At 41.2% G+C, this 144,179-nt stretch overlaps 2 protein-coding genes across 7 annotated transcripts in view; one reads left to right on the forward strand and one right to left on the reverse strand.

Moving 5' to 3' along the window:
- Positions 1–46,647: 46,647 nt before the first annotated feature.
- Positions 46,648–97,054, forward strand: KL (klotho). Its single transcript, XM_050765919.1, has 5 exons — positions 46,648–47,490; positions 85,755–86,265; positions 87,030–87,298; positions 92,726–93,827; positions 94,790–97,054. The coding sequence occupies exons 1-5, from the start codon at positions 46,666–46,668 to the stop codon at positions 95,125–95,127; spliced, it is 3,045 nt and encodes a 1,014-aa protein (XP_050621876.1). The 5' UTR covers positions 46,648–46,665; the 3' UTR covers positions 95,128–97,054.
- A 38,109-nt stretch (positions 97,055–135,163) lies between these two features.
- STARD13 (StAR related lipid transfer domain containing 13) overlaps positions 135,164–144,179 on the reverse strand; it is a 556,563-nt gene continuing 547,547 nt past the window's right edge. For 5 of the 6 annotated variants that reach the window (XM_050766579.1, XM_050766578.1, XM_050766576.1 and 2 more), the window contains 5 exons: positions 143,774–143,888; positions 142,672–142,893; positions 141,861–142,078; positions 138,751–138,927; positions 135,164–137,718 (listed from right to left, as the gene is read on the reverse strand). In XM_050766579.1, the coding sequence (XP_050622536.1) occupies positions 137,601–137,718; positions 138,751–138,927; positions 141,861–142,078; positions 142,672–142,893; positions 143,774–143,888 (850 nt within the window). In that variant the 3' untranslated portion in view covers positions 135,164–137,600. The remainder of the gene's footprint in view (positions 137,719–138,750; positions 138,928–141,860; positions 142,079–142,671; positions 142,894–143,773; positions 143,889–144,179) is intronic. The other variant, XM_050766580.1, reaches the window with a different exon arrangement.

The following is a 144,179-nucleotide window of genomic DNA, read 5'->3' on the forward strand; positions in this document are numbered from 1 at the left end:
ATTTGAAGTATATAGGTACACACACATGCCTTGCTGTACATTTCTACACATAAATCTTATTCAAAGGAGGTTTTGATATTTCAAATTATGGAACAAAAATGCTGATTCTTCTGATAGGAATCCCAGAATATAGAATGAGTGAATGGAATATGTGGAGTGAAAGAAATGACAGGTTACTGATTCTTAGAAGAAAAATACATTGCTCAGCACTCATTAGGATATTTTAATTATATAGGATTACGGATGAAGGATATGATATATCTTCTGCAACTTAACAAAACTGTAAAAAGGAAAGGGCCTTGTTTATTGTTTTTTAAAGAATTAATCCTTAAGCACATCTTTTGTCCTTGGCCTGAGGGCAGTGTCTCTCACAGGTCTGAGGACCATGTTGGCTTTTGCTCTCCATAAACCCTCACGGCCTCATCCAGTGCCTGGTGCCCAAAAAGTAACCAATATCCATCTGTGGATGTAAAATACTCAGGAGTGTAGAAGTTACTTTGAAATACGGCATTCTGTAGCTCAAATTCTCTAAATAGAATTCTTGACCAAATGATAAAATAAAAAGTCAAAAGAACACATAGATAGCAAACCAGAACATGCATTAAGACATAACTTCCCAAATGAGATTTTAAACCATTAATATGAATGACAATAGTATATTTTGGTTTTAAGTAATAATTGTTTGAGGAATTCAGAATTGACAGGGTGACACTCCTAGGGGCTCAGGGCTGGCTGCTATTATGATGATCTAGAACAAGCTCATCCAACTCATGGTCCGTGAGCTGCCTGCAGCCCAGGATGGCTTCCAATGCGATCCAACACAAATTCATAACTGTTTTTAAACATTATGAGATTTTTTTTTTGTTTGTTTGAGACGGAATCTCACTCTGTTGCCTAGGCTGGAGTGCAGTGGCATGATCTCAGCTTACTGCAACCTCCGCCTCCCAGGTTCAGGCGATCCTCCTGCCTCAGCCTCCCAAGTAGCTGGGACTACAGGCGTGCACCACCACGCTCAGCTAATTTTTGTATTTTTAGTAGAGATGGGGTTTTCCACATTAGCCAGGCTAGTCTTGAAATCCTGACCTCAGGTGATCCACCTGCCTCAGCCTCCCAAAGTGCTGAGATTACAGGCATGAGCCACCATGCCCAGCCAGCATTATGAGATTTTCTTATGATTTCTTTTTTTTAGCTCATCTGCTATCATTAGTGTTAGTGTATTTTATGTATGGCCCAACAAAATTCTTCTTCCAATGTGGCCCAGGGATGCCAAAAGATTGGACACCCCTGGTCTAGACATTCACTGTAATAAGTGGATTCGGCCTTTTGACTGGGAAATTGGAAAAAATAATTTGTAAGGGAGCTATGAGAAAAACAAAATAAAACAATATAAACCCTGACTTCGGCTTACTGAGAACAATTTTCTAGTCTTAGCATCAGCAAATTAAATTATCATACTCAAGCCATTTGAGTAATCCCTGGATATATGGAATCCAAATAGGTGAACTCAGCAGCGTTAGTTTACGAAGGAACTCGAATCACTATCTAGGTCTGATTGATTAGATGACAATCAAATCTTAAATCAGATCAAATTATGCATGAATGAAAAAGAAGTTGATTGAATAGCTCACCTAAAGGCATAGTCACATTCTAGGGACCAGAAATAAATTTAATTAAGCCTAAAGGAAATCAGAATATGAAAAAATTTTCTTTTGAATTTTTTTTTTTTTTTTTTTTTTTGAGCCAGAGTCTCACTCTATTGCCCAGGCTGGAGTGCAGTGGCATGATCTCGGCTCACTGCAACCTCTGTCTCCCAAGTTCAAGCAATTCTCCTGCCTCAACCTCCTGAGTAGCTGGGACTACAGGCACCCACCACCATGCTCAACTAATTTTTGTATTTTTAGTAAAGACAAGGTTTCACCATGTCGGCCAGGCTGGTCTCGAACTCCTGACCTTAGCTGAAATGGAAAATAAAAATCTCGGTCAGTGATTTATTGGATTCCATCCATAAACTGTTGATAAAAGCTAACATGAATTTTGTCTGATTGGGTTTTCTTTCTACCTACTACATAGCATTTTTCATAATATTATGCTATAATATTATTTTTCATAATATTATGCTATTAATAGAGGATTCCTAACCAGTAGTTTCTTGTGTTGAGGATCCTGACTTCAGATAGCAGGGAAGTTTGTCTTAGGGAACTGCTCTGTAAACCATTAATATGAATGACAATAGCATATTTTGGTTTTAGGTAATAATCATTTGGGGAATTCAGGGAAGTGTATCTGTAGGCAGGCGGCTGAATTAGACACAACTGAAAGATGTGGTTCTCGAATTTGCTATGGCTAATTACAATAGTTTTTGGAACACAAGGACAATTATTTCTTGGCGTCTGGTGCTTGCATCGTTGTATAAACAGGCCACCTAGAGACCAACCAAATCTTTTCTTTGTATCTATTGAAGCATGCATGCATGCACATGGCTATTGTCTCTGGTGCCAGTGGACCCAAACACAAGAATATTCCTCCTGAATCTTGCCAAGATTTTTAATGGAACTACAGTACTTACAAAATAAGACTATATAAGGCAGCTGTGCCTTATGTAGTGTTAACTTTTAAAAATTTAGTGTCAATCTCTAGTGTTTTCCTTTGGGGCTAGTTACTGTTGAAATGTATAGTACTCATGGACAGAGGTAAATGTGTCCAGGGCATCTTTCTCTAGAGGGTACAACTCTGGACTGTCAAACTTGAGTCCAGAGTCTTGAGTGCAACAGTCATCACGATTGACCTGTCCTCGTCTCTTCCCCTAACCGTGCTGGGAGAGTCTCTGCTTGAGATTTCACGAGGACAACAATAGAATTCATTGAGGATCATTAAAATCATGTTATAGATTAGAATGAACACTATACGGTTGTTTTACAGATAACCCTAGTATGCTTATGTGAAATATAGTCCCTCAATGTGGGGGCCTTATAGAGCCCAGTTTCAAAATTTTTAGATTTTTAACTTTTGGGGGATAATAGAGCTAGCAGCTTCTCTGTGTGGGCAAGAATGGGGGTTCCCTTGGAGAGTATCTTTTTTAAAAATTCTACTAAAATAGACATAAAATAAAAGTTATCATTTTAACCATTGTTGAATGCACAATTTAGTGGCGTTAAGTGCATTCATCATGTTGTGCCACCATCACCACCATCCATTCCCAGAACTTTCATCATTCCAAATCAAAGCTCTGTACTTATTAAATGCTAATGTCCCATTTCCTATCCTCTGCCCCCAGGCCCTGGTAACCACCATTCTATTTTCTGCCTTTATGAATTTGACTACTCTAGGTACTTCATGTAATAGAATTATATAATATTTACCCTTTTGTGTCTCATTTATTTCACATAGCATAATGTCCTCAAGGTTCAGCTTCATCCATGTTACAACATGTGTCAAAATTCCCTTCTCTTTAAGGCAGGAATAACAGTTGCATAGTAAGTATATGCCAAATCCTGTGTTCCATTAATCCATTGATGGACACTTGGATCGCTTCTGCCTCTTGGCTATTGTGAATATAATGCTGCTGGAAACATGGGTGGACAAGTATCTCTTTGAGACCCTGCTTTCAATTCCTTTGTGTATATACCTAGAAGTGGAATGACTGGATCATAGGTAATTCTATGTTTAATTTTTTGAGGATGTGCCGTACTGTTTCTACAGTGCCTGTGGCATTGTATATTTGGAGCATATCTTTTTTTTTTTTTTTTTTTTTTTTTGAGATGGAGCTTTGCTCTGTCACCCAGGCTGGCGTGCAGTGGCACAGTCTCAGCTCACTGCAACCTCCTCCTCCTGGGTTCAAGTGATTCTCGTGCCTCAGCCTCCCAAGTAACTGGGATTATAGGAGTGCGCCACCACACCCGGTTAATTTTTTGTATTTTTAAGACGGGGTTTCACCCTGTTGATCAGGCTGCTCTTGAACTCCTGACCTCAGATGATCCACCTGCCTTGGCCTCCCAAAGTGCTGGGATTATAGGCATGAGTGACTGCGCCCAGCCTGTAGTATATCTTTTGTGATGCAACCTCTTTTTTGTTATAAAACTGTGAGGCAAGCAGGCCTTCTGCCCTGGGGAAAAGTCACTGGACATTTCATTGATCTCAGCAGTGCCTTTTCTCTGGTTTTCAGTCCAGGGATGAATTGCCATGGGAAGTTCAGGCTTCGTCAACGTGAAGGGGTCTATATCTCAGTCCCTGTCAAGTTGGTAACACATCAGTGCATTGCTATTTGTGTTATCCATTGGTGTTTTCACAAACAGTTAGTCGCCCCACTGGAGAGAAGGGGGAACATCACGACACTGCCTGCTCTACCCCATGAAACCCCCTCTGTGGCCATGGAGCCCCGGAGAGTAACTGTTAGATGTTCCTGCCTCTCTTCCTGTGGGTATAAAAGAGCTGGCATAATAAACATAAACATAATAAACAATTTCTTAATAGAAAATAGTACGCCAACATCAATTCCATTTCAGCGGAAGAAATGCTTTGCCACTCATGACGGCAATGCTTTGGCTATGGAAAATAATAGGATGCCTCACACTGTATTCAGAATCCTGTTAAAACAAAGGATGCCACTGTGGAGAAAACATTAGGGAAGGGATTTCTATTCATATGTAGATCTTCTTTTAAAATTGAGAGCCATTTTATCTCTCTTAAATGAAGTTTCCCATCACCCACCAACCCTTGCACAGCCCCTGGAGTCCCATAATGTAGTTTTCTACATGAGTGATTAGTTTCTTTGTCTATGCAGATTTTGGGGAATTGTCATTTTCTGCCTAAGAAATAAAAGAAAATTTGACTCAGAAGATTAAAAACACACTCTTGCCTCTTTAATTACAAAGATTAAAAGCACTGGGCCTCATCCGAACAATAAACTTAGAGTATAAAATACATGTTTGTTCTGATGGTTAGTGAGGTTGAGAGAGCACATTTCATCTGCCCCAAACCTCACTGAAGAGAGCCTTGCAGGGGCTGGGCACTGACACCCACACATGCCACATGCCCTGTGTTGTCTACTGCGTGTGCAGGGACAATGACGCTTAACTCCAGAGCCAGCCACTCATAAACGTCAAGAGGCACTTGGCTTGAGCTATTTAAGGGATACAAATATAGAACAGTAAACCTATTTTTTGGTGTTTGTGTTTGTGTTTCATTGTCCTCAGATGAACAAGAAAACACTTCTTTTCCACAGGTCTTGGCAAATGAAATGATCAAGAAGGAAAATGTGTCCCCCATGTGATCAAAAGCAGAGGAAACTGCTAGCTAAATTTAAGATGCTATATAGCGTAACAACACTAAAAATAGTTCTTTATCAGTCCAATTGCCCTGAATCATTGAGGATCTCTGTATAGTTATTGAATTATCTAGGTTCTGGAGACGGTTAATTTTATGTGTCGCCTTAGAGGGTACTTTTGAATGAGATTATCATTTAATTCAGTGAACTTTAGGTCCAGCAGATTGCCCTCCATAGTGGGGGTGGGCCTCATTCAACCAGCTACAGTCCTGAATAGAACAAGACCTGCCTCTCCCAGAGAGAGGGACTTCTCCAGCAGGCTGCCTTTGGACTCCATGTGCACCGCAGCTCTCCTGGGTCTCCAGTGCTGCTGCCCACACTGCAGATGGTGGGCTTGTCAGCTCCCACAATTACATGAGCCAGTTCCTTGTAATAAATTTCTCTCTCTCTGGCTTACTCTGTGTGTGTGTGTGTGTGTGTGTGTGTGTGTGGTGTGTTTCTGTTAATGTGTGTGTTATGTGTGTGTGCATGTGTGTGTGTGTTTCTGTGTGTGTTTTTGTGTGTTGTGAGGTGTGTCTGTGTGTGTGTACGTGTGTTTGTGTGTGGTGTGTGTGTATCTGTGTGTTGTGTGTGTATGTGTGTGTCTGTGTGTGTTGTGTGTGTATGTGTGTGTTTGTGTGTGTTGTATATGTGTGTACGGTGTATCTGTGTGTTGTGTGTGTGTATATGTGTGTCTGTGTGTTTGTGTGTACGGTGTGTGTATCTGTATGTGTTATGTGTGTTTCTGTGAGTGTGTGTTGTGTGTGTGCATATGTGTGTGTCTGTGTGCGTTTCTGTGTGTGTGTGTGCTGTGTGTGTATGGGTGTGTATGCACACACATATACATCCTCTTGGTTCTGTTTCTCTGGAGACTTGTGACTAATAGAGCTCCTTTCCTAGATTTACATTTCCTTTCTTCGCTGAATTCATACATTTTGTAAGGTGAACTCAGATTACTGTTTTGCTTTCTTTTTTCTTTAGTGGGAAATTAAGACAATTTATTCTATATAGCTATTAAAAAATAGATGTCATCTTCTATTTCAGTTGGGCTTCCAGCAAGAAAGGGAATTCTACTCAAAAGAGTTTAACCCAAAAGTGACTATTTACAGAAGTGTAGGCAGAGTGAAGGGAATTCACCAGGCAAGATCCTCAAGGAACTAGCACCAACAGGAAGCTGTTACCACCTGGAGGCCTGAAGCAGCGAGGAGAAAAAAACCATTTGATCAGCGCCCAGGAGGGCTGGAGTCCTGGAGGGACCACCCGGCAGGGGCTGTCACTGAAGAAGGAGGTAACCATAGTCAGCATATGCCTGAAACAAGGAGCAGTGGGAGAAACAGCCTGATCGTGTTCTCATCCCATGCTCTGACCTCCCATTGGCTGAACCCAACCAGATGTCATGGCCAAGAGCGGGAAGTTGCCGGGCAGAGAGGCCAGCCTCCTGGGCACACAGTAGGCCAGAAGGACTGGATCTGTGTATGATAACACAATAGCCGGTACTCATGAGAGAAGCCCCAGAGATTTTGCTAGGCACTAAGAATAGTCACCCTTCACCTCCAATGAACCTCCCCAGCTTTGAAGACTGTGTGGACACAGAGCCTGGATGACACTTGCTGCCCTGCCCATGTGACTGACACGGCTTCCTCTTGCTCCATCCCCACTGCCAAGCAGCAGACGAACAGCGCCAGACTGACCACGACCTCTTAGGCCATCACAGCCCTGTGACTACTGGACATCTTTTTATCTGTCATTTTATTTCAAGGTGGTGACACATATAGCCATGTGGAAGCTGAATGAAAACCTCTCTGAAGTGATTTTGAAGGATGCAAAAACTGATAAAAATCAGTCAACTTTTCGTAAAGCTTTTAGGAAGAATGCATGTAAGTAAAAATTCCAGTATTCTAGTCAAACAATGAAGCTCACTTTATTTGTCAAAAGAGTCTCCCACAGTAGCCATCTAGTGTTTTTAGAATGATTTGTATCAGGGTGGCCCACTAGGTCTACAACTGGATGACCTGGAAAACCAGTTTTACAAGAACAGAACAGATACAAGAGGCAGGAAGAAGAAAAGGTGGTGAGGCCACAGGGTGAGGGAAGTGAGGGGCCTTGGCCCACATTTAAGGAGGCGCTCGCTTTCAGGGTTGTGCAAGTGTAGAGCTGACACTGAGAGTCCGTGCCTCCTTAAATTTTGCACCCTAGGTGCGGATACCTCCCCTGCCTCTCCCTGATCCTGCCCCTGCTGATTTGTACTCTTTTAAAGAAAGCACCACCCAGCACTGTGCACCAGTGCATCCTTTCTCAATCCTGGAAGGTTGCCCTTTTAGAGCGGCTTCGATGTGATTTCACTCACCGATGTAAAATAAACTCTTAAAAAGAAATGAGTTTTCTAGAACAGCCATGGGTGATGAGATGGGATAGACAGGCATCCGGCCTGTTGGCAGAGCATGGGGGAAGAGCTAGAAAAGGCGTCCAAAACTTGAGTCTGATCCTGAGGCACCAGGCATTTAACTGCGAACAAAGCAAGCAGCCAGGGCGAGCAAGTGCAAAGGAGCGAAATCCTGATTCTTTACAAAGAAACACCACTATTAGAAATGCTTCCATTCACGCATTCTTTTGGGTAAAAGCATCTCATTTTCTAAAAAAAGACACTCCTTACGTTGCAGAAGGGTGGATGGCACAGTTAAACTGTTAACTTTATCTGATGAGTTAGTTGTTGAGGTCATCTTCTGTAAAAGAGGAGGTGGGAACTGATGAAGCTACACTTCATGGTCTTCACAATATTTTTTCCCTAAGTCAAGCCCTGAATTCCAATGGCCCCAACTATGAGCTTGTGGACTGAGGGCGAGATAGATCCGGTTGGCCTAGCTCATTGCTTAACGTAGGATTCCATTTGTAGAGCTCAGAGAGCCTGAAGAAACCGTGAAGGAATATTGAGATGAAACAATGCTGAATGTATCTATTCAGTCTCATGGTCATTCCCAGTCACATAGTACAAATAATGTACTGGAAAGATGTTTGCAAAGACATTCTAAGACAGTTGCTAAATGTTGGCTTTCTGACTTCAGTCTTTTGATCCATTCTTACAGATTTTTAAGTAGTTGGTCTTGCACACGTGATGGTTAGATGGATTGCTCCTTCACTTACACAGAAATACGTGGTCCTCACAGTTGGGCAACAGATGGCTGAAGTTGACAAAACCACTAAGAAAATATAATCAATGTGTTAAAACAAAGTTCACTGCTAACGTTGAACGCTTTCTTTCATGTTTTGATTCATAAGGTAACAGTGCTCTAATCTGGAAAAAGAAAACACTGAAAATCATTTAAAAAGCACTAATGCCCCATTTAGCTGTTCAGAGCAGTTTCTGTTTTTGGATTAAAAGGAGGTAAGTCATGCTTACTTCTGAGGAAGTGGTTACACGTGCAACCTTGAGGAAAAAAAGTCACCAATGTGAATGGCATCGCACCACATCACTGTGAAGAAAATATAATTGTTTTAATAAAGTCTTGTGGTTAAAAATTTGTTAGACAAAATGGTATTAATGAAGAGTGTGGAAAAGAATTGAGAAGTAACTATGTTTTACATGAAAATTATTCAGTTACTTAGGCAAGCAAATCTCTCAACTTCCATATGACATTCTCCAAATGTAAAGGGAAAATTTACATTCGTATGTCTGCTGACATTATATATGTGTGCGTGTGTGTGTGTGTCTGTGTCTGTCTGTGTATATAAGGAAGCAGCATGGAGAAGAAAACAGTTCTGGGTAAATGAAATGATTAATACAAAATTATATATATATATATATATACACATATCAGATACCACTTCCCTGCTGAATTACAGTGTCTCAGGAATTATAGAAATAGGAAATCTAGGTAGAAAATCTAGGTACAAAATAATTTCCTGACATTGACATCACTGCCAATTCATTTGCTTATTTACATTTAATTAACTGAAGTAAGTCTTTGAAAAAAGTTTTTTAAAAAGCCCTTTGCTCTGTGCCCACATCCATTTGAGTCTGCAGTGGGATGGTCAGAAGGCCCCGGGTGAGATGACCCTGCTGCGGTTCACAGAAGCACACACGCGTGTCTGTCATCATCTCTGTTCGACAGCTTCCCCGGCTCCCGTATGACTGCAAGTGTTTCTATCATGATAGAGAAGGTGCAGAGCAGGGCATGTTACGACCTGGGAGTCCTGACTGGGAGGCACGGGGCAGCACTAGCAATGCCTGCGGGAAGAGCTGCCTCTAGGTACCTCAGGCCTGCGTGGCGGGCTGTGTTTTCAGAAATTGAATTGTGACAGCATTTACCTGGGAATTCCAAGGGAGGAAAGGATCACGTCACCTCTGAGTTCCTTAACATGAAAGTGACTCTCACCGTCCAGAGTAAGGAAATAGAAGGCCACCATAAAGTGACACAGAAGTGTGACAATGAGGGAGAGGAAAGCAATGAAAATAATTCCAGAGAAACCGAAATTCTTCCGTACGGCATCCAGTCTTTCTAAAAGTGTAAAGATCCTGTAATTTCAGTGTCATCTGTAAATAACCCTCAGGTTCTTAAAGATCATACACGAGTCAGTGTCGTGAACCGTGGTCCATGTTTCTCTTATTTTTGCTTGTCTTCTAATAATAGTATTAAGTAACTCTGAAACATCTTTACTGAGAAGGAGAGCACAGTGACCTTAATTTGAATCATTTAGGTATATCATAAGGCAGCTATGCTATTTAGGTCATATGAGATAATTTCCTATGATACAGCAATGATAACAGTGACATGCATTGAATGCTTAATCTATGTCAGACAGTCTTATGTGCACCAATTATGTTAACTAGTTTAATTAAAGAGAAGGAACAAGCATCACAGAAAATACAAGTTTTACTGTTGGCAAAGTTTATGTTTATCTTATTAGATTTAATAATTCCAGAGGCCGGGCATGGTGGCTTACACCTGTAATCCCAGCACTTTGGGAGGCGAAGGTGGGCGGATCACGAGGTCAGAAGTTTGAGATCATCCTGGTTAACATGGTAAAACCCCGTCTCTACCAAAAATACAAAAATTAGCCTGGCGTGGTGGCCGGTGCCTGTAGTCCCAGCTACTCGGGAGGCTGAGACAGGAAAATGGCGTGAACCCGGGAGGCGGAGCTTGCAGTGAGCCAAGATTGCGCCGCTGCACTCCAGCCTGGGTGACAGAGTGAGACTCCATTTCAAAAAAAAAAAAAAAAATTCCAGATAAAATAATAAAGTAAACATAAACTATTTGTAGTCCCATAGATCACAGGTGACACAAAGGAGTAAGATATTTGTAATGTCTAAACCTGACCAGAGATTAATATCTGGAATATACTAAGAAGCTTGCTGTCGCATATCAACAACAACTAGATACCCCACCAGAAAAATGGTCAATGTAAAGGAGAGGCAGTTTACAGAAAACACTCTGTGTGAATAAACATATGAAGAGATGCTCAAAAGCATTATTAATAAGAGCAGTGCAATTCAGTGATGAAATATCCCTTCGTACCCATTAACTTGGTCATAGTCAGAGAGCTGGCTGATGCCTCCTGTTGGAAAGGGTGTGAGGTTTGGCACCCTTTTGCCTGCTGGTGAGAGAGTAGACTGGGACAGACAGCTGGGAGGTAGTGACACCACTCAGTCCAGCTAAGTGGAGCCATTCCACCCTAGGGTGCTCCTTGGGATATTCTCACTATAGGCTTATAAGGGAACATGTGCAAGGGTGTTGGCTGCAAGCTGTCGGTGGCAACAGGTTGTGGAGGCAATCTGATGTCCACCATCGGGTTGGGTAGAAGGTGAGGGGTGAGCAACCATGGAAAACCAAGCCATGGTTAGAAGTAATAGATTCAATTTCCATATAGCAACATGGATCGACCTTAAAATTATAGTGCTGCCTCAAAAGCAGTAAGAAGCAGTTTGAGATATGTATCGTATTTCCATTTATATAAATTAAAAATAAATCTACACAAAACAACAAATGCACATTTCAAAGGAATTCATGCCCAGAATTTTTTAAAGCACACTGGAATGTGTGATGAGGGGAGGGGAAAGGGACTGGTTGCAAGGATAAAAAGGAATAAACAAGTAGGTAAAACAAAAGGGAAAAATACCTGTGGCGTCTCAACTCAATTCCATTCAATAAACATTTCTTAAGGCTCCACTATTTCCAGACACTTTATTTGAATATGTTCTTTCTGGTGGTATATGAGTCCAATTTGATTTATAAACACAAGATAATGACACTTTATAACTTTAGATAGAAAATTGCATGTGCCACAAGAACAGAGAGAAAAATAAAAATTAATTGCTGGAGAAAAGTATTTTCTAAGTGCTTAGATGATAGGATAAACTGATATATAATAAATGAGATTCTATCTTCAATGTAGCTTTTATCTCATGGGATGCTGGAAACCATTAAAAACCAAGAAATATAATTAAAAATAAGCTGTAACATAAAATAATGTGATGGATTTGGAGAAGATTAAATGTTATTTATTTGTACAGTTAACCTTCTATGGAAAATAAAACTTTAGAGGTATCCTTAGATATTTCTGTTTATTAGTCCCTAGTTACTATGAACTCCACATGTTCTAATAAAACTAATTATTAGGCCCTCCCCTGCCCAAATCACTCATTAAACAAATACTTATTAAACCCCTACCATGTGCCAGATACTGGGCCTTAATGACGATTTTACACCATAGCTTCCAAATTCATATCTTTACCTGGGACTTCTTTGAATTCCAAACTCATAGCACAGTTATTACTGTTTGACTGTCTCAAAGGTATCACAAACCCAACACCTTCAAAACCAAATTCATGATTCATCCCCTATAACTACTGTTCTTCTTTCCGTTGTTTTCTCTGACAATGCCCCACTATTCATTCATCTACTTGGCACAAGTCAGACACTAAGTGGTCATGTTTGGCGTCTCTCTCTGCCACTTCTATTAGCCAGTCACTTCCCAAACTCTTGTTGGTTTTTTTTTTTAATATATATATTTCTTACATTTATCACTTTCTCCTATCTTCAGCCACCATCCCACTTGGAGCTACTGTCATTATCTCTTCTTTCTTTCTCTCTTTTTTTTTTTTTTTTTTTGAGACAGTCTTGCTCTGTTGCCCAGACTGGAGTGCAGTGGCATGATCTCGGCTCACTGCAACCTCCACCTCCCAGGCTCAAGTGAGCCTCATGCCTCAGCCTCCTAAGTAGCTGGGATTACAGGTGCGTGCCACCATGCCTGGCTGATTCTTTTGTATTTTTAGTAGAGATGGAGTTTCACCATGATGGTCAGGCCGGTATTGAACTTCTGACCTCAAGCAATTCACCTGCCTCGGGCTCTGAAAGTGCTGGAATAATAGGCATGAGCCACTGTGCCCCGCCATCTCTTTCTTTTTTTTTTTTTTTTTTTTTTGAGACAGAATCTCGCTCTGTCGCCCAGGCTGGGGTGCAGTGGCCGGATCTCAGCTCACTGCAAGCTCCGCCTCCCGGGTTTAGGCCATTCTCCTGCCTCAGCCTCCCAAGTAGCTGGGACTACAGGCGCCCACCACCTCGCCCGGCTAGTTTTTTGTATTTTTTTAGTAGAGACGGGGTTTCACCGTGTTAGCTAGGATGGTCTCGATCTCCTGACCTCGTGATCCGCCCGTCTCGGCCTCCCAAAGTGCTGGGATTACAGGCTTGAGCCACCGCGCCCGGCCATTCTTGACAGGACTGTCTGGTTTGCCCAGCTCTCCTCCTCATTCTCTACACTGAAATAAACTCTGTTCATGCCATTCCTTGTTCCTCTTCCCCCCTTTAAAAATCAATGTCTCTTAAGTTGAAGAAAAATATCTTTAAGGTGACCAGTGATGCATCCATGGTGTGCTCCTCCCCATCTTCCTAGCATAATCTCGTGCCACTCTCTCTCTTATTCTCTTTGCCCTTCCACACTGGCCTGTGAGTCTCCTGTATGTATCATACTGCCTCCTGCCACATGATCTTTGCATATGCTATTTTCCTAGCATCATCAGGATGCTCTCTCTCTCTCTCTCCTGCCTTTTTTCCTCTCTCTTTTTTTTTTTTTTTGTATTGTTAATCCATTTGCTCATAAATATTTACTGAGGACCTACTACATGCCAGGCACTGATGTAGGTGCTAGAGATTCAGTGATGAAATAAACTCTCTTCATTCTTGAAGGTTTCACTTTGGTGGTGTGATCTTAGACTCTGGTGGATTAACTCGGAATCAGCTCAACATTCCAGTTTCGGGGGAGTTCGATCCCCCAAACTAGATCAGATGTCCTTGTTCCAAGTTCTCAGACCCCATGTGCTCCTTCCTAGTACTTATCACAGCTTGAACTTACTCATTTACTTGAGGGTTGATCTGAATGTCTGACTCACCCTTGGTTGGTAGGATTCGCTAGGGCACAGGCACTTCTGGGTTTCCTCATCACAGTATCCTCGGGCCTGTCACGGTGCCAGGTGCATAGATGTTTGATACAGTAAATATTTACGGATTGAATGAAATGTAAATAGAAAAATGGCCACTGCCCTGAGGCTATCCAGGGAAGATGACGGATGGATACACAAATGGCACGTCAGAGGAATGATGCTCAGAAGTGCTGTGTGCACGAAAGCTGGAACAACACGTAAGGTCCCTGGTTTCTTTCTTCGTTTTTTGAAACAGGAAGACAAGTACATTTATATGCCGAGAGTGAACAACCAGTGGAGAGACAAAACAGATACAAGAGGGAAAGACGGTGCTGGGGGCAGCTTCCCTGGAGAGAGGGCGAGGAAGAGGTCTAGGGCCCTGTGGAGGGACAGCTGTGTGGCTGGCAATGGGCAAGGAGCTCTGCCTGGTGGCTTTGATGCCTTTGTGGAGTCTCAGGCTAGATCTTTACTGCCCAGTATGGTAGCTGCTCACCATATGTGACTACTGAGCACAAATGTGGCCAGTTGGCAGGAGACGTGCTCCAGGTGCAAAATGCACATCATGTTTTAAAGACTTGTACAAAAATGTCATATGTCGCATTAATAATTGTATGTATTAGTTACTTGTTGAAGTGATGATGCAATCTATTTTCATTTTTCCAGGCAGTGAATTATGTTCTATCAAGTTACCATGAACACTGAATTAGTGAATACTTACCCATCACTCCAAGAGGAAATACAAGGCTAGGTTCCTACAGCAAGCCTCTGTCACAACATTTTCATCAACTGATCAATATGTAACCTTGTTTTTCATGTTTCTGTTTAAAGACCCTTATTTAATCTATCTTGTTGATTTATTAACATTGAACTTACAACCAACAGTACTATAACTCATGCCAGAATGAAGCTTCTCCAAGCTTCACAAAATACATGTGTTTTCTCCACAAGGTACATCACAGCCTTCTTGTGCTTACGAACCTTCACAGCTTAGGAATCCCGGACAGCACTTCAGCACTATGCTCAGAGACTAAAAAGGAGCACAAACATGTGGAAAACATGGCACTACCTAGACTCTAAAAAGGACGCTTGCTTACAGCATGAGAGTTGAAACAAGAAGCAGAGTGCCGCCTTGCTGGACCTCGGCTGGGAGCATGCACGTTGGGTGACTCAAGCTTTTCACCACTCTGCATGTCAGCAAATGAACACAAAAATGATGCAGATATTGATTTTGGGGTTACAAATTCATTGAGTGGATGAATTTGCAAATACAGAATCAGTGGACAATGAATATTGACTGTACCTTGGGTTAAATAGAACATATTATAAGAAGTAATTTCATCTGTTTCTTTTTACATTTTAAAAATTAAGTTACTAGTAAATTTAAAGTTATATATGTGGCTCACTTTCTACTCCTACTGGACTGCCCTGGTCTAGATTATTATTGAGAGAGAGAATCAGAAATGGGTCAGACAGTCTTAAAGGGAATGAGGAGGGTAGTACTCCCTTAGACCGGAACACGCAAGTGCTTGCTTGGACCTGGCAACACTTCAATGCCCTTTGAAGCAACTTCCTAAAAAATGTCTAAGGCCACCCTTCTGGTGCCTGGGAACAGCCGAGGCTGCAGTGTTCTCTGGGTGGGGCTCGTTGAGACCTGATTGGACTCTTGCAGGTTCCATGGTTCTCCCCTTTGGGGCACTCTCCAAAACTCAATCCCATTCCGCACACAAGGGATTCGCCAGATGACCAAGGAACTCGGAGACTCACACCCGTGGGGCTATACTGGGGTACTACAGGAGAGCAGCCCCTCAGGTGAATCTCCTCTGCTGTCTGCCATGATATTTTTTTCTTGTATCATGTGGGATTGGGCCACCAGAATGATGCTAATTTGAGGTGACTCACTCACATTGGACCCAGGATCATGACTCTTCACAAGTACTGATTGGACGAGAAATGAGTACAAATAAATAAGTGCCTTTTCTCTACCCATTGTTCTAAGTCTTCACTGATAAATCACTATACCTCACGTGAGCCCATGCATTTTATAATACATGAAAAATCACATTGTTTATATAGACAGGCTCCCTGAAAAAAAAGTAGTTGTCTGCTAGGCAGCCTTGGGGGAAGATGTGGAACAGCCATGGTGGGGGATAGAGGTGACTGGTCTGATAAGCACAAAAGGGCTGCAAGCAAGGTGGATGGGTTAGAGACAGAAACTGGGGCTCTGGCTGGATGTACAGAACTTTAGAACATTCAAGAATTAGGGAAGTCAGGGAAAACGTATTCTTATCCTACAAACTATCCTCTAAACTTCAAGTCAATTAATAACTGACTCCCAAGTCTAGCTCATTGACCTGGGCCAAGGTCATTCCAGCTTTGTTCCTAGAATCCTTCTGGATACTTCTGGAGTGAGAAGAGGCTGGGGTCTGTGCTCTGCCCATTCCTTCAGGTGTATTTCAGTGGTTCAGGAATTAATAGATAAGGTTCCTTTTGAGAAAAAAGAGTCTTTACCTAAAATCAAGTCTGAAAGGCATTGCCCTTGATCCCGTAAATAAAAATTGAGGAGGCTGAGGAGAGAAGGATTCCCAGGAGGGCTAGGGCTGGAGGTAGCAGTGGAGTTGTGTTGAGCTGAGCAAGATGCCTCTTCTGGGGCATGCTGGCCCAGATTTAGAATGATCTCTGAATTAGGTGACTATCTCAAGTGTTTCCTACATGGGAAAGCACTTTAGGTTTAAAGTGTTCTAGATTCTCACTCACATTAAATTCTTGGAGATTCCCTCTTAATGTTGCTACATGAATATTTTGTAGAGGTGAGACTGCTGTATGCAGGAGATGGTATTTATATCAGATTTGATGAGCAAAAAAGAAAATTAAAATATGAAATTATCTGTTTTCCTTAGATGGCTACTTTAAAATGCAGATCAATATGTTCTTCCAATTTCTCGAGATTATTTCTTCTCTTGGACACATCTGTTCTTTCTTACCTCATTCCTTTTTTGTTTTGCAATATAACACAATTTAAGGCAATGCACTTGGAATCGAAGCTGCTAGAATTTTTGTACATAAAGAGTAATCATCTTCATAGTTTTTATTCTATTTTTGGGTGTTTGTAGAAAAATATTTTTATTAAAATGAGTTTTAAATTTCTTTATATTTTTATTTCAGTAAGTGGCTTTCCATAACAATTGCCCAAATAGTGAATGTGACAGAGTATATACTGTAAAAAATGTTTTATTTCTTATCAGGTTTAAAGTAAGTATCTCTATTGTCTTATCAGGTACAATTATGTTCTTTCTTATACTACAGGAAATTCCTCTCTCTACTGCACATAATTTTATGTACATGCATCTTTGGAAACTGTCATTCTATACCTTTTAAAGCAAACTCACTTATCCTTGCTGAATTATTATTATTTAATATATACATCACAGCCTTGATTTCTTGGTGCCTGTTTTCTAGGGAGACATAAAACAAATGTGACTCATACTCACCTTATTTGAACACATTATCTTTAAAAGTCACATTAAAATTAGTTTTGCCCCTTTTTTCATGAACTATGATTATTCTAAAATTCAACTTGCCTCCTCTTGCCTTTGATGCTTCAGCCACTCCTGTTGATAGAATGCTCCCACCAAATGCAGTAAGAATAAGTTGCTCATTAATGCACACAACACTATCAGTTTTTTTCCATACTGATACTCTATATTCTCTTTGTAACACGGTCTGATGTCTGATTAAGTTTCTGGTCAACTTTCTCTATTCAGCAGACGTTTTCATTAGGCTGCCTGTGATGATTCCTATGGCTTTCCCTAAGAGGTTTTGGTTAATTCCAAAGCTATTGGTATACATAAATGGCTTACATTTTTTTTTTTTTACCCTGAAATAAACTTTCTTGACTTTGTGAATCTTGAATCTCATCAGGCAACATGCCAGTCAAGAGTCAGTTTCAATTTGTGTTCTCCACTCTTAATGATCTAAAACAACGATGCGGCTCTGGCAGATTCTGGTACTTCCTAGAACTTACCTGAGATGTCTGGCAGCATTTTATGTGTATCAACTTTGCAGTGCAATGACTACCACCTTCACCCTGTGATTTTTTTCATTCTGTTCTCTGACTTCTTCTGCAGCTGTTCACAACAGCAGCTTCTTGGCTATCTTGCAGATGTTTTCACTTCCTTGTTGTGAAATGTTGCAGATGTTTTCACTTCCTTTTTTTTTTTGAGATGATAAAACAAATAATCTAGAAAATTTGGAAAATATCAAAAGAACGAAGAAAAAATTAAAATAACTAATAATCTTACCACACGGAGAAAAGTACTTTGGTTTCAGGGATGGAGCCCACTGAGGGCAGACATTGGCATCTCCCTGCTGGGCATTACCAGTCCTTTACATGCCTTCACCAGCAGTGGGCAAGGTCTGGGAAGCAGGAACAGGGGAACATGCCTGGAACACTGGAAGCCGTGCAGTGACTACACCCAAGAGATGTGAGCACATGTGCAGATCCCTTTTGGAAGGACTCTTAAAGGGGAGTCGCAGATTCTGCATCTGCAGGTTGGAAGCAAGAACAGAAACTTTGGCATAGAAATGCCAGTGTGACAGCACAACTGTAGACTGGTAACATCTGCAATGTTCCAGTTACATATTTCTTCATCTCTTTCATATGTTCTTTATTAAAATTTGGATGTATTTTATGTATGCTACTTTGTAACCTTCTCTTTTTCAATTAATAGTAATATTCTCCCATACTACTTGGTACCTTATTTTAAAAGGCTTAAGTTTATAAAGAAATTTTCAGAAAAAGGGAGTCCATCCTGTCAGTAGCCTCTCTGGACATAAATGACTTTGCATCACTAAAATTTGGTATACAGGGAAGATAAAACAGGAAGAGGAGAGGATATCTGCATACCTCTTTATCTGAAAGTAATTGACATTCATAATGAATGAACACACAGCGACTGAGTTCCCATTCCTTAGACAGTGATGTAGGAAATGCAAAACATTTAACAACAGATTTTGCCTTAAGAAACTACAAATCTAGTTTGGGATACAAGATTAGAATTTATAAAAAATTAAATAATGCAAGGGTTAAGTTGTACTAAATAGTAGCATAAAAATATTTCCATGGAAAATGCATGCTAATGAGTACTGCAGGCAGGAGTGAGTCACGAAATAATCACTGCTGGAAAGAACCTTTGGAATCATGTTGCCCAAACTTCTCATTTGCACCCCTAGGTTGGCACACATGACATTTGATTATTGTTTGCTGTCTCTCCTCCCCCATCCATGACCACCAGTACCCCCAACCCCTTGAGGGTAAGGGCTTGGCCTGGGCATTGCCGCAGGTCAGGGAAAAACTCATTTTAAGCACTCAGTAAAGTGTGTGGAAGTCACTATTTATCAATTCAACTAATGTCGTCAGGAAAGTCCTATGATACTTTGAAGGTGTTTTCAGCTTGGATAACTGTGGGGATAGAAGTCACAAGAATGGACCTAGGGAAGCCAGAGGATAAACTGGTTTTGGAGTAAAATCATGACTGGCATCTTTGTTAGTTCCCAGGGCCACCATAACAAAGTACCACAAATCGGGTGGCTGAAACAACAGAAGTTTATGCTCTCACAGTTCTAGAGGCTGGAATTCTGAAATCAAGGTGTCAGCAGGGCCTGCTCCCTCTGAGGTTCTGGGTAGACTCCTTTGTTGCCTTTGCCTGGCATCCGATGGCTCTTGGAAATCATTGGCGGTCCTCGGCTTGCAGCTGCACGGCTCCAATCTCTGCTTCCATCATCACATGGTCTTTTTCTCTGTGTGTCTGTCTCTTCTTCTCTCCTTATAAGGACAGCAGTCATATTGGATGAAGGGCCTAACTACTCCAGTATGACCTCATCTTAACAAATTACAACTGCAATGATCCTGTTTCCAAATAATGGTCACATTCTGAGGTACTAAGGGTTAGGACTTCAACCTATCGTTTGGAGAACAAAATCCGATCCATTACTATATTTTATCTTTCATTGTCTTTAAATCTCCCAACAATAGAGTATCCTGTTGAATTTTCCCTTCAGCCCTGTAAGGTTGCTATTACTATCTCCATTTTGCAGTTGAGACTCAGAGAGGTTGAGTAACTTTCTAGGGTTACACAGGTAGTTAAGTGATCGAGCCAGGAAGCAAAGCAGTCCACCAAGCACACGAGATCCTCATAACACACACTGGTCCATTTATTCAGTAGCTACCATGTCTCAGGCACCCTACAAGGGGTAGGAAAGGAAACAGAAAAATTCCTGCCTTCATGGAATATACATTCCCGTGAGGAAGACCATCACTAAACAAGATGAGTCGATTTGTGGCATGTGGACATTGATAAGTGCAATGGATAAAAATAAGGCAGGAAAGAGCAACAGAAAGTATTGGAGTGAGAGATTGCAATTTTAGGTTGGGAATGCCGCTCCCTCTCCCCTGAGAAGGTTAGGAACAGATTGCCTGAGGGCAAAGGCAGAGCGGGAAGACCAGTGAGGAGGGACAGCACTGCAGTGACCAGCAGAGAGGGCGTGGTGGCTTGGACCAGGGTATTGGCAGGGGAGGTGGTGATAAGTGCTTGGATTCTGGATATTTTTTGAATGTAGAGTCAAAAAGATTTCATGAGTGATTGCATATGTGGTCTGAGAAGTAAAAAGGCAAGGATGACTGGGAGACTTTTGGCCTAAGCTACTGGAAGAAGGGAATGGCTACCATCTGGGTTAGAGATAAAATGGGTTTTGAAGGAACTCTCAGGAGCTCAGTTGGGGACATGTAAAAATGAAGATGGGAGAGAGGAATCAAGCACATCCATCCATGTGGCCAGGCTGCGTTCTGTTACTTCAGAGAGGCTCATAGAGGTGAAACTATCGGCAGTGGAGAAGGTTGCCTAGCTGCCCTTGGGAGGCTAAATTGGTGTTGAAGAAGAAGATGGGGTTGTCATTTGCGTCACTGGTAGAGCTTATACTTTGGGCTTCACTTTATTTGTCTCCGTCTAACACCTTTCTCAGTTGTCAGACACATAACAGGTATTTCATAAATATTTGCTGAATGAATGATGGGTTTTACAGAAAGAGAACTAAAAGATGTAACGTAGGGAGACCGCATTTCCACAAAAATGAAAACAAAAATAAAATGCAAAAAATTAGCCTGGTGTGGTGGCATACACCTGTAGTTCCAGCTACCCAGGAGGCTGTGGCAGGAGAATGTCTTGAGCTGAGGAATTCAAGGTTATAGTGAACTAGGACTGGGCTGCTGCATTCCAGCCTGGGCAACTAAGCAAGACCGAGTCTCTAAAAATAATAATAATGATAATGATAATTGGCCAGGTGTGGTGGCAAGTTCCTGTGGTCCCAGTTACTCCATACCACTACACTCCAGCCCAGGTGACAGCTTTGGCTGCATTTAGAACTGCTCACATAGTTGTGTTAACAGTCAGTAGCAAACTTTATAATTTTAAATCATCATATAGTTTTTCATGCTGGGCACACCTCACACTCATCCAATTTAGCAAATATTTATTAAGACTAATTAGTTTCTTTTTTCATATACATTATATTTCTGCTATGTTCATTTAGGTATTTAAAGTCACTTTCAAAAACCTGTTAATTTACTAATTAGATTCCAAGTGGGATCCATATCAGAGACTAGAAAATCTAGGCTAAAAAATTCTGGCAATAAGTGTGAGTCATCTGGATTTGACATAGTGGAGAAAATGTAGGTATATGGAAATGTCATGTTGGAAAATGAGCATGTTGGGTAGTTTCTTTTAAAGCAAAGTTGCCAAACACAGGGGTGGTAATTATATAGTAACAAACACCTGGAAAAAAAGTTGAGCCAAATATGAAAATTTTACAAATAACCGGTTTTAATATAAGGTAGGCAAAATCAATTAAAAGACTCTGAGGGCCGTTTGGAATCAAATTGTGAAACAGTGATGGCGAATCTAAGTGGAGGTGTTTATAGAAAACCTTTGTCATCAAAATCCAGGCCATTAACTAACTTTTTATATTTTTTGGGTAAATTTTTGAGGGCTTTTAGTAATTATTAAGTGCATCTTAAAATAAATTATTTAGCTTTTTAAAAGTGTGCACTCAATTCTCTAATCAATCCACTTTGTTCCCTCAGTTCTGATTTGATTTCCTTATAACCAGGCAGAGTGAATGACTAGCCTGTGTGGTCACTATGACCCTCAGCGAGGGCAGGTAGACACTCTGGCCTGTAATCCTGAACATGACCCTCTCTTACTTTTGTTTCCACAATTTTCCTTTCCCCACCACTTTCTTCTGGGGGAAATTCTGCATCTAGACACTTTCCCTGGGTCATAAACTTACGTACTTTCAGGACTGGCTTCTCACAAGTGAAGTTTCTGGAACAGGGCCATCCCGTTCTTCTATTGCCCACTCGCTTTTCATTCCCTCTGTCTCTGTTGCAGTGCATGTTATATTAGTACAGGCTCGCTTGTGTTTTGTTCTTGTCTTTCTTTAGAGAGAGGGTCTTGCTCTGTCGCCTGGGATGGAGGGTAGTGGCGTGGAGTACCTGGGACCACAAATGCCGTCACGCCTGGCCAATTATTATTATTATTATCATCATTTTAGAGACAGGGTCTTGCTTTGTTGCCCAGGCTGGAGTGTAGCAGCCCAATTATAGCTCACTGTAACATCAAACTCCTGGGCTCAAACATTTCTCCTACCTCAGCCTCCCGGGTAGCTGAGACTACAGGTGCATGCCATCGTGCCAGGCTAATTTTTAAATATTATTTTGGTTTTTATTGTTGTTAGAAATGGGGTCTCCCTTTGTTACTCAGGCTGGTCTCGAACTCCTGGCTTCATGTGATCTTCCCACCCTGGCCTCCCAAAGTGTTGGGATTCCAGGTGTGAGCCACCATGCATGGCCTGCTTGTGTTTTCTGTCTTGCTGAGGACATACTTTGTTCCCTCAATCAGATGATAAGCTGTCCATGCTTTTGATTTGTGAACATCTTTTCTAGTCCTCACAGAGCACAGTGGAGCACTGTAAGGAGCTCCCTTGCTGGACAATATGGGATGTTACCACCAGCTTGGCCGTCCCTGTGGCAAATGGAGAGAAAGGAGAAGCCCATCATGGTCTATTGGCCAAGCTTTGTCTGAGGGGGCTTTTGTAGCTAAAGCAACAGTTCAGCTAATGGAAGCGGTCCCCCTTCCTCATGTTGTACGTGACCCAGGAAAGGCTGCAGCTGACAAAAAGACCAAGAACAATAGGATCTAGTAGCTGCTGTGGAGAAAGTCTGCTCAGCAATGCAGTGGAGAAAGTCTGCTCAGTGCAATGCCCTGCTCTCAATTCCCGCCAGTATTCAACTCTGGAGGAAATACAATATTAAGTTTCTTGAGATATTCCTCATTTTTATCAAGTTTCTGAAAAATAATTTTAAGAAGCCGTTGGAATCTTTTTTTGTTTTGTTTTAAGATTTTACACTCTTGAAAATGAACAGAACTTTTAAGGAAGGAAGGGTTTAGTGTGCCCTATCTTCCAGGTTCCTCTCAGAGGGGGCCCAGCAGCTTATCGGTGTAGGTCTAGCACCAACCCTTGGCCCCAGCATGGGCACAGCTGGCACGTTTGGTCAGCGGTGGACTGATGCTCAGCAGTCCATTCATTGCCTTGCAACTCTTCTCCAATCACTGCCCTAACTTCATAAGAAAGTTGTGAACCCTGGGAGAGACAAAACTCAGACCCAGAATGAAAGGCCATTGCTTTGCCCCAGACCCCACACTTAACTGAATTTTTTAGTGGATGCATAATAAATGCACATAATTGCAGGGTATGTGTGATAATTGAATACATTCATATAATTTGTAAAGATCAAATTAGTGTACTTGGGATATTTGTCTGTCCTTCCTTCCTTCCTTCCTTCCTTCCTTCCTTCCTTCCTTCCTTCCCTCCCTCCCTCCCTCCCTCCCTCCTTCCCTCCTTCCCTCCTTCCCTCCTTCCCTCCTTCCCTCCTTCCCTCCCTTCCTCCCTTCCTCCCTTCCTCTCTTTCTTTTCTTTTCTTTCCTTTCCTTTCCTTCCGTTCCTTTCTCCCTTCCTCTCTTTCTTTTCTTTCTTTTCTTTCCTTTCCTTCCTTTCCTTCCTTTTCTTCCCTTTCTTTCTTTCTCTCTCTCTCTCTCTTCCTTCCTTCCTTCCTTCCTTCCTTCCTTCCTTCCTTCCTTCCTTCCTTCCTTCCTTCCTTCCTTCCTTCCTTCCTTCTTTCTTTCTTTCATGGAATTTCGCTCCTGTCGCCTAAGCTGGTGTGCAATGGCGCAATCTCGGCTCACTGCAACCTCCGCCTCCTGGGTTCAAGAAATTCTCCTGCCTCAGCCTCCTGAGTAGCTGGGATTACAGGCATGCACCACCATGCCTGACAGGTTTTTTTGTATTTTTTGGTAGAGATGGGTTTTCACCATGTTGACCAGGCTGGTCTTGAACATCTAACCTCAGGTGATCTGCTGGGATTACAGGCATGAGCCACCATGCCTGGCCAAGTATTTGTCTGTTCTTTATACTAGAACCATTTGAATTCTTTTCTTCTAGCTATTTTGAAATGTGCAATAGGTTATTGTAGACTATAGTCACCCTACTGATCTAACAGTAGGTCTTATTTCTTCTGGGGAACCATGTATTTGTACCCATCAATCAACTTCCCATCTCCCCTCCTGTACCAAAAGGCCATTGTTTTATCAGCAGCTCACAATACTGTATTCTTCGCTTATTATGTGCTATCCTCTTAATTCCATTAGGACTTTCTTTGAACATGTAATTTTATACCACTCATTGACAACTATCCATATCTTTATACACTTCCTTAAAATCTGGTGTCTCACAAGTAGTGATGGTCTACTTGCAGAAATATGGTGAGACATTTACAGGTAGGACTTGGGTAGTCATCAGGATCTTTGGTTGTGTTGGCACAGAGATTTGTTCTGGTTTCCCAAGTCATTCATTCTATAAATATTTAGGTGCCTATTATGTGCCAAGCACCACCGGCGAAGAAACAGGACTCAGCACTGAGCATTTCAGTGTCTCTCATGGAACCTAGATTCTGTCAGGATGAGACAGACAACACACAAAGAAACAAATGAATGTACACTGAGTCCTCAACATTGTTGAAAGGTTCTTGGAAACCGCTACTTTAAGAGAAATGATGACATAAATCGAAACCAATTTTACCACAGGCTAATTGATATAAGCAAGAATTAAGTTTCTGTGGCACATTTCTGATCACAAATTTCTAAATAAATGTCAGAACACTTCTATATTACACATTGAAATGAATGTGAGCCTTACATATATTTAAGGAAGATTAACAAATACAAATAGGATATTTACCCCACTTGAAGTGAATCAGTGAGTGATGGCGGTTGGAGTGGTGATAGATTAAATCAAGGAATAAATGTTTGCAAACTGAAAATTATGAGAAGCACCTTGTGCCACCACACAGTTCAAAAGTGGTCACAGATCTGGTGGGCTCACGGAGCACCTTTGTACTGCACCATTTATTCTTGTGCATTTTATGATTGCTGGAGACCTTGCAAATTTTTATTTGACAATAAGTTTCAATTTATTCACTTATTTTCCAAACTGTTTATTCCATTTCGGAGTTGCCAATGACCAAAGCCTTTCCTGGCAGTTCAGGGTGCAAGACAGGACCCAGCTCTGGACAGGATGCCATCCCATTCATTGCAGGGCACACTCACTTACACGGACCATTTAGCCACAGTTATTAATCTCATGTAACATCTTAGAGATGTGGGAGGAACCCAGAGTACCCAAAGAAAATGCATGCAGACATGGGAGAACATGGAAACTCCATGCAAACAGTGGCCCTGGCTGAGAATCCATGTTTTTGTTTTTCTCATCAACATTATTACAAAATGACATTGAAAGAAATGACATTACTTGAAGACATGCTGTATAATATAATGGCAGGTATAACACAAGATAAAGAAAACCAAGTCACCGCAAGTGGGTAGATAGTGATGAGGTGAGGGATGCTATTTGAGGTTTTGTGGCCAGGGAAGGACTCTTTTTGTGGTGACACTTAAGATTTGAATGTAGTGAAGAAACAATCTGTGTAGATATTTACAGATGAGCATTTTTGGGCAGAGGGTTAGCGATTACAAATGACCTGGCCTGGGTCAAGGGCATGCCTGATCTGCTTCAGGAAGATTCTGGGGGTTCATATGGCATGAAAGAGGAACGACAGGAGATTAAGTCTAAGAGGATGGCAAGGTCTAGATCTTATCGGATATTGGAGGTCCCATCAAGGATTCAGAATTTCTCTATGATGGAAAGCCATTGGGGGATACTGAACAGGAAAATAATGAATTTGACATTCTGAAAGGATCATTCTGGGTGGTGCTTGAGGAATCAAGGATCCAGAACGGAAGTAGAGAGGTCAATGAGGTGGTTGCGTAGTCTAGAACATAGCTAAGGGCAGCTGGAAGGAGGGTGATGTGGTGAGTGTGGTGAGCGCCATCAGATTTGGGAATGCATTGTGAAAGCAGAGCCAACAGGATTTGCAGATGGATTGGAGGATTAGGGATGCAAAGGGGAGAAAATCACTGATGATTTCAGGGATTTTGGCTTCAAATATGTTTTTCATAAAGAAGGAGAGAGCTGTAAGCTATGTTAAATGCTACTGGCAGATTAATTAAATTGAAGACTCAGAATTAACCACTGGATTTAGTACATACAGATTCATGATCTCCACAGTGGTGACTTTAGGGTGTTGACTAAAAGCATGATTGGGATGGTTTCAAGAGAAAATGAGGTTGCCTCTTTGGGAGATAGCCCGATTAGATAAAGGAGGAACTCATGGGGGAAAGTGAAGCCATTGGTAGTCTTTCTGTTCTTAGTTTGAGTGATAGGGTCTCATGCATTCATTGGATTAGTATGTGTTACATCTTATATATATAATTAACATACTGTTGACCCTTGAACAACATGGGTCTATTAACATGCAAATTTTTTTCTGCCTCTACCACCCCGAGACAGTGAGACCCAACCTCCTTTTCCTCCTCCTCCTCAGCCTACTTAATGTGAAGATGACAAGGATGAAGAGCTTTATGATGATCCACTTCTACTTCATGAATAGTCAATCTATTTCCTCTTCCTTATGGTTTTTTAAAATAACATTTTTTTTCTCTAGCTTACTTTACCGTAAAAATGCAGTATTTAATACATATGACATACCAAATACATGTTAATCCACCACTGTTTATAGTATCAGTAAGGCTTCTGGTCAACAGCAGGCTATTAGTAATTCAATTTTTAAGGAGTTAAAAATTAAATGTGGACTTTTGACTGCACACAGGGTTGGTGCCCCTACTCCCTACATTGTTCAAGGGTCAATTGTATTCCTTTCCACAAATCAAATTTTGCATATAAAGGTATTTTAAATTTAATAGAGAAAAAGAACAGAAAGAGGACATAGATCATTTTGTCAGGGAGATTCACTGCTAAGAGAGTGGCAGCTGGAGGTGATGTAGGGGATGTGATGTCACTCCCACATAGCACCCCCCAAGTTCGTATGTGTGTATACTGATGGAAATGATCTTCCAGCAGAGCGGGAAAGAATGATGATGGAACAGAGAGGTCATTTCAAGAGGAGAGCTCTTGATTATCAAAAGGGAATGGGATGGAGAATCTAGCAATAAGAAGGGGGTTGACCCTAGATAGGGGCAGGGCAGTTTCTTAAGATGAAAGGCAGACTCCAGAAACACTGCTGCATGAAGGCGGGTAGATTTATGGTGGGAGGTTGTGGAATTTATTTTCCAACACTTTTGTCTTCTCAATGAAGCGTGCAGCCAGGTCAGCATCTGAGAGCAGGGGTGGGAGAGGAAGGACTGGAGTTTGAGAAAAGAGAAGGTGTGATTAGGAAGTGGGAGAGAGGACACAGGAATGTGCAGGGTGGCTTGGGTTGTGGCCCATCTGTGACTTGTGGTAATGAATTTAAGTGAGACCATAAGCATAGTGGTGTTGTCTCTAGCCCTATCCAGATGTTCAGGGGTAGAAGAGGAGTAGGTAGAGTTGAATTGAACCAGGACTGGGGTTTTGCCAGGCTAGTATTTGGAAGGCAGAGGGGTAAGTTCACTGAGAATAAATGCAAGACAGCGATTGTAATGGTAGATAAAGGAATCTAAGCTTTTAAAGGATGGAATGGGGCCATGAGCAGGGTTGGGATGATGGACAGTGGCAAAGTAGTAGGGGTTATCAGTCCTAGCGAGGTTGGAGAAGTGTTTCCAGGAAGTGCTAGAGGGAATACAATGGAAAAGTGGCAGCTGGTGATTAGACGGTAGAATGCTGGAAGCTGAGATTCTAGAAGCAATGCAGTTACTGATGATGACAAAGTCCAGGTATGACATGGGAATGTGGAAAAAGCAGGCTGGAGGCCAGGATCATTAGAGATGAATTGAGGAGCCAGATTGCTGGAGACAGAGTTTGCATGAATATTGAGATCATCACACGAGTGACAGAAGTAGTGGGAGAGGTAAGGGCCATGCCAGGTGCTAAAGTTTTCAGTGACTGAGGAGGAGTTTATGTGGTTGAAGAGCGGGGAGCAGCAGATGCTACCATTCTTTAAAATCCTGGGGGTTGCTGGGAAGATGGAGAAATCACTGCCTGGAAGAGGCAATGAGAAACAAGGAGGACTCTTGCCTGACCTCTGCTTTCCTATTTTTTTATTTTTTACTTTCAAGACAGAGTCTCACTCTATTACCCAGGCTGAAGTGCAGGGGCACAATCTCGCTCACTGCAGCCTCTGCCTCCCTGGTTCAAGCAACTCTCCTGCCTCAGCCTCCTGAGTAGCTGGGATTACAGACATGTGCCACCATGCCTGGCTAATTTTTGTATTTTTAATGGAGATGGGGTTTTGCCATGTTAGCCAGGCTGGTCTTGAACTCGTGGCCTCAAGTGTTCGGCCCACTTTGGCCTCCCAAAGTGTAGGGATTACAGGTGTGAGCCAGCACACCCGGCCCTGACCTCTGCTTTCCTTTAGTGTTCCTTGTACATTTTCCTTTTCATTTCTCTGCTTGAGTGCCTACTTTCGCATTTTGCTATTATGCTTTGAGATATGTTTATTCTTTGAAACTCTACTTCTGCCCTTGGAGAAGTGACTAAATGAGTCATATATGAGTAAAAGTGTTCTCCTTATCCTAATTCTCCATTCATGACCTAGGAAGTGGCCTTCTGCTGCTGGGGAAGATTTCTCAGTGGAGCTGGGAGTGAAGATGTCTGAGAAGTTGCTTCTCTCCTCACTCTTGGGACAGCAGATTGGGCCAGATGGAACAGGGGCCTCAATGCTGAGATAAAGAGCTTGGACTCTCACCTTTATGTAAGGAAGTTCTTTAAGGCCTTTTCAAGCAGGATCGCAAACAAGGTTTCAGAGGTTCACCAGAAGACTGGAGTGGGGCAAGAATGAAGGCAGGAAAGCCATGTGGGAGGCTCTGGCAATAGTTAGAGAGCTTGAACCCGAGAGTAGAGGTGTGCAAGGAAGGAAGGGACAAATATAAGAGGTGTCACACGAAAAGAACCAGCATGATCTGATCATTGCATATGGCGGGACGGGAGCAGAGGAATGAAAGATGACGCCCTGGTGTTAGGCTTGGAGATGGGAGAATATTAGCACCACCGTAAGAAAGAGGGAGATGAACAGGAAAGCTAAATTTGAAGGCAAATTTAGTAATTTTAAAATATTTTAATAAATTTAAATATTTTTAATACTTTCAAATAATTTATTAAAGATTTTAATTTTGAATAATTTTTAATATTTTAAATATCAATATGAAAATATTCACTTTATTAATATTTTAATATTTTTCATTTTTGAAAAAATATTCTTTATTCATAAAAGCAACACACAGTCATTGTGTTCTTGCATTAGAAAATATAGGGAAATAAGACAAAAAATCATTAGAGGTAAAATCTTGGTATCTGTATTTCTAACTATGTATGGGGGGGTGTGTGTGTGTACTAAAGCATAAATTGGATAACTTTTTTACTTAAAATTGCATGATCTGCTTTTTTTAAAAACACTTACTATGTTGTAAATCTTCTTTGTCATTCATAGTCTACTACAATGCCGTTTTGAACAACCACAGAGTAGTTTATCGTGTTCATAATTTGATATACTGACCTTCCCTCGTTGGAGATTTAGGTTGTTTTGGTTCTTTTTCTCCATTCAATTATTTTGCAATTGCTAGTTTTGTAGCTAAATGTTCACATTCATGATTTTTTCTGTTTTTTAAATTGAACTTTTGATTTTGAGGTAATTATAGATATACACACAGTTGTAAGAGATGAAAGAAGGATCTCTTGTTCGCTCTGCCCAGTTCGTTCTGACGGTAATATCTTGCACGATTATGGTACATCGCAACCCAGACGCTGACATTGGAACAGTCAAGACACGGCATTTCCACATGATTATTTCTTTAGGTTAATTAGAAATGAAACTGTGATTTAATATTTTAAGATTTTCAACCCATATTGCCTAGTTGCTCTTGAGATAGGCTGCACCAGGTGTCCTCCCAGGAATGTCCCTGGGGAGGCTGCTGACTCCACCACACCCATCCTCCCCCTTTCCTCAGGTGATAGCACCTGCAAACGGATCTGCCACCCCAAGGAAAGGGGAGCTGGGCCCTGAGCTGGCCCTCACTTCTCCATTAATTTCCCAGCCTCTCTCATGGCCTTGTGTGACCACGTGACTTTGTGTTGGCTCACCGGGTGCGTGGGAGGGGATGTGTGCTGCTTCTAGGTCCTTCTCTTACGGAGATTACTCTGGCCATTCTCTTTCCCCTGGTTGCTGCCTGAGAAATGACCACAGCTGGAGGGGCCTTGGAAACATGCTGGGGGTGGCAGAACAACCACAAACCTTGGGTTGCCCTTCCCTGAACCACTGTGTGAGTGAGAAATAAACTTTGACATTATTTAGGTCCCTGGATTGTTGCTGCTATTAACATAAGCAGCATAAGAGTATCTTTTCCTTTAAACTTTAACTGACACTTTGCTGATTTGAGGCCTGCTGGGGACTGAATGTTTGTGTGTCCCCTCCTTACTCTGCCGCCACCTTCCAAATTCATGCGTTGAAACCCTAATCCCCGATATGATGTTATTTGGAGGTGGGGCATTTGGGAGGTAATGAGGTCTGAGGGTGGAACCTCATAATGGGATTGGTGCCCTAATCAGAGGACACAGGAAAGAGCCATTTCTCTCTCTCTCTCTCTGTCTCTCTCTGTCATGTGAAGACACAGGAGAAGCCAGCGATCTGTAAGATCAAAAATGTTCTCTTTTATGTTTTTTGAATGGCAAAAAAAGATATTTTATTTACATGTTTAATGGTTGTGGAAGTACCTTGAACTTTTTCAGTGGGACATTCACAATCAGCTCTATGTTACACTTTCTGGCTTAACCCTACGCTCCTAATTGAACTCGGGAGTCATCCTTTACTCCTCTTTCTCACCCCCACATCTAATCTATCACAAACTCCTTTGGTTCTACTTTCCAAATAATCCAGAATTGAGCCCCTTCTCACCACTTCCATGGCTACTGCCCTGTTCCCCACCCCCACCTCCCATCTTTACAACACAGTGGACAAAGGAATCCTTTAGAAAGGACCTGAGCTCTTGTAGTGAGCTGAGACTGCACTGCTGCACTCTAGCCTGGGTGACAGAGTGAGACTCTGTCTCAAAAAAAAAAAAAAAAAAAAGAAAGAAAAGAAAAAAGAAAGGACTTGAGCTCAGGGTGCTCCTCTGCGCAGCCCTCCAGCAGCTTGCCATTGCACCCAGTGAGAGCCCACGTTCTCTTCTAGCCTCCACAGCCTCCTGGTCCATCCTCGAGGTGTCAGGCAACTCTGAATGGAGGCCCCGTGCATTTGCTGCCCTTCTGTCTAGTGTATGTCTTCATGGTTCACTCTCTCACCTCCTTAAGGTCTCTGCTGAAATGCTCTCTTCTCAATGAAGCTCATGCTGGCTGCCCTGGTTAAAAGTGCACCTGCTCCCTCTTAGCCCTCAATAGTCCTCTCTGTCCTGGCTCCATTTTCCCCTATAGCACATATCACCTCCAACATACTAAATATTAAATAAATGAGTTAATATGCCCATTGTTTATTTTTGTCTCCTTTTCACTAGAATGTAAATGACATGAGGGTAGGAACTTTGTTTATTTCGTTCACTGCTCTATGCCAAATGTTCAGTACTATGCCTGGCACACAGCAGATGTAATGAGTTTCCTCTAAGCACTATAACATTTACCAGGAACTTAGTGTCCAAAACAACACAAATCTGTTATCTTACATCCTAGAGGTCAGAAACCTGAAACTCAGCTTCACTGGGCTAAAATCCCTGGGCATGGCTGCGTTTCTTCTTGAAGCTCTCAGGAAAAGTTGGTCGTCTTGCTTTTTCCACCTCTTGAGTCTGCCCGCATTCCTTGGCTGGTGGCTGCACATCACTGCGACCTCTGCTACCATGATCACGTCTTTGTCTCTAGCTCTGACTCTCCTGCCCCGTTCTTTCTAAGGACCCCTGTGATTACCCTGGACTCATTCAGATAATGAAGAACAATCTCCCTTTCTCCGGATCCTTAATTCAATCCATCTGCAAAGTCCCTTTCTACCTTTTGCCATATCCACAGATTCCAGAGGGTGGACATCTTTTGGGAGATAATAGGGCATTCGTCTGCCCACTACAATAGGTGATCAGTAAATATTTGTTGAATGAATGAATGAACAAACCCTTTGCTTCTACCCATTGGAATAGTAAATAAATTTGAGGCTTTGTCCTGATTGCTGCAAATTTAATTCTAGTTCAGGCCAGACTGTTTTCACACCCGGCATTCTAGCGGTTAATGTTCCCAGAGGATCTGGGTTGTACAGCACCCTCCACCCCAATCTGATGACACAGCTCCAGGTCAGCTCTTTTACACTGTTCCTTGTAACCTCTCCCTCCATGGGGCTTCCATCAGCTTGCTGTACAGCATGAGCTAATAACAGCTCCCACTGCACTCCCTATTTCTGCTTTTCAGGTGTCTCAAATTTCAAAACACCTTGCAGCCCTTGCCACTATATTACCCTCTTGGCACTGATTGTTAAAATCCACTAACACCATCTCCAGGGGCAACCTTCCCCAAGGGTGCTGTGCAGACCTCTAGATCCCTGCAGCCCTGGAGAGCAGGGCTGGGTGTCAGTGCTTCAGGATTCCTAAGTTGGAGGAAGGGAATTGGAAGAATGGGTTTTATAGGAAGGTGCAGTTACAAACTCAATCATATCATAGTTGCTACAGCACCTAAGGGGAGATGACACACATTCATTTATGTATTCTTCCAATATACACTGAGCACTTTTCAGAGCGAGGGACTGACACGTGCTTCTTTCAAACCACATGAAATACCCCTCTGAGCTAGATGCTTGCTATGGCTCCTGCGGACAGAACTAAGACCTTCTAGTGGGTGGTACCATGAAGCAAATTCTATAGAAGGAATCATGTTTGATCTGTTGTAACTGTCCAACAGTGGTACGGACTCTTTACCAGGCAGTGGTGTCCCCGTTATGGGAAATGTTCAGGCAGAGGGCTAAGGGCTTTAGAGAAGACTCCTACATGGGTGGGAGTTCCGATCATACGACTCCTAAGCTTTCTTCTAGGTCTGAAATGCTGTTTTCTATTAAGTTGGGGTACCAGGCTGGATAGAACCATATGGTCAGTATATTAGTCACTGTTAGACACAAACGAAAGAACCCACTCTGGCTGCCCTAGCAGAAAAGGGATTTGTTTATTAATTTATATTAGGTTTCTCGTAGAACTGTTGGGATGCTTTTCAAAACACAGTGGGGGCTGAGCTTCCAGGAACAGGAAGCCACTCCCTCTTGTTGCCTCCAAGTGCTGGATGCCATCGTTACCAAGAGGGACTGGATGTGCACTGGAAATGTTTACTGAAACCTGGCTTCTCTTTCCCCTTCCTTCCCTGGCTCTGTGACTTGCATCTACTCCTTAACTCTATTTTTTCTTTTTTGACATTGCCTTTATAAGACTATGGGCTCCAGTTTGGAATTTCCCTACATATTACACTAAATACTTCCTCTGGGAGACAGAGCTGGAAAAGAAAAGTTAGTGAGACCAGTGATTGTTTTCATGCAGATAGCATCAATCTTTGTTGACATCTGCCCCCTCTGGGACTACAAAACTGAGTTAATCCCAATGTGATTATTTGGCCCACATTTTTCTTTCTATTTCTTTTTTTTTTTTCTCCTTAGGGGTAAGGGACGAGGAGTTAGTATTTATAAAGTAAAAATTAAAGGAAGAGGAAGCAAATTCTCCCCTCTATTTCCATGCCTCAGAGATAAGCTTTTGCTATATTTCAACTAGGAGATTTTTTTGGGGAAAAGCTAAATTTGTAACATAATTTATTGAATTTTTCCCCTATTGATAGACATTGGAGATTTCCCTGTTGTTATTACAAACAATGATACAGTGGGCATTTGTGCACAAATATCCTTAGACATTTGCTATGACTGTTGTAGAACAGTCCTTGAAGTAGAATTTCTGAAACATAATGCATGGGTATGTATATTTTCTCCAGATAATGATGAATTACTCTCCATCAAAGTTGTCAGGTTAACATTTTCACCACTATTATATAAAGGCACATTTTTTGGTACTCTAACACTAAGTGTTAAAAATTTTTCCATTTTTGGATAAAAAAATGTTATCTCTCTCTTTAAAATTTTTTCTTTTGTTCTTTATCAGTTGGGTAGTTCTTTTTTGCTTGTGTCTGTTGGACATTTTTGTTTTTTTCTTTGTGACTTGCCTGTTGGTATCTTTTGATGATTTTCACAGACTGTGGATTGTGTTTTATCTTTTAATTACAGGAACTCTTTATAGGTTTTACATACTAGCGCTTCACAAATATTTTCTTCCCTGTCTGTCACTTGTGTTTAATTCTATTAATAGTATCTTTAATTACAGTTAACATTGTCAGCCTTTTCCTTTATGTTATCTGGTTTTGCTTCATGCTGGGAGAGGCTTTCTTTACTGTAAGATTATAAAAATATTCTCCTGCATTTTTCTAGTATTTAATGCATTTAAACATTTTTGTTACTTATTAGAAATATGTTGTTAGTATGATGTGAATTTGGAATTTAACTTTCTTTTTTTCTGAAGGAATGACCATTTTCCCCAGTCTTAAAAGAAAAATCAGCCTTTCCCCACATTTTAGCTTATGCTAAATTACCATATGTATCTCGAGTTGTTTTTGTACATTCTAATATATTTTACTGCTTTTTCATTATTCTTATTTCAGGAATAGATTGCTTTGATATATCGGTATACTCTCCTCCTTCATTTTTCTTTCCACTATTTTCTGAACTACTGTTGCACAATTTTCATTTCTTTTATCACTAATGGTGCTGAATATTTTTCATATTTATACTTTGTCTGATTGTTCTCATGTTAATTCTTTGATGGTGTGCTTTGCCACCATCTAAATGTATAGACTTTGAGATGCAGCCTTGAAATTTACCAGCAGAGACACCAGGCAGGCACTGAAGGTGTGAGATGAGGTCGTGCCTGGAAAGATTTAAATGTATGCATCACTCTCACAGTTGAAACCAGGAGTAGTTGAGTTCTCAGAAGAAGGATGTCAGCAGAGAAATGAATGAAGGGCCAAGGTTTAGGAGATGAGGATAGCCGACAAGAGGCAGAAGAAACTCTTCACCAAGCCAGAATCAACAAGATCCACACGTTAGGAAGGAAATTATAAAGATTGAAACGCTGGGCCACATAGGAGGTTCTTGCTGAAAAAATAAGATCTTCAGCGTCTCTCTTTAGGGAGAGATGACAAAAATGGCACAGGCACAATATCAATACCATAGGGGTGAGGATTTGTAGGCAGCTCTGCTGATGCTTGGTCAGGGGTTCAGACCCTAACACCCAAGTTTTATTAGTCACATTTGCAAAGGGATGTGTTTTGTGCTATTTTCTATGCTAGTGATACAGTCCAACTAATTAATTCACACGCTCTTCCAACCAGTGACCCTGATGACTCAGGACACCAATTTCAAGCCTGGGGTCAGCAAGAATGGCTATCTGTGAGAATGAGCTGAACAGATGCTAATTGGGCCATCCAAATTCTGAACCGTTGACCTTAGTCCTTAATCAACAAAAGAGACTGACCATATTCAAAGAAACAGCAAATTTACCTTTGTATTATATGAAAGAAAAGTACAGCTGTTCTGTTATCTGAGTTAGAAATAGGTCCCAAAATTGTGGGTTTTAAACGCCAGCACATAGACAACTTGAAATATTCCTTAAAGTATTTGAAATAAATATGGTTTATATAGACAGTTACTTCAACAAGGCATGCTGTGCAGCTTCAATCCTGCTGTTCAGTGATGCTTCAATACCCTTTTGTTGACTATTCAGGAAATTCACTATAGGCTCTTTTGCTTTCTTCATACCCACTCAGCTTGCTTACTTTCAGCAGTTGACTTAATCTTTTATTCTACGAGAAAATATAAACCATTAGTTTTAAGTTTCCTGTCATTTGCCTCAAACCCAGTCAGGCTCTCACCTCAAAATATATTTGCCTATACCTTCATCTCTGCTGCTGAATCTGTCTGTGGCTCTTCCCACCTCTCTTCCTTTCTCCTTTTACGAAAATATAATCCTTTTGCACTTTGAACTAAGACTTACTGACATGTACTTCCTTTAACTTACACCCAAGTTAAAAAGTCAAACAATGTTGAAAGGTTAATTCAAAAATAATCACTCCTTTGGTTTTAACCCTTTCAACTCTTTTAGCTATTTTTTTTTCATTCATTTGACATTTCACCTTCACGTTTTAAAATAGAATGCATGCATCATGTTCTCTTGAATCATTCATGCAACTGCCCAATAGAGTTATAATCAGAAGTGTCTATTACATTCATATTAAGCATAAGTATGTAGATTTCATTCACAGCTGAGCCAAGTAGTGTGTTATACTAACATTTCCTTTATCACACAACTTATTCTTCCCCTGGAGAAGTGCTTACCTACTTTAAAAAAAAAAAAAAAACGTATTTTTGAGTCTGGTTCTGATGCTTGCATTGTCTCTTCACACTGAATTACTTCTTTTTTTTTTTTTTGGCCTTTTAGTATGCTTTGTAATTTTTGGCTAAAGGTTGGATATGATGTATCAGATAAAAAGAACAAGGTAGACAAGCCTAAAACTGTGAGGCTTTACGTTTATCTGGCTAGGAGTTAGGCTGTATTTGCTTATCATAGCTATGGAATCAGATGCTAAAACTGCCTTTAGGGTCCTTATTTTTGTCTCTCCTATTGTTTTTGGGCTTCCCTAGAGACTTCTTCTTAAATAGGATCTGAAGTTTTAGCTGTATTTCCCTGTTGTTATATAGAAGCCCTACTGATGTGGTGGTTGGGTGAGGAGTGATAAGGTGTGGGGAAATGGGAATCATTCTGTAGTCCTATGATTGGAACTCAGTCTTTTAGTGAGTCTGAATTTGACATTTCTCTTTCTCCGTATTGGAGACTTGGGTATTTACTTTGCCCAACTTCTATTTTTAAGGCCACCATCTCTTCCTTTCTTGTCTTAGTATCTCAGATCTTGATTCTTTCCGGAGGGATATCAGGTAAATCATCTTGCTTCTCATTCATATGTTCCTCAGCTAACTCACTTACCAGCAATTCATATTCATTTCCTTTCCATATGCTAACCCCTCTCAGTTTCATTGAAAATAGATTTATCTGTTATTCTCCTCATTGTATTTGGGGAAATTTTTGAGAGACAAAGGGAATAGAAACATCTTGACTCCAGTAATTCAATGGCCCATGTCCCTGATGAGCCTATTCCCAGCATCTAGAGAGAAGCCTTGTATCAGGGCATGTTTAGTTAGTGTCCAAATCAGCATCAGGCTATGGAGGCAGAGGTATTACTTAGGAAGACATGGCAGGTGATGGCGAGTGCAGGATCCAAGCTCTTGGCTTCCTGCTCCACTTGGAACAGATGCAGCCACCCAGGAACAATCAGATTTCCCAGATTGCAGAAGCAACAAGAATTGAATCTAGTGGCTCCACAGTCTACTTTAGCTACAGGGAGCTCTGCAGAACTGTATCTTCCTGAGAACCTATTTGCAGTTATCTTAATGTCTTTTTGGACCTCCTTTTTGTGACCTTTTTAGTAGCTTCTTGTCCACCATCCCTGATGCACTGGCTTATATTTCCTTCTGCACCATGACAGCATTCCAGCTGCATCCTCTTGTTTTTCTGGTCTTCTTACTGGTTCCAGGTTTAATATCTTGGGACACTAAAAGTTTACAATCAGCTACTTTAGATCACAGCTGGTGCTAGTTAGGCTATTTTGCTTCATCTTCCCCTTGAAACTCCCAATTCTCATTTTCCTTAACCTTTCCTTCTCAGCACAAAAGTATGTGCAGAGTTCCCCATCTTGAAAAAATTTTCTCTGAACTCTGCTAACCCCGCAAGTGACATTCTTTCTCACTCCTTCCACTGGCAAACTTCTCAGAAAAGTGTACATCTGTGGCCTTTGTTTTCTTGCTACCCACAGACTCTCATTAATGACTTACATTGTAATCTGGCTTCAGTCCCCATTACAACTAAAAATCTGTCTCCAAAGTCACCAAATGAACTAACTTCTAGGTCAGTTGTCTTTTCTCAACAAGTTTCATCATCTCCTCTTTTAAAAATACTCATCTCCTAAGTTTGAAAAACACTTCATCCTGTGACTTCTGGAACTCCTCTGTGGGCTCACTTTGTTTGGACTCCTTTCTTCCTCTACCCCACCCATCTAACTCAATGGAGACATATGCCAAGGCTCAGCCCTTGGCTTTTAGTTGTTTCTTTTTTAATACCCTCATCTTATCCGCTAGCCTCGTATCAATGTTTCTGGTCCAAATTCCCAGACTGTAACTGCCTCCTGGCTTCAATTCTATTGTTCTATTATACAGTTAATATTTTCACTTGTAATGAGTGACACTCAAATTCAACATATTTAACAGGGAATTTATCTGTTGCTCAAATTAGTTATACTTCTGAATGTACTTAAATATATATATATATAGTCTTATTTTTATTTTTGATTAAGCTCAAAACATTAAAATCACCTTTTAGTCTTTCATCTGCTCTTCTCTCTCATGTTCAATTAGTCTTTTTTTGAATTGCCTTACATCTTTCCCTTCCTTTTCTTTACAATTTTCACCATGCTAGGTATAAGCCTTTCTTAACTTATATTATCCAGGTACTGTAGTTGCTTTCAAAGTGGTCTTTCAGGTTCTAGCATCTCCTCTTTTAATTAATCCTGCCTGTCACTGCCAAATCGATAGTTTCGTTAATTAATATTGGCTCTGTCTTAAAACAAGTTGAGGCATACTACAATTTGACATTGTAACTTCACTACTTAAAAGCCCTCAGTGGCTCCTGAGTTGAGTTGGGCTCTTACAGGTTTGGACTTCAAATCTTGGAATGTAAATCACTTCCACATTTCTCTTGCTTGCAAATAAGAAGAATGAGGATACCATTAGGTGGAAGTGGCTCCCTGATGCCTCCCTAGTCCTTCACAAAGGTGTGCCTGGTATTTGATAGTTCTGGAAATCTCTGTGGAATGAGGAATTTGCTAGATCAGAGAAGCTCAGAACTCCAGTGTTAATCCCTCTTAATCCTTTTGGGCTTATTAGAGGTATACTGGGAGAAGTGGGGAATGTTGGCAAGTAAGCTATTCCATAGTTACATAGTTTTGTGTTCTGCTTATTGTTGTAACATCAGTTCTTCCTGAAGTTTTTCAGTAGAGTAGGCTCAGGCCATGGCCTACCGTAGTTCCATGTAGGATGTCAAATATGGTGTTGTGACCACTTTCCCTTTCTGTGCTCAGAGCAGACATTACTAATCAATCACAGGCTCTTTTCCTAAGCCAGGTTGTGGCTTTAGAATCCTCAACATTTTGTTTTGGCCCTGAGGTAGAGCAATCCATTCCCTACCAATGGGTTCATTCATCCATTCCTTCATTCCACAAATACGTATAGAGCACCTACAGTGGATGGGTACCATCTCTTAGGTACTGGAGATCTCTCAAATAAAAGGCCATATGTCCATTATTATGGAGTTTACGTTCTTATGGGGGATAAAGGAAATAAACAAGTAAATGAACAAGATAATTTGAGACAGTCATAAGCTCTATGAGAAAACTAAACAGGGTACTGTAGTTGAGAAGAACTAGGGTAACTAATTTGGACAGAGAGATCAGAGAAGGTTAAGGATATGCTTTTTGTCTGGGAGCAGACTGAGGAGAGACAAATGGTTCCACGAAGAGCATTCCAGAGATGGGGCAGGGCAAGTCAAAGGTGCCAAAGCTAGGAATAAGTTTGGCTTGTTCCAAGGACAACTAGGAGGCCAGTGTGGCTGTAGCAGAGTAACAAGCAGGGAGATAGGTAGAAGAGGAGGAAAAGCACAGCCAAGGAAAAGTCAATAGATTGGAGAGACAGCCTACAGAATTGCAAACCATACATCTGATAAGGGGTTTAATATCCAAAATATATAAGTAACTCAAACAACTCAATAGCAAGAAAGCAAAGAACCCAATTAAAGTATGGGCAAAGGATCTGAGTAGACATTTCCCAAAAGGAGAAATGGCCAAATCTATGAAGACAATGCTCAACATCACTAGTCATCAGGGGAATGCATATTAAAACCACAATGAGATATCACCTCACCCTAATTACAATGGTTATTATATATAAAAAAGAAAGATAACAGGTGTTGACAAGATAGAAAAAAAAAGAAAATCCTTGTATGCCATTGGTGGGAATGTAAATTAATTTAGCCATTACAAAAAACAATATAGAGGTTCATCCAAAAATTTAAAAATAGAACCACTATGGTAGGGCATGGTGGCTCATGCCTGTAATCCCAGCACTTTGGGAAGTCAAGGTGGACAGATTGCTTGAGCGCAGGAGTTTGAGATCAGCCCAGGCAACATGGCAAAACCTCATCTCTACAAAAAATAGAAAAAATAGCCAGGCATGGTGGTACATGCCTGTAGTCCCAGCTACTTGGGGAGACTGAGGTGGGAGGATTGCTAGAGCCCCAGGGACTTGAGACTGCAGTGATTCGAGATTGTGCCATTGCACTCCAGCCTGGGGGACAGAGTGTTATCATGTCTTTAAAAAAAAAAAAAAAAAAAATCACCATATGACTCAGCATTCCTAATTCCTATTATGGGTATATATCCAAAGGAAATGAAATCAGTATGCCTAAGGAATATGTGCATTGCTGTGTTTACTGTATCACCATTCACAATAGCCAAGATAATGATTCAATCTAAGTATCCATGAACAAACAAATGGATAAAGAAAATGTGGCATATATCTACTATGGAATAGTCAGCCTTACAAAAAAAGGAAATTCTGTCACTTGTGATGACATAGATGAACCTGGAGGACATTATGTTAAGTGAAATAAGCCAGGCTGTTGCGGGAAGTCAGGGACCCTGAACAGAGGGACCGGCTGAAGCCATGGCAGAAGAACATAAATTGTGAAGATTTCATGGATATTTATTAGTTCCCCAAATTAATACTTTTATAATTTCTTACGCCTGTCTTCACTGCAATCTCTGAACATAAATTGTGAAGATTTCATGGACACTTATCACTTCCCCAATCAATACCCTTGTGATTTCCTATGCCTGTCTTTACTTTAATCTCTTAATCCCATCATCTTCGTAAGCTGAGGAGGATGTATGTCGCCTCAGGACCTTTTGATGATTGCGTTAACTGCACAAATTGTTTGTAGAGCATGTGTGCTTGAACAATATGAAATCTGGGCACCTTGAAAAAGGAACAGGATAACAACAATGTTCAGGGAACAAGGGAGATAACCTTAAACTCTGACTGCCAGTGAGCCGGGCAGAACAGAGCCATATTTCTCTTCTTTCAAAAGCAAATAGGAGAAATATCGCTGAATTCTTTTTCTCAGCAAGGAACATCCCTGAGAAAGAGAATGGCCCCTGAGGGTAGGCCTCTGAAATGGCCCCTTTGGGGGCTGCTGTCTTTTACAGTCGAAGATGAAGGGATGAAATAAGCCCCCGTCTCCTGTAGCACTTCCAGGCTTATTAGGATGAGGAAATTCCCACCTAATAAATTTTGGTCAGACAGGTTGTCTGCTCTCAAACCCTGTCTCCTGATAAGATGTTATCAATGACAATGCGTGCCCAAAACTTCATTAGCAATTTTAATTTCGCCCTGTCCTGTGGCCCTGTGATCTCGCCCTGCCTCCATTTGCTTTGTGATAGTTTATTACCTTGTGAAGCATGTGATCTCTGTGACCCACACCCTATTCATACACTCCTTCCCTTTTTGAAAATTTCTAATAAAAACTTGCTGGTTTTATGGCTCAGGGAGCATCATGGAACCTGCTGACATGTGATGTCTCCCCCAGACACCCAGCTTTAAAATTTCTCTCTTTTGTATTCTTTCCCTTTATTTCTCAGACCAGCTGCCACTTAGGGAAATAGAAAAGAACCCACGTTGAATGTCAGGGGTGGGGGTTTTCCCCGATACAGGCACAGAAAGACAAATACTGCATGATCTCAGTTATATGTGAAATCTGAAAAAGTTGAACTCACGGAAGCAGAGAGGAGAATGATGGTTGCCAAAAGATGAGATGTGGGAGTGGAGGGCTGGGGAGATATTGCTTGAAGGATGCAAAATTTCAATTAGATGGAGGAATAAGCCAAGAGATCTATAGTGCCACATGGTGACTGTAGTTAATAACAATATGTTGTATTTTTGAAAATCTCTAATAGAGTCGATTTTAAGTATTCTTTTTTTCTCTCTTTCTTTCTTTCTTTCTTTCTTTCTTTCTTTCTTTCTTTCTTTCTTTCTTTCTTTCTTTCTTCCTTCCTTCCTTCCTTCCTTCCTTCCTTCCTTCTTCCTTCTTCCTCCCCTCCCCTCCCCTCTCCCCCTCCCCCCTCTCCCCCTCCCTTCCCCTTCCCTTTCCCCCCTCCCCTCCCCTCTCCTGTCCTCTGCTCTCCTCTCCTTTCCTTTCCTTTCCTTTTTTTGAAACATAATCTTGCTCTGTTGCCCAAGCTGGAGTACAGTGGCATGATCTTGGCTCACTGCAACCTCTGTCTCCTGGGTTCAAGCGATTCTCCTGCCTCAGCCTCCTGGGTAGCTGGGATTACAGGTACCCACCACCATATCGGTTAATTTTTGTATTTTTAGTAGAGACGGGGTTTCACCATGTTGGTCAGGCTGGTCTTGAACTCCTGACCTTAGGTGATCTGCCTGCCTTGGCCTCCGAAAGTACTGGGATTACAGGTGTGAGCCACTGCACGTGGCCAGATTTTAAGTCTTCTTACCACAAAAAAGATACGTATGTGAGGTAATACATATGTTTATTAGCTCGATTTAGCCACTCTACAAATGTGTACATATTTTAAAGCAACATGCTGTACATGAAAATATATATAATTTTTTGTCAGTTAAAAATTAATTAATTAGTTTTAAAAAGAGGAGGTCAGGGAATACTTGTGTATTTTGTTAACTGGACAAATGAAACTCTACTTTCATTTACTCATTAAACAAACACTTGTTTTGTGCTCAGCGCGATTCTAGGTGCTGGGACTACCACATTTCAGTCCATTATTTCCTTGCACACAAAAACCGTTTCTTTTCACCACAAATACACTGTGAACATTTTTTTTTTCTTCAGTGTTTACATCTCTTGATTCCTTCCCTCCAGGTCTTTGTGCGAGTTTTACTCTTTAAACCCCAGATATTGTCATTTTTTTCTCTGTAAAACTTTTCCAAGCAACTCAAAGTAATTTCTTCTTCTGAATTTCTCTAACAATTATTCTATGGGTCATTTATTAACACAGCATAATCAAATAACTTATTTGTTTTCATCTTTCTTTATCTTTTCTTTAATTGGATGTTGCCTTTGAGCTCAGAGGTTGTCCTCTATGTTTTGAAGTCTCCACACAGCTCATTGTTACCTTGCCCATAGTTGTAGCTCTGTGAAATAAAACTCTGCCTGTAGAAGGTGAATGTCTGTGACCGGTGAGCTGAGAGCTTGTGGGATTGGTGTTCTGTTTGGGTGCATGTGAATCAGTGCATCTCCTTCTGTTCCACTGGTGTTAAAAGGCTCCCATAGTCGTGGGAACACGATAGGAAAGAGAACAGGTGTGAAGGCACGGGATGAAGGAATGTGGAGAATGGAGGAAAAGTTGATCAGATTGACCACTTTTAGTGTTGAAATCATCACCAAAATGAAAGCCAGTAAATAAATTTACAATGTCCTTTTCTTTGATGCATCAATAACTTCACCTTCATGTTCAAAGCACAGCAAGTAATTAATCTCTTATTTGCATTTGAAACCCAAGTTTCAGATGTTTGAAGGTGGTTGTAAAAAATAAAAACCAAAGTAAAGCCAAAATAAATAAAAAGCAGCACTAGGCCGGGCCTGGTGGCTCATGCCTGTAATCCTAGCATTTTGGGAGGCTGAGGCAGGTGGATCACAGGAGGTCAGGAGTTCGAGACCAGCCTGGCCAGCATGGTGAAACCCTGTCTCTACTAAAAATACAAAATTTAGCCAGGTGTGGTGGCACGCCCCTATAATCCCAGCTACCTGGGGGGACTGAGACAGGAGAATTGCTTGAACCCAGGAGGTGGAGGTTGCAGTGAGCAGAGATCACACCACTGCACTCCAGCTATTCACACTTGTGGAACCCAGAACTTAATAACCATGAACAGAACTCTAATAAACAGAAAGTTCTGGAAATAAAGTTTAATCATCATATAATCTTTATTGTTGGGTTAAATGAATAATCATCTGGGAACATGTCTTTGAATGCTTAAAGCTATGAGATGCATGTGCCTATGTGATAGACAAATTTCAGATGTGAAACGTTCAGTTGACTTGGTCCTGCTTTTTAATCACTGCTTTAAAATTAAAAAAAAATGCTGCTGGTCAAGTAAAAATAGCAATAGATAAAATCTGCCCTGAGCAAACAGACCATACATCAATAAATAAATACTTAGCTTAAGCGATTTTCCATGAGACCCATGAAGCATTTCTAATTGAAACTTAACAAGCTACAACCCAACAAACACTCCAATTTTCAGTTCTAGAAGGGAAATGTGAACTCCATGTAGATGTAGCTTTTAAAATCTAGCTGGAAGAGAGTGTGACAATGAAGTTGTGTGCTGTAATTTTTGAAAATTGCTGAAGTGTCATGGTTTGCTATTTCGTATTTATTGAAAAAATGTAAATGCCACATTTAACAAAATGGCAGTAAGTCTGTTTCAATCTGAAGGCTTAATCTTACTAATCATGATAATATATGCTAGCTGGAGTTGGGAATATTTCATAAAATACTGGAATACATTTGTGCTTATATTTCAGGGGAGTTAATAAAAGCACCTTCATCTGCAACATTTAAAATTTTATTGCCTTTAAATTTGTATGAAATAATGCGGGGAACATAGATCACTGGGAGAATGGATGCACCTCTGTGAGGATCTTAGTCATTCAACACACGTGTAGGGATGAGGAAACTGAGGCACGACTTACTGGATAGGAAGGTAGAGATATTAGCAAGAGCCTTCCCTTGTCTGGGCTTTCTTTCTATCTTTGAGTCACCTTTGCGCAGTTTTTCATTGCACTTCACAAGCCTCTGAGGCGGCAGGGCAGACAGGACACCCCTATTTTATACACGAAGAAACTTAGGCTTACAGAGGTTTCCTGCCCCAAATCACAAAGGTGGAGCCTAGACCTTCTCAGTCTCCACCAACTGTATCTCGGTTATTCACAATCCTTTCTACCCACATCCAAATGGACACCGTGGCTCTGCAATTTCTGTCAAAAGGGCTCTTTGGCAACAGGAAAAACGTCATGGCTCCATTGTATTGTAGAGGATGGGAATGGGTGTTCCGGCTAAATCCCCCCTCCCTTTTCCCTCCACAGCTCAGATGGCAAATGTGGGACCCAGGGACCTCCCGCTCCAGCAGGGCTGTGCGCACAACTTTGCACAGATTACCTGCTAAGTCAGAGCCGAAAGCTAACACAGATGCCAAAGGATAATAAAGGTGAATGAGATTTACTCAAAATTGGAAACTTGGTGTTTGGTTTTTCAGGAGAACAATCAACAACTGTGATTTGAAGTTCACCAGGGAATTCTGATAGATCTAATCAAAGACAGAGTGCTGGTTTGAAATGATTAAAAGGTAACAGTAAAAGGGAGAGTAAAACCCCAGTCCCAACGCAACCCATAAATCTACTTTGTCTTCCTCCAAAGAGGGGTGCGCGTGGGCTAGTCTCCCGGCGATCATCTCACCTAAGCGGGGAATCCCTTTCTCTCAGCACACGGTGAAGTTCCCCCTTGGCTGTCCCACCTGGCCGTCCCTCTAGGATTTCGGCCAGTCCCTAATTGGCTCCAGCAATGTCCAGCCGGAGCTTCTCTGGGCCTCCGAGTGGGAGAAAAGTGAGAGCAGGTGCTTCCCCAACCGCGCGCTCCTCCAGGGCCCGGCAGGATCCCGCGCCCAAGTCGGGGCTAGTTGGTCGGCGCCTTTTCTCCCAGACGAAGCCGCTCCAGGGCTGATCTCGGAGGACGCGCGGCCGGCAAAGAGAATGAACCTGAGCGTCCCCGAAACGTCCTGCGCGGCTCCCGGGAGATGGGAGAAACAGGTGCCTTTCTCCGACGTCCGCTAGCGACGCCTCTAGCACCTTGCCCACTGCCGCGCCCCTCCCGGGGACCTCTGGCCCTCCGCGCCCCCGCCCCCGGTGACAGGGCGGAGGCAGGCCCGGCTCAGGTAATTATTGCCAGCGGAGCCAGCCGGGGAGCGGGGGTGGGCGCGCCGGCGGGGGGCGGGCGGCGCGGCAGGGCGCGGGCATAAAGGGGCGCGGCGCGGGGCCCCGGCGCCTGGCTCCAGCGCAGCATGCCCGCCAGCGCCCCGCCGCGCCGCCCGCGGCCGCCGCCGCCGTCGCTGTCGCTGTCGCTGCTGCTGGTGCTGCTGGCCCTGGGCGGCCGCCGCCTGCGCGCGGAGCCGGGCGACGGCGCGCAGACCTGGGCCCGTTTCGCGCGCCCTCCCGCCCCCGAGGCCGCGGGCCTCTTCCAGGGCACCTTCCCCGACGGCTTCCTCTGGGCCGTGGGCAGCGCCGCCTACCAGACCGAGGGCGGCTGGCAGCAGCACGGCAAGGGTGCGTCCATCTGGGACACGTTCACCCACCACCCCTTGGCACCCCCGGGAGACTCCCGGATCGCCAATGTGCCGTCGGGCGCGCCGTCGCCGCTGCAGCCCGCCACCGGGGACGTGGCCAGCGACAGCTACAACAACGTCTTCCGCGACACGGAGGCGCTGCGCGAGCTCGGGGTCACCCACTACCGCTTCTCCATCTCGTGGGCACGGGTGCTCCCCAATGGCAGCGCGGGCGTCCCCAACCGCGAGGGGCTCCGCTACTACCGGCGCCTGCTGGAGCGGCTGCGGGAGCTGGGCGTGCAGCCGGTGGTCACCCTGTACCACTGGGACCTGCCCCAGCGCCTGCAGGACGCCTATGGCGGCTGGGCCAACCGCGCCCTGGCCGACCACTTCAGGGATTACGCGGAGCTCTGCTTCCGCCACTTCGGCGGCCAGGTCAAGTACTGGATCACCATCGACAACCCCTACGTCGTGGCCTGGCACGGCTACGCCACCGGGCGCCTGGCCCCCGGCATCCGGGGCAGCCCGCGGCTTGGGTACCTGGTGGCGCACAACCTCCTCCTGGTGAGTGCGAGGGGCCAGGCGGAGGGCCACGCGGGGGAGACAGAGGGCCCCAGGTGGGGCCAGGGGGAAGTGTGGGAACTGAGATTCCCCCAGACGAGGCTTCACTTGGACACGTGTATGTGGTCACCAGGGGGAAACTGAGCAGCTCTGACTTCCGTTGGAAAGTGAGGAATTAGGAGATAAATCCCTCAGTGGGCACACGAGTGAGTGCCCCTTGGAGTCCATCTGTGGAAAGGAAGTGGGAATCGATTTCAGCAGTGAGGAAAGGAACTCCTTTCTCTGGGTGTAGAGGAATTCCTAGAGGTGATGGCGGGGAGGATTTGCTAGGGGAAACTACAGGAGAGAATGAGCAGGGTGGATGAAAGAAACACGTTTGTTCTTAAGCTGCACAGAGAGAATTACTGTCTGTGGAGATGTCACGAGTTCAGTGTTAATCCAATAAGATCTGTCTTGCTTGTGGCACAAATTCACACTGTTGTGAAAATGTCAAAACACAGCTCCCCGAGAGTCAGCTTTAAACTGTGTTTGGAGGTCCCTTCTGCGGTAGGGTAGGGAACTCTGCTTCCACCAAACTTATTCACCAGGGGTGTGAAGACCACTTTATACAATCTCAAACAAAGCTAGTCATAGAAACACAGAAACAACTGCAGGGTGATATAGATTGTTCTACCACACCTGTATTTCCACAGTGCTCTCTACAGTTGAAAGGGTTCCTCACTTATGACATTGTTAGCCTGATAAAATTAATTGTAACACCCCTGTGCAAAAGATTTTATTAATTTTGACAGCAAGAAATATTTATATGCCATGGTAAAGTTGTCTCAAGTATTTCTTCCTCCTTTTTTCTCCTTAGTGTTCAAATTTAGGTACCATTGTTTTCTCCTTAGTGTTCAAATTTAGGTGCCATTGTTTTGGGGATTCATTTATAATCATGTCAGTTGTTAGTACACTTTGTACAGAATTTTGTGTCACAATAAAATATTTTATGTACATGTATAAACATTTTAATAAAAGTGTTTAAATGTACAGCTTTTGGTACCCAATTTTGATGTCTTGTGGGCCTACTGGAAGACCTATTTTTAAATTTAGAATTCAGCCACATATTCTGAACAAAGTCAGTATGAAAACCATTTCTAAACACTTTTAATTAAAGTCATAGATAATATGGGCAGAGCACTACTGGGATATTGAGGTAACTTAGTGCTCTGAGCTGCTGGTAATGTTGTAATAATGGCTAAATTAGATTTTATGTCAGTTCCACAAAACCTGTTTGCTGCTACTGGCCAGAAAAGAATGTTGGATTTGTTTGGAAACACATTGTGATTTTTGTGTTTTCATACTTATGTATGTCTTTTCATAAGGGTACTTTAGAGCAGTGATTCTTACACTCTTTCAATCCTTTTATGGAACTGAAAAACCCTAAAGACCACCAGTGTATGGTTGGTGATAGAAAAACTATGGGAAGAATGGTCTCACTTTTTGAAGAAAACATAAGCAAGTTATCAGTTCATACTGGAAGCAAATAAATGGATCAGCTGGAGGATCTAATAGATCATGCCCGTAAAATCTTTACTTTAGATTTAAATCCTACAAGTTCTATTTTTAGAGTCCCTAGGATAAACTCGTGTATACAAAGTAGTCAGTTGTTATTATAGTGACTTATAGGATCATTTTATTATAAGATAAAGACTTGCATGCTCTCTGGAGCTCTGGTGTTTTAAATAATCAACATGTTTTAGATCTTTGTGCCTACTCGTGGTCCTCTGATTAACTTCTCAGTTATATTTTTCAACACTTAACACAAAAAATTTGCCAAACACTAACCATCCTTCCTAGAAATGCAGTGGACTTTGTATTTAGAGGAAATTAGTAACAGGTGAATGCTTGATTTTGCTGATGCTGCAAACAAACTGCTAGTTGGTGTAAAATATTAATTTTGCTTTCAAATTTCTTTCAGTTTGGTGTTTAGTCATTCCTGTATCTTATTTAGAATTGAGTTCCCATTGTCAAAGACAGTATCTTGAATGAATTTTGTTGTATGAGATACTTTCATTCTGTTTTCAATGACATTTCTTGGTGTGTATGTGGGGGTCGGGGGAAGGGAGGATAGAAACATTTGAGCTTACCTGAAAAAGATAAAACATATTCTGCCGATTTTGATAACAGGGCATTTTAGCTGGGACTGAGACATTGCTGCTGCACAGACTTAGGGGCCAGTTTTGTTCCGGAATCTGATGTTGGCGAAGGATAAAGACAGGCTAGCACCCTTCCCTCACTCCCTCTGTGTTTCCACTAATTTACAAATGGGCTAAGGAGATCCCTGGGATGATGGGAAGCTTGACCCCCACCAGAGAGTCGAGAATCATTGATGGCCTGGAGGACATGAGGCAGAACAAACAAATGGCAGGACAAATAATGGAGGCCCTGCTCAGAATGGAGGTCTTGGTGTTCTTTGTGGGTTCCTCATACTGGAGTGAGCCTTGGCAAAAATGGGGGGTGTGTGTGTGTGTGAGAGAGAGAGCGAGGAGAGAGAGAAAGTGAGAGAGAGAGAGAGAGGTCTCCTACAGAGAGCTTGGAGCTCAGGCTGCTTTGCTCATTTGAGTGTAATCCAGGAGGACACACCTTTTCTCTTGGACTTGAAGACCAACTGCTCAGCCTTCACAGCTCTTGAAAGAAAGTTCTTAATGTCCCCCGAAATCAGCACTAGGGACTGAAGTTGGGGAGTTCAGCGCCAGCAGTGCCTCTGAGTCTTTGTTCTGTATATGGGTTCTAAGAGGATTAGAATCAAGTTGGAAATACACGTGTTCCCATTCTCCACCATTGGCTCCCCTCACCGCCTGAGATTCTTGCAGACATTTGTGCAAGGAACCTGTGAAAAAGACAGCTTCTTTCACATAAGGAAGTAGGGCTAGGAGATATTAATCTGGGCACTGTTGAGCATTAGCGTCAGTGCACAGGTCTCCGCCCATCTGTCTGCAGCGTTTGTTGAAGCCTTCACTTCTTCTCTCTTGAACATTTCCTCAATTTGGCTTTCAGGCCCTGGCTCTCCCTTGCTTCTCTCAGCGCCCTGACAATTCCCTTTTACTCTCCTTTGCTTGTTCTTCCTCACCTTGCCTGTAAATAGTGGAGGGCCCAGGGCTCTGTCTAGATTCACTCTAGGTCATTGCTTTGAATACCGCCGCATCCTGATGACTGGATTTTGAGTCTCCACCCAGGTTTCCCTGACCGTCAGACTTGCATAGACAACTGCCTTCTCTACGTGGACATCTAATGGGCATGTCACATCGAACACATCCCATACCAAACTCCTGCTTCCCCTTCTCTGTTATGGTGACTTTACTCTTCCAGTTGTTGGACCCCGAATCTTAACTACTCCCCTTTTTCATATCTTGTTTCTAATCCATCAACAAATCCTGCAGCTCTACCTACCTTCAGAATGTGTTCAGAATCAAACCACTTCTCCCCTTGTCTATGACTATGATGGAGCTGCAAGACACCATCCAACCTTGCCTGGGTAATGGGAAGTGCCTCACTGCTGGGGTTCTTACTTCTGCCTTGCCCCCTGCAGTGTGCCATGATGGATACTCTACAGGGTGACATTATGGGTGGACAGGACAGAGTCCTTGCTTATTCAGATTCCACTTGTTCTTCCAGAGCCAGCTCACACGCTGCCTTGGGCCCCATGCCTGAATGCCATCTCTTGCTTCTATGGCATCCCACGCAGGACTTCACTTTGCTCGGATGCCTCCTCCCACACTCTTCCCTTTAATTAACCATTTGTCTCCCTTTTACCCCTTCGCTAGCTGGGGTAATCCTGTTCACTTCATCTGTATCTCTGAAAATGGCATCTTGCCCTCCCTTGGTGCTCAGCAAGTGGCTTCTGGTTTACTGAATAGCCCAATTTCACCTTTATAAATTCATGGTACTAGAATTTTCTCTCCTTGTCAGTCTTTCTAGCCACTTTCCAATGGAACAGAGAATACCAAATCCTAATCCGATAAGAAAAAATAGGTAAACATAATGTGGCAGACTCTGATATCTGCAGTGAAAATGTAAGGTTCATCATGAAATGTATGATTCCATTGTGAAAATGTCCAGTTAAAAGCTATCTGTAGTCACCATGCAGTATTATGAAGAAGTTTTCAGAATAAGGGCAGGTGGTAAAGTCTCCTGGCCAGCTTCAGGAGTATATATTGGAAGGGGCTTTGTTAGCTGGTTGAATTTTTATTCCCCATCTAATTAGTGTGAACGATTTGTCTATATATGCTCAAGTTATATATACTATGCACTTTTGAGAAATACTTTAGAAGTTTTCCTTTCTTTAAAATGTATTTGGGGTTGGGCACAGTGGCTCACACCTGTAATCCCAGCACTTTGGGAGGGGGAGGGTGAGGGTGAGGCGGGTGGATCACCTGAGATCAGGAGTTCAAGACCAGCCTGGCCAACATGGTGAAACCCCGTCTCTACTAAAAGTACAAAAAATTCACCAGGTGTGGTGGCAGGTGCCTGTAATCCCAGCTACTTGGGAGGCTGAGGCAGGAGAATCATTTGAATATGGGAGGCAGAGGTTGCAGTGAGCTGAGATCGCACCATTGCACTCCATCCTGAACAACAAGAGTGAAACTCCATCTCAAAAAAATGTATTTTGTACATAACTAGAATAATCAACTGGATTGAAAGTTAATATAAATTTTAGAATACTACTGAATTCAATAGTGCATTTAGTCAGAAATAGTTAAAATATCTCCCAAACAGCTTGAATCACTCCTTTTTGAAACACATTGTTTTTTGAAGGTTATGGTCAAGTCCAAGAAAAAATTTAAAAATAGGAAAAGAATTAACAAAATCATTTCAAAATCATAGCAGTGTTTTAACAATGCCAGTTATTTTGAGTTGAAGAAAAGAAGGAAAACGTAAACTACTGAGCATTCAAATAATGTCAATGTGCACTTCTCAGGTGCAAAATGAATGAACACTCAACTGTGCCAGCTGAATATGTAGTAGTCATGGCTTTTGTACATAGAAGCCTTCTGAATTATCTTATATTCTCAAAAATATCATTGCTCTAAACTAGAATTTTATTATAATTAATTTGTGCAAAAGTTATCTTTCAATGAATATTTTCTTTTTAAGGCATAAAGGAAATTTTAGCTGTAGGAGGAGAATAGAATACATGCTTACTGGGAGGACAAGTAATAATAGGTGATTAAAAACACACAGCTTATTGAATTGTCCGAGATCCACATTTTCTCCAGAAATGCAAAGTTATACTTGAAGTCTATATTTAAACAGATAAGCAGAATGTGACTTTTGTATGCTCTATTTTGCGATATTCTGAGTACGAAGATAACCTGAAGGATGCCTTTTTCCCCGCTTTATCTTGGGGTAAACTTACTTACCCTTCAGAGACTTGACTCAAATGTTTTCATTTTGCAATAACCACAGGTAGAATGGATCATTTACTCAGTTGCGGCTCTCTGAGAGCACAGACTACCTATCATATTTATTTTAAAATTTGTAGCGCTTATCTCAGTGCTTGGCACAGAGGAAAGAAATACAATTTTTAATAAAGGCATAAGTGGAGAGGTGAAATACATGTTTCTGGTTTCAACGTGTCCATTTTCTTTCTTGTAAATGGAATATTGCACTTGCAGTGTGCTCTCACACAGTATCTGGGAAGGAATTTTAAAGAGTGAGGAAGAACAGTGAAGATTTTGCTAGGCAGATATGTATGTGACCTTTGTTGATTTCCAGAGCACATATCCCAGTTTCATCCAGTGGACAGGGAAAGAGAGGAAGAGAGAAAAGGTGGCCTCTCAAGTGCCTGACCTGGAAGCTGCACCTATCACTGTCCCTTGAGCAGAACTCAGTCACGTGGTCAAAAGGAGTCTGCAAATAATTGTCCCCTGAGGAGCCGTGTGCTCAGTGAATGATTCTATTATGTTGAAATCAGATGGGAACAGATCATTTAGGAGAACCAGCAGGCTCTACCACATTGCCTAACTCCCAGGCATATTGTGAGAATTAAAAGCACCTTATATATGTCAACATGTTTTGAAAAAATACAAAAAGCTCTACAAAAGTGAGTTATAAATTTATCAATAATAATAGCAAATACTTGAGAAATGGTCCTCTTGACCACTTCAGAGGGAATTAAACAAATGCATTAGACACGGTAGCCACACTTAACTACTTAATCTGCCTCTTCTTTGAAATTATTTCAATAGCATTTGACCAAAAACTATCAAATCGTTTTTGAAATAACCTATTTTACATGAAACATATTATCAAGTATCTTTCTGGATCTAGCTTGGTGGTTAAAGATACATACTAAAGTATATGACTGATATAACTTGATATATTGACTAAACCAAAGATGAATATTGATTGAATTTTTGTGGCCCCAATTTCAATAGATTTTTTATTAACATTTTTTGTTTGAAGTACAGATGTCACATCATCCATGAACCGGTATCATTATAGCTCAATAAAATACTCAAACTGAAAGCAGTGATGTACATTAATTTTAAAAATAATGGTTAAGCAAATGTTATTTCCATGTCTATAAGTGCACTTTTATTTGATAATTAGAATGTTAGAATCAGAAGGAATCTGGAAAATCCCAGGTTACACTTCTCCCCGGGACGAACTCCTTACAGTGGCTCTCCTGGGGTCAGTTAGCCTTTGCTTGACCCTTTGAAGCAGGAGGAACTCAGTTCTTCTCAAGTTGCCCACTTGATCTTGTCTTTCATATTGAACCTGCTGCTGCACAGGACTCCTCCCTGACTGTCTCTCTGCCTTCCTAAATTTCAAAGGTTAAAGCAAGTCACTTTTTGACAAGACATCGTTCACATATTTGAAAAGACCAGTGTGTTTCGTTCTTCCTAGATTTTTCTCCTTCATGCTAATGTCTGCTCCAAGAAGACTTGGAGGGGCCTGGACATTTAGTAACATTTCTTGAGAGCTTACCCCGTGGCAGGCAGGTGCGGTGTTGAATTCTGAGAATACGAAGGTAACCTTTGAACAGGTGCCTCTGTCTTCTGACGTTTGAGGATAAGGTGGAGGAGAGGAGAGGGGAAAGTCGACATATCTCCCCAGTGAGGAGGGTTTAGGGTTATCTGTGGGACCTGCCTCTGTCTCGTCATCCATCACCATTGTCCTGCTGATGGGTGTAGAGGACTGAGGACGAGGGGTTGGAGTTCTCCCTGCGCCGGACCCTGTAGGGAGTCCAGAGTCCTGGCTCCCGAGGTGGGAGTATTTGTAGGGCTCTTTTCGTGAGGGTCTAGAGGACGGCTGCAAAGCTGCAGGGGAGGATGGGGGTATGGGAGGCAAGCCTGCTGCCTCTAAGCCCTGTCAGAGCCTCTTGGGGATGCTGCTCCTCCTCCCTGCCTGTCCTCTCTTCTCTTTGGATTTCTCATCATGTGGTCCTCTGTCCTCTGCCTTTTCTTCTATTCAGTGTCCCAAGTTCTTCCACAGTGACCTGTATCCCCTTGTTCCCCTCAGGCCTGTATGCCAGCCCTGCACAGGTGCGGGGACAGTGGTAGGGGCCTCTCACTTCGGGCTCAGCTACATTCTCCCTGAAATTGTCTGCGGTCAAACACAACTCATAGTGTGGACATTTCTCACCAAAAGTACACTGCTTGGGCTGCACGAGAGGTTCAGCTTCCTCCTATCTACCTGGCATGGGCTGTGAGGGGGCTGCTCACCTGGGCGGCCTTTTTACTCCTTCCTGGCCAGAGCTGCCATTTCCAAGTCTCTGCACTGTCAGAGGACAAAGGCTTCTCTCTGATTCTGCAGGGTTGCCCCTTGCTCTAGGAGAATGGCTGGGGTTTAGGGTGGTAGGTCTCAGGTTGCCACAAAAAGAGGGATGAGGTAAGACTCCTGCCCTCATGTCACAGATTAGTAGGGGAGAGGTAGTTGTCAAATAATTACAGTAAAATAACTACAGTAAGAGAAATAAGTACCTGCTTAGGTACCTATTTCAAGAAAGGAGAGATAGGTTAGCATTTTGGGGAGGTATAAGGGAGCATTCAGGGAAAGCAATACTTGTAAGATCAGAGGCTGGCAAACTTTTTCTCTAGAGGGCTAAGTTTTAGACTTTGCAGCTCCTACAGTGTCTGTTGCAACTAGTACACAGTTCTGTAGTTGTAGCATGAATGCAACCATGGGCAGTGTGTTAATGAATGGGCACAGCTGTGTTTCAATAAAACTTTATTTATAAAAATAGGTAGTGGGCCCTGCTGCTGGGCTTGGCTTGCTGGGCACACAAAGTGAGAAGGGCATTGTGCCCTTCTAGGAAACATCCCTTGCAAAGTCAGTGCAGGTGAGACAGTGTGGCCATTCCCACCACAGCACAAGATCCTTTGGAATGCCTGAAGCGTCAGGTGGGGAAGGATGAGGAGCTGGAGAAGAAAGCCGGGGAATTTCCAAGGCCTCTCTTAACATTTGCTGTGCAGAACCAAGCAGTGCCCCAGGTGTTCAGAGGAGACTTCGGTGATTACATTTCTTGTTAGGCACTGAGTTTTGTTCATGCCATCCAAGATTGCATTAACAATTTTGACTGTCCCCTTACCACGGACTCAAATGAGTTTGCAGCCAGCTAAAACCTCTCAGGTTTTCCCCCCCCACCTTGTGAATTGCTGTGAAGCCAGACATCCCTGTCATCTTTTGTAGTTTATTTTCAAACTTTTAATCTTATTAAATTTCATCTTCAATGTGCAAAGATAAGAGGAAGTTTACCACAGATGGTGGTTTATTCTTTAAAACTGGAGGTCACCTAAATGTGTTAAGGTAATCAGAGGAATATTGGTACACTTAGGCAGTGGAATACTAACTGGTTATTAAAATGTTGAAGTATGGTTATTAAAAGGCAGCCCATGGTATGTCTCTGCTGTATGAATAAGTATGTAAAGATTACTGTATAGTTCATGGGCAGGACTGGGCTCTCTCTAGCCTCTGTCCTTCCGTCTCCCCCCAGTGCCTTCTCCCTTGCAGTGTTCCTTCCCTAGCTGCATCCTCAAGACTGGATCTGCCCAGCCAAGCCCCATTAACTCACAGAAGCAAGAGGAAAAAAATAAATTCTTATTAGTTCAATTCCCTAAATTGGGGGCGGCCTATTTCACAGCAATAGGTAACTGACATAGAAGGAAAGGAAATCATGAAATAATTCCAGAAAATTTCCTACAGCTGGAGGATATGCATTTTCATATTGAATGGGAAGAACTGGGGGAGTCAAACCTCTGTGTATTGCAGGGTCTTGCCTCCCAGGGACCTGGGCACCTCTTCAGTCAGTGAGTTATAGCTTGGAAAATTGGCTAAGTCGGGGAACTGTACAAGGGGTCATCACTTTTTATGTAGCCATGCTCTATGAACCATCTTTACAACTCCCTGGCTTCTGGCAGTTAAGCACCACTCACTGGCCTCTATAACTTCAAGATCTGACCATCCCTGTGGGCAGCAACAAGCCCAGCTCTGTGACACCTCTGCTACCAGCAGGCCTGGCCTGGAGAGCGGTGCCCGCACTGAATGTCTCGGTGAGATTGGCACCCCCATGAGCGTATTCCTGGTGGTGCAGTGAATGCTCTGTCTCCCTACTTGGGACTTCTGGGAAACACTGTCCTCTGGTGGGTTGTTTGACCTCACATAATACACTGGTTCTTGCATGCCAGCTTCTCTCTGCTTCTTGATTCTTTTATCAGCTGTTAGGGCAACAATGTCAGGCATTTCCGCCTGCTCAGCATTGGGCATTCCTTTTTACAGGCTTCTCAGAGCCACCCTAGCAGCAGCAACTTTACCATGTCTCCTGGGGTCCTTGCTGTATTGTGAAAACATACTTCTGGAGAAAGTGTTCCCTAGATAATGAATTCTTTCTTGTCCTGTGTTAAGTTCCAGTTCCTTGGTCAAGGACCCCAGTGCTGCTACTCAGGATGTACAGTGCATGCTCAATCTTGAAGCAATATTGGGATATAATATCTTTTCTCCTCTATGAGTCCCAGCTGTCTCCAGGTGGGTGAAGCTGGGGCTTAATCGTAGTTAGTGCGCGGTCAGCTCCTGAGGGTGCACCTGTTGCTTTTTAGGGGGAGAGGTCTCTTCAGCATAAGGAAGTGCTATCTCTTACCAGGGAAGGATGGGCCACCTCTGTAAGCTCCAAATATTCCAAGGTTTCCCCAACCAGGGCCTTGACCTTGGCATAACTGATCTGCCTTGGCTGAGCATTTAAACATCCCTAAATCTCTGCTAGTCTATCAGGTCCTAGGCCTGCTGCTAAGTTTCTCTACTCTTCCACTGCAGGAGAGAAGGCTCTGGTTCTTATATTGAGCCTTTAACTGTTTGTTATTGGCCCTCAGTTTCTCATTATCTCTCTGTAGAGTCTCAATACAATATACCAGAAAGTATCCAATTCCATCTCCTTGGAGGCAGGGAATGCCTAAATCATTGCATCTACAATGGCATTCTCCGCCAGGATATTTCCCCAGGTTACTGCGTTGAAATATTTAGCAATTGAGGCACCATTTATGCAAAGGGACTATCTGCCCCTACACAACACTTAGAATGGCATTCTCTTTGCCTTCCACAAAGTGAATGAGCTGGTTCTCTAACCCCTCTTGTGTTAGTTTGAGTCCCAAAAGAAGTAAATATCAGGATAGGATTAGATGTACAAGAAATTTATTGAGGAAAGAATTGTAAAGGATAAAGGGGAAGGAGCTAGGGGAGGCAGTGAACCTTTGGATAATGATGTGTGTCCAACAACTATGAAGGAGAGTGGGCAGGAAGAAGGATGGGCTGGGAAGAGTTTCAGTTGGCACTGTGGGTCTCAGAACAACCCAGGCAGGCTGATGGGGACTCCTTGAACAAATGCTGCCCATTGGCGGAGTCCACGTCTTGCTGAAATGGGCCTGCATTAGTTCCCCTGCCATGTTTAGTCATCTAGGAGTAGCCGATGAGAAACATGATCTCAGGATCAACTGCAATGGTAGATCCAAAGGGGTAGCAACTCATGGCTTCAGTCAACTGTGCTCCTTCTAGCAGGAACACTGAGCAGTGCATTTCTAGCGCATCACAAAGACTAGTGAGGACTGCCCTTCAGGGAAGGGAATGAAAATTATTTCCAGCCTAGAATTTGATACTTATCTAAACTGCCAATCATTCATGAGAGTCAAAGTCCCAAAAAATAAATCTTCCATAAACCCTTTCTCGGGAAATTATTGGAGGGTAACCGCCACATACATGATGAAGACAAGGAGGAAGACATGGGACCTATGAAAGAGCAGGCCTAACCCAGGAAAAGGATGATGAACTGTAGACCCATGATGTCAGATGTGCAGCAGACTAAGATCAGCCAGTGCAGAACAGGGGAGATTCCAGAAGTGGGTCCCCCAAAAATACTGGAGGCTAATGTGACTTCCCTGGGGAAGTGTCTGCTGAGAGTCTATTGGAAATTGAGGGAAGAATTATCCACAGTCTCAAAGAAAACAGAGCAAATGAAAAAGCAATGCATCATGAACTTCAAAGAAAACAAAAGTAAGAAGGAAAACATAGTCTTATTTACTACATTACAATGTCCAGCTGTGAATGATATTCATGTTGGCAGAATAATGTCAATACCGAATGTCAGTTAAACCAAAAACTGTTGTATAACTAAATTGGCTGTGTAAGAGAGCTAAACCCTCATCTAGTATAATAGGAAGTCAGTGGATACTTTCGGAAGTGTGGATGTGTGGAGATGTAAATTCCAAAAGAAAAAGGTTTAAGGTCAAAAGTGGTTGCCTCTAGAGAGGAGAACTGGGGGAACTGGGGCAGTGTAGGACAGGGAACTGTGATTTTTCTTGTAAGTTGTAAGTTGTTTTGACATTTTAAACCATGAACATATATTACTTGTAGTTTTAATTTAAAAAAGACGTAAATTTTTTTTCATCACTTTAAATATTAATTTTGTTAGTTATAGCACATATTTATAGCATTCCAATCTGTAGAGCTCTTTTGGATTCAAGTTCTGGAGGATTTCCAAAGTTTTAGATTAATGCCTTTGTGTGTTTTCATCCCTTTGATGATAACAAGTTAAAAAGAAATAGGGTTATGAATAAACCTTGTGGGATATTGTTAGTCACCTTCTCTCAAGTCAATCTGTCCCATGGATCAATGTTTCAAACATTGACCCATATCTGACACTTAATAAGCAACCAGTAAGTTTTTGTTGAACCAATGAATACTCTTAAAATATATTTTTTGAGTGGCAACAGTACTATCTTATTTGCACTCTACTTTCTTCTTGACCCTAAGAATGTCACAAAACTGTTTAGCAACTGTCAAAATTATTACGTACAGAGGTGACTACTGTGTTCCCAGATATGCTATGTCTTAGTTCATTTTGTATAGCTATAAGAGTAGTTGAGACTAGATAATTTATTTTTTTAAAAAAAGGAATTTATTTCCTCACGCTTCTGTTGGTTGGGAAGTCCAAGAGCAAGGCTCTGACATCTGGTGAGGGACTTCTTGCTGCCTTCTCTCATGGTGGAAGGTGAGAGGGCAAGAGAGAGACAAAAGGAGGCTGAACTCATCCTTTTATAAGGCACCCATTCCTGAGATACATAACCCACTTCTGTGATAACAGAATTAATTCATTGATGAGGACAGAGACCTCATGGCCTAATTGGCCTAAAGTGAGATCTTTTAAAGATCTCACTTAATTCTATTACAATGGCAATTAAATTTCAACATGAGTTTTGGAGGGGCAAGCGTTCAAATCATAGCACTACATAATACAATAAAAATTATCTGAGGTAAGTTTGGTAAATTTATTCTAGGAATCCATGTTGCCTCCTAGTTATCTTCCCTTCCATAGTACTGATGCATTTTTGTTAACCATTACCTAATTTTGCTCGAGTCTATTATTTCTGAAATTCACAGTATCTTCCCTTTTAAAGTTGAGAAAATTTTCATTCTTCAAGCACCTGATTTCCTAAAATCTCTCGAAGTAACTGATGGCCGTTCCATGATCATAAGTGCAAATTATTTTGCTAGACCACACTTGGAGATGATGAATTTGGAATGGCATGCAGACTCCCCACATCAGGAGTCTTATCTCCTGCAATAATCAGGAACCCAGCCTTAAGAAGGAGCAGGTACAATAGAAGGGCAAGGGGCAAGAATCAAAACTGCTGGCGAAAGACATTTGAGGAAAGTTATCAACATGAAACAGAATAAAATAAACAGAAAAGCAAACTAGGGAAAATAAATTATGCAGGAAATTAAACACATACATAAACTGAAACAGGAACAATCAGAAAATTCTTTAACACCAATAACACAATAGTTGAAATAAAATATTTAGTAAAATGTTTGAAAAGTAAGGTAAAAGCAATGCCATAATAATAGTACAAGATGATAAAGAAATAGAAAATATTTTCAAAAGGGAAAAAGATTTAAAGGATATTCATAAAGATCCAACATCAGACTAATAGAAGTTCTGGAAAGAGAGAATAAGGAAATAGAGGTCAGGAAATTAGTAAAGACATAATACAATAAAATGCCCCAGAACTGAAGAACATGAGTTTTTAACTTTAAAGAGCCTACTGAGTTCCTATTTCAATGAATGTACAGACATGTAAGGATATTGAAAGCTCACCTTCAATGTCATGTTTCCTAAGAAGCTAATGGAAGATATGCACCAGCTAAATTGTAGTAAATACATAGGAAGAAATAGGATATAGAAAAAGTATGGTTTCAATCAATGAGAAATAAAGGAAACTCCTAGGATGAGAGCAGCTCTTGACAGCATCTAGTCCAGACTGGACTTGGAGGCTGGAAGGTTCTAGCAGGGAACGAAGAGCTCTGGGTGAAAAAGTAGACTCAACAGAATAGATACTATGGTAGAAAACATGATAGAGAATCATTAACACATTAAAAAATCACATATGGAATATTACACAAGCTTAATAATGAGGTCATTATTTATTCAAGGGAAAATTAAAAGCTGTTCAGAAAAGGGAAATGTTATAGTGTCCTATTTGACTCTAAAATGAACATTTATATAGGAACCTTCATGTAAATACTAACAATGATTTAAATAAGAACAGACATTTGGGAAAATAAGGGAAGAAAATGGGGCATGTAAAAGAGCTAACTCCTCATTATCCTAATGAATTATTAAATTTCACAATAGCATAGTATTTAGAAATACGATGGGCATTACGAGAAGAAAGAGCTAAAAGGTTGCCAGTGGGGAGCAGGAGTCGGTGTTAGAGATGGGGTTGGGGGAGATGTTTACTGTTTTCATGATAAGCCTTTGGTACTATTTGATTTTGAACTATGTAAATGAATTTATTAATTTAAAGTAATTAAAAAACCCATACCACTGGATAATGCTTGATAATTTCTAGAGTGCTTTTTTTGTATTTGGGGGCAGGTAAATTCATTGAGAGGCCGGGAGAGTTTAGCTGACTTTCCTGTGGGTAACAAGGGTCAGAGCTGGGGTCAAAACTCAGGTTTTCTGAACCCCTGTTCCCAGTGTACATTCCATGACTCCAGGCTGCCTCCTGCACTGCACAGGTTACATCTGGGGGTGTGCTAGCAGATGCCTAGACTATCCTCGTCCACATCAGCATCTGAAATAGAGAAGAATGTTAGTCGTGACTTGCCACTAACGTCTTTAACCTTCATTAACATCGGAGAGGGTCATCATTAGATAATTACAAAAACACTAACCCAGATACATCTGTTCCCATTACTATTTCTGTGTAATACCCCCAGACTTAATGGCTTTAAATAACCATTTTATTTCGTTTACAAACTTATGGGTCAGGATTAGGGAAGGGCTCACCCACGCAGTTTTCCTCTGGTCCGCAGTCATCTGAAGCTTGAACGGGGTGGGGCATGCAAGACAGCTCACACATGTGATTGGCGGTTGAGGCTGGCTGTGGACCAGAGCATCTCTGTTGACCTCGCTTACACAAGTGGTCTCAGATTAGTAGCCTCTGTACATGGAAGCTAGCTTCCCTCCCGGCAAGCATCCCAAGAGAACTAGGAGGAAGTGGTATGGACTTCTTTTTCCTTTTTCTTCTTTGTTTTACTTATTCTTGATATCAGGTAGCTTCATTTTTATCAGAGCAGTCACATGCCCACCGATTCAAGGGGGATGGTCCACAGATCCGCCAATGAGAGGAATGGCCAGGTTATATTGTAAAAGATCATGGAGCATGGGAGATATCCATCTATTTTCTGTAGAAAATACTTTTTGCCACAGTATCACTGGCTTTCCAGCTCACAATGATCTGCCTGGAATGCCATTTTCCGACTCTCCAGGATCTATATCTTTCAATATAAGGTTTAGAAACTACCTCGTACAGGAAGACTTCCTTGATTTCCCCTCAGCAAGAAAGAATCTTTCCTTCCTCTGAATCGCCATTGCATTAAAAAAAAAAATCCGTCTTCTGGCGTTTTCACTTTGAGAATTATACTGTAATTATTCCGTGTACCTATGATTTGACCCCTCAATTTGCCTACTGAGTAAATATTTGCTTAATGAAGTAATTATTACATGATAGCTCAAATAGCAGTCCTGAAAAAGTGCATTTCAATTCAGATCTCTCTTTGTTCTTCCTTCACAATTTTCATTTCCGAAAAATGAAAGAAACCAGAGGATCCCTTATGAGGAGTTACAGTATAACTTATGCGTGGCCGTTTCCTGTGTTTACTGCTACTCAGTGAGAAATATGGGAGATGGGAAAGTGAAAAACCATGTCATTTACAATTTGATTAAAAAGCTTTTTTTTTCCTTTTCCTTTCACGTTTAAGCCTTGCCGTTTTAAAAATTTCCCTTTCGTCATAGGAGATCAAGCAGCAGTTAACGCTGCAGTTCCCTGTTCTGGAAACACTCTCGCAGGTGTTTCAACACATGTTGTCTCAACTCTGACTCCTGCCCCGCTGCCCCACGCCATCCAGCCACACTGAAGATCTTGCATTTGTGCCTTGGGGCATTATTTTTTCTTACTCTTCTCCCTGCCTGGAAGGTTCTTCCCAACCTGCCCTACACCCATAGCCACAGAACTAACTCCCATTTTCTTTATATCTATGGTCACAAGCTCCTTTCTCAAAGGAGGCACAGCCCTAACCACCCCCATTTGGTGACTTCCTGTCTCCTGGAGGCCCCCGGAACTGGTCTTCTCTACTTCCTGCAACCCACTTTACGAGCAGCGGAGAAGACTACTTCTGGGGGCCTCAAGGAGACAGGAAGTCACCAAATTTACAGGTACTGTGCATGAAACTGTGTGATAATGAATTTATTGGGCTTGTTTTTTTAGCTTCTGAATAGAAAAACCAATAAGAGCATTTTTTTAAAAGATAAAAACAGACAAACACAAACCCTCTAGTATAAAAGCAATGTTTTTTTAAAAAGATAAACACACACCCTCAGATTGCCTTCTTTTGAAAAGGCAATCTGAGATTCCTTATGAAATCCCCAGACAGAAGCTGTTTCTTTGGATTTAATATGTTCTACACTGTAGAGCCAAGAGGCTTATAGAGTGTTAATTAACACCCCTTGACAAACATTTGTAAATGAATCTGGCTAAAGCTCAAGGAAACCAGGTTTTTCCGTGTGATAAAATATAATCTTTGGAGATTATTTATGATCACAAAGGGAGACTGCACAGATAATTTTCCTAGACTTGGAAATGAGGCAGGATTATTGGTGTCCATCTGGGCTGAGGCCTCAGGCAGACCTGCCTAGTTAATCCCATTCTCCTATCCTGATTCTCTGGGGGTGCAGAAGGCAGTGCACCTTTGTTCAGTTTGCTACTTACCATGGATTAGGGCATTTAAAATTCTGTAAGGGTAGTTTTTAACTTGTAGAAAACTGATAGCGATGGGAAGGATTCTTGCCTAATAGGGACACAAATGGATTTTGCTGTGTAGAGATGTAAATGAAAAGATGAAAATCACAACACATTTAATGAAAGGAAAATAAAGACTCTTGTGAGTGCCACCAAAAAAATAAAATAAAATATATCTCCTCTCCGTGGCACCCTAGGCCTCCCTTATCTCTATTTTCTCCATAGCACTTATTGCCTTAGAACATTCTTTATAATTTATATTTATTATGTTTGTTGTTGGCTATCGCTCCTCCTGCTAAAATGGAATCTCCGTGAGGGCAGAGGTTTTTCTTTGATTTGTTCCCTGTTGTACACCAAAGTGCTAGAATCATGCCAGGCACACAATAGGTTCTCAATCAATACTTCTGGAATGAAAATCTCCCTCCACTTAGACCATTGACTTTCAAACTTTTTTGATCTTGACCTATAGTAAGAAAGGCATTTTCCATGTTGTATATACACCATTGAAACAAAATTTTCACGGAAAAAACTTACCATTATTACATGCAGTGCACTCTGATATTTCCTAATCTCTTCTATTTTGATTTTCAAAATTGCTGAGGCTGCTCATAGGTTGATTCCACAAGTGGAATTTATATTATGAAAAACTTTGACTTAAGACTATGTAGAACCTGCTACCACAAAAAGGCAAATGGAAAAGAAGGGGGAAAGAGCAGGCCAATGACTTTCTGCTGTCCACCACTCCATAAAGCATATTTCGTTTTGCTGTAATTGTATCCTGTTCAATGATGTAGAAATCCTCACACACTCACATGCCCCTTTTTCTTTGGGTGAAAAGTGTTCTCTACTGCAAGACGAATTGAGTTATTTCGAAAGCAAAGAGCTATAAATGAGCCTGTTAAAGAAAGTCTCAAGGAGAGTCTGTTGGCATCTGCTGTTGATAACTTAAAGCAGGAGAAGTAGATAAGGAGGCAGAGGTAGAATGTTTAGAAAATAAAAGTGACCATTATGGAAGAAAAATGCTTGTCTCAGTTTTGTTGATATTGGAGAGTAGCTGTTTCATGAGGGTATTGTGGAATTATTGGCAATTATACTAACAGATGTTTACTGAAAAGATCCTATTTGACTGATGAACCATGGGATACTTTTGCTGACCTTGTGGAAACATCACTTATCTGAGTTCCTTATCTTCTTGTCTCTTTTTCTCATCTGGCCTATGCCTCTCTACCTGTTCCCTTATGGTTCTCATTTTGTCGCTATGAGAAAAACAGAGATACAAAAACCAGGAATTGGAACCCCTCTGTGTCTCAGTAATAATTCTGTGATTAATGGGTTAGATGAATTCTGGTCACAAGCTGGATATTTTGTTAACAACCTAGCATCAATGACTTGGAATGATTTTCACGGCAGCATGATTTAGTATTGAATAGAATGATTTAACTAATGTTGATTAGTTCTGTACAGATAAATTAAGCAAGAAGCTCAATCTCTGATGTATTGATGTATTTACCCAGGGCGAGTTATGGAATCTTTTTTATTTCATTTGAAGGAAGTTTTTATTTAAATACAAATAAATAAGCACTTTATTGTCACCTACTTTGGAAAAATCTAGAGAAAACAATCTTAAGTAACAAAACTTCAAAATTACAACACGATTTTCAAAAACCACCTTGGCCTTTATCTTGCCTGGTTGTTAGAGTGTACCTTTAATAAGTGGATTCTTGTAGAATCTCCAGTTTTATTATATTTGTATTAAGGAACTCTATATTTATATTTGACCAACCCTAACTAAAACTGGCTTAAGGAAGAAAAGGGACTTCTATGACAAGGACGAAGAATTGAGGAAGAACTCCAGGGACTTTAGATTTTAACAATTGTATTTGACTTGAAAGTAACCATTTTGTCAAGGAGGGTTCTCTTTCTCCCTCACTAAGCACATGCACGCACACCACACACTCATACACATACCACATACATACCACACACGTGCACATGAACCACACACACACCACACCACACCACACACACACACAGACATACACACATGCACTTATGCTTGGGTCAGTTTGGCTTTTTTCATCCCAGAGAGTCTCTTCCCATGTCAGCAACTCCAAATTCACTTCCTCTCCAGATACAGGAGAGTCACATGCCTCTATTCCAGCAAAACAATCTCAGGGAAGGTATCTCATTGGCCTAGCTTGGGTCATTCAACTTGAAGTACAAGAAGAGAAAACAGTATTCTTTTATTTTTATAGATTTCATGTAAAATCAGTGGATAATGGTAAAAATTTCATGACAGCAGGTGTTTTACCTTATTTACGTTTAGTATCTCTAGAACCTAGTATGATAGTTCATAATGGATGCTTACTAAAACAATTATCAAATTGTACACTTAAAAATTAAAAGAGTGAAGTTAGGTTGTGTTTTACCACAAACAAAATAAAGTAAACCTATTATTGATCTTACTGTCTATTTCTCAAAAGTAGCATACGTCATAATTTCATGTGATTTCTAAAGGCGATCTAATCTCAAACTTAGTTCTTTAGGACAGAGTAATAAAAGGTTTAGCAATCATATACAGCAGGAGACTTTTTTACCTTGAAGATTTAACAAAGGTTTGAAAGCAAAATGCTATGATACTGAATATACTAATGTTTGGGGGTTTGTGAAACGGTCTTAATGTAGGAATCATGTATCTTCTTTTAGATTGTGTCTCGGGGAACATTGGGGGTCAGTTTTTCTATCAGTGTTAGTATGTAGTAAGTCATGGCATACATCTAAGCTTGAGATTTTGCTCATTTCTGTATTCTTAGCATGTATATATCCAACATATAGTAGGTGTTGGATAATATTTGTTGAATAAATGACTAAATAAATGTCTCGGCATGAGAACTATGCCATCTACCAAATTAGTCACCTTTCAAAAACCAACAAAGATTTTTGAAACTGTAGATCCAGCCAGAAAGCAACAAATATCTTCACCTTTCCAGATTGACTCATTTTTTGGTCTAGCTGTGTACTACGCATGAGCCGTCAACTTTAATACTTTATTTTTTAATGCCTAGGTCTAGTCAGTTACAACGTGATATGGACTGATTGAATTAAAGACCCCAATGTTGTCCTCTCTTCATTGTATCCATGCCGTTTGTCATGTAACTTTGCAGTGTCCTCTACTCTAGGTGTCCATTCAGCTTCTCCTTTGACTCTGGGCTTATCCGTGTGACTTGCTTTAGCCAACGATCATAATGCTGGCAAACATTGAGAAAGTGCTTATTAGTTTCTGCTTAGTCTGTTGCTTCCCTGCAATTGCTATGAGAAAATGCCCAAGTTAGTCCACTGGAGAATGAGACATGTGGGGCAGAACCCACCTGTCCCATTTGTCCCAGCCAACGCCATCCTAGATCAGCCAGATGAGACCAGAGTGGAAGAAATGTTTAGTGGCGCCCAATCCAGCTCACGAATAATATTTCTTCATGAGCATGTGAGTAACGTGTAACTAATGCACCATGCTCTTCTTCTGTACTTCCAAACATTTCTCAGATTGCCCTGTTGTTTTGCTTTTCAGTAGTCACCACCTTTGTCCAGAACCTTAATTGTATCTGCATTTTGGCAGTATCATGCCAATTTTCCACATCCAGCTGTTCACATTTTAATGCATTCTGAAATGGATGATTTTGAGTATATGACTGATCATCACTGTCTCAGAAATTTATGCTAATCTATTATGACCTATTCTGTCAAATCCAAATAACTTTACATTCAAAACTTTTCATATTCTGGCCCTATACTGTCTATTGTAATCTTATGTTCTAAAAGCCACAAACTATTAATCCTGTAGCCTAATTAGGTTGATTCCATCATTTTCACAACATCATTTTATCACTTGGGTAAATTCTTATATCTGTTCCTTTAATCATCGTTTCCGTGCTTAGACACTCCATTGCCCTCCCTAAGCCCCGGCCAGATTCCACTATGGGGGATATTTTAAAGGCTCTTTTCCCCTAACCCATCTGCCCTGGAGGTGGCACAGGCTAAAAAAGACAGTCCAATTGTTTGGCTGAATTATTTGGATCTTACAGTTTTTTTGGGAGAGTTCCAGATGATTTGATGAAATGCAACATGGTCAAAAACATTTTGGTGGAGAATCATTTAATCAACTAGACCATTTGGTGAAAAATAAATCCCAGTTATTAGACTTCCCAATATTGATAATTTTGACATGCTAGGAATTTTTAAAACATTTCTAACAATTTTTTCAGAAATTGGAATGACTGAAAGGTATAACAATAGGAGATTAGGAATTCAATAAATCATCATTGAGAAGTGAATGACTGAATTAGTTGCAGCAATCTATGCCATCCATCCTGTGGGGGAAAAAATGAAAACATAGCTAAACAAGCAGAGCAGACATCATCAACTTAGAAAAACAATATAGTAAATAATTTGAACTAGAAAATTTTCCAAACTTGAAAATTCCAGTTTTAAAACATTTATGTTTTCTTATTTAAAAAGCAATACATATTTTGTTTTACGTAAAAGTCAGAAAACCAGAGAAGCAGAAGAACATAATAAATGCCCATAGTCCTACTCAATAGAGACTATAACTGCTCTTTCTGTACAAATGCTTTAAAATCCTGTCTTATGTATGTTTATTTATTTATTTATTTATTTATTTTTTTGAGACGGAGTCTCACTCTGTCGCCCAGGCTGGAGTGCAGTGGCGCCATCTCGGCTCACTGCAAGCTGTGCCTCCCGGGTTCATGCCATTCTCCTGCCTCAGTCTCCCAAGTAGCTGGGACTACAGGCGCCCGCCACCACGCCCAGCTAATTTTTTTGTATTTTTAGTAGAGACAGGGGTTTCACCATGTTAGCCAGGATGGTCTCGATCTCCTGACATCATGATCCGCCCACCTTAGCCTCCCAAAGTGCTGAGATTACAGGTGTGAGCCACGGCGCCCAGCATGTATATTTATTTTACATCTGTACGTATGATTCCAAAATTAGGTAATACTGTACATGGTCTATAGGTAACTATAATCTATCATTTAATAAGCTATATTTGTCAATGGTGATCATTTATTGCTCATAAAATTAATACACTATAATTTATCAACACTGATCATTAGTTGCTAATAATTTATTTCATTTAGTGTGTTATTCCTGGGTTATTTTAACTAATCTCTATTGTTTTTTTTTTTTTTTTGGACACATCAATAATTATTTTCTTTTTTTTTTTTAAATTTATTTATTATTATTATACTTTAAGTTCTAGGGTACATGTGCATACCGTGCAGGTTTGTTACATATGTATACTTGTGCCATGTTGGTGTGCTGCACCCATCAACTCGTCATTTACATCAGGTATAACTCCCAATGCAATCCCTCCCCCCTCCCCCCTCCCCATGATAGGCCCTGGTGTGTGATGTTCCCCTTCCTGAGTCCAAGTGATCTCATTGTTCAGTTCCCACCTATGAGTGAGAACATGCGGTGTTTGGTTTTCTGTTCTTGTGATAGTTTGCTAAGAATGATGGTTTCCAGCTGCATCCATGTCCCTACAAAGGACACAAACTCATCCTTTTTTATGGCTGCATAGTATTCCATGGTGTATATGTGCCACATTTTCTTAATCCAGTCTGTCACTGATGGACATTTGGGTTGATTCCAAGTCTTTGCTATTGTGAATAGTGCCGCAATAAACATACGTGTGCATGTGTCTTTTATAGCAGCATAATTTATAATCCTTTGGGTATATACCCAGTAATGGGATGGCTGGGTCATATGGTACATCTAGTTCTAGATCCTTGAGGAATTGCCATACTGTTTTCCATAATGGTTGAACTAGTTTACAATCCCACCAACAGTGTAAAAGCGTTCTTATTTCTCCACATCCTCTCCAGCATCTGTTGTTTCCTGACTTTTTAATGATCGCCATTCTAACTGGTGTGAGATGGTATCTCATTGTGGTTTTGATTTGCATTTCTCTGATGGCCAGTGATGATGAGCATTTTTTCATGTGTCTGTTGGCTGTATGAATGTCTTCTTTTGAGAAATGTCTGTTCATATCCTTTGCCCACTTTTTGATGGGGTTGTTTGTTTTTCTCTTGTAAATTTGTTTGAGTTCTTTGTAGGTTCTGGATATTAGCTCTTTGTCAGATGAGTAGATTGCAAAAATTTTCTCCCATTCTGTAGGTTGCCTGTTCACTCTGATGGTAGTTTCTTTTGCTGTGCAGAAGCTCTTTAGTTTAATTAGATCCTATTTGTCAATTTTGGCTTTTGCTGCTGTTGCTTTTGGTGTTTTAGACATGAAGTCTTTGCCCATGCCTATGTCCTGAATGGTACTACCTAGGTTTTCCTCTAGGATTTTTATGGTATTAGGTCTAACATGTAAGTCTCTAATCCATCTTGAATTAATTTTCGTATAAGGAGTAAGGAAAGGATCCAGTTTCAGCTTTCTACTTATGGCTAGCCAATTTTCCCAGCACCATTTATTAAATAGGGAATCCTTTCCCCATTGCTTGTTTCTCTCAGGTTTGTCAAAGATCAGATGGCTGTAGATGTGTGGTATTATTTCTGAGGACTCTGTTCTGTTCCATTGGTCTATATCTCTGTTTTGGTACCAGTACCATGCTGTTTTGGTTACTGTAGCCTTGTAGTATAGTTTGAAGTCAGGTAGCGTGATGCCTCCAGCTTTGTTCTTTTGACTTAGGATTGTCTTGGAGATGCGGGCTCTTTTTTGGTTCCATATGAACTTTAAAGCAGTTTTTTCCAATTCTGTGAAGAAACTCATTGGTAGCTTGATGGGGATGGCATTGAATCTATAAATTACCTTGGGCAGTACGGCCATTTTCACGATATTGATTCTTCCTATCCATGACCATGGTATGTTCTTCCATTTGTTTGTGTCCTCTTTTATTTCACTGAGCAGTGGTTTGTAGTTCTCCTTGAAGAGGTCCTTTACATCCCCTGTAAGTTGGATTCCTAGGTATTTTATTCTCTTTGAAGCAATTGTGAATGGAAGTTCATTCCTGATTTGGCTCTCTGTTTGTCTGTTACTGGTGTATAAGAATGCTTGTGATTTTTGCACATTAATTTTGTATCCTGAGACTTTGCTGAAGTTGCTTATCAGCTTAAGGAGATTTTGGGCTGAGACAATGGGGTTTTCTAAATATACAATCATGTCATCTGCAAACAGGGACAATTTGACTTCTTCTTTTCCTAACTGAATACCCTTGATTTCTTTCTCTTGCCTAATTGCCCTAGCCAGAACTTCCAACACTATGTTGAATAGGAGTGGTGAGAGAGGGCATCCCTGTCTTGTGCCAGTTTTCAAAGGGAATTTTTCCAGTTTTTGCCCATTCAGTATGATATTGGCTGTGGGTTTGTCATAAATAGCTCTTATTATTTTGAAGTACGTTCCATCAATACCGAATTTATTGAGCGTTTTTAGCATGAAGGGCTGTTGAATTTTGTCAAAAGCCTTTTCTGCATCTATTGAGATAATCATGTGGTTCTTGTCTTTGGTTCTGTTTATATGCTGGATTATGTTTATTGATTTGCGAATGTTGAACCAGCCTTGTATCCCAGGGATGAAGCCCACTTGATCATGGTGGATAAGCTTTTTGATGTGTTGCTGAATCCGGTTTGCCAGTATTTTATTGAGGATTTTTGCATCGATGTTCATCAGGGATATTGGTCTAAAATTCTCTTTTTTAGTTGTGTCTCTGCCAGGCTTTGGTATCAGGATGATGTTGGCCTCATAAAATGAGTTAGGGAGGATTCCCTCTTTTTCTATTGATTGGAATAGTTTCAGAAGGAATGGTACCAACTCCTCCTTGTACCTCTGGTAGAATTCAGCTGTGAATCCATCTGGTCCTGGACTTTTTTTGGTTGGTAGGCTATTAATTATTGCGTCAATTTCAGAGCCTACTATTGGTCTATTCAGGGATTCAACTTCTTCCTGGTTTAGTCTTGGAAGAGTGTAAGTGTCCAGGAAATTATCCATTTCTTCTAGATTTTTCAGTTTATTTGCGTAGAGGTGTTTATAGTATTCTCTGATGGTAGTTTGTATTTCTGTGGGGTCGGTGGTGATATCCCCTTTATCATTTTTAATTGCGTCGATTTGATTCTTCTCTCTTTTCTTCTTTATTAGTCTTGCTAGTGGTCTGTCAATTTTGTTGATCTTTTCAAAAAACCAACTCCTGGATTCATTGATTTTTTGGAGGGTTTTTTGTGTCTCTATCTCCTTCAGTTCTGCTCTGATCTTAGTTATTTCTTGCCTTCTGCTAGCTTTCGAATGTGTTTGCTCTTGCTTCTCTAGTTCTTTTAATTGCGATGTTAGAGTGTCAATTTTAGATCTTTCCTGCTTTCTCTTGTGGGCATTTAGTGCTATAAATTTCCCTTTACACACTGCTTTAAATGTGTCCCAGAGATTCTGGTATGTTGTATCTTTGTTCTCATTGGTTTCAAAGAACATCTTTATTTCTGCCTTCATTTCGTTATGTACCCAGTAGTCATTCAGGAGCAGGTTGTTCAGTTTCCATGTAGTTGAGCGGTTTTGATTGAGTTTCTTAGTCCTGAGTTCTAGTTTGATTGCACTGTGGTCTGAGAGACAGTTTGTTATAATTTCTGTTCTTGTACATTTGCTGAGGAGTGATTTACTTCCAATTACGTGGTCAATTTTGGAGTAAGTACGATGTGGTGCTGAGAAGAATGTATATTCTGTTGATTTGGGGTGGAGAGTTCTATAGATGTCTATTAGGTCTGCTTGCTGCAGAGATGAGTTCAATTCCTGGATATCCTTGTTAACTTTCTGTCTCGTTGATCTGTCTAATGTTGACCGTGGAGTGTTGAAGTCTCCCATTATTATTGTATGGGAGTCTAAGTCTCTTTGTAAGTCTCTAAGGACTTGCTTTATGAATCTGGGTGCTCCTGTATTGGGTGCATATATATTTAGGATAGTTAGCTCTTCCTGTTGAATTGATCCCTTTACCATTATGTAATGGCCTTCTTTGTCTCTTTTGATCTTTGATGGTTTAAAGTCTGTTTTATCAGAGACTAGTATTGCAACCCCCGCTTTTTTTTGTTCTCCATTTGCTTGGTAAATCTTCCTCCATCCCTTTATTTTGAGCCTATGTATGTTTCTGCGTGTGAGATGGGTCTCCTGAATACAGCAGACTGATGGGTCTTGACTCTTTATCCAGTTTGCCAGTCTGTGTCTTTTAACTGGAGCATTTAGTCCATTTACATTTAAGGTTAAGATTGTTATGTGTGAACTTGATCCTGCCATTATGATATTAACTGGTTATTTTGCTCGTTAGTTGATGCAGTTTCTTCCTAGCCTCGATGGTCTTTACATTTTGGCATGTCTTTGCAATGGCTGGTACCGGTTGTTCCTTTCCATGTTTAGTGCTTCCTTCAGGGTCTCTTGTAAGGCAGGCCTAGTGGTGACAAAATCTCTAAGCATTTGCTTATCTGTAAAGGATTTTATTTCTCCTTCACTTATGAAAATTAGTTTGGCTGGATATGAAATTCTGGGTTGAAAATTCTTTTCTTTAAGAATGTTGAATATTGGCCCCCACTCTCTTCTGGCTTGTAGAGTTTCTGCCGAGAGATCTGCTGTTAGTCTGATGGGCTTCCCTTTGTGGGTAACCCGACCTTTCTCTCTGGCTGCCCTTAAGATTTTTTCCTTCATTTCAACTTTGGTGAATCTGGCAATTATGTGTCTTGGAGTTGCTCTTCTCGAGGAGTATCTTTGTGGCGTTCTCTGTATTTCCTGGATTTGAATGTTGGCCTGCCCTACTAGGTTGGGGAAGTTCTCCTGGATGATATCCTGAAGAGTGTTTTCCAACTTGGTTCCATTTTCCCCCTCACTTTCAGGCACCCCAATCAGACGTAGATTTGGTCTTTTTACATAATCCCATACTTCTTGCAGGCTTTGTTCATTTCTTTTTCTTCTTTTTTCTTTTGGTTTCTCTTCTCGCTTCATTTCATTCATTTGATCCTCAATCGCTGATACTCTTTCTTCCAGTTGATCGAGTCGGTTACTGAAGCTTGTGCATTTGTCCCGTATTTCTCGTGTCATGGTTTTCATCTCTTTCATTTCATTTAGGACCTTCTCTGCATTAATTACTCTAGCCATCAATTCTTCCACTTTTTTTTCAAGATTTTTAGTTTCTTTACGCTGGGTACGTAATTCCTCCTTTAGCTCTGAGAAATTTGATGGACTGAAGCCTTCTTCTCTCATCTCGTCAAAGTCATTCTCCGTCCAGCTTTGATCTGTTGCTGGCGATGAGCTGCACTCCTTTGCCTGGGGAGATGCGCTCTTATTTTTTGAATTTCCAGCTTTTCTGCCCTGCTTTTTCCCCATCTTTGTGGTTTTATCTGCCTCTGGTCTTTGATGATGGTGATGTACTGATGGGGTTTTGGTGTAGGTGTCCTTCCTGTTTGATAGTTTTCCTTCTAACAGTCAGGACCCTCAGCTGTAGGTCTGTTGGAGATTGCTTGAGGTCCACTCCAGACCCTGTTTGCCTGGGTATCAGCAGAAGAGGCTCAGTTGAAAATGCAGAAATCACTGGTCTTCTGTGTCGCTCCCGCTGGGAGTTGGAGACTGGAGCTGTTCCTATTCGGCCATCTTGCTCCGCCCCAACTAATACTAATCTCTATTGTTAACCCTTTAGGTTGTTTCAACTAATTTAAGAATTACAACTGGCCCATAGTAGTTACTTAATAAATATTTGAGTGAAAGGATAAATGAATGAATAATTCTACATTATTGGATGTTCAAGTTGTTTCCATTCAACTTTATTGTCGTGGGAGAGTATAATACAATCTTGGTGAAGAGCCACCAACTTAGGAAGAACTGTGAAGAAGCGTGGTATTTACTCCTGCTTGTGGGTGGGGCGCATTGGGAAAGGAATGCCTGATGCATCTGGGGAGCCAAACAAGACTTCACAGGAGAGATGGGAATTGAGCCAAATTTGGAAGAAGTGAGAATTTTCAGTTAATAATTGGGGAAGATAGTACTAAGAGTAAGTGGGGTTCATTAGGAACTACTTCTTAGAAGAGACAAGACCAAAACAGAAGGCAGAAAGGGATATGGATAATGAAGGAAAAGTAGAATGCAGCTTCAGGGTTAGTAGGTTGGCATCCAATGTAGGTACAGCCCTGGATGAGGAGTAATGAGAAACTGACCTGGCTGTAGCAAAGCAACTGGGCTGGGAAGTGATGCTGTTTACATTTATATGAGATTCTATCGGTCTTCCTGTTACTTTGGAGAAGGCTGTAAGGCTTGGTACTCAGAGCTAGAAATGCAACTTATTTGATTTGCTAAGAAGTCCCAAGCAGGTAGGGGTGCCAAGCTGCTGCCTGTTCACATATATTTATCTAACTGGGTGTTAGGGAAGGCAAATATGAGCCCCCTTGCATAGGCTAAATCCTGAGCAACTTTTAAGGAACTGCACAAAAGGAACTTTTAAGGCTATTTTTTGTGGATAAAGTTGTGGACAGTTATTTTTGGGAAATTATTTATGTGTTCCATTAGGTGGTTGTTTTGTGGGAAGCTATTTAAAATTCTGTCTTAAGGAACTGCAGCTTATCAACCATAGTGCCGATAGAAATAAGAGGAATAATTTGGTCTATGGACACAAACATCAGGCTAGTTGGCATGCTTATGTAAACACCACATAGTAGCAGTGACTTTTAAGGAAGTCCTCAGACATGTTATCCCAATACTCTTCTTGAAGTTGAGGTAATAGGGTGCCAGAAAGAAAAGGAAAATAAATATCTAGTGCATTCTAAAATTTTTTCAATCCTTTGACCTGTTTGAAAGCGTGCACCTTTAATTCAGAACTAAAGTAACATCTGGAGGGCCCTTTTCTTGGGTAAGGAGAAGACATAAATGAGCTATTTGAATTATTTTCTGTTTATGGGCTGCATTTCATTTCTTCCACCATTGGTCTCAGTCCATTTAATTAAGTTTATTTGTAGGATTAAATTAATCCTTTAAGAATTATTCCATTTCAATTTTTAAAAAATCTAAGGAATGATAGATAACAAAAAGCAGTCCGTTCAGTATTACTCCTGAAACATATTTGGGTGATTGGTGATACCATCCATGTCTTCTCCAACTTCAGCTTCATATACTCAGCTGTGTACCATGCATCTTCATTGGAAGTCAGACCTGTGACCTAAACAGAACTGGATCCCTTCCCTTCCCCAACTCCTTATTTTTTGTTTTCTTTGAGTTCCTTGATTCCTTTTCCCTGCCTCACATGCCACATGTAACATCCAAGTCATCAACAAGTTCTACAGATTCTGCCTTCAATGATAGCCTAAATCTAGCCACTTGTTACTATCTCTTTTGGTCCAAACCACCATGATCTTTTGCCTGGACCATTGCAATAGCTGTCTAGCTGGTCTCCTTGCTCCCCTTTTGTCCTCCTAGATCCTATTCTTCATGTAGTAGCCACTGATTTTTGGAAACTTATTAATAATTAGCCAGACACAAAGAGTATATTTACATAGTTGTTTGATTCCATTTACATAAAATCCCAAAATCAGTCTAGGGTGATGGGAATCACAACAGTGATTCAGGGGCTTACTTTGTCACCCAGGCTGGAGCGCAGTGGCGTGATCACTGCAGCCTTGAACTCCTGGGCTCAAGGGATCCTCTTGCCTCAGCCTCCCAAGTAGCTGGGACTATATGCACTGCTCCTGGCCAAATGCAGCTGATTTTTGTATTGACATTATATTCTGCCAATTTGCTAAATTCACTTATTCATTTTAATAGTTTTTCTGGTTTTTTTTTTTTTAATCCCTTAGGATTTCTACATAGACAATCATGTTTTTAATGAACAACAAAGTTGTTTTTTTTTTTTCCTCTTTTCAATCAACATGCCTTTTTTGTTTTTATTTGCCTTACTGAGCTGGCTAGGACCTCCAGTACAATGTAAGTAGAAATGGTGAGAGTGTTTAAATGTACTCCTATGTATATTTGATTCTTTTGGAATTTATTATAAATGGAATTGTTTTCTTAATTTACTTTTTGGACTGTTCATTGCTGTTGTACAAAAATACAACTGACTTTTGTGTGTTGATCTTGTACCTTGCAGTTTTGCTGAAATTGTTTATTTTCTGCAATAGATTTTTGTGGATTCTTTAGGACTTTCCATATGTAGAATCATGTTATCTGTGAATAGGGATAGTTTTACTTCTTTTCTAACTTGGATAGTTTTTTTCCTTCATTTTTTCTTTTTTCTTTTTTTTCTTTCTTTTTTTTTTTTTTTTGAGACGCAGTATCGCTCTGTCGCCCAGGCTGGAGTGCAGTGGCATGATCTTGGCTCACTGCAAGCTCCGCCTCAGCTCAGGCCATTCTCCTGCCTCAGCCTCCCGAGTAGCTGGGACTACAGGCGTCCACCACCACGTCAGGCTAACTTTTTGTATGTTTTTTAGTAGATACGGGGTTTCACCATGTTAGCCAGGATGGTCTCAATCTCCTGACCTCGTGGTCTGCCCGCCTTGGCCTCCCAAAGTGCTGGGATTACAGGCGTGAGCCACCGCGCCTGGCCAGTTTTGTCCTTCCTAAATGCTCTGGCAAGAACTTCTAGTACAATGTTACAGAGCAATGAAAGCAGGCATCTTCGTTTTGATCCTGATCTTAGGGGGAAAGCTCTCAGCTGTTCACTGTAATGTTGGCTGTAGATTTTCATAATTTTTGTTTGTTTTTTGTTTGAGACGGAGTTTCGCTCTTGTTGCCCAGGCTGGAGAGCAATGGCGCAATCTCGGCTCACCACAACCTCCACCTCCTAGGTTCAAGCGATTCTCCAGCCTCAGCTTCCCGAGTAGCTGGGATTACAGGCGCCCACCACCACACTGGCTAATTTTGTATTTTTAGTAGAGACAGGGTTTCTCCATGTCGGTCAGGCGTGAGCCACTGCGCCCGGCCAATAAATGTTTTTCTTCATCATGTTAAGGAAGTTCCTTTCTAGTCCTAGTTCTCTGAGTGTTTTTATTATGAAAGACTTTCAGATTTTTGTGAAATACTTTTCCTGCATTAATTGAGATGATCATATGGGTTTTCTCCCCCTTTACTCTATTGATGTGATGCATTACAATGATTGATTTTTTTTGTTTACCCATCTTTGCATTCCTGGAATAAATACTAGTTGATTGTGCCATATAATTCTTAAAATATGCTGCTTGATTTGTTTTGTTAGTATTTGGTTGCATTCTTTTGCATCTATATTCATAAGGGATATTGATCTATGACTATTATTTTCTTATGATGGCTTTATCTGGCTTTGGTATCAAAATAATGCTGGCCACATAGGCTAAGTTAGAAAATGTTTTTTCTTCTCCTATTGTTTGAAGAGGTTGAAAAGAGTCGTGTTAATTCTTTAAATATTTGGTACAATTCACTATTAAAGCCACTAGTCCTGAGCTTTTCTTAGTTTGAAAGTTTTTGATTACTGATTCAATCTCTTTTACACCTAGATTAGATTTTATGTTTTTTCTTTAGCCGCTTTTGGTAATACGTGTGCTTCCAGGAATTTGTCCAGGTCATCTTTTTTATCTAATTTGTTGGTGTCCAAATGTTTATGAATTTTCTAGTTTTCCTTTTGTTATTGATTTCCAGTTTCATTTCACTGTGGTAAGAAACAACACTTTTTATGATCTCAATAGTTTAAAATTTATTAAGACTTATTTTCTGGCCTAACATATGATCTATCCTGGAAAATGTATCATGTGCACTTGAGAAAAAATGTACATTCTGCTTTTTTTAGGTGGGTGGCATGTTCTATTAATATATATGTCTGTTAGTTCTAGTTGAATTATAGTGATGTTTATAGCCTCCATTTTGTTATTAATAAAGCCATGTCAGCTTTTTAATGCTGTCTATTTGCCTAATATGTCTCTTTCCATTCTTTTTCTTTTGCATGATCACTTTATATTTATAGTATATTTCTTGCACGCAGAATGTAATTGAAGCTTACTTTTCTAAAATCTACTTTCTTTCTTTTTTTTTTTTTTTTGAGATGGAGTCTCACTCTGTCACCCAGGCTGGAGTGCAGTGGCATGATCTCAGCTCACTGCAACCTCCACCTCCCGGGTTCAAGCAATTCTCCTGTCCTAGCCTCCCAAGTAGCTAGGATTAGACGTGCCTGCCACCATACCCAGCTAATTTTTGTATTTTCAGTAGAGACGGGTTTCACCATATTGGTCAGGCTGGTCTTGAACTCCTGACCTCATGATCCACCTGCCTCGGCCTCCCAAAGTGCTGGATTACAGGCATGAGCCACCTCGCCCGGCCCCTAAAATCTTCTTTCATAGCGTCTATCTTGTACTTGGAACATTTAGTCCATGTGTATTTGAATATTTATTGAGATGATTGGGTTTGTGTTTACAATCCTGCTGTTTGTTTTCTTTTTGTTCCATTTGTTTTTCATTCTTTATTTCTGCATCTTTTGGAAAAATCAGATATTTTGGTAATTCATTTTTCTTATTTTATTGGCTTTTTAGAGAAAACTTTTAATATTTTTGTGAGTTTTAGGGATTACATTATTTATTCTTATTATATGGTCCATTTAGAATTAATATTGTTAATCCCATTCAAAAATTTGTTTATTTGTTTTGCTTTTCAGTTCTAGAATTTTCATGTTTTCTTTGGTTGTTGTTCTCTGTTGTTATTCTCCATTTGTTCATTGTATCTATCTTTTCTTTGAAATCCTTGAAAATATTTATAGTAGCTATTTTAAAGTCCTCTGCTAATCCCAATATCTGGGACATCTTGGCTTCTGTTGATTTTGAATACTTCTTTATTTTCCCCTTAAGGGTTTCATTTTTCTGCTTTTTCACATATCTGGTAGATTTTTATTATGCTCTGTATGCTATGAATGAGACATTATAGGGAGCCTGGTCAATACTGTCTCTTTTTAAAGGGTGTTGTGTTTAGTTCTGCCAAGAAGTTAAATTGCCAGATTTACTTGATGTGGATTTAGTCTTTGTTAGAGCTGGTCTATTCCAGCTTTGTTCTTACTTTTCAGGTAATGACCTTCCTGAGTTTCAGCTGGATGCCTGAAGTGCTCAGCTGCATTTTTCTACTCTGGCTATTCTGAAATGCAGTATTTTCCAGCCCTACCCAACCTTTGGTATTCATCTCCCAGGCCTGTGGCTGCTTCTCTTTACTGAGCCTCACAAAAACTTTCCTGTGCATGGACAGCCAAGGATCTTTGGGAAATCTCATGTAGACTTCTGGGTCCTTCCTCTGTGTAGATTTCTTCTCTCCAGGCTGTTGACCTGCTTCAGGGTCCTCATCATTGCTTTCTGCCTTTTGAGCTCAGCGATACTGCTGTGTATTGCGTGGGATTCATTTTCCTCAGCCATACCTAGAACACGACCCAAGGCAGAAAGCTGGAGTGGACCTGAGGTTCATCACCTGTTTCCTTCCACCCACCATTTAAAAGCAGCTTATTTGTGTGAAACTTTGTGTTGAGTTCTGTGAGGGATAGTAATAGGCAAGTAACAGGGAGCTTATAATTTAACCAAAGAGAAAATGTCTATTATGTTCTGTGGAATTCAGAGTATTTTCCTTGACTTCCAAAATTATTTTCCTCAACTTCCAAAATTTAGGGCTACTAGCTAGTTGGTAAGAAGGAATTTCAGATACATTTTTCTTCTAGATTTTTTTTCAGACTCCATGTTTCAAAATCTAAATGGAAGGTAAGAAGGAAGCAAGAGGGCATCACATACCAGAGAGATTTATACCCCAAAGTGGATCATGAGCACATTAGGAGATAATACGGTATTATTCTCAGAGGACTGCCATATAAAATTCCTTCTAATTTATTTTTTTTAATGGTATGTGCCTGAAAGTTCTCTTTTATGGTTTTGGAAGCAAAATAAGAACCAGAGTAGCTTATGAGAGAGTTTTCCGGGTTCAGCCCAGAAAAATGTTGCTTCTGTCCTAGACCCTTTGATCTGGTTCTTAATGCCAGCCTTCATTCCTCTAGATCTGTTTAATGAATACTGGCTGTGTTGCAGAGACTGCTAGAATCTGAGGACAGAGAGATAAAAGACACAATGCCTTCAAAACACCTACAATGCAGACACTTAAATAAATGCAATAAAATATGGTTAAGGTCTTGGATAGAGGACAGTCATGGAAACACATAGAACAGACATTTAATCAGTGCTAGGGAGAGGGAAGATATCAAGGAATGCTTCCTGGAGGTGGCGACATCTAAGCCGAGTTTTAAAGTGGGGATGAGGGTGAAGGAACTGGGAATAGGTAAAACATACCTTAGAGAGCTGCACCTACAAAAACATGGAAGCCTAGAGAATCTTAGAACTTCAAGTGGGGTTCAGTGTGCCTGGGAGTTGGATTTCAGGCAGAGACCGTAGGGTAAGTTGGAGAACAGGTAGGCAGGGTTAGACGAAGCAGAGACTTTTAATAACCATCAAGCGGGCCTGCCATCCAACTGCTATGAGCCATTTTCCCTTTTTGAATTTTATTTTTTTAATCTCTAGAGCAATACATGTTTATGTTAAGAAATGAAAAAAATACATAGGTAAAATGAAGCGAATTATACCACCCACAATCCTGCCACAAAACAGGTTTTAACAAGTTATAAATCCCTCCAGATCAAAATGCTACTGAACTCTACTTGCTGTTTTATAACCTTTTTTTTTGTTCAGTTAGTATTTTAGAAACGTTTTTACATGTTAATAGATATTCTTTTGCATTATCCTGAATACTGGTATTTCTTTAGTCATACTATCATGTATTAAAACATTAATACATTGTAAATACATTTGAATATTAGACATTTCAATTGTTTTCAATGTTTGGCTATTAAAAATAGTATTTAGATGAATGTTCTTGGCCATACAGGTAATAACTTCACTGGGTCCTTGTCAATAACTTTATTAAATCTCAATCTTAAGACAACAAGCCTGTAAGATTAACATACCAGGAATAATTAGAAAGCATTGCAAGACCATATGTAACCATCTCCCTATTAATCATCCTTAGTTGTTGCAACATCCTCAATAGTGACCTTCCCACACTCCGCCTCATAATATTTAGTCTGTCAAATCTACCATCTGCAAAGGGAGTGAACTGGCTCGTGAAGAGGTGGTGAAGCTGGTTCAATTCAGTGTAACAGACAATGGGGGCCTCCGTGTGCCAGGGAGGGAGTGAGGGAACTCCACAGGGAGCTCAGTCTGGGGAGGGATGCGCCTCATTATCTGCAGTAAATGATGTGAGAGAAGTATGTGTGAGACGCTTGGTGCCCAGAAGAGGGGCATGCAGCACAGTGTGGGGGTCCATGGGGTTGCAGCGATTTCTTAGAGATGGTGCCATGCCGGGGCTGACCACCAAGTTGGGACTCTGTAAAGAGTAATCAAATAAGATTCAACAGGGTTTTGGCATGAGGTGAGCAGTTAATCCAAATGATATCTAAAATGCTTTCTAATGTTGCAAATTTATTCCCTTGTAAAATAATCAACTACTTAAAACTACAGACACTGTCACTTGCATTATGTCATTTAATCTTCACAATGTCCCTATAGGACAATAGATGTCATTCCCACTTGTACAGAGCAGTAAGTGAGGCTCACAGTAGTCGTAGCTAGAGGAGTAGGGAATCTAAACCTAAGTCTCTTCTACTCCAAACCCCAAGTTTTATCAGTATATCACATCACTACTATGGGCTGAATTCCTTAGCAGGGGTTGTTTCCTTTACCTGTAATATTCTTCCTTTCGGTTTGTTCATCCTCTAGAGAGAGAAGGGATGGAGATCCTTCTGTTGCAAACTCTGCATTAGGAGTTTTACATAAGTTGTCTCATTCAATCCTCACAACAGTCCTGTGAGGCACAGGAAAGTTATGTTTACCTGCCCAGATTAAGGAATGTGGCCAACTCAGGAATGACGAAGGCCAGGTGCGGTGGCTCGTGCCTATAATCTCAGCACTTTGGGAGGCTGAGGTGGGAGGCTGAGGATCACTTGAGCCCAGGAGTTCAAGACCAGCCAAGGCAACACAGCAAGATCTCGTCTCTACCAAAAATAAAAAAATTAGCCAGGTGCCTGTCGTCCCAGTTACTTGGGAGGTTGAAGTGGGAGGATTGCTTGACTCTGGGAGGTAGAGGCTGCAGTGAGCTGTGATCACACCACTTCACTCCAGCTGGGGTGACAGAGTGAGACCCAGTCTTAAAACAAAACAAAAAAAAAGAGGGACTGAGCAGGAACTTTATCTGCCATCAGAGACCATATGTCTTTCCCGATGGCCCAGGCCATTTATCATGTCCTTGCTAAACCTCCTCCTCTGAGCCTTGTTGAAGTCCTCAAGGTTAGAAGAGTGGTCTATAATTATAAAAATTCCATTGTATGACTTCAGCTCCTGCAAAACTGACCGAGATTAAAACATTCTTTGTTTGCTTTCACTCTTGCACTCTCTGTTCAGCACTTATTCTACAGAAAGGTGCCTGGTAGATTTAGGACATGACTGTTCATAGGCCTCAAATGGGGTCAAATTAGGAAAGTCCCTTGGTTTTTGGTCTCAAGAGGTTAATTGCTGATTACTAACCTGGACTGCTTGATGGATTTTATGTTTAACTGTTGTGTTTATTTGTTTGTTTGTTTCTGTTTTATGAGACAGTATCTTTCTCTGTCACCTGGGCTGGAGTCCAGTGGTGTGAACACAACTCACTTTAGCCTCAATATCCTGGGCTCAAGTGATCCTCCTGCCTCTGCCTCCCTAGTAGCTGGGACTACAGGCACACGCCACCATGCCTGGTTAAGTTTTTGATTTTTGGTAGAACTGGGGTCTCACTATTTGCACAGGCTAGTTGTGAACTCCTGGTATCAAGGGATTCTCCCAATGTGCTGGGATTTCGGCCTCCCAAAGTGCTGGGATTACAGGCATGAGCCATCATGCCCAGCCTCTGTTTAACTGTTAACATCATGAGGTTTCCTTTCAATGAGGAAGGGAGGCCTGGGGAGGTGTGATGGGGAAGATGGAGAAGCATAGGAGACATCACAAAGCTAGCAGAAGTGTGGCACGATTAAGACCCTGGTTTCTTAGATCACATAAGCAAGTGCCAGTATTCTTTTGATCAACATTTGATTCTCCGTTTCCTTCTTAGCATATAGATAGCTGCTTCAGGTCGTGAAAAAATACATTTAGTGAAATGAAACATAGCAGATATGTTCACCACGAAACTAAAAAGAAAAGTTAGCCATAAACTATCTTATTCCATTGAAATGTTAGGCTGAACCCCTAAGAATGTTGATGAGGCCATTCTTGGGTGCCTGTACTGAACTGAACCAAGAGAGGAATATTTAGGATATGTTGAAGAGGCTATTTGGCTCAATGAACAAAGGAGTTTCTGCAGGCCCAGGGAGTGGAATGAAAATTGGCATGATCATTCTGGAGAATATATGGAGTCAAACAGAGAATGAGAATGGAGTTTTCAAAGAGGATATGTTAGGGGAATAAAGGCTGATAAACAACACTTGTATTTGTAGGAAAATAGGGAGAGTAAATCAAGGAATTCAAAGGGAAAGAGAAACTCACTTCAAGTAGGGGAGAAAAAACTCCTATAATTTTCACTCTTCTTTGTAGATAAAAAGGAAACAAATGAAAATAAGATATTAGAAGTCAGTAAGAATTTATGGGAGTATAAAGTTGGTTTTATGGATGCAAAGCCCTTTTCATTGCTGTACGAAACTCCTGGCTGCATGCAAACAATGGACATCTGATCTCCTTGCAGCTGTATTTTGCTGTTTTTTGCTCTTGGCTTGTACCTTGCACCCTGGGTCTGTGGGAAACCAGAACTGTCCCAGAGTTCTGGAGGGTAGGCCAAGGTTAGATACTGGAGTGGGTTCTTTAATTTATTGTACTGATTCTTCTTAGGGAAGAATGAAGATTGCTTGTTAGAATTTTAGCTATGAGAGATGACTCTGAAACAGTAAATTAACTCCAATGACCTGAGTCATTTTGAAAACTCCCAGTTTCAGGATAAAAAATATAATCCTATTTAGAAATTCCTGGTGTGATCACAGATGTAGCATTGGTTCTTTTCACAAAACCCGTAAATTAAAAAGTACATAATCCAAAGTCAATTAAATAGTAAGATATTATAACAAATTCTTTTATTTCATTAGCTTTTCAAAATGTGGATAACACACACTCAACCCAAGGAATTTACATTTTTCCACTGACTGCTAAAAATCAATGGAAATAACTCTAGTCCTGGTAGCACCTCACTGTGGGGTGACCTACCTTTGAAATAATTTATTGGTTCCAGCTGATTTTTACATTGTTAGTCATTAAGTTAGGCTTGATGAGAAACATATAATTTGAGTTGGGGATTCAAGTATTAGATTGCATTTCTCTTCACAACTAGAGATAAATTCGTCATGGTTTTTCTTTTCATAGGCTCATGCCAAAGTCTGGCATCTCTACAATACTTCTTTCCGTCCCACTCAGGGAGGCCAGGTGTCCATCGCCCTAAGCTCTCACTGGATCAATCCTCGAAGAATGACCGACCATAGCATCAAAGAATGTCAAAAATCTCTGGACTTTGTACTAGGCTGGTTTGCCAAACCCATATTTATTGATGGTGACTATCCCGAGAGCATGAAGAATAACCTTTCGTCTCTTCTGCCTGATTTTACTGAATCTGAGAAAAAGTTCATCAAAGGAACTGCTGACTTTTTTGCTCTTTCCTTTGGACCAACCTTGAGTTTTCAACTTTTGGACCCTCACATGAAATTCCGCCAATTAGAATCTCCCAGCCTGAGACAACTGCTTTCCTGGATTGACCTTGAATATAACCATCCTCAAATATTTATTGTGGAAAATGGCTGGTTTGTCTCAGGGACCACTAAGAGAGATGATGCCAAATATATGTATTACCTCAAAAAGTTCATCATGGAAACCTTAAAAGGTATGATTTTGGGTAAAGTTCTCATTTCCTGCCAAAGTCTTCTAGAAAAAAATCTCCAAGATTATCTAACATGAACTATGTGAATTTATATTTTTAAATCCTAATGGAGACATTCAATTTGGCAATAGTAGGAATGCATTCGTGTAACACCTTTCTCATTTGGGGTCTTGAGGAACTTGAAGTAATTTTTAAAAACCCATTTGTAAATGAGAAACTGGGTTATAATATTTGTAATTACTTAACTTTCAGAGTTACTAATCTAGATTTTTAGATTAAATTGAACATAAATCCCAGGATATCTAGCTCTCTGCACATATTTTTCAGTTCTTGTTATTTTGGTTGAGTAAAACACTTTAAAGGAAAAGGAATGTCCATGTTTCCTAGAGAAAACAGTATAAATAGATCATGCTTTTAAAGCCTTCATGTATTTATTTATTGCATCAGACACAATGCTGGGTGTCTAGGATGGAAAGTGGTACAAGACATCTTTCCAGCCCTGTAGAACATCTATTATAAATAAGGAATTATTCTGTCGAGGTGCTCAGAAATCCAAAAAAACATATTGATAGGCCTATTTTGAGGGCATTTATTTGTAGAGTTACATAGGTTTGATTAGAGTCTTTTGTCAAGAAGAGAAATCATTGGCTTACCAAACAAGAAGCATTACACTTTATTTAAGTAGGAGAACACTCAGATGCTCTTGAATCATGATGCAAGTGCCCAGCGAAGGGTCGTGTTGCTCTTGTCCCCTCTTCCCTTTGCAGCCATCAAGCTGGATGGGGTAGATGTCATCGGGTACACCGCGTGGTCCCTCATGGACGGTTTCGAGTGGCACAGAGGTTACAGCATCAGGCGTGGACTCTTCTATGTCGACTTTCTAAGCCAGGAAAAGACGTTGTTGCCAAAGTCTTCAGCCTTGTTCTACCAAAAGCTGATAGAGAAAAATGGCTTCCCTCCTTTACCTGAAAATCAGCCCCTAGAAGGGACATTTCCCTGTGACTTTGCTTGGGGAATTGTTGACAACTACATTCAAGTAAGTCAGCTGGCAAAACCTATCAGCAGTCTCACCAAGCCCTATCACTAGTAAGTAGTGCTTCCTTCCTAGGCTGATTGTCACGGCACATTGTCCGTTCTTAGAGCCAAAACCAATTCCTTATGAGCACACTAAGGATACAGTTTGGAATGTTGCACCCTGCTCTCCAGAAATCTTCCTATCTTCATCTTGTTTAAGTTAGATGCAAAGAGAAATAAATTTAAAACATATCAATATTTAAGATCCGATTAAGACAGTGAAAAGATAAAACACTCTCTTTTCACATTGTGGTTTTTGATCCTTTTTAAGGCAGTTGAGTTTTTTCACGAACAGGATCTAACACAAAACTCCAAAGCCTCCGAGTTTCAGTGGTGGGGCTGAGACAGAGGCAGGAACATGAGGCGGACTCCTCCAGAGGCACAACTGTGGGCTCCACAAATGTGCAGAGATACCCTAAGAAAGTAAACCCTAGATCCAGTGATTCACTGGTCAGAATGTCTTTTTTAGCAATAGTCTTTGAAATGATATGAAATTTCTTCAAAATGATCAACCAATATTTATTGAGCATCTTCTCAGTAGTAAGCCCTTAACATTCTTTTAAATTTCCCAAATTTTGAAGGGACTTGTTTTCCAGCATTTGATTGGATACTCTAGTAAGCACTTATTGGATGTCTAGTGTCTCCAAAGCCTTGTGTTAGTTGCTCGGGTCGCTTGGTTAAGCGGAATGCAGGTAGAGGGTACACTGAGATGCGTAAGGGCAACCTTTGCGTTCAAAGGAGCAAAGGAATCTACTGAGAGAAAACAATGTATGCACAAATGATGCAATGGAGTGAAGCGGGCATGGTGGTAAGTAACAAGGGTGGGGCTGGGGGATTGCTGCTGATAGAGTCCAAGTGTGATAGAGTCTCAAGACAGGGACAGAGTTCAGTGTCCATAGACAAGCAGTTGGCTTTGACATGTTTGGGTTATAGTAGCCAATTCATTGGTTCTGCAAATCACAGCTTGAAAGGAAACGCTTGGAAGAATGTGAAATGGGTTGCTGTTTTCTTGTAAATATCAAATTGAAATCTTTTATTTATAAGGAAATAAATTAACACTATCCTTAATACATTTTTTGCTGGTTGGGATTATTCTTCTTTTTCAGACCATCCAGTTCATTTTACAGGCAGTCTCAGACTTAAACCCTCACCTTCCATTTAAAAGATGACTGGCTCACACCTGTAATCCCAGCACTTTGGGAGGCCGAGGCGGGTAGGTCACGAGGTCAGGAGATTGAGACCATCCTTGCTAGTATGGTGAAACTCCGTCTCTACTAAAAATACAAAAAATTAGCCAGTTGTGGTGGCGGGTGCCTGTAGTCCCAGCTACTTGGGAGGCTGAGGCAGGAGAATGGTGTGAACCCGGGAGGCGGAGCTTTCAGTGAGCCGAGATCATACCACTGCACTCCGGCCTGGGTGACAGAGCCAGACTTCGTTGCTGAAAAAAAAAAAAAAAAAAAAAGACTGGATGTGTTATCTTTTATGCCAGGATATGTGAGCCCAGGAGAAAGGTTCTGAGCTCCCTCCTGTTGAGTGTGCAATTTTCTGCCCTGCTCCGACTCTCTCCTTCTCTCCAAGCCCCCTGCTATTTGAAATCTTATCCTAATTTCCCTCCTCAGAGTAGATTCCACTGTGGGGTTCAGAGAGGATCTGAGGTGGGAGAAGTGAGGGTGGTGAGGAAGAAGGGGGGAAGGAGAAAGGGAAGAAGACCTCCGCAGTCCTCCTTCCTCCCCCTCTTTACTGGGACTGGGGATAGATCGGATGGTCCCTGGTCCTTGTGCTATCTCTTGCCTGCTCCCTGCTGAGCATGGATCTCTGATAGCAGCCTGAGTCTGGCAGATTCAGTCCTTTGTAGGCGGCACAATCTCCCAGCCAGCATTGCTGTGCAGACCGTGGGAACGAATGCAGAACAAGAGTGGGGGTGTCGGAGGGAGCCCTACTTCTCCTGCTTTTTTCCTCATCCGGGGGCTGTGTGCTGGCTTTGGGAATTGGTAAGTAGTGAGAAAGTCTTAAGGGTACATCCTGTTTGCTTGAGGGATGAGAGAAACGCTGGTCAGAAGCAGTAAGTGTAGCAGTGAATAGCAAGGGAGATGGGAGATAATTCCTTTTCCTACTGCACTCTAGAAGCTATTGTTTTAGAATCTGACCTAAGGTCAGCCACTAATTGGCCCCAGTGGTCTCTCTCTCAGATCACACTGTCCTTTTTTCCTCATCAACTTGGGGACCGCACCCCTGCTGCTGGCAGAGTCTCCTCCTGTGCAGAACTCAACAAACACAAAATTAAGTCACTCTCAACCCCACAGCAGACGGACGCTTCTCTGGAAGCTCCCTGGTGGGGAAAGGCTGCAACTGCTGATTTCTTCTTCTGGTTTTCATCTCAGGCTCTGTGTTACATTGACAGGACCCTTCTCAAGCTAACTGGACACAGGTTGACTATGTCAACCTAACTGACACAGTCAAAATAAGTTCTTTGTGTGCCAGTTCTGAGGTGTGTGTGTTTTCACTTACAAACAGTACTCTACAGCTTTAAGACATTATATTAAAATCCTGAGAAGTGATTTTTAAACCACTGAACTTCATCTTTTCCCTCCTGGCGAGTATTTGGAACTTTCAGTGTTTGAGGCATGCATTTCGCCTGAACGACTTGAAAAATAATGTCCTAAGAAGCACACAACCCTGACCTTAGGCTCATTCACGTGGATTGTCACTTTACTTGGACCTACTTTCTCGGCTGAGAGGTTTGTTTTCCCATAACCACGGATGTTCATAGTTAATATAAATATCGAACTCACTATGTACTGAGGACATAGAGCCTCTTTAACATTGGTCCCTGTGAGGAGAAAGTTTCTCCCATAACATACTAAATACATGTTTTAATAGCCATTCCTCTGAAAGGTCCAACTTCACTATTTTATTTTTTAGTAAAACTTAAGTTAACAAATTAATGGAGGTTAGGTGGAATTTTGCCTCAAATGTCTTGTATTTTCTTTTTCTTTCTTTCTTTTTTTTTGAGACAGACTCTGTCGCCCAGGCTGGAGTGCAGTGGCGCGATCTCAGCTCACTGCAAGCTCCGCCTCCTGAAGTCACGCCATTCTCCTGCCTCAGCCTCCTGAGTAGCTGGGACTATAGGTGACCGCCACCACGCCCGGCTAATTTTTTGTATTTTTAGTAGAGACAGGGTTTCACCGTGTTAGCCAGGATGGTCTCGATCTCCTGATCTCGTGATCCACCTGCCTCGGCCTCCCAAAGTGTTGGGATTATAGGCGTGAGCCACCACGCCCGGCCTGTTCTGTATTTTCAAGAAACATTTTTTTTTCCTCCAGAAATGATACCGTAGTCTTTCATATTTGTTTTCAGATGGACTGAATAAAAGCTGTTGTTTTGGAACAATCACGGTAAAAAAAAGTTATGAGTTTAGTCAACTCAGAGCTCTATAAAAATAATCCAAAAAATTCCTTCAAACTCTGAACACTTCAAAAGAGAGTGCAAATATTCTCTCCTTCAAAGCTGAGGAAACATGATTTGTGGGGTGCATCACAGTGGAAAAATACTTCTGACAGCATTCCCACAGCATTAGGGGAAGTTCATGCGTGAGTGTTCTGCAAGGGACGGTTCTCCAGAAAAGGCAGTTTCCCTTTGACATGCTGTTTTTAATGACTTTCCTTTGTAAACACATTTACCTCTCCAGAGAAATAGCAGTGCATTTGCAACAGGCCCGTAAAATGCAACAAAAACTCTGCTACGGTTTGTGACCCTTGCTTTTATACAGAGCATCAGACCAAGGAACCTGTTCTGACGGGATTATTTCAGAGGGGAACACGGGCTTAGGGTGCAGTTCTTCCAGATGGATTTTTCAGTTTGCGTTCCCTCCACAGCGGACACGTGAAGGAATGATTTTGTGATTTTGATTTGATAATTTGCCAACTTTTCCTAAATACGTATTTTTATTTGGGAGGATTTTATAACATATGATTGAGAACTATAATTGGCATCATTGTTACAGAAGAATAATTTAGAAAAATTTTTTAACTATGTTAAAAATTCCACTATGGGTGGATGACAATATTGTTCTTTCCTTCCACGTTCTCCCTCGGACTTTCTGTTCTTTCCTTCCTTTCTTCCTTCCTTCCTTCCCTCCCTCCCTCCCTCCCTCCCTCCTTCCTTCCTTCCTTGCTCTTTCTTTTTTTTTTTTTTTGAGATGGAGTCTCGTTCTGTCACCCAGGCTGGAATGCAGTGGCATGATCCCAGCTCACTGCAACCTCTGCCTCCTGGGTTCAAGTGATTCTCCTGCCTCAACCTCCTGAGTAGCTGGGATTACAGGTGTGCACCACCATGCCCAGCTACTTTTTGTATTTTTGGTAGAGATGGGGTTTCACTGTGTTGGTCAGGCTGGTCTCAAACTCCTGACCTCGTGATCTGCCCGCCTCAGCCCTGCAAAGTGCTGGGATTACAGGCATGAGCCACCGCACCTGGCTTTCTCTTGGACTTTCTACCATCAGTCAGATTGAATTTATTAGATTCTGTCATTGACCCTAAACCCAACAAAAGGCAAGAGTTATGTTTATTTAACACTTCCTCTCCCTATAGCAAACCTCAATTTAGAGTGTAATTTTAAGCACAATTTAATTATAAATATCTTTTCATTTTCTTACTTTACTTACTCAGTTTTTTAAATTTGATTTTTTTTTTTTTTTTTTTGAGAGAAGGTCTTGCTCCATCACTAAGGCTGGTATAGAGTGATGTGATCATGACTTACTGCGGTCCTGACCTCCCAGGCTTAGGTTATCCTCCCACCTCAACCTCCTGAGTAACTAGGACTGCAGGCCCGTGCCACCATGCCAGGCTAAGATGGGATTTTGACATGTTGCCCCAGCTGGTCTCCAACTCCTGGCCTCAAGTGATCCTCCCACCTCGGCTTCCCAAAGTGCTGGGATTATAGGCATGAGCCACTGCACCTGGCTAACTCACTCACATTTTAAACTTTTTCTTTTTTTCATCTAGTTTTTTTTTTTATTTGAAAGTCTCATGCCATTAGTGATTTCTTATATTAAAAGAAAAACACCCAAAAATACTCTGCTTACATAATACCGACCAGCAGTGTGCAAGACTCATTAGCATTTGTCATCTGAAGTGACCAAATCCAGACTTTTGGGGGTAACATTAGAGAAACAGTTTAAGAGTTAGAACTGCGGGTAAAGCGAGTGTGCATATGAGAAAGTGGAATATTGTCTTCCTCAGGAGCTGACAATTGATGAAAACAGGTCACATTTTCAGCTAGAAAGGCTTCTATTTTTGCTGATATTCCTGGCTAGTTTTGCCAAAATAATTGCATTGAGTTACTTCCTCAGGACTGTCCAGGTGATGCTCATGTTGACTCTGCCCTCTGCAGGTAGATACCACTCTGTCTCAGTTCACCGACCTGAATGTTTACCTGTGGGATGTCCACCACAGTAAAAGGCTTATTAAAGTGGATGGGGTTGTGACCAAGAAGAGAAAATCCTACTGTGTTGATTTTGCCGCCATCCAGCCCCAGATCACTTTACTCCAGGAAATGCACGTTACGCATTTTCGCTTCTCCCTGGACTGGGCCCTGATTCTCCCTCTGGGTAACCAGTCCCAGGTAAACCACACCATCCTGCAGTACTATCGCTGCATGGTCAGCGAGCTTGTCCGTGTCAACATCACCCCAGTGGTGGCCCTGTGGCAGCCTGTGGCCCCGAACCAAGGACTGCCGCGCCTCCTGGCCAGGCAGGGTGCCTGGGAGAACCCCTACACTGCCCTGGCCTTTGCGGAGTATGCCCGACTGTGCTTTCAAGAGCTCGGCCATCACGTCAAGCTTTGGATAACGATGAATGAGCCGTATACAAGGAACATGACATACAGTGCCGGTCACAACCTCTTGAAGGCCCATGCCCTGGCTTGGCATGTGTATAATGAAAAGTTTAGGCATGCTCAGAATGGGAAAATATCCATAGCCTTGCAGGCCGATTGGATAGAACCTGCCTGCCCTTTCTCCCAAAAGGACAAAGAAGTGGCCGAGAGAGTTTTGGAATTTGACATTGGCTGGCTGGCTGAACCCATTTTCGGCTCTGGAGATTATCCATGGGTGATGAGGGACTGGCTGAACCAAAGAAACAATTTTCTTCTTCCTTATTTCACTGAAGATGAAAAGAAGCTAATCCAGGGTACCTTTGACTTTTTGGCTTTAAGCCATTATACCACCATCCTTGTAGACTCAGAAAAAGAAGATCCAATAAAATACAATGATTACCTAGAAGTGCAAGAAATGACTGACATCACGTGGCTCAACTCCCCCAGTCAGGTGGCAGTGGTGCCCTGGGGGTTGCGCAAAGTACTGAACTGGCTGAAGTTCAAGTACGGAGACCTCCCCATGTACATAATATCCAACGGAATCGACGATGGGCTGCATGCTGAGGATGACCAGCTGAGGGTGTATTATATGCAGAATTACATAAACGAAGCTCTCAAAGGTAAGGAGTCCCAGCTGAGGCAATCTCCTGAAGGTTATGTCACCAGAGGGCGTGACACTTGATTAAATCTCCAACATCAACACACACTGTTACCCTTGGAATGGAGGGCTATCCATTTCGTGCCTCACTGAAACAGTCCAAGAGATATCTAGCATTTTCCCAAGGATAAAGGAGTGTAGCTAAAAGTGGAAGACCAGAAATCCCTAGCCCCTACTCTGGATCTATGCAAGCATAGATTCTCGTTTTCCATCTTGGGTGGCTCCACGGCAGTCTTAACTGGTTCATGTACATAAAGGAGTACATAAAGATTTAACCTTACAGGGCATGGTGGCTCACACCTGTAATCCCAGCATTTTGGGAGGCCAAGGCGGGAGGATTGCTTGAGCCTAGAAGTTTGAGACCAGCCTGGGCAACATAGTGAGACCTTGTCTCTACTAAAAATCACAAAAATTAGCTGGGTATGGTGGTATACGCCTGCAGTTCCAGCTACTCGAGACACTGAGGCAGGAGGATTACTTGAGCTTGGAGGTCCAGCTCCAGTGAGTCATGATCACACCACTGCACTTTGGCCTGGGAGACAGAGCAAGACATTATTTCAAAAAAAAAAAAAAAAAAAAGGCAGGGCATGGTGGCTCACGCCTGTAATCCCAGCACTTTGGGAGGATGAGGCGGGCAGATCATCTGAAGTCAGGAGTTCAAGACCAGCCTGACCAACATGGTGAAACCCTGTCTCTATTAAAAATACAAAAATTAGCCAAGTGTAGTGGTGCACACCTGTAATCTCAGCTACTCAGGAGGCTGAGGCAGAAGAATCACTTGAACTCGGGAGGTGAAGGCTGCAGTGAGCCAAGATGGTGCCACTGCACTCCAGCCTGGTGACAGAGCAACACTTCATCTCAAAAAAAAAAAGTGATGTGCGCAACATAAGTAATAACTACTCTTCTGTCTTTTTGTTTTTCCAGCCCACATACTGGATGGTATCAATGTTTGCGGATACTTTGCTTATTCGTTTAATGATCGCACAGCTCCCAGGTTTGGCCTCTATCGCTTTGCTGCAGATCAGTTTGAGCCCAAGCCATCCATGAAACATTACAGGAAAATTATTGACAGCAATGGTTTCCCGGGCCCAGAAACTCTGGAAAAATTTTGTCCAGAAGAATTCACCGTGTGTACTGAGTGCAGTTTTTTCCACACCCGAAAGCCTTTAGTGGCTTTCATAGCTTTTCTATTTTTTGCTTTTATTGTTTCTCTCTCCCTTATATTTTACTACTCGAAGAAAGGCAGAAGACGTTACAAATAGTTCTGAACATTTTCCTATTCATTCGTTTTGAAATAATTATGCAGACACATCAGCTGTTAACCATTTGCACCTCTAAGTGTTGTGAAACTGTAAATTTCATACATCTGACTTCTAGAAAACGTTTTTGTAGCTTATGACAGAGGTTTTGAAATGGGCATAGGTGATCGTAAAATATTGAATAATGTGAATAGTGCCTGAATTTGTTCTCCTTTTTGGGTGATTAAAAACTGACAGGCACTGTAATTTCTGTAACACACTAACAAAAGCATGAAAAACAGGGATGCAACATTTGTGCAGAAATTCGAATGACAAGATTAGGAATATTTTCATCTGCACCCACTTCTAAATTTAATGTTTTTCTGGAAGTAATAATTGCAAGAGTTCGAATAGAAAGTGACGTACCAAGTAACCATTTCTCAGCTGCCATAATAATGCCTAGTGGCTTCCGCTCTGTCAAATCTAGTTTCCTATGAAAAAGAAGATGGCAGACACAGGAGAGATGACAGAGGGCGCTAGGCTGGAATGTTCCTTTCGAAAGCAATGCTTCTATCAAATACTAGTATTAATTTATGTATCTGGTTAATGACAAACTTAGAGAGCAAATTATGGAAATGTATATTTTATATGATTTTTGAGGCCCTCTCTAAACCCTGGGTCCCTGAGGGATTTATCTCACTGGTACCTTGTTGGAGGCCTTGCACATAGGAAACTTTTGATAAGTATCTGCAGAAAAATAAACATGCATCCTGTGATATTGGGCTCTTCAGGACACATAAGGCAATTGTGAAATACAGTATACCGCAGTGACTTTAGGTGGAGGAAAGGAAGAAAAAGTGCTTATTATGTGCAACATTATGATTAATTTGATAATACACCATTTTTTAGTAGACCTTGGGATAAATGACATGACCTTTCCCTAGAGAATAAGGATGAAATAATCACTCATTCTATGAAGAGTGATACTACTTTCTATTCTTTAGCTGTACTGTCATTCATTGAATTGATAGTTTGACAAATGCTTAATAAGTTCAAAAGCAATCTGGTCGGAATAACACTGGATTTGTTTTTGTGATCTCTGAGGTCTATTTTGTGTTTTTGCTGTTACTTCTGTGAAAGTGGCTTTGAACTAGTTTCACTTTGAACTTTTACACTGAAACATGCTAGTGATATCTGGAAAGGGCTAATTAGGTCTCATCCTTTAATGCCCCTTAAATAAGTCTTGCTGATTTTCAGACAGGGAAGTCTCTGTATTACACTGGAGTTGTTTTATAGATAAGTCAATATTGTATCAGGCAAGATAAACCAATGTCATAACAGGCATCACTAACCTCACTGACACAGGGTCATAGTGTATAATAATATACTGTACTGTATCATATATCATCTTTAGAGGTGGTATTTTTTTCATGAACGATAAGCTTTTGGTGATATTCATTTTAAACTGGACTTATTAAAATTGGATGCTAGAGAATCAAGTTTATTTTATGTATATATTTTTCTGATTATAAGAGTAATATATGTTCATTGTAAAAACTTTTAAAACACAGAAACTATATGCAAAGAAAAACTAAAATTATCTATAATCTCAGAACCCAGAAATAGCCACTATTAACATTTCCTATGTATTTTATTTTACATAGATCATATTGTATATAGTTAGTATCTTTATTAATTTTTATTGTGAAACTTTCTTTTGTCATTATTAGTCTTCAAAAGCATGATTTTTAATAGTTGTTGAGTATCCCACCAGAGGAATGTATCACAACTTATTTAACCATTCCTGTTTGTTAGTTTCTTATTAATGTTGATGAATGTTGTTTAAAAATAATTGTGTTGCACATTTACTTTAATTTCCTTGACTGTAAAGAGAAGTAATTCTGCTGTTTGATAAAGGATTATATTAATAATAAATCTGCCTGCAACTTTTTGCCTTCTCATATGAGTGGTTGCTAGCTAATTATTTTTTTAATGAAAAAAACTCGAGTTGACTAAGCCACATAAGATGTGATGCGAGCAGTGGAGAAATGGATGTGACTGCAAGAGACCTGACCCAGGCGGCTGGAAGATGGTAGGGGCGGGAGGTTGACCCAGGCTAGGCCACGTGTGGAGCAGAGAGAATTTCAGAGATGAAACAGCGAAATACACAAGAGCTGAAAAGGACAAAACAGAAGCCAAAGCAGCGAGAGAAGCGACCTCTGAGAACCATCCAGCTACCTTCTAATACCCGTCTCATGCTGACTCTGAGTCGGGTACAACTTCGCAGGTGGCTCGGGGTGAACTAGAGGAGGGAGGGCACCTCTGGGATCAGCCCCGGGACCGCTAGGCGGCGGCGCTGGAGGCGGGGACTTCCTGGCCCCGCGGGGCGAAGTGCACTCCTTCCTCCACCGCGTCTCAGGGCGCCGCGTTCTTTCCACTCTAGTCTTCTTCTCTGACGCTTTCCTCTGATGAATTCTGGTGTACATATAATACAGAAACCATTCTCCAGAATGCCTACACCTCTTCTTCCATTGTGGACCAATTCTACAGGGGCGCTAAGCGGCCAACTTGTGGTTCCCCGAGGTGAACTGTTTCCTACACACTTGTATTCGCCCTGCATTTGCAGCATTCCTTTGACTCCAGGTGGGCCTTTATGCCCCATTCATTTTGCCCTGGTTTGGAAGGACGGTTTTCCAGTTTCATTAGGGACACATCATTTTATCTTTGACTTCCACAGTCAGCAATTAGAATCCAGCTGGGTCCTCTTGGCTCATGCCTGTAATCCCCACACTTTAGGAGGCCAAGGCAGGAAGATCACTGGAGGCTAGAAATTTGAGACCAGCCTAGGCAACATACTGAGACCCGTCCCTACAAAAACTTCTAGAAATTAGGCAGGTGTGGCGATGTGCACCTGTAGTCCCAGCTACTCGGGAGGTTGAGGTGGGAGGATCGCTTGAACCCAGGAGGTCGAGGCTGCAGTGAACTATGTTCATGCCATTGCACTCCAACTTGGGCAACAGAATGAGACCTGTCTCTGAAATAATAACAAGAAGAATCTATTTAGAGCCTTGGAAGTTTTCCTTTAAATTATTTATAACAGTGCTGTTCAACAGATACAATACAAGCAAACCATGTATTTCATTTTAAATTTTCTAGTAGTCATATTAAAAAATAAAAAGGCATAGAAGAGATAAATTTTAATAATATATTTTATTCTTTCCAGTATATCCAAGATATTATATTTTCAACATGTAATTGATATAAACATTATTGAGATATTTTACAGTTTTTTTGTACTAAGTAATTTTGGTACTAAGTAATTAGATTGTTCTATAACATCTCCATTTAATATTTAATATTGAGCAATGCTGCTGGAAATTTGCACTTGGAAAGGAACATGTTAATTTGGAGGATGTTAGCCATCCTGGACAGGAGGACCTCGGTTCTAGAGGGGAAGGCAGAGACTACGTCTTGTCTGGTATGTATTTTTTTACAGTGTTTGGCACAGTATCTCTTACATAATATTGTTCAACAAATGTTGATTAATTTAATACATGTAGGAATGAATGACGGAAAATAAGTAGAATTAGCTCACTGCCATCACCTGTGCCCAGAGACTGGTTTAATAGAGATCAACTGTCAGCCAGCAATGGCGATGTGTTAGATGACACACAGCTCCATCCTATATATTCAGAGGAAGAAATGATAACCTGTCTTACTAGGTAGAGAGGCAGTAAAACTTACTGCTGTCCTAAGTTATCGCCTCCAGACAAATCACTAAGTGAAAGGTTGTAACTTTTTGTCTTCCCTATTCACATGTCTTTCAACTAGTCAGTAATCTTTCTGTCTCAGGCTGAGTTCTTTATCTGTAAACAGAAACAGTATTTTAGAGGAACCCTTTATGTCATCTCCAAATACTGTTTCCTAGAATGTGTAGCTTTTCCCCTCAGACCCATTGCATTTTTCCATTTTTATAACCACTAAATATTGTTGGAGTTTTGTTGGTTGCAGGACATTTCCTGGAACGTTTTTGTTTCATATCTTTGTGGTTAAACACCCATTGTCTGATATGAAGGAGAAAGAGGTCAAGAAAACCCACAGGGAACCTTGAGCAAAGGGTGGAAATGCCACTAATAATGGCAACAGGACACCTACAATATGGTGAAATCTTGTTTTGCATGATTTCTGCACACCAGAAAAGACTTGGTGACTAATCCTCAAGTCCCACGAACTCTGACTTTTTTTTTTTTTTTTTTTTAACCTACTGGGTTAGAGAGGAAAACAATTTCAACATACATATTATGGAGATAAAAAAGGCAGAGAAAAAAAAAAGAACAAGACCAGGCTCAAAATGACCTTACAGTTGGGTAGTTTTGGGTAACGCAATCCTTGGTGAACCTCAGTTTCCTCATCTTTGAAATGGGAATGTCTATCTTAGCACAGTGCTGAACATAGAAAATATTCAATACTTTGCGTATCTACCCCAGACATTTATTTCTTTTCCTAGACTCATACAACTTACTCTTAATGTGCATGTGATTTCTTGTTAATCAGATAGTTAAAGCTCAATAATGTAAAACTAGGGACTATTACAGTCAAAATGATTCATCCTGAAGTCTTCTAGTTATTTTATTTGTGACTTTGAATATACATTTTCATAGAATACCCTTGGTAAAACCAAATTTAGAAAAATGAAGTCACACATTTACTTAATAATACCAAATTATCTTCTTGGATTCAAATTTTACAAATGTTGGATTGATAGAATTCTGAAGATAATTTGGCAGAAGATATTTCTGTATCAATATGTTGTGCCATCTGCTCTTTTGAAATAATCTAATGACACAGACAAAACATTAAAATGTGTATATTTGTTATTTGGTTGGTAAATAATTGAAGGCTCATTAACTAATTTTTATGAGATTCAAAAATCTCTGGTAGACTTTCTGATTTTAGTGTAATTTTTCAATATGTTTATTTTATGGTAAAATGAATTAATGTTAAGTGACCTAATTTATTTTGTATACATTATCTTCAATAGAAACATTATCCCTTAATAAACTGCTGGAATAGACTGACCTTTTTTTCTGTTTAAAATCTCAATTGATCAGTTTGTAAAATTCAGTTTCCTTTCCATATCATACCAGTTGTTGTCTAATTATGGCCATGACCATAAATTTTGCCTAAGGCATTTCAGTTGGTTTTTCATGTGAATCAAAGCTTTGGATAATTTATATCCAAGATGTTAGATGGCAAATTCTATAGTGTTCCAAGGTCACAGTATTGCGTTTAAGACATATTGGTTTTATAACCATATTTTTCCCCTTTAAATTATGAGTACTGTGAGTCTCTGGTAAGTAGCTCCAAGGCTTCAAAATATAACATTTCAGTCAACAGGGGGCAGTAGTGGTAAGCCAGAGAGGACGCAACAGAGACATAATTAGAGGAAGATGGATGGGTCAGATAGAGATATTTTATTAGTAAAAGATGAGATTGAACCAACTTTTATTCCAAATTGGTACCATTTTAAATGTTCTTATTTTAACTGTGCCTGTTATGGGCCTAATCACCAAAATAAACACAGTGTGGGGTTACTATGACCATCAGGTTGACAGAATGAGCTGCAGTGTTGGCAACATGGCTGCAATTGGTTCACTCAGACAGAGGGGAGGAGATGAGGGAAACCAGAAATTAGGTAATGGGCTTGCAGCCCTGGGGAGAGCCCCAGCTGTGCTGTGTAAATGCGGATGACCAGGTCTTTTCCCCTCCCAGCCCACACTTTGGAAAGTGCCTATGGGAGAAGATGGCGGCAGCACCCATGGCTTGGCAAGGAATCACTCCCGAGTGATTCTGACACCCTGTTCTTGGAGAACCATGGGGCTATGTAGAAGGGTGTAGTCAAGGGCAGATCCAGTGAATATAAGAAGGCGAGAAAGACCAGCGCACAGGCAGTTGAACTAGAAACAGGAAGGTCGGCATTGCAGGGCGTAGGAGTGAAGCATTTCCAGCTTGCGTCAAGAGGACTGTTGGAGAAGCCAGCCGCTGGAGGGGAAGCTCGGGGAGCGTTCCTCCAGGATACGAGGAAGGTAGTGTACAAAGACGCTGAAAAGGCTGGGGATGGTTTCGGGGCTTGTGGGAGTGGGCCCAGTGGAGGAGGGGAGGAAAGCAAAGGACAGAGGAGAACTGTAGGCAAGGAATTAAAGTGTGTCCAGAAAGTCAGAACATGCCTGGGTTGAGAAAGTGGAATAGAAGGGCAAGGCGGGGATATGCCAGCTTCCAAGAACAACAACAGAGGCCCCGGGCCCAGGTTTTGGGAGGAGCAGGCTCTTATATTGTGGAGGAAGCCTTAAACCAGATAGAGATCCTCCATTTTCTAGTTCTACTTGCAAATTTGCTTTATAACCCAGAGCAAGTCACCTAACCCACTGGGCCTCATTGTTTTCTTGTCTATAAAAAGAGGAAGTTAATCAGGACCAGTGCTTTTCTACCTTGGTTACACATCAGAATCACCTGGGATTTAAAAAATTCCTCAGACTAATGAAGCCAGTTTTTCTGGGGGGCGATGGAGCTAGCTCCCAGGTGATTGCAGTGGGAAGCTGAAATTGAGAACCAGTGATCTAATCAGTGCGTCGCTGACTTTAACATACATATGAGTCACCTGGGGATCTTGGTCAAATGCCAATTCTGATTCTGGAGGTCTAGGATGGGCCCAAGGGTTTGCATTTCTAACAACCTCCCAAGAGTGCCCATGATGCTTGTGTTCTGTGGACCAGTTTGAGTAGCAAGGGGCTAAGGGCCTTCTGTGGTTGATTGAGGGATATAATTTGTTCTAATAGGGATAACAAGAGACACAGAGAGAAAAGAACTGTTAGTCTGTTGTTATTGAGATGGTATCATAGAAAGTGTCAGAATGCAGCAAGCGCCATGGATGACAAAGAGGTACTGATTTAAGGCTGACACAATTAAAACATTAAGACTCGATATCCTAACAAAAAAATTCTCACTTGAAATGCATAACCGTTGTTTGAAACAGACCTATTTTTTCTTTAACTTTTATTTAGTATTTTAAGTTCCGGGGTACACATGCAGGATGTGCACGTTTGTTACATATGTAAATGTATGCCATGTTGATTTGCTGCACAGATCAACCTATCACCTAGGTATTAAGCCCAGCCTCCATTAGCTATTCTTCCTAATGCTCTCCCTCCCCTTGCCCCACCCCTGACAGGCCCCAGTGTGTGTTGCTCCCCTAATGAGTCCATGTGTTCTCATCATTCAGCTCCCACTTAGAAGTGAGAACGTGCAGTTGTTCGGTTTTCTGTGAAATAGACATTTTAGGTGCAGATGACTACAATTAAAAAATTTTAAAACAGACTTCAAAGTCCAAATGACCACACTTTTTAAAATTGGAAATAACTTTAATATAAAAAACACGAAAAAAGGACAAAATTATCTGCTTTTTTTTCTTATTTTAACATGTTGGAAGAGTAACTAAATCAAGAGCCTTATGCTGGAAACATCCTATATGCTCAAGCATCTTCTGGTGATGTGCATTCAATATGAGATAGCAAAAATAAAAAATAGCAGATCTGTATGAGAATGCGCATAATATTATGTACATGTTTACTGATAACATAGATAAGATGTGAATTAGGAGACAAATGTTTTAAATTTATTGGAACTTTTATCATTAAAAATGTATTTTAAAATATATGTTGAATGAAGACAGAACGAAGCTAGTCTTGAAGGGAGATTGCTGGGTTGGGCAGGTTGAAGTCTGAAAAAAAATAATAGTTCTGGAACAAACTGTCTGAGCCTGTGATAGACCTGCTCTTTCTCACCTGGAGACATTCTGAGACCTAGGTTTAATTGCCATTTCTTTTCTGTGTTTGGTGCGTCCATTTGTCATGCACCCACCTTCCAGGGCTATTCGAAAGCTTCAGGGTATTAATGTCGTAGGAGAAAGTAGTTTGTCAATGTAAAAGCATTGTCCAGATGTAAATTATTATCATCTGGCTCTCTCTCACACTGAATCCACTTCTGCGACCTCTAAAGAGATAGAGAAAGAAGAAGAATCAGTGAAATGTTATCATGCTTATGAAGCAAACTGTGGGACTCTTACCAACCCAATTGCAGTAGAAATGCAAAATAGACTCTCTATTGTCTGTTGTCTCTTCAGCCCTTGACAGCAAAGCACACATCTACACTGTGCCCAGCCAGGCCCATCACTCACATCACAGGATGGCCACTGCGTCTAGTTTTCTTCAACATAGACCTAAAAGCCTGGATGACATCATCATCGCTCTTGTGATTTTTTTGTGAAAGTGAAGTGGAAATTGTACATGTTTGATGTCCATACAGGTGACTTGCGCTGCTATTTTTGAAGGCCTTTAAGGATATTGTGTTAACCAAGAAATTCATATTTCTGTTCAAAATATTTTGGAATATGAGTGACACAAGTGTTTTATTTTTGCATACAGGTTACACAGTATCATAGTAAAACTACTTTGTAAACTGTGAATTGTTCAGTGCATTCCTGGCGGATGTCTGTTGTTGGATGTCTATTCAGCCTTCAGCCAGATAGATCTGAAAGGCAATATTCATTATCTTTCCCTTCTAATTGGCTCTTCATTTCTGTTTCCCTAATTTACCCCAGTAAACCCTTGGAGACATTCAGGCGTGAAATGCTATGGATTCTTTTCACTGTGGTATTTGCAGCATCCACCGTTCAGCTGGGTACTTGCTGCAATTGTCCTCTTTGCACTTTTTGCATAGACTTTTCCAATAATCCCTAACTGGTTTTCTGGTTTGAAAAAAAGGACAAAATTATCTGCTTTTTTCTTATTTTTAACATGTTAGAAGAGTAACCGAATCAAGAGCCTTACAGCAAGCACCATTTTGATTAGGTCACTTGCCTCTTCCGTGAGTATCTTTGCATCCTCCTCCCAACTGGTATTTGTTCTCAGACCTCTCCTCTCATGTCCCCTGGCCTGGTCATCCCCAAACCTCACTCAACATTAGAATTAGCACCTACCACCTCCTATGGGACTTGTGTGATTGTTTAATCCCTTCCATTTGATTATAAAGTGCTCTGAGGCAACGACTTTATTTGCCTTGTTACTCCCCAGGACACATATTAACTGCCTAATAAACATTTCTTGTATGAATAAATGCCTAGTGAAAAGGGCATAGGAGTTTATTACAGGTGGTTCTTTAAAAGGAGTTAACTGTTTTTCCAGTTACCTGGGGCTCCATTGAACTCTATTATCTGGCATTTTGCCAATCACACTTCTCTTTAACAATATTCATGATGATAATTGGTGTTCATGGTGATTACCCCAGGGCTGTACAAAATCTTAAAAGGCCTTCTCAGTCATTTTTTTAAAAAGACCATATGAAGATGTTTGTTTCTCGTTAAAGGATTCATTATATGTATTATCATAGATTATCAATTTTCAAGGAATTAAAACACAATAAAAATCACAGTAATGTCACATTGTACATGAATCTTCCTTTGATGATTAGCTCATTCGACAAATAATTAGCACACACTTAATATGTGCAAGTTAATAGAGTTATTAAGCAGGATATTCTACTCCAGTCAATTTATATATATTCAAAATGACTTTTTCATTGATTGTGCTAGATAATACTGGTTTACTGTAAATGGCATACAGTGTTACATTTAATCACTTTTTTCCAATATACATTAAGCAAAATTATGGCTCTTTAAAATAGTTTTTTTATAGAGCAATTACTAAGAAGTATACTTATTTCTTCATAAGTATAGAACTTATGAAGAAAAGTTCTATAAATCAAATCTGGTTCTTGGTTCTTTCTTCAAAGATACCTGAGAACGGTTGGCTTTCTGGTCTGTTGGTGCATTTAGTCCCTGCTTCTGGACCTTGAGTGACAGCATGGCCACAGCTCTTCTCCCCATGTCTGCTCAGTCTGGGACAGGGTCGATCTGGCAATGCAGATTCTGCCTAGGCACTCGAAGCAGCGGCTCTCAATCTTGACTGCACTTTGGAATCACTTGGGGAATTTTAAAAACCACTGATGGCAGGGATTCCAATTTAATTGGTCTGAGATGTGGCGCTGAATCTCTTTCATGGCTCCAGTGTCACTGGAGCCTCTCCCAGGTGACCCTGACTCCTGGGAGCCCAGTAACACATCCTCTGTCATCCTATAGCCCAGGGGAAGCAAACTACTGTTTGCTACTCTTAGTGTTTCCTTATCATCCCTGGTTGGCTTCTCAGCAATTCCATTACCCACCGCATAACCAATTCTGTGTATAACATTCCCTCTGTGGTTTGAATCCCAACATGGTTTCTCTTTTCCTTGTTCAGCTTTTCATCAGATCTTAATACAGCTGGTGGAGAAGGCAATAAAAAGTGGGATAAGCACTCTATGGGGCGACCTTGGACAGCCAGGCCTCATCCTGGGTGGGGGACAGAACAGGCTTAGGCCCGTGGAGACAGGGGAATGGGTAGGACACAAGTTTCATGACCATTTCTAGAGGCCACTCCTTTAGAGCCAGAGACACCTGCAGATACTCTGTAACACAAATCTCATGGGAGAATTTAACCAAATATTACAACTTCAGCATTTTTGAGAATTTGATTTCCTTGTAACAGGTCACACATATATTTTATAAAGTCCGTCAGGAAGAAATTAATTTTTAACATGCCTTTCTATTGGCATCTAGGGTTGATGAATTAACCTGAATTAACCTTTTAGTCCATACTAGCAAAGCTGATGAAACTTCAATGTGAATTTCTTTTTAAATTCTAATTCCTTTTTACAGAACCTTCTTGTTGGCTTCGACTTCAAATCCATGACCAAATATTACGTAAGGTAGGTTTGAAAAGCCTCATCTCACTTCAAACAAAACAAAACACTCAAAAAATGTCTGCTCTTTATCTTGTGTGGGTAAGAGGAGGTGCTGTGTTCTGTATTACTTATCTGTGTTGTCTCACTGGAGCTCTGCTGACAACTGACAGGTAAACAAGAGGAAGCAATTCCAGTTATCAAATGAAAGCTGCACGTATTTGTTGGTGATATATACAGGGACACTCAGGGCCTTCTTTCACGTAAGCACAGGGTAGATGATATGCAGACCCAGAGCCTTTTCTTCACACACACACACACACACACACACACACACACACACACACACACACACACACACACACACACCCTCAGCTGATTCTGCAGCAGCCTTCACCCAGCTGTACTATTTCTGCTGTTTTGCAGACCCCTTCAGAAAGCAATAGTAAACATGCTCTACATCTAATAGAAAGAGTTATGCAAGTCAAAGCTAGCATTTTTGTCTTCTTAGGAACATCACCGCTGTAAGCTAAGAGATTGAACCCCATTTATTTAGAACTGGAGTGTAACAAACACTTATCAAGCCTTATGTTTGAAGATATTCTATTATCTTCATTTTAAAGACAAGAAAACAGGTATACAGAGGTGAATAACATGCTGTTTTAGTCTGTGCTGCTATAACACAAGACCACAGACTGAGTAATTTAAGAACAGAAATGTATTTCTCACAGTAATGGAGGCTGGAAGTCTAAGATCAAGGTGGCAGGATCTGATGAGGGCCTTCTTGCTGCATACTCACATGGTAGAAGGTAGAGGGCAAAGAAAGTGAACTAGCAGAATGCTTTGTGAAGCCTCTTTTATAAAGACCTTAATCCCATTAATGAGGAAGAAGCTCTTATGGTCTAATCACCTATTAAAGGCCCCACTTCTTAATACTATCATTGGCAACACCTGAATTTTGGAGGGGCTCTATTCAAACCACAGCTTATGCCAAAGGCTTCCAGTAGGAAAGGTGAAGTAGGAATAGGATTTGAATAGGCAGAATTGCTCCAGAATTTGCACTCTGAATTACACTATGAACTGCATTTATGGCCATGGTGATTTCAAGGGCTAGATAAGTCTGGTGTTTCTCTATGCCTGAGCTAATAACTCCTGGAGAAAATTAAGGACTCAGAAAGACCCAGCAACTAATTTAAGTCATTAGTGACTATTCAAAGCTCTGTTCACATTGGTTTCCTAGGAAAGACAGCCAACTTGTTTAGAAAGAGGAGAGACAATTGCTGGCTTAGAAAGCTATACAAAGCCTTTATTGTTTCTAGGAGGAGAGACTGTAACCGAAGATTGATAAGACAAATTACTTACTAGCTTGGCAATACAAAGTGCATTAAACACTTCAATTCAAACCACTAGTGACTAGAGGCTGGGAAAGTGGAAATTACCATTGCTTTATGCCCAGGCTCCCAGACAGGGCTGGCTTCATGGCAGTGTCACCTGTGTAATTGCATGGCTTAATGTTCTTCTGTGACCGGCTTGACATTCTTAGTATGACTTCCTCTTTGGACTTGTGTTTTGTGATGATGTCTGTGGGCCAGTGTAGCCTGCGCATAGGCAGAGGGCATATGCCAGGCAGCAGTGCACACATGGATGAGTGTGGTGAGCAGCAGCCCAGGGCAGGTGGGCGGGGTGCATACACAGCGGTTGGCCGGGTCTCCTGTGCGCGCCTCGGGGAAGTCCAAGCTACAGTGGTTTCTGAGGGGGTGGCCAGCCCAGCATCTGTAACAGCAGCAGCAGCAGAGGTGGCAATGGTAGCTCCACAAGTTATAGGAAATTTCAGAGGCAACGTTAAAATAACATTATATAATATTGTATTGACCAGACACGGTGGCTCACACCTGTAATCCCAGCACTTTGGGAGCCAAGGCGGGCAGATCACTTGAGGCCAGGAGTTCAAGACCAGCCTGGCCAACATGGTGAAACCTCCTCTCTACTAAAAATACAAAAATTAGCCAGGCATGATGGCACATGTCTATAATCCCAGCTACTTAGAAGGGTGAGGCAGGAGAATCGTTTGAACCTGGGAGGTGGAGGTTGTGGTAAGCCGAGATCATACCACTGCACACCAGCCTGGGCAACAGAATGAGACCTTGGCCCAAAACAACAAAACAGAAAACAACAACAAAAAAGAACATTATATAACACAGTATAAATTCACATTTAAACTTAACTTCAGACTTACATAAAACTGATTCGGACAGAGATAAATCTTTTAGAAAAATTGTTCTGCAAGAATCTAGATGTAAAAAAATTTACATTTTGATGTAATGCATCAGAAACTTATCCCAATGTACTATCCTGAAATAATCCCAGTAATGTTTTCACAACCAATAACATACTCTTAATAGCTCCAGTAACAGTTACATACCTAGGAAGATACTTCTTAAAATTAAAAGTTATCCAAAAATTGTTTGTAATCTTGCATTTGCAAAAGTGACTGATATTGCTTTTAATTATATGCATGTATTAAAAATAAAGTTGCTAAATGTATAGATGTTGACAATCTAATATATTTCTAGACAAGTAAGCTAGAAAAATCTCACAATCAAATCAAGATACCACATTAATAGAATACAATCACTTATTACATAAGATTGTAACACCAAAATATTATTTTGCAAATATACATGTTTATATTGCTATTCATGTACCACTATTACTTTTTTTGGAACAAGATTCTTTTCTTTTTTGAAATGGAGTCTCACTCTGTAGCTCAGGCTGGAGTACAATGGCACAATCTCGGCTCACTGCAACCCCTGCCTCCCAGGTTCAGGTGATTCTCCTGCCTCAGGCTCCCGAGTAGCTGGGGTTACAGGCGCCCACCACACCCAGCTAATTTTTGTATTTTTAGTAGAGGCAGGGTTTCACCATATTGGCCAGGCTGGTCTTGAACTTCTGACCTCAGGTGATCCCCTCGCCTCAGCCTCCCAAAGTGCTCAGATTACAGGTGTGAGCCGCCGCACCCAGCCTGGAACAAGATATTTTTAAAGGAAAATTTCTTATATTTTATTACCTTTTATAGCACTTTCTTTCTGTTTTTTTTTTTTTTTTTTTTTTTTTACAAGAGGTCTTCATTTTCTTTTTGCATTGGGTCCTGCAAATTGTTTATCCAGCCCTGCTCCCAGAAGGAAATTATATTACTAGAAGAAAGGAGACTGTGGTTCTCTAGCCAGAGTTCATCCTTCCTTCACCCTGATGAAGTATATAGGCATGCAACAGAGAAAACAGGCAACTCAGGGTCAGGTTGAGCATGTGTCCTGAATCAGGCATCAGGCGTTGCCTCCCGGCATCAGTCCAGGCCATGCCCAGGTTTAGGAACAATCTGAGCTTGTTTTTCGGTTGCCAAAGCAGCACATGAGGTGTTGGATGACATTGAAGATGAAGGAAAGCTGAGGAGTATTTTTTTTTCTTTTTCTCGGTCCTTACTCTTGTAAAAAGTACCGGTATGTTTTATGAGTGTTTTTCGTTCCATCTTCTTGTCTGTCTCCAGAATTGGAGCTGGTCTGTTAGGGAGAGGGAGGTGACAGCACAGGATCCGCCGTGCTGGAGGTGACCGCAGAGTTGCCTTTTATTACCATGACCTTTACAGACGACTCAAGTCTTCCATTCTTCACTTTCTCCAGATATGGCTGTGAAGCGCACAATGACAGCTGATGCGTTTATGTGACACTGCTTTGATTCATGCTAAGGAACCAGCAGTTTTACCTACCACTGCTTTTGTGTATTAAGGCAAATGTCAACACTGTGGAAAAGGCAAGTAACATGCTAGTATTATTATGAAGGTTGTTTTGATCTTCCAGATGCCCTGGAAGTGTCCCAGGGACCTCCAGGGATCTGCAGACCACATTTGAGAAGCACCATTCCATGGCATCATCTGAGGGATTCCCAGAGCAAGACCTGGGCCCCAGAGCTCAGGGGGGAAAAACAAATAGAACACACTAGGCAAACCTTTAAATGAATGGATTGAAACCTAAACACGTAAGAGTGCCAGTTACATTTTTAAAAGACTCTTCTGCACAAGTGTTGAGCTGAAAATGCTAGTAAATGAATTGAAGAAGAGTAGCAGTCACTGTGGAGACTTGCAATTACAGCCTAGAAGTTGAACTGGAGCTAATACTTAAAAACACAGAGCAGGCTGGGCGTGGTGGATCATGTCTGTAATCCCAGCACTTTAGGAGGCTAAGGTGGTCAGATCACAAGGTCAGGAGATCAAGACCATCCTGGCTAACATCGTGAAATCCCGTCTCTACTAAAGATACAAAAACAAAATTAGCCAGGCGTGGTGGCATGTGCCTGTAGTCCCAGCTACTCAGGAGGCTGAGGCAGGAGAATCGCTTGAACCCAGGAGGTGGAGTTGCCCTGAGCTGAGATTGTGCCACTGCACTCCAGCCTGGGCTACAGAGCAAGGCTCCGTCTCAAAAAAAAAAAAAAAAAAAAAAAAAAAGCACAGAGCAAAAGTACAAGCAGGAGACCATCATGTGAGAAAATAATAGGGTTTTGGAGAATATCTCTTGGACAAACTAACATGTGAATAAAAGAAGATCCAGAGAGAAAAGCTACAGTTGGAGAAGAGGCAATTGTTAAACTCATAAAAGAAGAAAATGTCTGAGATTAAGAACAACCTGAATGTGCACATTGAAACTATTCAAGTTCCAAGCAGAAGGGATGAGAAAAAACAACAACAACAATAACAACAACAAAAACCCAGTCACTGAAGGTGATCTGGCAAATTCTTAAATTTCAAGAATAAAGAGAAAATATGATAAACTTCTAGACAGAAATAACCAGTGACTTAGAGAATCAGAGTGTCATTCAATGTTTCATGCGCAACACCTTACATGAAATGGGGGAGTGGCACCTGACTACTGAGAGAAAAGGACTGCAACCTGAGATCCTTAGACCCACTCAGGATGCCATTGGCCTTTTGGGGAGGAGGAAGGCATGCGTGTGCTGAGTTTCAGAGTAGGTTCTGAGTAGGTTGCCTATGCAGCTGGGTTAGAGGAAACTGCTAGAGGAAGACTGTAAGCAAACAGTACCACAGTACCACCCTCCTCCCAGTACCAGCAACCCCACCAACAAAGACAGGAGCACATGAGGCAGAAAATAAACAGTTGTCAGCAGTGCACATATAATTAAATCCAATGACAGTAGTAGACCCTAAATGAGAATTCTGAAACTAGAAAAGGCAATTCTCTTGTTTTCTTTTTTCTTTTTTTGTTTTTGAGACAGGGTCTCACTCCATCACCCAGGCAGGAGCGCAATGGTGCAATCATGGCTCATTGCAGCCTTAACTTCTTGGGCTCAAACTAACCTCCCGCCTCATTTTTTGTTGTTTCTTTTTTAGAGATGGGGGTCTCTCTATGTTGTCCCAATTCCTGAGCTGAAGTGATACTCCTGCCTCGACCTCCCAAAGTGCTGAGGTTACGAGAGTGAGCCACCACTGTGCCTGGCCAAGCAATTCTGGTAATCTGGAACGAAATACTAAGCTACTTTAGAAAAATGTAGAAGTTAGGGGTGAAGGAAGAATACAGTGAAATGAAGCAAAGTACTTACAGTATTTTATTCTGATCTGGATAAAGGTAGAGTGGAGCAGAATAGAGAAGTGAAAATATTCTAAAAGACTCACCTTATTGGGATAGATGAACTTGGTGAAGGAAATAAGTTACATATTGTTTAGTTAAATTATAAAACAGGAATATCTGCTTTCCTATGAGTTTCTAGAGAGACAGAAGACATTTACAGAATAGGAAATTATAGTAGAATAACAATATTTTCAAAAGGAAAATGTTAATAACAAGAAACTTTTGAAAACTAGTTAAAAAACAAAAGGAAGTAGAAGAGACAACAAAGTAAACCAAAGTGAACACAAAGTAAACATAAAATTAGAATAAAATAAGGTACCTAAATATGATGAGGTCATCAAAAACAAGGAGAGTCCAAGAAACTGTCAGAGCCAAGAAAAGCCCAAGAGATATGATGATTAAATGTTATGTGATATCCCTGATGGGATCCTGAAATGGAAAAGAAGCATTAGACAAAACTAAAGAAATCTATTGTTTTTAGCTTTAACGAAAAGTGGAGTTCTAAGGCTACATCAGGTCTGACACAACTGTGGAATGCGATGTAATTGGGCTTCTGATTTAAGCTTGTAGTGGAGATTGATATAGTCTTATGAGCCAGGAAATTGTGTTTTCTTCCATGTCTCAGCTCAGCTTTTTCTTGCTTGTCTGTTTCAGCAGTCTTTGATGCGGTAGGCTGACTTTCCAACCACGTGGTGGAAAATTGTCAGTGACAGTTTCCAAATTTATATTTCCTCTGATTAACAGACCATTTGGTCATTCGTTCATCAATCATTCATATAAGAAACATTTTTGCTTGCCTACTATGTGACAGGTACACTACCATGTTTACTATGTTTTGAGGTTAAGATAAACCTGACATTATTCCATCCTTGGAGTTTACTAGGTAATAGGAGAGAAAGACATTACTCTATTACTTAAACAAATAACTGTATTACTACGAATGAGACAAGTGCCACGAAGAAAAAGTTCTGTGCATGATACCACTGTTCCCCAGCCTAGTCTAGGATATTAAGGAGGATTTCCTGAAGGAAGTGGCATGAAATTGAGACCTAGGCATAAATAGGAGTTACCCAGCCAATAGGGACAGGAGTTACATACTCAACAGAGACAGATGTGGTAAATGCCATTATTCAAGAGTTTGGTGATGGGCCAAGGGAGACAGGGAGAAAGTTGACCTATTTATCCTGAGCCCATCCTGAATATCTAGTACAAAGTGGATTCAATATGTTTCTATTTATTTAATACAATTTATTCATTTGTGACTACTAAAGAACATGCAGTTTTTAAATGTCCATGTAATATTTACAAAAATAGTTGATTGTGTACTTGACCACATATGAAAACTTTAATCTCAACCAGATACCTTGGAAACATAGACAACATTGATATTTCCTAGGAAAATACAAATTATTAAAATCGAGTGAAGCAGTAGAAAAAATGAATAGACTGAACACTCAAGAAGAGACTAGGAAAGTGATTAAAATGTGTTAGTGAAAAAGTTAACAGGATTGGATAATTTGATAGCTGAACACTATTTAACCTTAAAGAATAAGCAATTCTGATGTGATTTAAACTATTTAAGACTATAGAAGAAGATAGGCAAGTTCTCATTGTATTTGTAACGCCAATCTTATTACTAAAACTCTATGAGGATTCTGCAAAAAAGATCAATGCCATCTATTAGATGCAAAAATACTCTAAATGTGATTTGAGGTTGAGTAATCTCAAAATGTATTAACAGACCAATATGCTATGGCCAAGTAGAGTTTACTGCAAAAATGCAAGGTTATATGGGTTTCAGGAAATCCAGCAATATAATTCATTAAATCAACATATTAGAGCAGAAAAATAAACGTATCAATCGATGCTAGAAAGTCATTTTGATAAAAATCCAGTACCTGTTCTTAACAACTTTATGAAAATATGTACATGAGGAGCCTTTTAAACTATGGGCCGGGCACAGTGCTCACGCTTGTAATCCCAGCGCTGTGGGAGGCCGGGGTGGGCGGATCACCTGAGGTCAGGAGTCTGAGACCAGCCTGGCCAACATGGTGAAATCCTGTCTCTACTAAAAATACAAACATTAGCCAGGCATGGTGGTGTGCGCCTGTAATCCCAGCTACTCGGGAGGATGGGGTGGGAGGATCACTTGAACCCAGGAGCCGAGATCGAGCCATTGCATTCCAGCCAGGGCGACAGAGCATGACTCCATCTCAAAAACAAAAACAAAAAACTGTGACAAAAACTACAAAAATAAGCAAATGTTATTTTAAACAACAAAACACTAAAATCATTTCAATTGTTAATCAGGAATCAGATAAGAATGCTTGATCTTACCATTACTATTGTCTTAGAGGTTCTAGCAAATGCAGTGGGAAAAGGCAGTAAAATAATTTGTCAATGCCAGGTATGGAGGGGCATGCCTGCCTATAGTCCCTGCTACTCAGAAGGCTGAGGTGGGAGGATCCTGTGAGCCGAGAAGTTTGAGTCCCAACTGGGCAACATAGCAAGACCCCATCTCTAAAATAAAATTTTAAAAATAACGATTTATGTAAACATTGGAAAAGAAAGATTAAAACTCTACTTTTGGCCGGGCGCGGTGGCTCACGCCTGTAATCCCAGCACTTTGGGAGGCCGAGGCGGGCGGATCACAAGGTCAGGAGATCGAGACCATGGTGAAACCCCGTCTCTACTAAAAATACAAAAAATTAGCCGGGTGCGGTGGCGGGCGCCTATAGTCCCAGCTACTCGGGAGGCTGAGGCAGGAGAATGGCCCGAACCCAGGAGACGGAGCTTGCAGTGAGCCGAGATTGTGCCACTGCACTCCAGCCTGGGGGACAGAGCGAGACTCTGTCTCAAAAAAAAATAAATAAATAAATAAAACTCTACTTTTGTTGATAATATTATTATATTCCTGAAAAACCCAACAGACTTAAGAAAAGCAGTATTTGAGTTGATGAGATAATTTGATAAAATGGGGACATATAAAATATGCACATGTGATAATCAACAGCAAAAGTCATCTAACATGGAAATGGAAAAAATTAATTCACAGCTGCAATACAATGCAAAGAAATCCTGTGTGAAGAAAACTATAAAGTCCTAAGAATAAAACTCAAACAAATGGAACAGCATACTAAGTTCTAGAGGTAAACTAAGTTTTTAGATCTGTAGACTGAAAATAATTTAAATGTTAGATCTCCCCAAATTCATTATATACATCAATATGTATATAACATAGGTAATATTGAGGTATGTTATTATGCAATATATTGCAATTCCAATTAGAATCACACCATTTGCAAATAATATTAAGTAATCTTAAAGTTTACATAGAAAATTAAATGCCCAGGAATAAAACGTGTGAAAAGAATAGTGAGTGCAGATATTAAAACACACTGCAAAGTCACTATAATCAAATATATAAGTCACTTATGGTTTTTGAAATAAACAAGTTAGAGTGATTGAATAGCAAATCTTCCAACTAGCTTCCAAAATATATGCAACTTTAATATATTATGAAGTTGCTATTTCCATTCAGAGTGAGAAGGAAGGTGTTGACTCTCCATCCAGGAGAAAATAGAAATGAGCACTTTTCTCTCAGAATATAGACAAATAAATTCCAGGGAACTGAAGACTTCGGTGTAAAAATAAATAAATGAATAGATAAATGAATGAATGAATTTGCAGAAGAAAGTCTAGGAGTCTATACATACAATTTAGGGTTTGTAGAGACCTCTTAACCAAGACAAGAAACCAAAATCTGAAGGAGATTGAAACAAGGTCAGTGAGAAATTGTAGAGTTAAAAATCCATTTACATCACAGATGATAGATAAAAGTTAACATCTTTAAACACCAAGAGTTCTTGCTAATAAGCAACAAATAATAGAAAATAGACATAAATGGATAATTCACCCAAAAGTATATACAATGGCCATAAACATATAGATGTCAAAATTATTAGTGCTTAAGGGAATGCAAATTTGTGTCCCTTTATAGCTATGTAATTATATATGTAATTATAACTAAATATGTATGTAATTAACAAAAAAGTAATAGAATGACGCACCATCCCTCCCTTTAAAGGTAAGAATGCAGAGAGGAAAAGGCGGTGTCATCCTTTGCAAATGAAATGTGAATTGTTAAAGCCATTTTTTAATTGTAGTATGACTATATATTCATTTTTAAAACTAAAAATTCACTACACTTGTGTGAACCAGTTTCACTCCTGGAAAGCTATTCTAAATAATAGAAATACATAATATAATTTCATAATATATATATACAATGTTCATTATAGCATTATTCATACAATCAACATTCTGAAATAAGGTGAATCCTCATAAATGGGGGATGTTTTAATCCATCTTTATCATAAAATATTATGCAACCCTTAAAAACAATAAATCACCACAAAACTAGTTCAGTTGGTTAGGATTTCCTTGATGTATTACTGAGAAAAATGTAGGTGCAGAAAAATGTAAAATACTGCATTTCTGTGAATAATATTAAACAATGACAAAACTATGTATATACATAGGTATTTGTATATGTATATTAGTGGGTGTATGTGTTTATCTACAACATTAGGTTGTCAACATGGAGTACTTAGTATGGTTAGAAGGAAGGAGGGAAGAAGGGAGGGAAAGAAGAATGGGAGGAAGGAAGAAAAGAGAAGAGTTAGAGTTATAGAGTTAAAGGAAGGAAGGAAGGAGGAAAAGGAAAGAAGGAAGAGAAGGAAGAAAAGGAGAAAGAAAGGAAGGAGGAAGGGAGGGAAGAAGGAAGGAAGGAAACAAAAGAAAGAAGAGGGAGGGAGGGAACGGGAATTATTTTAAAAACCAGCATGTATGCTAAGGTCCCCTTTTATGTTCTCTTTGTGGAATATAAAAACCAAAAAGAATGTTGGGCTGGCGCTAGGGGAGCTTTCAGCTCACTTTTTCATCAGGCCTGGCTTTCTACCTTTTTGTTCCTGTAGCTACTATCTCCTGCCAGCAATCATTTTCCACTGGGCACACTGGGAGAATTTTTTTCATCTTTCTAGCCTGTTAAATAAACACAGGAGCTCCATGTTCTTGAGGGCGCCGTTTGTCAGGTTGTGTTTGTGCCACAGAAACGAAGAGATTGCTGTACAGCCATTTTGCCAGGCAGTTTAATATATCTGCCAATTATTATACCAGCTTCATCATGTTGAAGTTCTTTAATGAATCAAAAAAGAGCAAATCTATACAATTGAACTTCTGAATTGCTATGTTTCCCTTAATTCCTGGAGTTTTAGCACATTAAGAAGGGAAGCAGGATCTGTGCCTGTAAAAGACTTTATGTGATCACTTGATACAGAGAATGCCAATAAAACCCTAAAACCAAACCTTCCAGACTTTTAGCAGCTCATGTAACTCACGTGGGAACTAACGAGAGGCTGCAGGGAGAGCTGCTACTTCTCCAGGCTACTTTACCTCCAGTCAACCCTCTTCCCCCGGTTTTCTCCCTCCTGTTGGGCCATTATCTGCTAGGATTCTTTGACAAAGTCTTAGGATCTTTGAAGACCATCTCTCCTCACCGATACATCACATGATTGGTTTAAATCCACTGTTACATTAACTAACCATTAAAGCAAGTGTAGCTTTTAAATGACCCTTGATAGAGACCTTTGAGTGCAAACTCAGTGCTCTCCAAGCTAATGGGAGGCTAGGAGAGGTCTTAGGGCTCATTCCTTTCTCTTCACGCGGAGTGCTGCAGTCTTTTCTTCAATAAATGCTGTCATATCTAACTCCCTCCTTGCTTGCCTTTACGCTGAGATGAACTTACTTTTGGTATTGGGAACAGAAAATGATTCACTGAATCACTTTGATACTCACCTAATGTGTAAGAGTGGAGGTTCCAGATGGAACGCTTTAGAAGAAACCTTTCCTAATTTGTCCTCTAAAACAAAAACAGTCTTTTTGAGGTTTTGGGCTTCTCAGAAACCGCGCTTAGCATGCTGCTCAGAACAGCTCTGTTCCTGTAGAGATGGGTGATTATGGGAAAGTAATTTCTGGGAGAATGGCCACATGAAACAGTAACAGCAATAGACTCCCTGGTGAATTTGCCACTTTGTGTGAACCCCTTTTTCATCTAAATTTCAGAGATGTTAATGCACCAATAAGAATAACGGCTACCACAATTTTAATTTGCATGATGATGCTCTGAGCACAAGTTCTTTGCAAATAGCTGGATTTTGAGGTTGTGAAAATAGCTGGATTTTGAGCATCCGTGTTCACGAGTCCCTCTGCTGGAGCTTCGCGTGTGCCCTCGGATGTCTATTCTTGAGGACTCTGCCTTCCTTATGGGCTCCTTTTTCTGAGAAAGTCCAATCATGCAAATGTTCAGTATGGTTGGAAAGAGACATTCTTTAAAACTACTTTTGGCCTGGCTAAGGTATTGCCTGATGACTCGGAGGGAGGCACTGGGGTGGAGGCGGGGCTGGAAGAATGCTTTCTGTGACCTGGAAGCCCCATCTATGGAGGCCCTGGTTTTGTTCATCTGTCTACTGTGCAATGCCCTCTGCCCCACCTATACCTGCTGCTCTGCTCTGAGATCCAGAAACAGTTTCCAAGCCTGCATGCACATTTTCTCTCTATGAGCCTCCCAGTGTGGGAGCAAAATCATAATCAGACAGTTGCCCAGTGAGCACAGAACAGAATTAAATGGGGCAAGGGTGAGACGCCTGTGGCCTCTGTATCCCCAGAATGCTGCACAGACAGGGAACCAGGTCTGGAAGCCCGTGGCCCAGGCAGACCTCAGGTGGGCATTTCCAGCTTTCACCTCTTGTCCTTTCCTGCGGTTCCAAGACTGACCATCTGCCCCTGTGGCAGAACGTTCTTTGTGGTTTTATGGAACCAACTTCCTGTCATTCTGAACTGGGAGTCATCCTGTCCTTTCGAGGTAACTGCACTTTTTTGCTCATTTCCCGTGTGTGCCTCTCAAAGGTTTACTGCCTTTGCATGCTTCAGTATGAGGGGTGCCCTAGTGTCCCTAGTGTCCCTGGTGTCCCTGACCCCTACCCCAGTCAGCATGGGAATGCGTTCACTTCTCTTTTCTTCTCTTTGGTTAAGTCTATTGATGATCAGATCACATTGAAGGTGTGTTCATTTAGCACATTCTCTTCTGCATTCACAGGGGAATCTATAAAAACAAGATAGAGCACAAATAAGGATAAGCCCAGGACGAAGTGGGGAGCGAAATCATAATCAGACGGTTGCCCAGTGAGCACAGAACAGAATTAAATGAATTTCAGAAGAGGGTCTAGGAGGCAAGAGCAGGAAGATGCTCTCCATCTCCCCTCATTGCTTTATAAGAAACCACTTGCCAAATGGCCAGTGTCCCTTGGCAATTTATAAAGGTGATAATTAAACCATTGCAATTCTTCTGGTTTAAAATATATACCAGACAGCAAGAAGCCACAGCTTTCCCACATGCTCACAGCTTCCTCCAGGGGTGAGGGGATGGTCCTCGGCTGGGGTACCACAAAGCGGGTGGGAGCATCTGCCTGGGGCATGAGCAGGAAGGGTTCATTATTGCATCACCTGAGATCATTTAAAACCGTAAGAACACCAACTAAACTTTGAACCGCCTTTTATCATCACTATGAGCTGGCAATGCTAAATAATTTAGTGATAAATTATTCTTCCCCAGTAAAATAGTTTATTGTCCTAAGTTGTAATGAATTGCTGCAGTTGTGATAGAGTCACTGCTGACTTGTGATAGAATACATGTAAACTTCAAATTAGCATATTTTATTATCAATTATTTAACAACATTTCAAAAGACAACAAGGAGGTTAATTTAGAGAACCTCCTCTTCATAGTCCTTGACACAAGCAGACTCAGCGACATGGGTTTGTTTCAAGAGTAAGTAAGACTAAGAGTAAGTCAGAGTTTGGAATTATTCTGTGTTGCTGTGGGCATAATTCAATTCCAGTTTCCAATCCCTGTGATTTTTTAAAACTGTCAATTTGAAACAAACAGGGACAACATAGTGATTGTGTAAAGAGGAAGAACCAGAACTTGAGTTAATTGAATTCTATCATTTAATGTGATCACTTGGAACTTTTATTTTTGCTTAAAGTTTAGAACTGTGAAGGATATTGAGAAGGCACTTCACACCCACCGAAAGGCTCTAATCCAGAAGACTGACAATAACACGAGTTGGGGCGGATTTGGAGAAAGTTGAATCCTCACACATTGCTGGAGGGGGTGTAAAATAATGCAGCCACTTTGAAAAATAGTTTGGCGGTTCTTTAAAAAGTTAAGCAAAAATGTACCATATGGTCCAGCCATTCCACTCCTAGGTATCCACCCAAGAGAAATGAAAACCTACCCTTGGAATCACTCTCAGTTATTTCTGCCATATTCTATTGTTAAAGCAAGTCACTGAACAAAGCCCACACTTAAGGGAAGGAAAATTAAGCCCCACCTCTTGAAGAGAGGAGCATCAAATAATTTTTGGACACATTTTTAAAACACCACATCCTTTTAACCGTTAAGTTTTTTTCTACATTCTTTTAGGAGGGGAGATTTTTATGGCTGGAAAGATGAGAATGCTATAAATAAGAAATAATTTTCCCTTCCTTTTATCTTCTATTGACATTATATCATGTCAAGTAGAAGCATATTCCTTCCTTCTGTTTATTCTTGCATAAATACGGCTTTTAAAAGTCTAATTTTATTATTTAAAAAATGTTTTGCATCCTCAGAATGTCTCTGAAAAACCTCAATGCATTTTTGGGCTTCAGGCATCCTGATGTCACTCAGAGAGGCTATGCCCATCTTTTGCATTTGTACTTGGTATTCTGCCCAATTTTCAAGAAAGAAGACATAATTTAGTGCCATTAGATATTACTGTCAGGGACCCCAAAATGCTGAAATCTTGATCACCTCTTTTCAGTCCTTCCCACTAGGCTCTGAAGAATCTCTGTGCACGGGAACAATAGCAGAATGGAGTGAAAAGACATCTCTATTAATAGCTGTGCAAATGTCAGAGAACTGCAGTAAAGGGCAAGTAGTGTTTTACTCCCAGCTTGCCATGGGCCAGAGGGCTGGGATGGTAGATTCATCTGTACATGAGGCTTTACTCACTGGCCCAGCTGTGTGCCCACAGGAGCTATACTACGTGTGCCACCTGGCAATGCTGTGCTAACAATGTGCTGTGCAAACAATGCCATGAACCCCAGTGAATGACTTTAGCATTTCCTCTCTCCCAGTGGGGTGCTGGGGAGGGCAGAAGTTGCACGGCTGGAGAAGAAGTGGAAGATGTCCCCGCAAATGTGCCCCATCACCTTTTTAAGGCCAGTGCTCATCAGAAGTCATGCTGTGCAGGCTCCTGGCCCTTAGTGTTTTCTTCACGATGGAGATTCTTTGCAATTATATTCCTCATTTCACTCTCTAGAAGATTCATTCAGCCTAATTCTGCCCTGGGTCTTCCTGAGTTCCACTCTGGATGGTTTATCTCATTGTCCTGCCATAGAGGAGCCCTCCTCACTAAAGTCAGCAACAGAGCAAATATCACATTGCCTGGAGTTCAGTCCCAGTTGGGTGATGGTTTCAGGGAAATCTCTTATCCTTTCTGTGCCTCAATTTACTCTTTTAAAAAATACAAGTAGTATGGAGGTGTGAGGACTGATACATAAATTATATATAATATCAAATTATATGAGTATATATGTGTGTGTATATGTGTGTACATGTACATCTGTGTGCACATATACATCTGTGTGCCGAGACCAGCTGGGTCAGGGAGACCCTAACCCAGCAGCGCTAGAGGAATTAAAGACACACACACAGAAATATAGAGGTGTAAAGTGGGAGATCAGGGGTCTCACAGCCTTCAGAGCTGACAGCCCCGAACAGAGAATTACCCATATATTTATTAACAGCAAGTCAGTCATTAGCATTGTTTCTATAGATATTAAATTAACTAAAAGTATCCCCTATGGGAAACGAAGGGATGGGCTGAATTAAAGGAGTAAATTGGGCTAGTTAATTGGAGCAGGAGCATGTCCTTAAGGCACAGATTGCTCATGCTATTGTCTGTGGTTTAAGAATGCCTTTAAGCGGTTTTCCGCCCTGGGCGGGCCAGGTGTTCCTTGCCCTCATTCCAGTAAATCCACAACCTTCCAGCGTGGGCGTTATGGCCATCATGAACATGTCACAGTGCTGCAGATTTTGTTTATGGCCAATTTTGGGGCCAGTTTATGGCCAGATTTTGGGGGGCTTGTTCCCAACATGTGTGTACGTATGTGTCTATATATAGATATGAAAATTCCCTGGTATATAGCAGGTATTAGTCAGTTCTCATACTGCTAATAAAGACATAACCAAGACTGGGTAATTTATAAAGGAAAGAGGTTTAATTGACTCACAGTTCAGCAGGGTTAGGGAGGCCTCAGGAAACTTACAATCATAGTAAATCAAATGGTGGCAGGAAGGAGAAGAATGAAGAATGAAAAAAGGTGCAGAGAAAATGTGGGCAAAAGCCCTTCAGAAAACCATCAGATCTCCTGAGAACTCACTCCCTATCACGAGAACAGCACAGGGGAACCACCCCCATGATTCAGTCATCTCCCACGAGGTCCCTCCCCCAACACATGGGAATTACAATTGCAATTACAATTCAAGATGAGATTTGGGTGGGGACACAGAGCCAGACCATATCAGCATGGAATTGTTGCCGTCATTCACTTTTTCCCTAATGGAGATTTTGTTCCATGTATGGTAGTTAATGATCTGAGGCAAGAAGACGAAGAGCAGATAGCATTCAGGGCCTCAAAAGACTCCCCTAATGTGTACAAACATACTAGATCTGAAGTTCTGGTTCACCATGGTTCTCCTTCATTGAGCCAGAAATTTCCACTTGAAAAATTCATTGGTAAAGTGCCATGCCTTCTTGCTGCTGGTGGGATTTTCTTATTGTCCAGCAGTATGCAAGTATTCAGCCCTGGGTTTCTCAGAAGAGGGGTCTGAATTCTCTTGTTCTGGGGTCATGACCTTAACCTTGCCTGAGATTTATAGCCCCAGAGAGGCCCTCTGCCTGATTTACACAGCTCCTGATGTCACTTTGAGCAGTGTAGTTCCAATCTCGGCAGAACATCTTGACTATGGAATGTGGGAACACGACGAGCTGTTTGTTTTATACTCCCAAATCCTTGAACAAAAATTACAGAGTGTTTTTCTATCTTCTCAGAGGAAGAAGGCCCCTCTCCCATTCCCATTCAGTTCTACCAAGCAGCAGCTGTTGCTGTGTGTACTAGTGTTTAAAATCCCTTCATTTTATGCAGAAGTATCCTGCTTGATGCCTGCTTTGCAATAATCTGAACTCTGAACAATAATCTAGTTATGAGGACTAGAGGACTTTAAAATATGAGCTTTGAGATTTATAGGGAAGATCAGGACAGCCACAAGCCTTCTGAAAAGTGAACAATGCAGTCAAACAATGGCTGCATTTTATTTGAAATGCTGCATAGCTACTTTGATGTTTGCATTGGGTTGGCTTGTCTCTTTTGTGTTGTGTGCATACCCTAATGGGCTTATACTGGAATCCCTGAAAAGTGGGAGAACACTAAATAGAAATGTGCCCTCCTTTGCCATTTCCAATTTCTTTTGAGTTGAGCTTTCTGTTTTATGTGGTTCTAGAAGAGAAACACGGTTCTGGAGCCTGTGTTTCTTTTGTGTGCCACCCCAGGCTCAGCCTCACAGACAGAGGCTCCAGCAGGGCCCAATGATGGATGATGGTGTTTCCTGTCAGTGGCTGCTCTTTAGAGAACATGTTTAATTTCAGATGACTGGATAGTGTATTTCTCCAAGTAATTTTGAATTGCCCATCTCCAGGGAAGACAGGACTCTTTATCTGTGGCTTCTAACTACTCATTGTAGGATTGATTGTTAGGCCTGTTTCTTTTTATTTTAAAATGTAGATGAGGTAGCAACAGAGAAATTGGAGGGCCACAAGGAAAACCAAGCAATAGCACAGAAATCCAGTTGTTCCATATTTTTGTCCAGTGCACCCTGGTTGGGTGCTTCCTCATACAACATCTTCAACTTGTGTCTGTTTAGAGATTTGCTCCCTTCTCCCTGGGCTCTCACCTCTGGCAGGTGATGTGGGCATTCTCTGAGGTCTTCCTTGGGCAGGAAGTTTCTGACAAAGCTGTGCATTACAGTATTCACTCAAAGTGGATACCACACACAATCTTGGGCATTTCTTCAGTAAATGCTTGATGGACTTGGAAATCTGAAACACAGAGGCATTGGGGATTCTTCCACAAGAAAAGGTGGGATTTGGGCAGCTTTAAGGGAATACGAGAAGAGGAACAAGGTGAAGGAAGGGTCATGTCAGCAAGGCTGCCAGGAAGAGCTCTTCTGAATTCAAGACAAATCTCTCCTCCCCAGACTGTCCTGGAAATGTGCAGCTCCCCACCCTCCCAGGAGAAGAAGGGACATGTGCAGGCAGAAACCCTGCTGCCCAGCCTGATCGTCTTAGAAGACAAGGTCAGGTCGACTCTCAGGTTTAGGCTTTTGTATGTGGTCTTATAATTTCAGGCTCTTCATTGTTCCAAAAATAGCTCCCACCTTCCTGCTGATGCCTGAAATCCATGTAACAGGAGACAAAGCCTCTGATTCCCAATAAAGAGATAAAGGCTTAATTATGCAAATATGTAGTGGAATAGTTCTGTCTGAAACTCATTCATATTAAAATGTCATCAGTCAGCGTTTCCGCAGGTGGGATGACTGATACACACAGAGACCGGGTTCTGGAACAGGGTGGTAATAAAAAGAAACTTGCTCCACCTTGCTGGGAGGATAAGGTCCCAGAAAGGGAAGGTGGTGAAGCCACAAGCACTACCCACTGTTGCAGGGCTGCTGGCGGCTGGCTTTCCAACTATGCCTGTAGGAAACCACGGGGTGGTGTTTCCTATGAGATAACTGGATTTAGGGAAATGAATCAATGCAAGTCCATTGTGTGATTATCTTCTGGAATCAGAGGGTCCAGCCACACCCTAGAGAAAAGTAGATGCAAGTAGCTCTTCTCCCAAGGTGAATTGATACATTTTTCCTGCCATCACATTCTATATTTCTCACCTTAAAAAGACGTGGGGGGACTCCGCCTTAGAATAAGGTGGGCTTGGGATCATTGGGGCCCTTGCTTCAAGGTGAAGATAGATGCTCACTCCTTCCCAGCGTGGAGGATGAGCTGATAGAAGGGATGGCAGGGCAGACTGGATAGGTAAGAGCCTCCAAGGCCAGGTTTGGGTGAATGGGCTTAAAGAGGGACCGCCTTTATTAGCAGATTTAAGTTATGCTGCACTTCTACTTCACCCTAGTGTGTTAGTTGAGTCTTATTACCAGTGACAGCCTAGTCTCAGGTGTGCTGTGGTGATTTAACACACCTACCTACTCAGACCAGCTCCACAGAGAGATGACAAGGGGAGAACCAGATCTCCTCTCAAAGCCTGGTCGGTGTTGAGATTGTAGAAGGGAGATATGGCCAGCAGGCAGGGAGATGACAAGGTCATTGGCTGCAGGGGCAGTGGTGATGGGGTAGGTGATGAGAACAACAAAGCTGATCCACAGGGCCTGCTCCTGGGTGCGTGAGAAATGCTCATCTTGAGAACTCTAAAGTATCTGGTGGCCATTGGGACATGCTAATTTCTGGAAATCAGGGCAACCAAGGACTTGCCCCGTTATCATTAGGCGCATTAACAATTAAATGGAGTGGCCTGGGACATGTGGCGTTCTCACATCTGTGCATCCCTTGCTGCCCCTGCTTTCTGACTGCCTGGGAAGATGTGGCAGTCCTTTGTCAGCAAGGACGGTTCTCAGAGGATGCATGTGTCTAAGTTGCTGAACTTCTTTTTCTTCACAAGACATAGGTGATCAGCAAATTGATTGATGGATAATTCCCACCAGTGTAGTTTTAGCAATTTGAGTGGAGTGGAAGGAAATGAAACCCCTGACAGGGTGTTGGTTTGAATGGGATCTCTGTAGATCTCTCTGTTTCCTCACCATCTTACCCAAAACTGCAAATCTCCCACTGCCCATCTCTTTCCTTTTGTTTTTGTTGTCCTATAGAACTTACCTCATCAATTATTTATTTAGTTTTTTTTTTTTTTTTTGGCTGCTTTCTCCACTAGATCATAAGCTCCATGAGGACAGGGAATTTTGTCTGTTTTATTCACTGATTTTATTCATCTTTTTATTCACTGAATGCCTAAGATAAGTATCTAGCACATAATGAGTGCTTCATACATATTTATTGAATGCATGAAGGAAGCAAATCTTCCTGTTTGTTGTAAACAGGTGTTCAGAATGTGCTAGTTTCAGAAACAATCACAGTTAACTTTTTAGAAGACCAGCTATTTGTTAGTCCCTTCTTGTGTTGCCATAAAGAAATAACTGAGGGTAATTTCTAAAGAAAACGAGTCAGATTGGCTCATGGTTCTTCAGGCTATACAGGAAGTATGGAGCTGACATCTGCTCAGCTTTTGGTGAGGGCCACAGGAAGTGTCCAATCATGGAAGAAAGTACAGGGTGAGCCGTGTATCACATGGCAAGAGTGGAAGCAAGGAGAGGGAGAAAGGCAGAAAGACGGGGAGGTGCCACACACTTGTAAACAACCAGATCTCATGTGAACTCAGAGTGAGGGCTCACTCGTTACTGTGAGGAGGGCACCAAGCCAAACACTTATCCCCAGGCCCTGCTTCCAACCCTGGGGATTACATTTCAACATGAGATTTGGAGGAGATGGACAAATATCTAAACCATATCAAGCTATTTCTCCATCTTCTGTACAATGGGGAGGGTCAAAGTAGTCAAAATCCAAAACAGAAGTGATTTTGTTAGCTTTAGAGTACTCTTCACAGTGTCCCTGGCTTACGGCTTCCTTTCTATGACTTCTATCATTTTAAAACAATTTTTTATTGGTGCATAAAAATTGTACCTATTTATGGGGTGTATGTGATTTTTGTTTTATTTTGTTTTGTTTTTGGGATGGAGTCTTGCTCTGTTGCTCAGCCTGGAGTGCAGTGGTGCAATCTTGGCTTACTGCAACTTCTGCCTCCTGGGTTCAAGCAATTCTCCTGTCTCAGGCTCCCGAGTAGCTGAGATTACAGGTGCCTGCCACCATACCCAGCTAATTTTTGTATTTTTAGTAGAGACAGGGTTTCACCGTATTGACCAGGCTGATCTCGAACTCCTGACCTCAAGTGATCTGCCCACCTCGGCCTCCCACACTGCTGGGATTACAGGCATGAACCACCACGCCCGGCCTATATGTGATATTTTAAAACCTGTATACAATGTGTAATGATCAAATAAGGATAATAAGCATATCCATCACCTCAAACATTTATCACTTCTTTGTGTTAGAGACATTCCAAATGATCTCTTCCAGCTATTTTGAAATATACTATAAAATCTTGTTAACTACAGTCACTCTACTGTGCAATTGAACACTAGAACTTATTCTATCTAACTGTGTTTTTTTTACCCATTAACCAATCTCTCCCTCCCTCCACACCCTTCCCAGCCTCTGGCAACCACCGTTCTACTCTCTGCCTCCATGAGATCCACTGTTGAGCTCCCACATATGAGTGAGGACATACGATATTTGACTTCCCATCATCAGGGAAATGCAAATCAAAACCACAATGAGATATCATCTCATCCAAGTGAAAATGGCTATTATCAAAAAGAAAATAACAAATGCTGTCAAGGATGCCGAGAAAGAGGAATGCTCATACACTGTTAGTAGGGGTGTAAATTAGTTCAGCAACCATCGCAAACAATATGAAGGTTCCTCAAAAAACTAAAAATATACCTACCATATGATCTATCAATAGTTGGGTATATATCCGAAGGAAATAAAATCAGCATATTGAGGAGACATCTGCACCCCCATGTTTATTGCAGCACTATTCACAATATTCAAAATATGGAATCAACCTAAGTGTCTGTCAGTGGATGACTAGATAAAGAAAATGTTGTATATATAGGCAAAGAATCCTATTCAGGCACAAAAAGAATGAAATCCTGACATTTGCAACTTCTATCATTGTTATGTCCTGTTTAACAAACTGGTTCATTTTAACAAACACTTATGGAATGATGCAGCAGAAAGTGTCCTAACACATGAAGTTTCCAAGTTAATTAAGGCATGATCCATGCCCTTAAAAGGCTATAGCCTAGTGGCAGAGTTAGGCTATCAATGACCTATGACCTGCCAGATAGGGAGGTCAATGTAGTCACTGGGGACATGACGGAGTGGCTGGGCATCACTGGATCATTAAGTACATGGTCAGGAATGGCACCACTTAAGTGAATAAAGTGACATACCCCCAGCCTTGGGCACTGATCATTCCCTTGGGTTTCAGACCTTATATTAGTTAGGGTTCTCTAGAGAAACAGAACAAATAGGAGATGTATGTGGAGACTTATTATGAGGAATTAGCTGACATGATTATGGAGATGGAGAGGTCCAATGACCTGCTGTCACCAAGCTGGAGACCCAAGAAAGCTGGGGTTGTAATTTGGTGTGAGTCTGGAAGCCTGAAGAAAGCCAGTGATGTAGATCCCAGTCTGAGGCAGGAGAAGATGACATAAGACATCCAAGCTCAAGTAGTGAGTGAGAAAAAGTGGGCAAATTTCTCCTTCCTCTGCCTTTGTTTTATTAGGGCCCTCAGTGGTTTGCAAGTTGCCTAACCATAGTTTACAGTTGGCCCTTCAACAATGTGGAAGTTGGAGGCATCCACACCCCTGCACAGTTGAAGATTTGCATGTAGACTCCTCCAAAACTGAACTACTAACAGCCTACCATTGACCGGAAGCTTTACCAATAACATAGACAATCAACACCTATTTTGTATTATATGTATTACATACTGTATTCTTAAAGTAAGCTAGAGAAAAGAAAATGTTAAGAAAATCTTAAGGAAGAGAAAATATATCTAGTATCATTTAGTGGTAATGGATAGTCATAAAGGTCTTCATCCTCACCATCTTTACATTGAATAGACTGAGGAGGAGGAGGGGTTGGTCTTGCTGTCTCAGGGGTGGCAGAGGTGGAAGAAGGGTAGAAGGTGGAAGAGGAGGTAAGAGAGACTGGCACACTCAGTGTAACTTTATGAAAACACATAATTTCTATTTGGTTGTTTTTTTTTTTTTTTTTTTTTTTTTTTTTTATGTCTCTAAAAATGTTTCTGTATGGTATCAATCCTTCTTCCACCGTTTGCTTTGGTTTTAGTGACCATTTCACAGAAGGGTCCATCTTGTAAAAGAAGTCAAAAGCAGTCTTAAACAAGCAGAACTCTCTGCTAGATTGTCCGTATGAATTTGTTTTCTGTTGCGGCTTCTATGTCTCCTTCCTCATCAGCTGCTTGGAAGCATTCATCTCCGTCAAGTCATCTTCTGTTAATTCCTTTCGGGTGGTGTCTGTTAGCTCTTGAACTAATCCAAGATTTTGAAACCCTTCACCCCCATCCTTTTTTTTTTTTTGCAATATTCTCAATCTCTTTTGTGATTTCCTTGATTGGCTCTGTCATAAATCCTGTGAAGTCATACACAACATCTGGACACAGTTTTCTCCAACAGGAATTTATTGAATTTATTGTTTTGAGCTTGATGTATTTCATGGCTTTTTCTGGAAAAACAAAGACATCTTAAATGGTGTAATACATCCAGATTTTCTTGATGTTCTCTCTAGAGGGATCTTCTTATATAGCATTGATGATCCTTTCCATATAGTACCAGGTTTAATGAGCCTTAAGGGTCCTTATGACACCCTGATCTAGAGGCTGAATTAGAGACATTGTGTTTGGGGGCACATAGACAAAGTTTGATGCCTTCAGTGTTGAACTCATGTGGTTCTGGGTGGCTGGGGGCATTGTTTAATATCAAAAGAACTTTAAATGGCAATCCCTTACTGGCAAGTTACTTCTGACTTCAGGACAAAGCATTAGTGGTACCAATCCAGTAAAAGGGTTCTTCTTGACTAGGCCTTGTTTACAACAAAATGTTGGCAGCTAATGTTTATCATTTCTCTTCAAGGCTTGAAGTTAGCAGCTTTATAGATATGGGGAATCCTGGTCATAAACCCAAGTGCATTTGTGAAAACAATAGGGTTAGCCTATCCCTTCCTGCATTAAATTCTGGTGCTTATTTGTCTTTCTTAATAATGTTAATAAATATCCTTTGCATTATTTTTCTCCTTAATAGAGCACTTTCATCTGCATTAAAAACCTGTTCGGGCAGATATCCTTTCTTCTCAATGATTTTCTTAATGACATCTGGGAACTCATCTGCTGCAACTTGGTCAGCAGAAGCTGCTTATCTTGTTATCATGACATTTTCTTTTTTCTTTTTTTTTTTTTTTTTTTTTGAGACGGAGTCTCGCTCTGCCGCCCAGGCTGGAGTGCAGTGGCCGGATCTCAGCTCACTGCAAGCTCCGCCTCCCGGGTTCACGCCATTCTCCTGCCTCAGCCTCCCGAGTAGTTGGGACTACAGGCGCCCGCCACCGCGCCCGGCTAGTTTTTTTTTTTTTTGTATTTTTTAGTAGAGACGGGGTTTCACCGTGTTAGCCAGGATGGTATTGATCTCCTGACCTCGTGATCCGCCCGTCTCGGCCTCCCAAAGTGCTGGGATTACAGGCTTGAGCCACCGCGCCCGGCCTATCATGACATTTTCTAAGCCAAACTTTTTTCTAAAATTATCAAACCATCCTTTGCTGTCATTAAATTCTCCAGGTTTAGATCCTTTGCCTTCATTTTGTTTTAAGTTATCATATAATAACTTTGCTTTTCCTCAAATTATATTAAAGCCTCTAGGTATGTCTTTCTTGTAGCAATCCTGCACACACATAAAAGCTACATTTTCAGTACATGATTAAAAGATATTTCACTAAAAGTGCTAAGGTTTTCATGTCTGCTGGTATAGCTGCAGCCACAACTTCATGAATTCCTTTTTCTTTTTTTTTTCTTTTTACAATGGTCCTTTTGCTGGATTCATTTATCTTCAAATGATGGGTAATTGCAGCTGCAGACCTTAATTTATGCTCCCTAATAAGAAATTCAACTTTTTCTTGTAATGTCATGACTTTTCTCTGCTTCTTAGAAGCACTTCCAGCATAACTAGTGGTACTTCCTATGGGTTCCCTGGTGTGAATCAAGGTTTACAATATTGCACAGTGAAAAACACTTAAGAACTGCAAGAGATTACTTTTTATTGCGATATGCAATTTACTGGAGAGACAAACTACTCACATGGAGATGATGAGCATCACATGGAACTTTAAGCAGTTACTTGCAACACTTGAGTTCACTGAAATAGCAACAAGAGGTGGCTATGAAATTATTATAGTAGTACAGTATGTACTACAGTTAATTTTATGCAGTTGTGATTTAATATTGCATCTTTACATTTTTCTCAACAGGGAATGACACCATGTAAGTCTGTGTTTGTGTGCATGTTTTGATAAATTTTAACCTTTAATAATGTATTGGTATATATTTTATGTTAGAAAATAACATACACTAGTATCTACACATATTTTATGCATTCATGAATACCTAACTTTTTAAATATTTCTAGCCTACATGGTTTATCTGTGAGGTTTTCAAATTGTTACAAATCTTCAAAAATTTTTATGATATACTTGTTGAAAAAAATCCACATATAAGTGAACCCATACAGTTCAAACCTGTGCTGTTCAAGGATCAACTCTACTTTACTGACTCTGTCTACTCAAATGCTAATCTCATCTGGAAACACCCTCACAGATATACCCAGAAACCATGTATAATCTGGGCACCCTATAATCTACTAAAGTTGACACAAAATTAACCATTACAGACCTATATGCCCAGATGCTGCTGGGCATCTCCACCTGGACGGTTCATAGTCACCACAAGCATTGTGTGATCAGAGCTCATTTGGCCATCCTTTCTAACCTAGCTCTCTCCCTGCCCTGCTGCCCAACTGAATCTGCTTCTCCTCTTCTTTGTCCCTATATCAGTTAAATAATTTACCACAAAGTTTTTCCAAGCTAGAAGATCCAGAGTCATTTTGAGATCATTCCTTTTCCCCACCCTTTCAAAACAAGCTAGTATATAGATCTTATTAGTTCTATTATAGCTCTGAAATATGTTTTAAAAACTATCCACTTCTTTGCCCACAAGCATTTTTCACCTAGACTGTTACAACAGTCTTTTAAGTAGATTCATGGATCACTCTGCCCTTTATCATGCCAGTCCATCCTCAACAAAACCACTAGTCAATTCAGGCTACCAACCCAAAGCATCTCCTTTGCACCTTCAGGGGCCCACGCTAGCCAGGAAAGGACAGACTTGTCTGGCCTATGGGAAGGATTTTAGTTCCATGTCTTGGCCATGCTGGAGTTTGGGCAGAGGCAAACTGACAGCTCAAATTTAGCTCATGCAGATTAAAGACTTCCTCTGGCAGTGAGGAGTGGTTCAGGCTTAGCACTCGCTCAGCAGTGGGATAAGCCTACCTCCTGTGACAAGCAATGGGCATGTAGGTGTGAGCCTGGCAACCCAACCTTTCCTGCTGATTTGGGGTTTGTCCATGGGGATCTTACCAGTAATCTTGTCTTATCAGCTCTTGGCATCTTAGGATCGTGTAACACCTAGACTGATCTGGTTCTCTCTGGGTCATGTGTGGCATCAAAGGTGTTATTTTGGGTTTAAAAGTATCTTGTCTGAGGTTAATCAGATGAATGCCAAGTTTTCCTAAATATTCTACATTAAATAGAGGAAAGGAGTGGGTTATAAAATGAAAAGAAAGGCAAGTTATCATGGATTAGTTTCAGCTCAGGAAGGGCAGGTGGTGAGACACCTCTAACATCTAATGTGGAAACAAAAGGGGTGAAGAACACTGGCAAAGACGGGTGTAACTTTACAAACCTGCTCCCATGCCTAGTAATGCTCCAAGTCTGTCTTAAGTCCAAGTCTGTTTTACTGTTAATACTCCAAGTCTGTTTTAATGGACTCCAAGTCCATTTTAAATCTCTTTCAGCAAAACCAGTGAGAGTTCACTTCTGTGCCTCTTGGCTCTAGTTTGCTCAACAGATAAAGTTCAAGCTCTTCCAGCTCAGGTGAGACATCCTGTCCTTTGACTCCCCTGGGCTCTTGTAGAATTCACAGAAACCTGCCACTGGGTGTTGTATATATAGACCCTTCTCATCATTTGTCAATTCTACATTTGTGAATTCATCTACTCACTAACATTTATTTGTAACCCTCGGATCAATACTTGCAGTGATTTCATGGTGATTTTTGGACATTTTCAGAGTGTGACAAATGGGAGTCACTGATGTGACGCACATTCCCAACTAAGGTCAGTGTGCTCACTCCCTTCTTGTTTCGGCTCATATACTATAAACATGCCCTTTGTATAGTCTATTAATTGCCTTTTTTTCCCAAATTTTTGTGCTTTTGGGTGGTAATTTCACTTTCAAATGGCCCCCAGATGTTGCAGTAAAGTGCTGTCTAATGTTCCTAAGTACAAGAAGACTGGGGGTATGCCTGATGGAGAAAATATGTGTGTTAGATGAGCTTCATTCATGCTTGGGTTATAGGGCTATTGGTGTGAGTTCAATGTTAATAAATCAACAATATAGTACATCCAGAAAAGGAAGTACATATACCAGTATGTACATGAGGCTGTTCTGGAAAATGCTGAAGTGACATTTGTAGTTCTTGAAGAAGCTATGGAAAAGATGGAAAAACAGCTAAATTTATGGATTCGTAAAATGACAACTGATTTTTAAAGTGTAGTAAAAAGAGTACTGTTGAGAAGTTGAAAGCCCAATAAATTTACAGTTATGTTACCCAGCACTGGGGAAATGTTAAATCCTTCTCTGCTAAGGTTTTATTATAAAGAAATAGTACAGATGACTAACTTGTAAGAAATATATATTAAATTAGGTGTCTTAAACAGAAACACAATAAAACAAGGTTATGTAGTGATGGGTTGATGAAAATGTTGTGACCTGAGGCTCACAGGAACCTAACCGTGTATTTCTCCTAGGAGCAATGGTTCAGTATTCACTAATTCAGTGTTCACAACAACTTTATAGAAAGGAACTACCACAAACAATGAAAATTGACTGTATATCACAGTTTCTGCTCCACATTATGTCTTCTTTGTATTAACACCTCTGCCTACTTGTGTTCCACTCCTATTCACTGGTGAATAAATGTGTGCTGAGTGAATAAAAGTCTTATGCAAGCAAGTTTTCTGCGAGGATACAATATTACTGGGAATTTTGAGCCTCAGCTGTGCATCAGAAAGATATAAGCTAGGTGACATCTAGGAGGCTGATGAATGGGATTATTAGAATGAAAGTAAACACTGTCTTTAAGAAAACCTACAAAGGATATAGTCTGCCTATGGAATGTCAAAAATTGTACTTCATCAGTTGTTCAAACTTCGTGACTTTGCAGCATTCCAGTGTTGCAAAGTCAGGTGTTTATTCACTCCTTGTGCAGTCAGCACACATTGATTTTGCCTTTGTGTCAGAATGTGACACTCCATTTGGTTGGGGTCTGTTTTATGCCTTTACATTTATCTTCCTGAGAAGGAACCATATGGCCAGTTTTTCTGTAACCAAATATCAAAAGACACAGGTGGAACAGTTTTATGTCTAAGAATTTCATGAAGAGTGTTTGGAATAATGTAAAAAAATTTTTTCCTTTTCAAATTTTTTTTAGTTGACAAATAATAATTGTACATATTTGTGGGGTACATAGTCATTGCATGTTTTGATACATATATAGTGATGAGATCAGGGTAACTGGCAGGAATCACCTTTGAATTCATATGATCCATATTCTCAGGACATCTGTAGCCTGGGGCTGCTAGAATGGCCATCACATTCTTTTCTTTCATGTAGAAGAGAAAGAGCGCCATTGAATTCCCCTTTTGCCTACTGTGAAAGCAAAACTTGCAAGTGACAGGGGAAAGTACATGAGATAAGGAGAGAGCAGAGTTGGGACAACTTTTGTAGGGGCATACGGTCTCCTGGGCTTCTGTGGCTTTGGAAGCCTGTGCCTGAGAATGTTTGAGAGCCTCTGCTTTCTTAAGGGCTCTCTCTGCTGATACTTAGAAGTGAAGCTCAGATTTCAAGGGTAGAAGGGAAGAGATTCAGAGTCGTTTGTGGCTACTTTTCATGGTCTAGTAGTGCAGCTGTAAGTCATTTCATCAAATCTTGATTTCTCGTTCACTTAACAAAAATAAAATGTAGCTAAAGAGTTTACTAAACCTTTGATAAAAATATTATGAATGTGTTTTTATAACTTCCAGATTTAAGGACAATTAAATTTAAGAAAAAAAATCCCCACTCATCACTTTAATCCCTTAGACCCAGGTTAAGGCACCCAGCCTGATAATGAATGTCTGTTGACAACAACTTCCTTGTATTTGAAGACAGTAGTGACTAGACGGTACCAAGGAGTCAAGGTCATGGCAGGCTATCTTGGGGGAAATCTCCCTCATGAAGCAAGTTTTCCATGTAAAGATGAAGCATGAAAATCAACATCTATTTTATAGAAAATAGGAAATATTTAATATATATAAATTTATTTGCCTTGGCAATTATTTATTTACAATTGATGATTGATACCAACAATTGAGGTAAAAATATACATGAGGTATAAATATAATATTTAAATGCAATAGCGTACTTTATTTCCATTGGCAAGATAACAATGAATAAAATACTGTGGTATTTGACAAACAAGCTTGATGCATCGTTTTTTCTCCTTTTTTTCCCTTTTCCAAAAAAGATGCACCGTGTTGTTATGTAGCGGTGATATGATTACTATGTGCACAAAAACAAAAAAGTCAGATAATTCGAAGAGAGGGAGAGTCAGAAATACAATCACATTTGTTTTTATTCTGTTTTAGGGATCTTCTAGGTCCTCGTTTCTGAGTGTGATTTTAGGCCAGCAGCATACGCATCCCTGAGACTCCTGAGAAATGCAGAATCTCAGGCCCAGCCCAGATTACTTGGAGCAGAGTCTGCAGTTTCACAAGATCCCCAGGTAATTCATGTGTATGTGAAATCTGGACAAGCCCCCCTCTGGGCGATACAAAGCCACTCACCCTCGTGTGCCTATCATGTTTTGCAAACACGTAGGATCCCATCTCAGGAGCAGGACCAGTGTTTAGCTGGACTAAACTTCACTAGCGATCTTGCTGATGCACATAAAGTAATCTGGCATATATGGTTAAATTAAAGATGTTATGGCAGAAGGGACTTTGTTTTGCTCACAAAGCATTGCCCAAAAGGAAAATTATGGATTTGCTGCTACCTTCTTAGGTAGACATGGGAATGAAACATTTCTAGGTCATAATTCAAACTGTATGATTTTCCTTGCACCATATCAAACTCATAGAAAGCTTTTTTATTCCGCTCAATAAAATAATTGCACATTGCTGATAACAGAAACATTATATAAATGCATATAATACAAAAAAACCTGAAAACACTCATTTGCTTTTCTTTTTTTCTCCAACACCATTGCTAAATCATATCAATCTCTATTATGAATGACTAAAGAAAATCTCTCTCCCTGAAATCAAACACACAATAAGTTATCTTTCTCTCCATTGGTGTTGAATTACAATAAAAAGCACATTCGATCCATTAGCAGTTGGCTAAAGGGAGTCAATTTGCTTAGTCTGTACAATAATAAATAAGGTTGGGTCAAATGCATAGGTAGGTTGGATTGGCTAGTGAAGAAACACAGAAGAATTAATAAACCTGACCATATTTTCTAAAACTAATCAAAGAACATAGTTTTGGTCTTATGTTAGTTAAAAACCCTGTCTTTCAGATTGTAAAAGGTTAATGAATTACATTTTAAGAGTATCCTACACATAGCAAAATATGAATTCCCTGAAGCTGTTATGATCTAGGGTTTGAACGGAATGGTCACCATCTCCCTTTGTGTGGTGTCTGAAGTTAAATTCAGTGCAATAAGGAAACACCAATTAACTGTGACCAAATAGGCCACTGGTCAAATAGAATGACATTTAACAACATTATGAAATGTATTTATAAAAACTTGAGACAACACAGGGGCTTCCTTTGGCTGTGAATAAGTAAAGGCTATGGTATTCATCTCGACTTGGGGTCTGTAGTGGTGGGCATGGGAGTGAGAGGTATAGCTTCTGTTTCAGTCACTCGCACGGACTCCAGTGGTCCGTATCTCATGGAAATTCCATCTTACTGGGGCCCAGTGGCAACTCCTCATCTAGCCTTAAATTTGGTAATGACTTCTCGCCCTCCGCTTTGCTTTAAGGAGGAGTAATTATTCTTTCCCTGCTTTATCCCAGAACTCCACTCTCAGTTTTTGAATAACAGAAACAAAATGACACATAAGTCTCCTTTAACGTTCTTTTCCTTTGGTTAACTAATGTTTGGTTAGGCATCAGGGCATGTTCACACCTTGGTGTTAGCAGCAGGTTCTGCACAGCTTACAGGACAGTGGAGAGATGGGGCCCAGAGCCACTTGGAAAGAACTATGTGAGGAAGGGACTCACTGAGTCAGACACCGTCCTTTTCAAAACACACAATTCTATATAAAATTGGTATTTTACATATATACAGTAAAGATGGAGATATACACACATATGTACATATGCTATACATACATTTATTTACAGTTAAGTATATATGCTTCTTAGAAGCCTTTAAATAGCAAATTAGGCAATGCACAAGGAATAATCCATTTAATTTTAAGTAATATAGATAAATGTTCTCATTTTAAAATTATATTAGTAGGGATATAGCCATCTCCAGGAAGGCTAAGAAAGTTCTTGGAAATTCTTGCATCTCCAACATTCCAACTTCTTAACGTTTCCATTTTTAGGCATCAACCACGTCCGTCAGTTCCTCTTTCTCTCGCTTTCTCACGTGCACACTCTCTGCCATACGCGTGACTTTAGTTTCCTCTTCCCTGAGTTTGATGTCACGCTGGGGAAAACTCAGATTTTAGTTTCTGGGCCCTCAGCAGTGAGGGGCTGGAAAGAGTTTCTAATCCTGGCAACTTCGGCCGCACACAGACGTCCAAAGCCTTTGCTGTACCATTCTGGGGAGTGACCTCTGTGGGGAAAGAAAGCAGAGAGGAAGTGGGAAAGGTGTTTGTTTCAAATCACAGCAATTAGTCATGGTGGACAGGGCTGCCCTTGGGCCCCGATGACCAGTGCACCTGCACACAGTTCGGGCTGCTGTGTCAAGGGGCTCAAGACCTCATTCTGCCATCAGGGGCCTTGAAAACGTCCTGGCTGCTAAGTGTTCCTGCTCTCATTTCAGTACTCATCACGTGCTTTCAAATGATACCAACACCTCAGGGTAAAATGAAAAGATTCAGATGAAATCCAGAATTTACTGTGAAAACTCCGTTTTGTCTCCCCAGACCAAGAACTGGGTTTAGCACCATGAATGCCTTGAAGGGGTTGGGTTTATTTTCTTCTCAAAGAACTACCAGAGGGAGCAGCAAAAGCGGGCAGGCATAAAAGAAATACACGGTCGGGCACGGTGGCTCATGTCTGTAGTCCCAGCACTTTGGGAGGCTGAGGTGGACAAATCACCTGAGGTTGGGAGTTCGAGACCAGCCTGGCCAACATGGTGAGGCCCTGTCTCTACAAAAACATATAAAAATTAGCTGAGTGTGGTGGTGGGCAGCTGTAGTCCCAGCTACTGGGGAGGCTGAAGAGGGAGGATCACGTGAGCCCGGGAGGTGGAGGTTGCAGTGAGCCCTGATGGTGCCACTGTACTCCAGCCTGGGCAACACAGCGAGAACTTGTCTCAAAACGAAACACAAGAGAAGGGAACTCTGATTTACTGAGTACCTACTATGTGTCAGGCTCTGTTGCTGGTGTGTGTTTCATGGGAGAAAGACAGAAATATAAGTGGGCATAAAACAGAAAATAAAAAAAGGCAAAGAGGTGCAGAATTTCAGGAAAGGGGGGAAGACAGAGGGGAGGCATACGTAGCCACCTAGGAAAGCACGCTAATGGCAATGAGGAAACAAATACCGTGAAATAAGAAATCAAGGTGACATCCCTGCTGGATGTGCTGTACAAGCTGAGACTCCCAAGATCTGAGCCTGCCATGAGGGGAGTCAGCACTTACTTCAGGTCTATCCTGCAGATGTGAGTCAGTCTCGACTTGCCAGAGCCACACGGTTCTATCAAGTACTGCGAGTCCATCACCACTGCTCGCACGCCACCCAGGAGCTGGGCTTCCTCGTGCTCCACAGAGAGCGACACCAGGGTACACATTCCTTTGGGCAAATCAGTCTTCCAGGTCCTGTAGCAAAACAATCCACACGTCAGAGTCATGATGGAGGGAGGAAGAAGAACCTGAACACAGAGCTAAGGTTTGTGTTTATATTTTCCTGCCAACAACCTGGGCTTAGACTCCAATGCTAGTGACTTAGATTAAGCTAATGGCTTTCATAAGCTTGTGTAAAGTTTATACAGAGAATTTCAAAGCAAGGATCTCAGTCTGGGACTTTGAGGCCAGAAACGGTCTTGCAGCTTTCAGATCTGCATTTGGAACTGCCAGCTCTGCTTGGCCGTGGAGGCTCCTGCCCATTCTCATAGCGGTGGTTTTACAGTTTAGGAATTAGAATTCACCCATTCGATTCATTCGGCAGACATCAATTAAGCACCTAGATATGCCAGGCTCTGAGAAGACACCAAGCACATAAAGATAGACACAGTCCAGGAGGAAAAACTGACACTCTAAACAGAATTCTAAAAGCACCGAGGTAAATGCACTGATAAGGTTATGCATGGAGGGCTCTGGGATCACACGGAGGGGGCTACGGGAGGAATATGGAGAAGGCTTCCTGGAGGAGGGGATGCTCAAGGAGAAGTGAACTGGTACGCTCAGCTTGAAGGAAAGGAAACATATGTGGGCCTGCTTATTGTCTTCATATACTTGAGAGGCTCTTGAGTGGGAGAAGAAGTGAATATGGTTGATTTGACTCCAGCAGGCAGAGATAGAAAGGCACATTTCTGTGCAGGAGAGAAGCACTGTCTAACAATGTGCACTGTTCAGAAATGAAATGGGCTGCCCTGGGAGGCAGTGAGTTCCCTGTTCCTGGAGCTATTCAAGCAGAGGTGGCTACCCCTTGAAAAAAGGTTGTGAATGGGAGTCAGGAGCTATGCGAACATCTGTGTAACCACTTCTAACTTACCTTTCTGCCCCAGGGATCTATAGTAATAGATCGTATTATTAGAATTCCCATGATTTACTCCGCAAATTCTATTCCCTTACTAAGCTATCTCCTCCATGATTTCAGCCTGTCCTCCTACACCAGGAAGAGAAATGGTGATATGTGCTTGACAAGAACTTGGGAATAACCAAGCCCCACACAAACGCTCAGCGACTTCCATGCTGTGACTACTCTTTTCACGAACGACGATGTGATAAATCGTGACGACTGAAAGTTGTAAAGGTTTGTCAGAATAAATGGGAGAATCTCCAGCATCTCTCAGCGGAAGCTCCCAAGGAGCTAGCAACGGGTGTGACGTGAGAGACACATGCAGCAATCCTGAAAGGTGACCAGCCTCATACGTGCTAGACTAGACTGGAAGATGCTCTGAAGACAGGAGGCATCTCAGCCCTGTGCCTCCTCACCACACTCGTCACTTTCCACCTCCTTGTATCCTACACATAAGGAATTCCTGTTGTTAGGAACCAGATCTGGTTCATTGTTAGCCCGTGGAGGACTGTGTCTCTTCTCCTTCAGGGCCTCACGGTCCACTCCACTTCTTCAAGTCTTGGATAAAAATCAGTGCAGCGAGACCCCGCCCTGACCATTCTAATTAAAATTCCATCCCTTACTATCTCCCTATCTCATACCTCCCAGGACAAGTCAGCCCATCTCCCTTTCTTATTTTTTATGGCCTTTCCCCAGTGAACTACAAACCCCAAGGGAGCAGGAGAGTGGCTTTCTGCATTCACCTGGCATACCCAGAGCCTATCACAGTGCCTGGCACGTGGTCGTGACGGAACGAAGCACTGATAAATAGCAGGCTGGTGGGGTTGCTGGATGGATGGAAGGAGGGAGGTTCCACACACAGACTCAGGCCCTCAGCCTCCTCTGGAGGGAGGGAGGAGGCACGCTATGGCATGGCCCCATTCCTGTGGCAGCCATCCTGAAACAGCTATTCAGCTTTCCCCTTGTGGAGTGAAAGCATGAAGTTGAATTCTACCAGATGACTCATGTCCTAATAACTTTGGTACTATGCCACCCTTATAAACTGCCAGCATTCTCCACCAGGATCCCAAGGAAGCAGAGATAAATCCATGTATTATTTGGGGAAAACTGACCTTTAAAAGTCAAGGTTCCAAGGGCCAATTCCAAAGTCATAAAGAGCTCATGTGAAAAGTAACCTTTAGTTTGCCATCAAAACTGGTTTCATAAAGTGTTTTAAATATACATTTGGGAGTTTCACAATAGGTTCTTTTTACATTGCTGATCTGTGACATGAGACAGAGTTTGCCAAGACTTTCAATAAAAAAGGATATATTGATCTAATTACCTTTTATTCAGGTTCTTTAGTACCCTCGATTTCTGTTCTGGCTGATGCAATGCTGCATCTCTACTGTGCAAACTTTCTATGATTGGTTGAGCATCCCCTTCCAAACTCCGAGAGCAGGGGTCTGGAACTCAACCCTTACCTCAATCAGAAGCAATATTTCCTTGGCAGACACAGAATCAGCAAGCCTTTTCTGGACCTCCAGGGCAGTGCCAAGGTTTCTGAGCATGGCAACTAGCTATGAGCATCTGAAGTTAAAAAGATGGGTTCTGAAGTCATGCCTACCCCAGCCGTGAGAGTTACACACTTTCCCAGGGGAGAAAAACAAAATCAGAAGAAAAGCCAGTCAGATCCATTTGCATAATTTGGCAGAAAGTGCAACTGGACAAACAGCAGCTTTTCTGGGCCGTCTGCTCTGAGGAAATGAATAATATTTATGGCCTAATAAACTGTGTGCTCCACGAGGAGAGGGGCAATCAGAGAGCCCAGGCAGAGCTGTAGACTGGGTGAAAAGACACAGGAAGTCAGGCATCAACACAGAAAACTCAGATGTCACTGAGGGAAACAAGAGCCGGCTTAGTGTTCCCCATGGAGGCTGGACTTCGGTGGGAGCCACCAGGAAGTGCTCACATCTACAGCTCGTGTCCTGCCTTTGGAACAGAACATCATAAACCCTAGAGTCAGGCTCACCTGAGAACCACGAAGTCTCTGGAAGGATGGGGGGCCATGCTGTTCAGCACGTACTGGTAGATCTCTGTTTGCCTGTCTAGAGTCTCCACAACCTTCCACTGCACAAAGTCCTCGTCCCACAGGTGGCGCTCTCTCAGCACGCGGTTCAGGACCACCGAAGGGGGCGCTTCCACCTCCACAGAAGCCTTCCACAGCTTCAGGGGGTTCCCGTCGCCCACCTTGGGAAACACAACGTCAGAAGCTGAAGAGGCTGTCTGGGAAATGGGTCCAACATTTTTTGTTTGGGCTTTTAGTTTTTCTGTCATACTTTGCTGGGTGTTCAAAAACCATCACTGATTCTGTAAATTGAGAGAGATGCTACATACCTCAGGTTTAACATTTTAGTCCTTAAGCTTAAAAGAATAATAATGATGATAAAAATAATCATCACCAGCACACCCGGTGGTTACTGTGTGCCAGGCACTATTCTAAGCCATTTGGTTTTAAAATCAGCCTTCCTCTGACAGTGGTCCTCTTACAATGCCCATTTTACAGACGGGAAAACGGAGGCACAGAGAGGTGTGTGACTTGCCCAACATCACACAGCTAAGGGGTAGAGCCAGGACCGGGATCCAGCTGTCTGGCTCAATGGTTTACTCTCTGATTATACGCAACAGATCTCTGGACTGAGTCTTTGAATGGTTCATGTGCCTCAACTGTCCATGTGTGTGCCAAGCCCTGTGGACACAGCAGCTGTTTTCAATGCAAAAACACATGTCTGATGGTTAGCTGTGGCTTTCTGGGGTGATCTTTTTCCATCCTCTGAGATTACCTTTTTGAAAGCAAGATCTGTATTGTCTGTGCTGGAGCACGTGACCCATCCCTTGAACTTCTCCTTGGCTTCTTTCTGGAGGCCCTGGATGAGATGATTCAGGTAAGTGTGGGAAGTTGCCCCGCTCTCCTCCAGCTGCGTCCCCAGTTCTTCCAGGGTGGGCACGTGGAGCTCAGCCTCCACATACGAGTTACGAGACTGGGCCACCAACTCGTGTGGAACCTAGACCAACGGATGCACGAAAGGGCAACACACTGAGCCAAAGAAACGCTGAGACTCAGAAAGCAAAGCCATTTCACCCACAACCCGGCTCTGAGCCACGGGCCGAGGGCCACACGGCCGGAGATGTTTTCCTAAGATCACTGCCAAGGACGGGAGGGGCCTTCCTAAAGTCAGGAAATACAAATATGTTTCTGAGGCTGTTTTTATTATTCAAAACATTGCAATGACTTCCCCTTTATTCTTTCCATTTCCCTTTTATTTTACCTTTAATGTCTTTTTATTCAGTTCGGCAAAATGTGGGCTCAGACAGCTTTACCCACCGTGAATAAGACTTAAAACAGATAGACTTGTGAAGGGAAACATCAAACAGGACTTGGGAATAGCTTTACTTTTTTAGCACACTTTTCCCATTGACAAATGCCAATTCTATCACAAAAGTATGCCACAAGTCTGGTTCACTTACTTCTTTTACATATCTGTGGCTGTATTCATAAGCTGTCATTGGTTCTTAGCAACAAAGATCCCTCAGTATTACACACACACACACACACAGATGTTTAACCTAATCAAGTCCCAAGGTAAAATCAAATAGCACATAATTGGCTGACTGGCCTTGAACCTGACAATGGCAGGTGATGCAACTGTTTGCATGAAAACCATCAGGTCTTCATACCAAGGGTATGAGTTCCTGATCAAAGCCTCAATTGTCTAGCTAGCTCCTCAGCTTTCTTGGAAGCAAACACCAGAGCTATAGCATATACGATTGTCATTGTAAAATCAGGAACAAACAGATAGAAACCATCAATGTAGCAACAATCCCAAGTGTCTTATCTAGTTCCAAGAGCGACTAGGGAGGCGGAGGTTCGAGCCTTTTGCTCACCTCAAAAAGTCTGTCGCATTCCATGATCATGTGCGCGAGCCCCTGAGCTGCTGCCAGATTCTCGTTGAGGTCCTTTTGATCTGGCTTCCCGGTGGCGTATTTCTTCTGTATGACTCTGTAATTGAATGTGAGTGTGCTAAGCAGATCCCACACCAAATAGCTTGTCACAATACCAAACTCATCCCTTTTGTTTTCTGTTTATACCCAGATGCTGTCCAGATCCCAGGCTTTTGTGTTTCCAAATAAAAACAATGATCACATATCTTAGATATTCTGAATCAGGCTAACAGTCTGACAGTTCACAAGGAAACATCTTGGAAAACTAAAAGGGCAGGAAGAACAGCGGGGGATGAAATTAATCTATTTTTCCAAAGTTTCAAGCCCCTTAACTGCAAGCTCCTGTGCT

This window comes from Macaca thibetana, chromosome 17 (genome assembly GCF_024542745.1).
Source record: "Macaca thibetana thibetana isolate TM-01 chromosome 17, ASM2454274v1, whole genome shotgun sequence".
NCBI lineage: Eukaryota > Metazoa > Chordata > Mammalia > Primates > Cercopithecidae > Macaca > Macaca thibetana.

What these genes read in the sequence shown, in the direction of transcription:
- KL (XM_050765919.1), top strand. Translation starts at nt 46,666, where the DNA reads ATGCCCGCCAGCGCCCCGCCGCGCCGCCCGCGGCCGCCGCCGCCGTCG. An exon ending in TGGCGCACAACCTCCTCCTG is followed by an intron (nt 47,491 to 85,754) that starts GTGAGTGCGAGG and finishes TTCTTTTCATAG; the next exon opens with GCTCATGCCAAAGTCTGGCA. An exon ending in TTGTTGACAACTACATTCAA is followed by an intron (nt 87,299 to 92,725) that starts GTAAGTCAGCTG and finishes TGCCCTCTGCAG; the next exon opens with GTAGATACCACTCTGTCTCA.